The sequence below is a fragment of the Mustelus asterias genome, chromosome 15 (assembly GCF_964213995.1).
Source record: "Mustelus asterias chromosome 15, sMusAst1.hap1.1, whole genome shotgun sequence".
Lineage (NCBI taxonomy): Eukaryota > Metazoa > Chordata > Chondrichthyes > Carcharhiniformes > Triakidae > Mustelus > Mustelus asterias.
In genome coordinates, this window is record NC_135815.1 from 101,659,418 (window position 1) to 101,803,596 (window position 144,179).

At 45.5% G+C, this 144,179-nt stretch overlaps 3 protein-coding genes across 3 annotated transcripts in view; 1 reads left to right on the top strand and 2 right to left on the bottom strand.

Annotated features, from left to right (window-relative positions):
• The first annotated feature begins 22,868 nt into the window (after positions 1 to 22,868).
• On the top strand, positions 22,869 to 32,211 carry sertad2b (SERTA domain containing 2b). The gene is made up of 2 exons (XM_078230418.1): positions 22,869 to 23,171; positions 30,168 to 32,211. Exons 1-2 carry the CDS (start codon positions 23,128 to 23,130, stop codon positions 31,075 to 31,077), a joined length of 954 nt encoding a protein of 317 aa, XP_078086544.1. The 5' UTR covers positions 22,869 to 23,127; the 3' UTR covers positions 31,078 to 32,211.
• A 25,351-nt stretch (positions 32,212 to 57,562) lies between these two features.
• LOC144504698 (aftiphilin-like) lies at positions 57,563 to 120,010 on the bottom strand. Its single transcript, XM_078230419.1, has 9 exons — positions 119,808 to 120,010; positions 105,769 to 107,745; positions 86,055 to 86,203; positions 85,604 to 85,730; positions 84,861 to 84,917; positions 82,814 to 82,933; positions 74,943 to 75,003; positions 60,069 to 60,192; positions 57,563 to 58,684 (listed from the first exon to the last, which is right to left on the bottom strand). The coding sequence occupies exons 2-9, from the start codon at positions 107,713 to 107,715 to the stop codon at positions 58,540 to 58,542; spliced, it is 2,730 nt and encodes a 909-aa protein (XP_078086545.1). The 5' UTR covers positions 107,716 to 107,745; positions 119,808 to 120,010; the 3' UTR covers positions 57,563 to 58,539.
• Positions 120,011 to 136,344: 16,334 nt separating this feature from the next.
• LOC144504710 (galectin-related protein-like) overlaps positions 136,345 to 144,179 on the bottom strand; it is an 8,092-nt gene continuing 257 nt past the window's right edge. Inside the window, exons 2-3 of the mRNA XM_078230450.1 lie at positions 141,166 to 141,340; positions 136,345 to 138,093 (exon numbers count right to left, since the gene is read on the bottom strand). Of these exons, the coding sequence (XP_078086576.1) occupies positions 137,950 to 138,093; positions 141,166 to 141,340 (319 nt within the window). The 3' untranslated portion in view covers positions 136,345 to 137,949. The remainder of the gene's footprint in view (positions 138,094 to 141,165; positions 141,341 to 144,179) is intronic.

The following is a 144,179-nucleotide window of genomic DNA, read 5'->3' on the forward strand; positions in this document are numbered from 1 at the left end:
GCGTGCGCGTGTGTGTCGGGGGGGCGTGCGCGTGGTGTCGGGGGGGCGTGCGCGTGTGTGTCGTGGGGGGGCGTGCGTTGTGTGTCGGGGTGGGCGTGCGCGTGTGTGTCGGGAGGGCGTGCGCGTGTGTGTCGGGGAGGGCGTGGGGTGTGTGTCGGGGTGGGCGTGCGCGTGTGTGTCGGGAGGCGGGCGTGTGTGTGGGGAGGGCGTGGGCGTGTGTGTCGGGAGGGCGTGGGCGTGTGTGTCGGGGTGTGCGCGTGTGTGTGTCGGGAGGGCGTGGGCGTGTGTGTGGGGAGGGGGGGCTGGGCGTGTGTGTGGGAGGGGGGGCGGTGCGTGTGGGGAGGGGGCGTGTGTGTGGGGAGGGGGGGGGCTGGTGTGTGTGAGGGGGGCGTGTGTGTGGTGAGGGAGGCACGTGTGTGGGAGGGGGGTGCGTGTGTGTGTGAGGGGGGGCACGTGGTGTGGGGAGGGCCGTGTGTGGTGAGGGGGGGGCGCGTGTGTGGGGAGGGGGCCGTGTGTGGGGAGGGGGGGCGCGTGTGTGGGGAGGGGGCCGTGTGTGGGGAGGGGGGCGTGTGTGGGGAGGGGGGGCGCGTGTGTGGGGAGGGGGGGCGCGTGTGTGGGGAGGGGGGGCGCATGTGTGGGGAGGGGGGGCCTGTGTGGGGAGGGGGGCCTGTGTGGGTGAGGGGGCCTGTGTGGTGAGGGGGGGCTGTGTGGTGAGGGGGGGCGTGTGTGTGGGAGGGGGGGCCTGTGTGGTGAGGGGGGCCTGTGTGGTGAGGGGGGCGTGTGTGTGGGGAGGGGGGGGCGTGTGTGGGGAGGGGGGCGTGTGTGGGGAGGGGGGGTGCGTGTGTGGGGAGGGGGGGTGCGTGTGTGGGGAGGGGGGGTGCGTGTGTGTGGGGAGGGGGGTGCGTGTGTGTGGGGAGGGGGGGTGCGTGTGTGTGGGGAGGCGGGGCGTGTGTGTGGGAGGGGGGTGTGTGTGTGTGTGGGGAGGGGGGGTGTGTGTGTGGGGAGGGGGTGTGTGTGTGTGGGGAGGGGGGGTGTGTGTGGGGGGAGGGGGGGTGTGGTGTGGGGAGGGGGGTGTGTGTGTGTGGGGAGGGGGGTGTGTGTGTGTGGGGAGGGGGGAGTGTGTGTGTGGGGAGGGGGGCGTGTGTGGGGAGGGGGGGTGCGTGTGTGGGGTGGGGGGGGCGTGTGTGGGGAGGGGGGTGCGTGTGGGGTGGGGGGTGCGTGTGTGGGGAGGGGGGTGCGTGTGTGGGGAGGGGGGTGCGTGTGTGGGGAGGGGGGTGCGTGTGTGGGGGAGGAGTGCGTGTGTGGGGAGGGGGTGCGTGTGTGGGAGGGGGGTGCGTGTGTGGGGAGGGGGTGCTGTGTGGGGAGGGGGGTGCGTGTGTGGGGGAGGGGGGGTGCGTGTGTGTGGGGAGGGGGGGAGCGTGTGTGTGGGGAGTGGGGGGTGCGTGTGTGTGGAGTGGGGGTGCGTGTGTGGGGAGGGGGGGTGCGTGTGTGGGGAGGGGGCAGCGTGTGTGGGGAGTGGGGATGCGTGTGTGGGGAGGGGTTGTGTGTGTGTGTGGGGAGGGGTTGTGTGTGTGTGTGGGGAGGGGGTTGTGTGTGTGTGGGGAGGGGTTGTGTGTGTGTGGGGAGGGGGTTGTGTGTGTGTGTGGGGAGGGGGTTGTGTGTGTGTGTGGGGAGGGGGTTGTGTGTGTGTGTGTGGGGAGGGGGTTGTGTGTGTGTGGGGAGGGGGTTGTGTGTGTGTGTGGGGAGGGGGTGTGTGTGTGTGTGTGGGGAGGGGGTTGTGTGTGTGTGTGTGGGGAGGGGGTTGTGTGTGTGTGTGTGGGGAGGGGGTGCGTGTGTGTGGGGAGGGGGAGCGTGTGTGTGGGGAGGGGGGAGCGTGTGTGTGGGGAGGGGGGAGCGTGTGTGTGGGGAGTGGGGTGCGTGTGTGGGGAGTGGGGGTGCGTGTGTGGGGAGTGGGGGTGCGTGTGTGTGGGGAGGGGGTTGTGTGTGTGTGTGTGGGGGAGGGGGTTGTGTGTGTGTGTGTGGGGAGGGGGTTGTGTGTGTGTGTGTGGGGAGGGGGTTGTGTGTGTGTGTGGGGAGGGGGTGTGTGTGTGTGGGGAGTGGGGGTGCGTGTGTGGGGAGTGGAGGGTGCGTGTGTGGGGAGTGGGGATGCGTGTGTGGCGGGAGGGGGTTGTGTGTGTGTGTGTGGGGAGGGGGTTGTGTGTGTGTGTGTGGGGAGGGGGTTGTGTGTGTGTGTGTGGGGAGGGGGTTGTGTGTGTGTGTGTGGGGAGGGGGTTGTGTGTGTGTGTGTGGGGAGGGGGTTGTGTGTGTGTGTGTGGGGAGGGGGGGTGTGTGTGTGGGGAGGGGGGGTGTGTGTGTGGGGGAGGGGGGGTGTGTGTGGGGAGGGGGGGTGTGTGTTGTAAATTGAGTTTGTGTCTATATCTGCCCGGTTGAAATGATTTTTTTACTGAAGGCTCGGGTCTCTGGTGAAAAGGGTTAATGTTTTCAGCGATTATTGGATCATCGCAGTTAATAAAACCACATCTCCAATCACAACTGATTCCCATCGTTGTCAGCTGTTTAGTTCTGGTTCTGGGTGTTTGTGCCGTTCTGTCTCTGGGATCCTGCCATTGATTCCATGGATTTGAGAAAGGTGAAGGACGAGTTGGCATTTAAAATGATCCCAGTGGAAGCCCGGGATTGGCAGAATGTGGGTTGTGTATAAATCATTTGATTCCGGGTAGCAGAGGAATTTTATTAGAGAGTGAGTGGATCTGATTTGACATCTCAAACCGTCCCTCCTTGCAATCCTGCAGATTGGCAATGTCTAACCTGCTCATGTTGTGTCTTGTTGGCTGGTTTGAGATGAGTGAAGAAAATTGAAGATGTTGTGTTATTGCCTGTGGAGTCGAAATCTGAAAGGGATTCTGTTTGTCCCCTGCGTCCCATTAACCAATTCACTCAACTGTTCACACTTTGAGTCCTGAACCCAGCGCTTTGACATAAACTGAAATTCAATCCAGCCACAACAGGAGCAGTTTGAGAGTAGAGTGATCTCCCCGTTTGTATGTAGGAGCAGCAGATGATGTGGAGATGCCGGCGTTGGACTGGGGTGAACACAGTAAGAAGTCTCACAACACCAGGTTAAAGTCCAACAGGTTTAGAGTCATAGAGGTTTACAGCATGGAAACAGGCCCTTTTTAAAAAAACACCTAAGCTAATCCCAATTGCCCCCATTTGGCCCATATCCCTTTATACCCATCGTACCCATGTAACTATCTAAATGCTTTTTAAAAGATAAAATTGTACCCGCCTCTACTACTACCTCTGGCAGCTTGTTCCAGACACTCACCACCATGTGTGAAAAAATTGCCCCTCTGGACACTGTTGTATCTCTCCCTTCTCACCTTAAATCTATGCCCTCTAGTTTTAGATTCCCCTACCTTTGGGAAAAGATATTGACTGTCAAGCTGATCTGTGCCCCTCATTATTTTATAGACCTCTATAAGGTCATCCCTCAGCCTCCTACGCTCCAGAGAAAAAAGTCCCAGTCTATTCAGCCTCTCCTTATAACTCAAACCATTAAGTCCCGGTAGCATCCTAGTAAATCTTTTCTGCATTCTTTCCAGTTTAATAATATCCTTTCTATAACAGGTTTATTTGGTAGCACAAGCCATAAGCTTTCGGAGCGCTGCCTCTTCATCAGGTGAGTGGGAGTTCTGTTCACAAACAGGGCATATAAAGACACAAACTCAATTTGCAAGATAATGTTTGGAATGCGAGTCTTTACAGGTAATCAAGTCTTAAAGTTACAGACAATGTGAGTGGAGAAAGTGTTAGGCACAGGTTAAAGAGATGTGTATTGTCTCCAGACAGGACAGTTAGTGAGATTTTGCAAGCCCAGGCAAGTCGTGGGGGTTACAGATAGTGTGACATGAACCCAGGATCCCGGTTGAGGCCGTCCTCGGAACTTGGCTATCAGTCTCTGCTCAGCAGATATCAGAGCTCCCGTGTGGCACCTCATTTAAATAGTGAGCAAGTGGGATTAGTTACATAATGCAAGGGTGAGAAGATTCTGGAGGTGTTATACTTACAAGTTGTATGAATGGCCCCAGTGTGATATCACAATGTGGTATTCTGTTTTCTAAAGTAGTTACCTTCACTTGCTCTGGTTTGGAAGTGAAATTCAAAACAGAATTGGGCCTGTAACAACCTCGCATTCTGGAGGAGTTGTGCTAGTTTTGAGTGGGGGATTTGTTACGAAGGAGAGCCGGCCTGTTCTTCCCTGGTCACCTTGCCAATAACTTCTAAACAGATTATCTGTTCATCCTTACACTGCTGTTTCTGAGATCTCACTACGCACAATTTAACTGTTGTGTTCCGTACATCACGGGGAAAGGGCGGGAAAGTCAAAGGAACTGAATTGGCAAAGAACCAGCAGGAGAACAACAGGTAAATGGTTTCGTGCAACCATTCATGTGGGCGGCACGGGTGGCACAGTGGTTAGCACTGCTGCCTCACAGTGCCAGGGACCCGGGTTCGATTCCCGGCTTGGGTCACTGTCTGTATGGAGTTTGCATGTTCTCCCCGTGTCTGCGTGGGTTTCCTCCGGGTGCTCCGGTTTCCTCCCACATTCCAAAAGACATGCTGGTTAGGTTGATTGGCCATGCTAAATTCACCCTCGTGTCAGGGGGATTAGCAGGGTAAATACGTGGGGTTACGGGGATAGGGCCTGGGGGAGATTGTGGTCGGTGCAGATTTGAAGGGCCAAATGCCTCCTTCTGTCCTGTAGAGATTCTATGATTGAAAATGATCATAAAAGCAAAATGCTGCAGACACTGGAAATCTGAAATAAAAGCAGAACATACTGGAAAATCTCAGTGAGTCTGGCAGCGTCTGTGCAGAGAGAGAAACAGAGTTAACGTTGAGTCTGTGTGACTCTCCCTCAGAGAATTATCAGAACAGCTCGTTCCAATGGAACCTTTAAACTCCACGTACATTATATCACACCTTTAACCTAGAAAAGGGCCTGAGATGCTTCGCAGGAAGGTAAAGTGGAATTGACACAGCCAATCGTTTAATTAAGGGCCAGTGATTGGGAAGCTTGAAGATTTGTTTTTATGGGGAGAGTAATGGGCAGACATGGGCACTGGCACCAGGTGGGCACCGCACGAGGTGGGCACTGGCACGAGGTGGGCACCGGCACGAGGTGGGCACTGGCACCAGGTGGGCACCGGGACGAGGTGGGCACCGGGACGAGGTGGGCACCGGCACGAGGTGGGCACCGGGACGAGGTGGGCACCGGCACGAGGTGGGCACTGGCACCAGGTGGGCACCGGGACGAGGTGGGCACCGGGACGAGGTGGGCACCGGCACCAGGTGGGCACCGGCACCAGGTGGGCACCGGCACGAGGTGGGCACCGGGACGAGGTGGGCACCGGGACGAGGTGGGCACCGGGACGAGGTGAGCACCGGCACGAGGTGGGCACCGGCACCAGGTGAGCACCGGCACGAGGTGGGCACCGGCACAAGGTGGGCACTGGCACGAGGTGGGCACTGGCACCAGGTGGGCACCAGGAACTTGCCACCATGCCTAATCCCTTGTTAAACTCGCAATATAGAGCTGCTATTGGTTGTCAGAACATCCGGAAAAGACAACAGCAAAACAAACAGCCCTGTCGCCCCTGCAAAGTCCTCACTAACATCCGGGAGCTAGTGCCAAAACTGGGAGAGCTGTCTCTCAGACTAGTCAAACAACAGCCTGACATCGTCATTCTCACAGAATCGTACCTTACAGATCACACCCCAGACACCACCATTACCATCCCTGTGTCACCGGCAGCACAGACCCAGTAGAGGTGTCGGTCCAGTGGTATACAGTCAGGAGGGAATTGCCCTGGGAGTCCTTAACGTTGATTCTGGACCCCATAAAGTCTCACAGCATGAGATCAAGCATGGGCAAGGAAACCTCCTGATTACCATGTACCGTCCTCCCTCAGCCGATGAATCCTTACTCCTCCATGGACACCATTTGGAGGAAGCACTGAGGGTGGCCAAGGCACAGAATGTACTCTGGGTGAGTGACTTCAACATCCATCACCAAGACTGGCTCGGTACTGCCCCAGACCCAGTGGCTAGACTGGGACTGCGACAAGTGGTGATGGAACCAACAAGAGGGGAAAACATGCTTCACATCCTCCCCAACCAGCCGGCTGCAGATGCATCTCCCCATGACAGTATCAGTCAGGGGTGACCAGCGCACAGTCCTTGAAGAGCTGCATTCCTGCCAGTCACATCCAGTCGTGAATGGTGGTGGACAATTAAACAACTCACTGGGGGAGGAGGCTCCACAAATATCCCCATCCTCAATGATGGAGGAGCCCAGCACATCAGTGCAAAGGATAAGGCTGAAGTATTCACAGCAATCTTCAGCCAGAACTGCCAAGCGGATGATCCATCTCGGCCTCCTCCAGTGGTCCCCAGCATCTCAGCTGCCAGTCTCCAGCCAATTCGATTCACTCCACGTGATATCAGGAAATGACTGGAGGCACTGGACACTGCAAAGGCAATGGGCCCTGATAACATTCTGGCAATAGTACTGAAGACTTGTGCTCCAGAACTTGCCGCTCCCCGAGCCAAGCTCTTCCAGTACAGTTACAACACTGGCATCTACCCAACAATGTGGAAAGTTGCCCAGGTATGTCCTGTACACAAAAAACAGGACAAATCCAACCCAGCCAATTATTGCCCAATCAGTCTACTCTCGATCATCAGTAAAGTGATGGAAGGGGTCATCAACAGTGCTATCAAACAGCACCTGTTCAGTGACGCCCAGTTTGGGTTTCGCCAGGGTCACTCAGCTCCTGATTCCAGCCTTGGTTCAAACATGGACAAAGCTGAAGTGAGAGTGACAGCCCTTGACATCAGGGCAGCATTTGACTGAGAGTGGAATCAAGGAACCCTAGTGAAACTGGAATCAATGGGAATCGGGGGGGAAACTCTCCCCTGGTTGGAGTCATACCCGGCACAAAGGAAGATGGTTCTAGGGGTTGGAGGTCAATCATCTCAGCTCCAGGACATCTCTACAGGAGTCCCTCAGGGGAGTGTCCGAGGCCCAACAATCTTCAGCTGCTTCATCAATGACCTTCCCTCCATCATAAGGTCAGGAGTGGGGATGTTCGCCGATGATTGCACAATGTTCAGCACCATTCGTGACTCCTCAGATACTGAAACAGTCCATGTTCAAATGCAGCAAGATCTGGACAATATCCAGGCTTGGGCTGACAAGTGGCAAGTGACATTCACACCACACAAGCGCCAGGCAATGACCATCACCAATAAGAGAGAGAATCTAACCATTCCCCCTTGACATTCAATGGCACTGCCATTGCTGAATCCCCCACTACCAACATCCTGGGGTTACATTAACCAGAAACTGAACTAGACCCAGCCATATAAATACTGTGGTTACAAGAGCAAGTCAGAGGCTGGGAATCCTGCAGTGAGTAACTCACCTCCTGATTCCCCAAAGTTTGTCCACCAATCACAAGGCACAAGTTAGGAGTGTGATGGAATACTCCCATTTGCCTGGATGGATGCAGCTCCAACAACACTCAAGCTCAACACCATCCAGGACAAAGCAGCCCCGCTTAATTGCTAACTCCTCCACAAACTTTCAATTCCTCCATCACCGATGCACAGCGGCAGCCGTGTGTGCCATCCACACGATGCACTGCAAGGAATTCACCAAGCCTCCTTAGACAGCACCTTCTAATCCTGTGAGCTTTACCATCTAGAAGGACAAGAGCAGCAGATACTTGGGAACGGCACCTACAAGTTGCCCTCCAAGTCACGCACAATCCTGACTTGGAAATAAATCGCCGTTCCTGGGTCAAAATTCTGGAACTTGCTCCCTAACAGCACTGTAGGTGTACCTACACCACATGGACTGCAGCGGTTCAAGAACAAGGACAATTAGGGATGGGTAATAAATGCTGGCCGAGCCAGTGACACCCACAATCCATGATAATGCTTGGAGCAATGTTAAGAGATGGATGTAAGAGATCCCACAGGCCACAATGAAGGGAGTTCCCTCGGTATCCTGGTGTCTCGTTCCATCCCCCATAATCCCACCAGCAACAGATTTTACTGGTTATTTAATTGTCTTTGTGCTAATTGGCTCCTGCCTTTTGTTATTCGCAACATTCTCCAAACAACAGGTCGCTCGTTTGTTGCAGAGCGCTCTGGGAGATCCTGAGAGCCAGTTAGTTGGATATAATCAGGGACCCCCCCCCCCCCCAAAGGGCTGGGATTCTCCAGTCCCCCGCCCCATGGCTGGGACCCTCCGGCCCCCCCACCCACAGCTGGGACCTTCCAGTCCCCCCGCAGTGAATGTAGATTTGGCTGAGTGCCAGATTCTCCATTCTTGCTGGCAGCAGTGGTGGGGTGAACAAGATCGGAGAATTCCGGCCGTAATCTCTTTCTTTCTGTATTTTTATTTCTTTGCAGTGATATAGAAATCCCTCTAATGAGATGGAACAGTCGAGGGTGTTTGTGCCGTCTCTATCACACGTGTTGCAGTAGATTGGGTTGCAATGTGGCATACGCCATGGAACACAGAACTCTGACAGTCTGCATTCCGAGAGAGAATTTGGGATTTGAGATGATTGCAATTCCTTCCCTGATCCCGGGTTTCCCCGCTTAGTCTTGTGGGATGGGGTGGGGGGTGTTTGCCCTCGTTTGTTCTTGGTGAGTGGGATTGGGGGCTCTGGTGGTATCGCAATGGGAGGGATTGAAGAGATTTTATTGTTACAATGAGTTTGTTAATGTGAAGAGTGAATGAGGGTTTGGGGGGAGGATCCAGTGCGTTGCTGTGGGACCGATTGTACAGGGAACGAAGAGGGATTCGGTAAGTATTTCAAATGGAAGGTGATGTGTTCGTGGGGAAGGCACAGCAAGTGGGATAATCTCTAAATCATTCTAACAAAGAGTTGCGACAGACACTGAGTGGGATTGTCTTCCTGCGTCTATGATCATATTTCACTTGGAGATGACATTCAGTGAAGCACATTTGCTGAGGTGGCTTTTTTGGACAGATTATAAAAAGAAAGAGTTGCATTTCTAAATTGCTTTGCACACAGCCAGGTGTCTGAAAGCACTCTCCAGCCAGTGAAATACTTGTTCAACTGTAGGAAACACAGCCTATCGATTTCCACACACTGGACAGTGATAAGGATCTGTGTTTTGTGATGTTGATTGAGTGAGGTTCCCCTCCCCGGCTCCTGGAGTGTGGAGGGGATTTTCACGGTAGCTTCATTGCAGTGTTAATGTAAGCCTTACCTGTGACGAATAAATTTTTAAAAATTCGAGCCCATGGGATCGTTACATTCACTTGACCGGACCTTGGATTAAACTCTCATCCAAAAGACAGCATTTACCACAATGCAGCACCTCTACACACGGTGTAGCGCCTCCCCGACCCCCCCCCCCGCGGTGCAGTGCAGCCCCCCCCTGACTCCCCCCCGTGGTGCAGTGCAGCCCCCCCCCCCCCGACTCCCCCCCCGCGGTGCTGTGCGCCCCCCCCCCCCCCCCCCCCCAAATCCACGGTGCATCACTCCTGCGGTATTACCCCGGACTGTTGGTGCAAACCCTGCAGTGGAGCCTGAGGCCGGAATGTTGCAATTCTGAAACAAGGGCGCTAACAACTGAGCCACACGGCTGATTGATGCTGAAATGATCTGAGAAGCATTGGTCGCTCAGGCATCGGGTCTGTCAGAGTTCCTGCAAACAGATAGCTGTGTAAAATTGTGACAGAATAGGGAATTTCCATGACAGCGTGTGCGGAAAATGTCTGCCCTGCGTACTGACCGCGATGGAACAAAAGATGAGGAGTGACAGAGGGGGGAGCAATCTGATTTGCCTGTCCTGTCTTGATGCATTATCCTGGGACTATTTTCAGACTGTGTTGTTCTCTCTCTCCGGGTTAAGGCGGGGAGCAGGTGCAGAACAACTGAAGGTAAACACACCTGAAGCAGTTAATGGGACTGCAATCTGTAATGAGCTATCTAAAGAGACAGAGTCTTCACAAGACAGTTCCCCAGCTTGGTAAACAAGCTGGTCCCAATAGCTGCTCTCGTGTCCATTGTCACATTACATTTAGCAGAAATAAACGCTGCTTTGCCAAGTTCAGATACTGCGTAAAACTGTGGTTATAGCAACAGAATTGTCCAAAAGTGTTCCAGGAAGTCAAAGTCAACCCATCTAACACCTCATTCAACTTCTATCCCAATAGCAAGCTGTAGCGTGGATGCAGTAATCTGGTAAACTGAAACCAGAATGTATAAACATTAAGGTTCAGAAACGTTGGCGGAATTCTGATAACTTCTCAGTTGAGCAGGGACAGCGAATCCATTCCCATATTTGGTCATTTGACAAGAACAATTTAACTATTCTTTTTCAATAGAATTTTAGAAACCCTACAGGGCAGAAGGAGACCATTCAGCCCATCGAGTCTGCACCGACCACAATCCCACCCAGACCCTATTCCCATAACCCCACATATTTACCCTGTTAATCCCCCTGACACTGAGGGGCAATTTAGCATGGCCAATCCACCTAGCCCGCACTGTGGGAGGAAACCAGAGCACCCGGAGGAAACCCACGCAGACACGGGGAGAATGTGCAGCCTCCACACACAGTGACCTGAGGCCAGAATCGAACCCGGGTCCCTGGAGCTATGAGGCAGCAGTGCTAACCACTGTGCCATCCAAAGATGTGCGGGCTCGGTTGATTGGCCATTCTAAATTGCCCCTTAGTGTCCCGGGATGCATAGGTTAGAGGGGTTAATGGGTAATATGTAGGGATATGGGGATAGGGCCCCGGTGGGAGTGTGGTTGGTGCAGACTCGATGGGCCGAATGGCCTCTTTCTGCACTGTAGGATTCTGTGATCCTGCCACCCAAGTCTATGGACTGCTGAGTACCTCTAGCAAGGGTTAATCTCAGGAGATCTAAAACTGCTGCTGTTAAAATCCAGCCAATCATATTCACGTTTGTTTAAAGTCTGACCTAATGCACTTTGCGATTATCAAACCCCAATGCTGTCCCTGTGTGTGTCGCTCGATGTACAACCTGCCAGGTTTTAAATACAAACAGCAGAATCAGGCGGAACAGTAAATTCTAACCGCCTGGTGTATTTTCACAAATTCAATCAATATGTGACTTTCCCCTTGCTGTTTGGCAAGTTTTCCTATTCTGGACTGCTTGTATCTCTTCCAGAAGTAAATGTCCAGGAAGTAATTGGGGGAAAGGTCAAGGGCTTTGCTGCATCTTGGCTCACACGTATCAGGAGAAACCATTGGCTCCGTCAAATCCTGTGGCTGTTTGGCATTTTTCCAGATTGAGTTCATTCCAGAGTAACTCTGGAGCCAGGAGAACCCGGTTGAAGTTCCAAGACCGTCACCGTCTGACCCCCAAACACTACTCCAAAAATGTGCAGCTTAGGTTGATTGGCCATGCTAAATTGACTCTAGTTTTGGGGGGATTAGCAGGGCAAATATGTACGGTTACTGGGATAGGATGGAGTTGTTGTAGGTGCAGACTCGATGGGCCAAATGGCCACCTTTTGTACTGTGGGGATTCTATGATTCTATATTCCATATAGTGATCCACCATTTGACCAATACTATGGCACGGCCATGGACTTCAGGAAGGACGTCAGGACTTTGGAGAGAGGGTGTGAAGGAGATTCTGGAGAATGGTATTGGGCACATGGTTAGACTGGAATAGCTGGGTTTGTTCTCCTTAGAGCAGGCAAGGTTCAGGTAAGGTTTCAGAATCATGAAGGGTTTGGAGTTGAATAAGGAGAGCAGTCAGTAATGAAACAAAAGTGCACGGATTGAAGGTGTTTGGGAGCAGAGCAGAAAGCCCAGGCTATGTTCTGAAGCCCGACTGGACCCCAACAGTTTTCCCTTTTGATATTAGTGTGAAGATAAGGTGTTTCACTCCAGCTGTGATTCTGTTGACACACTAGGAAGCTTTTTAATCACACGCTGGTTAGCACTGCTGCCTCACAGCGCCAGGAACTCTGGTTCAATTCTAGCCTCGGCTCACTGTGTGGAGTTTGCACATTCTCCCCATGTCTGCGTGGGTTTCCTTCGGGTGCTCCGGTTTCCTCCCACATTTCAAAGGTATGTGGGTTAGGTTGATTGGCCATACTAAATTGCCCCTTAGTGTCAGGAGGCTTACCAGGGTAAATGTGTGGGGTTATGGGGAAAGGGCCTGGGTGGGATTGCTTTTGATGCAGCCTTGATGGACTGAATGGCCTCCTTCTCTCTAGTGATTCTATAAATACAGTTTAATTTTAGCAGATGAATTAGTTCAACTTTTACCAATTGATATACTTAAAAATGACAAGATACAATTTTTAGCTGCTAACAAAACCTTATTAGTTCCAATTCAAGCAATATTCCCCTTATAGATTTAAACTCCTCTTCAGAAGCAGTTAGCAACATACAGGGTTACGTGCTTGTACTTATTAACAGTCCTTGAGCTTTCTAAACACCTTTGGAGAGAGAGAGAGAGAGAGACAGCTGTCTCCTGACAGCCCCAAACAGCAGCCTCCAGAAAGAGAGAGAGAGACAAAAAGACACCTCTTCCTTTTTCCAGGACCAGGTAGAAACTGTTTTAAAATGAGAGAGAAATGTGTATCTTCCCTGTAGGCTTAGCTCCGCCCATTCACATGGCTGTCTCTGTCAATCAAGCTAATCAAAACCCTACTCTGAAACCCCAGGGGAAAACCAAAATAAACAAAAACTACATTAACTCAGATTAAAAGAAACACATTCCTAGCTAAAATCAATCATTAGCCTGCAACCTCAGCATGTGAGCTGCCTGGTGCAGACAAATCCGCACCATGTAAAACAGGCAAATTTTAAACATACCCCTTACAAGAAACATGATAAATACATTTCTCTAAGGCACAGTATCATCACGAGGGTAAATGGCAAAATAGGCAAAGGCAAAGCGAGGATAGGGCAGTGGAGGCAGTTTCAATCAGCACTTCAAAAAGTAATTGGAGATATAATTGCAGGGGAGTGTGACTGAATGCATAGCTCTTTAAAAACGTTGACACAAACGCAATATGCTGAATGGCCTCTTTCTGTGCTGTACTGCTCCATAAATTCCAGGTTTCTGCTTCTTTTATATAAAACCGCAACTCCAGATTCGAAATGATTCTGAATCATCAAAATAAATGTGACGTATTGACACTGACGATGAGGTTTTCCATCGACTTGAATTCCAGCGCTGGGGAACAATTTGTTGACAATTCCCAAGTATGCGGATACTGTGTTACACTATCCTGCTTCACTTCCTAACCAGCCCTTCCCCCTGCTCGAAGCTCCCACACTGGGAGAAATAACTCCTAAAAAAACACATGTTAATATCACACAGAACCAGGTATAAAAAAGCTGCTTTATTCCATCCTCTGACATGACGATAATCCTAGCGAATGCTGATAGGTTTTTTTGGCCTTTTGTCACATGCATTAGCATACAGTGAAAAGTATTGTTTCTTGCGCACTATACAGACAAAGCATACCGTTCATAGAATACGTAGGGGAGAAGGAAAGGAGAGGGTGCAGAATGTAGTGTTACAGTCATAGCTAGGGTGTAGAGAAAGATCAACTTAATGCAAGGTAAGTCCATTCAAAAGTCTGATGGCAGCAGGGAAGAAGCTGTTCTTGAGTCGGTTGGTACGTGACCTCAGATTTTTGTATCTTTTTCCCGATGGAAGAAGGTGGAAGAGAGAATGTCCGGGGTGCGTGGGGTCCTTAATTATGCTGGCTGCTTTTCCGAGGCAGCGGGAAGTGTAGACAGAGTCAATGGATGGGAGGCTGGTTTGCTGGTGAATTGGGCTACATTCACAACCCTTTATAATTGGGCAGAGCAGGAGCCATACCAAGCTGTGATACAACCAGAAAGAATGCTTCCCATGGTGCAGCTGTAAAAGTTGGTGAGAGATTTTCCTCTCCTGTTCCCCACAGTTGGGATGATTGAATTCGAATATTTATAAAATGTCCATTTTGTAACATCCTTGTGTGAATTTTCTGCCGGATAATTTTGTTAGCAGCTGGAGTAAGCTCGCTTTTTAATAAAAAAGAACCAAGATGTTTTGTACACTGAGCTTCCAAACGGCCAAACTCTGAGACTGACACTGGTTGTGATGATCTGTCATGATGTGGAGATGCCGGCGTTGGACTGGGGTAAACACAGTGAGAAGTTTAACAACACCAGGGTAAAGTCCAACAGGTTTGCATGTCGATGGTGCAGTTCATTTTAACCTGGTGTTAAACTCCTTACTGTGATGATCTGATCGGAGCTGCTGGTTTAGTTTGCTGATTTGTTATTCCAGAAATTAATTATCGCTCCCCTCAAATCAATTAATTATTGCTAAATGAAGTGAGGTAGAAAATGTGGCGGAGGGAAAAGAAATTGACTAATTGATACATATGAATTCTTCCATTCCCACACTGCCGATTTAAGAATTATATCTCCCACCTGACTCTACGGAGGGGGTTTTCCAGCGAATAAGCTCACACTTTCCCCTAAGAAAAAGTATCAACCACATAAGAAGCAAGGCTGTGTCGCTAAATACCTCAGTTTGCCAATTTAATTGATATCTAATCACATGATCCTATATTAATGAGGTCTATGGAGTAAACTCTCATCTTTAAATACAGCCATTAGACTCCGTCTCCGAGAGCAACACCAGAGCTGACTGTTCCTTTGTCCTGTCGCTGAACAATGGAAACACCTTGAGACCACTCCCGAACGATGTTTTTATAGAAAGCAGAGGTTATGTGCTCCAGACTCTCATCTCGCTCGAGTGTCACTCCACACAAACTCCATTTCCCGGTGTAACTCCATTGTTTATGGATTGCAGGCAATCAGCTGTTGCTGTACTTTTTTTTGCTGTTTTCTTCACAGTGACTATGATCTCTGAAAATGAAGAATTTGAGTGGATTTGGGGGTTTTACTCCACCTGTGGTGACTCAGAAAGTATTCTTATCCCTCGGATGGGACTGTGAAAGATTCAATCCCAGAGAGAGAGCATTCATTGGGTAAAGAGCTCCCCGTTCCTCCAAAACTGCCTCTCTCACCAAACCTGCTGTTGCCACGCATTGATCTGCCAAACGCTCACCTGGCAACGTGAATTTCTGGAGGGTTTGTTGAAGGGAAGCAAGCCACAAGCAAGTGCTCCGGTTTCCTCCTAAAGTTAGGTGCATTGACCATGCTAAATTCTCCCTCAGTGTACCCGAACAGGCGCCGGAGTGTGGCGAGTAGGAGATTTTCACAGTAATTTCATTGCAGTGTTAATGTAAGCCTACTTGTGACACTAATAAATAAACTTTAAAAACTAAACTTTAAAACGAAGGTCAGAGACTCCAACTTGCTGGAAATTCCATATGCCACTGCTTTGCGGCAAGTTGTGTTTTAAGTTGTGCAAAGTGCTCAGTGCATTGTAAGCTGCCCCTCGTTCATCACCTGAGTGTACTATTAGTTTGCGACATGGATTATTTGGAGTCTCAGTAAGATTGCTCTACTTGACAGGTTTCACAGTGTGACCTGCATTGTGTTGGGTATGGAGTGATTTGGACAGTGGATTCCAGAGTCCACGTGTACACCTGGAGAAATCTCAGAGGCTGCTGTGTAAAATTACCCTGCCACACCACAGGTAGCAGTGCCTCCCTGACTGATTTGAAACTGAGACATTGTAAGGGTTTGGAGTTGTGCGTCTTACTCAATAATCACCCACTAAACCTGTCAGAAAAGCTTTAGGCTGGTACGTAAAGTGTAAGTGAAATTTTAGTGATGTGATATATCATAGATACCGACAAACAACCCCTCTGGCCCTGAAAATGTAACTTCATAAATCTGTGACCATCCTTCACAGTTTGGTACTGAAGATTTAGACGCAGTGAAATATTTTTTAATGTTTCTGTTTCTTTTCCCGCTTTCTTTCCCAATCTTTTTCATTTAGGATGCAAAGCTGGGCTGAAAAATGGCAAATGGAGTTTAACCCTGATAAATGTGAGGTGATTCATTTTGGTAGGACTAATTTAAATGTGGATTACAGGGTCAAAGGTAGGGTTCTGAAGACTGTGGAGGAACAGAGAGATCTTGGGGTCCATATCCACAGATCTCTAAAGGTTGCCACTCAAGTGGATAGAGCTGTGAAGAAGGCCTATAGTGTGTTAGCTTTTATTAACAGGGGGTTGGAGTTTAAGAGCCGTGGGGTTATGCTGCAACTGTACAGGACCTTGGTGAGACCACATTTGGAATATTGTGTGCAGTTCTGGTCACCTCACTATAAGAAGGATGTGGAAGCGCTGGAAAGAGTGCAGAGGAGATTTACCAGGATGCTGCCTGGTTTGGAGTGTCGGTCTTATGAGGAAAGGTTGAGGGAGCTAGGGCTGTTCTCTCTGGAGCGGAGGAGGCTGAGGGGAGACTTAATAGAGGTTTATAAAATGATGAAGGGGATAGAGAGAGTGAACATTCAAAGACTATTTCCTCGGGTGGATGGAGCTATTACAAGGGGGCATAACTATAGGGTTCGTGGTGGGAGATACAGGAAGGATATCCGAGGTAGGTTCTTTACGCAGAGAGTGGTTGGGGTGTGGAATGGACTGCCTGCAGTGATAGTGGAGTCAGACACTTTAGGAACATTTAAGCGGTTATTGGATAGGCACATGGAGCACACCAGGATGATAGGGAGTGGGATAGCTTGATCTTGGTTTCAGATAAAGCTCGGCACAACATCGTGGGCCGAAGGGCCTGTTCTGTGCTGTACTGTTCTATGTTCTATTTCTGGACATGATTGAAATCCAGTTCACCTTTCCTGATCTAGATTGTGTGTTCAGCGAAGACTTTGCAATCTGATTGGTTGAAGATTCATGTTGTTGCTTTCTCAGCTCTCCAGGAGAGGGCAGCGTGCTGGGTTAGACACCCAATGACAGTGAGCTCCATTCAATTGGTTGTGGGCAGTTGGCCAATTGCGATCACCCTCACTTTACCTCACTTTACGATTGCAAAATCCAAACCAGTGACTAATGATCAATTTAAAGTCTCCACCTGCAACCTCTCAGCCGCTGCCCTGGGATTTTGGGAATCCGTGGAGAGGGTCAGATTCCCTTCTCTTCTGTCCTGCAGCAGGTTCGGGGGATGCGCACTGATGTGCCTGAAATTTCCCATCACCACAGGATGAAGCAAACAGTTATCGATTCACTTTTTATTTGTGTCCATCTTGGTTTGAGTGCAGTGTGTGTGAAAGTTCAAGGGCGGCACAGTGGTTAGCACTGCTGCCTCACAGCGCCAGGGACCACGGTTCGATTCCCGGCTTGGGTCACTGTCTGTGTGGAGTTTGCACATTCTCCCCGTGTCTGTGTGGGTTTCCTCCGGGTGCTCCGGTTTCCTCCCACAGTCCAAAGATGTGCGGGTCTGGTTGATTGGCCATGATAAATTGACACTAGCTTGGGGGGGATTAGCTGTGGTCTCCTTCTGTACTGTGGGGATTCTATACTCCATATAGTGATCCACCATTTGACCAATACTAGAGTATTAGAGTATTATTTTAGTACGAGAGTGTTAGAGTGTTAACCTTAGTGATTTACACTGTAGAGGATACAAAAATATTCCAGTAATAGCTGCAAATTAGGAGGTGGGAAGGAGATGGGGAACTTGGTGAAACTACAATCACTAGGGAAGCAGTATTGAACAAACTGATGGAGTTGTGGACTGACAAGTCTCCAGGTCCTGATGGACTTCAGCCTAGGGTCTTAAAAGAGGTGGCCAATGAAGTAGCAGATGTACTGGTGTTAATTAGCTGTGCTGGGGCCTTAACTCTTTACAATTTACATCAATGATTTAGATGAGGGCAGTGAAGGAATGGTGGCTAAATTTGCAGATTACAGAAAAATAGGTCAGAGAATAATCATAATAGAACCATAGAATCCCTGCAGTGCAGAAGGAGGCCATTCGGCCCATCGAGCCTGCACCGACAACAATCCCACCCTATCCCCGTAACTCCACATATTTACCCTGATAATCCTCCGACACTAAGGGGCAATTTAGCATGGCCAATCAGACTAACTTGCACATCTTTGGACTGTGGGAGGAAACGGGAGCACCCGGAGGAAACCCACGCAGACACAGGGAGAATTGAATCCAGGTCCCTGGCGATGTGAGGCAGCAGTGCTAACCACTGTGCCGAGTACATTGTGAAGAGATTGCGAACGGATATCGATAGGTTGAGTGAGTGGGCAATAATCTGGCAGATGGAGTATAATGTGAGAAAATGTGAAGTTACTCAGTTTAACAGGAAGAATAAAAGAAATCAAAGCATAACTTAAACAGAGAATGACTGCAGAATTCCCAGGTACAGAGGGATCAAGATGTTCTCGTGCATGAACCACAGAACGTTGACATTCAGGTACAGGATGTAACCAAGAAGGCTAATGGAATGCTTTTTGTTATTACAGGAGGAATTGGACATAAAAATAAGGATGTTTAGTTTCAGTTATACAGGGTGTTGGTGAGACCACATTGTGAATACCGTGCGCAGGTTTGGTCTCCTTACTCAAGGAAGAGTGTAAATGCATTGGAGGAGGTTCAGGGGAGGTTTATGAGATTGATACCTGGAATGAGTGGGTTGTCTCGTGGGGAAAGGTTGGACAGACTGGGCTTGTTTGCATGAAGAGCGAGGGCGACTTGATGAAGTTTATGAGATCCTGAACGGTCTCGACAAGGTGGATGTGGGGAACTCCCTGCCTCTGAAGGCAGTTGAAGTGGGGGAGGAGGATCACTGAATACTTTTAAGGAGCAGGCGGATAGATTCTTATTGGACGAGGAAATCGAAGGGAGATGGGAATGTGGAATTGGAAACTCAAACACATCAGCCATGATCTTATTGAATGGAGGAGCAGGCTTGAGGGGCCGAATGGCCTCCTGTTCCTATTTTGTATGTTTATGTTTGGTGGTGTATTAAAGCATCATGTTCCTGGAGCCACCAATTTCAGTACAAAGAAAATTACAGCACAGGAACAGGCCCTTCGGCCCTCCAAGCCTGCACCGACCATGCTGCCCATTTGAACTAAAACCCCCTACCTTTCCGGGGACCATATCCCTCTATTCCCATCCTATTCATGTATTTGTCAAGACGCCCCTTAAAAGTCACTATCGTATCTGCTTCCACTACCTCCCCCAGCAGCGAGTTCCAGGCACCCACCACCCTCTGTGTAAATAACTTGCCTCGTACATCTCCTTTAAACATTGCCCCTCGCACCTGAAACCTTTACCCCCTAGTAATTGACTCTTCCACCTTGGGAAAAAGCTTCTGACTATCCACTCTGTCCATGCCCCTCGTAATCTTGTAGACTTCTATCAGGTCGCCCCTCAACCTCCGTCGCCCCAGTGAGAACAAACTAAGTTTCTCCAATCTCTCCTCGGAGCTAATGCCCTCCATACCAGGCAACATCCTGGTAAATCTTTTCTGCATCCTCTCCAAAGCCTCCACATCCTTCTGGTAGTGTGGCGACCAGAATTGAACACTATATTCCAACTGCGGCCTAACTAAGGTTCTATAAAGCTGCAACATGACTTGCCAATTTTTAAACTCAGTGCCCCGGCCGATGAAGGCAAGCATGCCGCATGCCTTCTTGACTACCTTCTCCACCTGCAACAGTAGTTGTTTATTTGAGTTAGAGATCCTATTGGCTCCTGCAGTTCCCACACAGCACAGTGAGAATCCTCAGTGTAGTTTGACTCTCTCCCAGCTCTCATCACTCTCTGTAAACTCTCCCACTGTTACTGCAGGGAACTCTGATTAAGGCCACTGCTGAGATTCTTGCCTTCGCTATGCCTTTAGAAAAATAACACCACTTTGAATAGTTCATTATATTTATTGTCTTTTAAAGACTTTGGTTGAGGGACTTTCTTCACTGCTGTGGAACTGGGTGTTGATTTGAATGCAAGAGTTTTCTCAGAAACTGTGAACAGGCTAGACTGACGACGTGTTTTCCCGGGAATAATCTAACTCTGTCTCGGGGCAGAGGGTTTGCCGAATAATCTCCTGTTTCGGAAAAACAAATATCTCTGCAATGGGAGTTGCTGCAGCTTTTCCAATCTGTTGTAAATGGGGAGCTGTGTTCAGGACAGAATTGAGAATTGGTCCAGATAGTTTAACAATTGGTGAGGCTGGTTTGAGGTACAGAAGCTTCCATAACCTATCACTGAGTGCTGCACGTGGCTACTAGAGACCCTCCCTCCCCCCACTCACTCTCCCAATCTCACATCAAAGCAAGTGTTCGAGTGGAAAGTGGGGGGGGGGTGTCTGTCAGTCAGGTGGGGGGGGGGGTGTCTGTCAGTCAGGTGGGGGGGGGGGGTGTCTGTCAGTCAGGTGGGGGGGGTGTCTGTCAGTCGGGCGGGGGGGTGTCTGTCTGTCAGTCGGGTGGGGGGGATGTCTGTCAGTCAGACGGCGGGGGGGGGTGTCTGTCAGTCAGGTGGGGGGGGGTGTCTGTCAGTCAGGTGGGGGGGGTGTCTGTCAGTCAGACGGCGGGGGGGGGTGTCTGTCAGTTGGTTTTTCTGGGGCAGGGATATTTTTCCACACAATCAGTTGTTGTTTAATGGGTTTTGTGCACAAGGAGATGGGAACCACTCCCCCACCCCCCGACATGCTCTCTCCCCCACCCCCCACACGCTTACTCCCCTACCCCCCCCGACATGCTCTCTCCCCCACCCCACACACTCACTCCCCCACCCCCACACGCTCACTCCCCTACCCCCCCCACACACTCACTCCCCTACCCCCCCACACACACTCACTCCCCCACCCCCCGACATGCTCTCTCCCCTACCCCCCCACACACTCACTCCCCTACCCCCCCACACTCACTCCCCTACCCCCCCACACACACTCACTCCCCCACCCCCCGACATGCTCTCTCCCCTACCCCCCACACGCTCACTCCCCCACCCCCCACACGCTCACTCCCCCACCCCCCACACGCTCACTCCCCCACCCCCCACACGCTCACTCCCCCACCCCCCACACGCTCACTCCCCCACCCCCCACACGCTCACTCCCCCACCCCCCACACGCTCACTCCCCTACCCCCCCACATGCTCACTCCCCTACCCCCCCACACGCTCACTCCCCTACCCCCCCACACACTCACTCCCCCACCCCCCGACATGCTCTCTCCCCCACCCCGCACGCTCACTCCCCTACCCCCCCACACACACTCACTCCCCCACCCCCACCACCCCACACGCTCACTCCCCTACCCCCCCACACACACTCCCCTACCCCCCCACACACACTCCCCTACCCCCCCACACACACTCCCCTACCCCTCCACACACACTCCCCTACCCCCCCACACACACTCCCCTACCCCCCCACACACACTCCCCTACCCCCCCACACACACTCACTCCCCCATCCCCACCACCCCGCCCGCTCACTCCCCCACCCCCCCACATGCTCACTCTCTCACCCGCTCTGAATATTGAACTTTGCGCTGTGTGATCCAATAGACCAACAACAGCCCCCTGTCTACCCCCCGTGTCAGAGTCATCCTGGCACAAGAGGAGAGCGATTGTTTGGGAGAACTATTTAATTCGATATTGAAGTACCATTGCATGTACTAGGAGCAGGAGCAGGCCATTCAGCCCCTCAGACCTGTTCCACTGTTCAGTTAGATCATCGTTGCTCTGTATCTTAATTCCATTTAGCTGCCTTGAGTTTTAGAACCCTGGCGTAGGGAGTTCCAGTCGAGTCCTGCCCCAGCCTCAGAGAGAGTTCCAGAAAAAGCTGCATGTGAAGCGGTGATCCCGACATCACTGCTCAACAGCCCCATCCTCGTACGATTGTTTCCTTTTTCTGGGCACCCCCACATGCCCCCATTTCACCCCCTCACTCCCCACTCATTCTCCCCCCCTCACTCGCACCCATACACCCCAGAAACATTAATCCACAAGTGGGGTAAAAACAGCCTCTCTTTTGCCCTTGTGGTTTTACAATGAGTAACACCAGGTCTACAGCAAAGAAACAGGCCATTCTGCCCATCTGCTGTATGCTCGTGTTTATATTCCACCTGAGCTTCCTCCCCCACAGTGGTTAGCACTGCTGCCTCACAGCGCCAAGGACCCGGGTTCGATTCCCGCCTTGGGTCACTGTCTGTGTGAAGTCTGCACGTTCTCCCTGTGTCTCCGTGGGTTTCCTCCGGGTGTTCCAGTTTCCTCCCACAGTCCGAAAGATGTGCGGTTAGGTTGATTGGCTGTGCTAAATTGCCCCTTAGTGTCAGGGGGATTAGCTAGGGTAAATGAGGGTTACGGGAATAGGGCCTGGGTGGGATTGTGGTCGGTACAGACTCGATGGGCCGAATGGCCTCCTTCTGTACTGCAGGGATTCCATGATTCAATATACTGATTATCCAGTTTCCCATTCACTGTATCTATACCGTACAGCCCTTCCCCCTCACACTGAGTTCCACACTCTCACCTCTCCCTCTGGGTGGAGAAGTTTCTCTTGAATTTGCGCTTGGGATCATTAGGGACTATCTGATACTTGTGGCAGCGAGTCCTGGCTCCATCTGTGTGAGTGGAAACATCCTTCCTACGCGACCCTATCAAACCCTTTCAGAATGTTAAATTTGTTGCCTGCCACTGTGTCTGGGAGATTAGTCTTTCCTGGCCTGGGGCACCCATTCGGGCCTGGAGGATTAGTTTGAGCACACGCCCATGTGAATATGGATTTAATTTTCAGAAGCCTGCACTCTAATGACGTCGAGGAAGCCTCCCTGTCACTCTTGTCTGCTGTAACGGGAGGAGTTTGTGACTCTGGGAGTTCTACACGATCCCTGTTGTGAGTGTCTTTCTGCTGTTGAATCTGAGACACACACAGGGTGTGAGTCACTCCTCCAAACTCTCACAACTATTGCGTTTCAGTAGCCAATCATTCAGCAGCAACATGCGTGAATAACTTGTAAAAAATGTGCAGCATGTGTGCGCAGGGTGGGGTGACAGAGGGATCTCTGCTACTGGAATAACCCAGCCTGTTTAACCATGCCCTGAATCTCTCTCTGAAGAAACCTTATGGAGGGAAAGTTGAGCGAAGGAGTCGGGAGCTGGTGCAGGAAGTAAGTTTTGTAACAATGATCTCTGTTCATTTTCTCACTTGCCTTCCTTGCCCCCCTGTGTCAGAAATCGACCGTGGGTCATAGAACCAGACCGCCAATCGCCTCTGAGATTCAGATCCTCACTTTGAATTATCGCTACCTCTGACCTTGTGAAAGTCTGGGCTCTCGGAGGCCGAGAGAAATCCTTGAATATCGGAGTTTCCTCCCTCTGTAAGGCCAGCTGAGGGACATTGTCAATTTAATTTTCACACAGACTCCGGCTTTACTGAGATGGTTCTGAGAAGTGGAGTTTGTCATAGAATTCTGCTGATATGTTGCTGGAATTCCACACGGTAAACGGTTTCTAGTTTCTGTCTCAGTTTAAAAGATTATTGATTAACTTTTATAAAGTGATGGATGGAAGAGAAACTCCTGTTTCTGACGACATAAAATTAGAATTCTAACACCATTCAAACCTGCTTTAATTTCATATCAGCTCCCAGTCTAGGAGCTAGTTTATAGCTCTGGACAGTTAGTTACTTGGTGAGTTAGTTACTTGGTGAGTTAGTTACTTGGTGAGTTAGTTACTTGGTGAGTTAGTTACTTGGTGAGTTAGTTGTATTGTGCATGGGTTACTTGGTTAATTATTTGGCTTGTTAGTAACTTTGTGAGTTGGTTGCTCGGTGAGTTAGTTTGTTGGTTGACTGGTTAAGAATCCCTACAGTGCAGGAGGAGGTCATTCGGCCCATCGAGCCTGCACTGACAACGATCCCACCCAGGTCCTATCCCCGTAACTCTACGTATTTATCCTGCTAATCCCCCGACACTAAGGATCAATTTAGCACGGCCAATCAACCTAACCCGCACATCTTTGGACTGTGGGAGAAAACCGGAGCCACCCGGAGGAAACCCACGCAGGCACGGGGAGAAAGTGCAAACTCCACACAGTTACCCGAGGCCGGAATCGAACCCGGTTCCCTGGCACTGTGAGGCAACAGTGCTAACCACTGTGTCACCGTGTGCTGCTTGTTGGTTGGTTAGTTTATGTGCAAGTAATAATACCTCGCACTGAAATTCAAAGCCGTAGGTTGAAATGAGCAGGACGCTGAGGTTGAAATTGTTTATGTCACATCCTGGGGCTTCTTAACTTGTGTTCAATATTTTCTGTGCAGTAACTACTGGCTGGTTCACTGACTTAAGTGTGTCATGTGTGTACCCTTAATTTAATTTTTGTATTCATTCCTGGGACATGGGCGTCGCTGGCTGGGCCAGCATTTATTGCCCATCCCTAGCTACCCTTGGAGGGCAGTTGAGAGTCAACCCACATTGCTGTGGGTCAGGAGTCACATGTAGGCCAGACCGGGTAAGGACGGCAGATTTCCTTCCCTAAAGGACATTAGTGAACCAGATGGGTTTCTCCGACAATCGACAATGGTTTCATGGTCATCAATAGATTCTTAATTCCAGATTTTTTTTTAATGAATTCAAATTCCACCATCTGCTGTGACAGGATTCGAACCCGGGTCCCCAGAACATTAACTGTCTAGCGACAATACCACTAAGCCATCGCCTCCCCTTTAATTTGCAGTCTGTAAAATTTTAATAAAAGGGAAAGGATTCAGGGCATTTTACTTCCTGATTTGCTGCCAGTGAGAATGCGCCTATGTGATTGGCTGCTTAACCTGATGATGATGATGTTGCGTGATAACCTGATGAGTGATGATTTCCACTCCATCTGACGAAGGGGCAGCACTCCGAAAGCTAATAAAGCTACCAAATAAACCTATTGGACTTTAACCTGGTGTTGTTAAAACTCTTACTGTGTTTACCCCAGTCCAACGCCGGCATCTCCACATGATGATGATGTTGCCATGGCTGCACTCCTGGAAATTCTCCTGACTTTCCAGCTGATCCATGCTGTGGTCAGAAATGGGGTAATCCATGGCACGGAGATCTTGCTGTCAACGGCTTTCTGCATATCGGGAGTCCACACTCTCTCGCTGACTCTTAAATCCGGGATATTGGCCCCAGCGATGGAAGTGAAAACAAACTCGTTTATTATCCGGGATGACTATTTAAACATTGTAACGGTGAACTCTCCAGCTTAAGCACAATTGGGAAATTTGCTTTTGAAATGACGTGGATTGGGTCAGCGGTGAGATTATTACCGTTGAAATTATATCGGCCAAGTTACCAAGCACGTTTCTGCACAAATTATTTACCTACGAGTCAAACTAGGCCAAACTAGTCTCAAAATACCTGATCTCGGAAGCTAAGCAGACTCGGGCCTGGTTAGTACTTGGATGGGAGAGCGCTTGGAAATACTAGGTGCAGTAGGCTTTTTGGGGCGGCACGGTGGCACAGTAGTTAGCACTGCTGCCTCACAGCTCCAGGGACCCCGGTTCAATTGCCGGCTTGGGTCACTGTCTGTGCAGAGTATGCATGTTCTCCCCGTGTCTGCGTGGGTTTCCTCCAGGTGCTCCGGTTTCCTTCCACAGTCCAAAGATGTGCGGGTTAGGCAGATTGGCCATGATAAATTGCCCCTTAGTGTTGGGGGATTAGCAGGGTAAATATATGGGGTTACGGGGTTAGGGTCTGGGTAGGATTGTTGTCAGTGAAAGCTCAATGGGCCAAATGGCCTCCTGCACTGTAAGGATTCTTGATTCTATGAACTATTTCTTGACTTATTTGAGTGGAACTTGGTGTCAATTGAAGACAACTGAAAATGGGATTTAGTCACTAAACATATCAGCATTTTTAATCCGTGGGCTCGGTCCCGTCACCCCTGAGTGAGCAGATCTGAAAATGTTTTGAGAGAAACACCATACTGAACAGCTGACTGCACTGCGTTGTTTTAACAAAGTAAATATTTTTTGATATGAGAAATGGTTTAAAAAGTTGCTGAATTATTGCGTCTGTGTCCAAGATTATGGGCACAGAATGACAACCCTCCCAAAGCCCACAGAATCAGCAATGTCACACTGGGGATCTGATTTGATTTATTATTGTCACATGTATTAGTATAAAGTGAAAAGTATTGTTTCTTGCGCACTATACAGACAAAGCATACCATTCATAGAGAAGGAAACGAGAGAGTGCAGAATATAGTGTTACAGTCATAGCTAAGGTGTAGAGAAAGATCACCTTAGTGTGAGGTAGGTTCCTTCAAAAGTCTGACGGCAGCAGGGAAGAAGCTGTTCTTGAGTCGGTTGGTATGTGACCTCAGACTTTTGTATTTTTTTCCTGAAAGAAGAGGGTGGAAAAGAGAATGTCCGGGGTGCGTGGGGTTCTTGATTATGCTGGCTGCTTTGCCGAGGCAGTGGGAAGTGTAGACAGAGTCAATGGATGGGAGGCTGGCTTGCGTGATGGATTGGGCTACATTCACGACCTTTTGTAGTTTCTTGTGGTCTTGGGCACAGCAGGAGCCATACCAAGCTGTGATACAACCAGAAAGAATGCTTTCTGTGGTCCATCTGTAAAAGTTGGTGAGAGTCGTAGCTAACATGCCACATTTCCTTAGTCTTCTGAGAGAGTAGAGGTGTTGGTGGGCTTTCTTAACTATAGCGTGGCATTGAAGGACCAGGACAGGTTGTTGGTGATCTGGACACCTAAAAACCTGAAGCTCTCGACCCTTTCTACTTCGTCCCAGTTTTATATCCAGGGAAACCTACTTGATAAAATTGGCCATTAAGATTGACAGTTCCCTGCCAAACACACTGGTCACAAATTTTGAACATTATTAATCAAAATTACGCCATTTGCAAGAAGAGACTTGGGGGTTTAATTGTTCAGTTTTATTCCGGGAAGATTTTTAACGTTGACTATCACTCATTCCATCTCCCATTCCAATCAGCAGATCGTTGTTTTGCTGCTTAGATCCCAGGAATCTTTCATCTGTTCAGCTTTCTCTTGTCTCCCCTTCTCAAAAACTCACAGTTCCAAATTAAGATTTCTTGATGCAGAATGATTCAGCAATTCTTATTTTCTGAGCTTTCCCGATATGTTACAGATCCTGTTGGAAACGTTCCTATTTTTTTCCTACTTTTTTTCTACTTTGCAAATGGGAGAAGTGAAATAATCAAGATTTCAGACTGAGATAGATAGATCGATAGGTTCTTGATTGGTAAAGGGATCAAAGGTTATGGGGAAAAGGCGGGAGAATGGGGTTGAGAAACTTATCAGACATGATTGAATGATGGAGCAGACTCGATGGGCCGAATGGCCAAATTCTGTTCCTATATCTTATGGTCTTATGGAGATAGTGATTACTGTGAATTGTCCTAAATTATCTGAATGACTCCTCATCCCTCCCACACACCTAGTTGTGTGTTTAATCGAAAACCCACTGGAGGAGACAGTTATAGATCTTTCATTAACTACTTAAAATATAACATGTAACAGCAAGTCTCCAATAAGCAAATCCCAAGTCAAGTTAACAGTGATGAGTAGCACAGTGGTTAGCACTGCTGCCTCACAGCGCCAGGAACCCGGGTTCGATTCCCAACTTGGGTCACTGTGTGGAGTTTGCACGTTCTCCCCGTGTCTGCGTGGGTTTCCTCCGGGTGCTCCGGTTTCCTCCCACAGTCTGAAAGACGTGCAGGCTAGGTGCATTGGCCGTGCTAAATTCTCCCTCGGTGTACCCGAACAGGCGCCGGAGTGTGGCTATTAGGGGATTTTCATGCAGTGTTAATGTAAGCCTACTTGTGACACTAATAAATAAACTTCAAAACTTAAATCGGATTTTGCTAATCCACCCATCACTCGGGTATCCTGTGAGAATTTACTTCCTAAATTCTGGAAGCATTTTGATGTTGTTTGAGAGAGTGAAGCATCTGCAAACTGGGTGAAGCCTTCAGTATTTCCAAGTTCCAAACCTATTTTTTTTGGTGTAGATTTGGTCTTTGGAACTCGAGGCAGTTTCATCTTGCACCCTACTTGACCTGCATCAACTAATGGGGCTGTTCTATTTCTGGAAGAATCTTTCTTCGTTCTCCTGCTGCCCCTGTTCTGGACAGTGATTAAGCTGTCATTTGATGCTGGGTTATTTGTATCTCGAGCCTTTGCCATTCCATTCACTCCAACTCTCGCCAGCACACTTTCTCTGAGAACACACCTCGAGCCACCCGTGCTTACAACAACTCTGCCCAACGTTCAACATCCACACTTTGCACAAGCTTCAAGTTTTAGAATGAAGTGGGACGTTCCTGTCTCAGTGCGAAAGAGCATCACAGAAAGTACATTGCCCCGCTGAAACGAGACTCTGTGAACTTTAATATTGAATACAAGTTTGCTTCATTGGGTAACCTGTATGGGAGCCAGGTGATGGGATATATTTCAGGGAGATTGGGAGTATTTCTTTGGTCGTTCCAGCAACAGTTTCACTGTCTAGAAAACATCTTATCCAATAAGAGAAATACTAAAAGCGGCTGTCGAATTTAGGTTATCTGAAAGACGTGCTGGTTAGGGTGCATTGGCTGTGCTAAATTCTCCCTCTGTACCTGAACAGGCGCCGGAGTGTGGCGACTAGGGGATTTTCACAGTAACTTCATTGCAGTGTTAATATAAGCCTTACTTGTGACACTAATAAATAAACTTTAAAACTTTAAACTTTTTAATGTTTTACAAATAAATGTTTTAAAAAGTTTATGATTGAACCTTCCTTTTGAATGCATTATCTGACAATATTGTTAAATTTACCAATAATGGCGTTAAGATAAACCCATCAATAATTCGATGGGAATGCCTTTCTATCGAGAGGTTGTTGCGATGTCAATAATCTCACAGCTTCCTGTGTAAAATTACCCGTTCAGCAGGAATCTCCCCAACAATATCTGGATATTTTTAGAAAGTTCATGTTCAGCTGCGGCAGTTTTTTCAAAAGTTTCTAATGCTAATTCTGGAAAACAATTATCTGTTAGCCCTAAGAATCCAAAGATTATTAACTGCCTGATTCCATAGTTCAATAAACATAAATCATTAAATGTAAAATGCTTTGGGAGAATCTGACGATGTGAAGTGAGTGCATCGAAAATGCATTCTACTCCAGTGTTTGACAATAATAGTAAATGTGTTTTACTTGAGGGTGCTCTGCTTTGGTAAAGCTAGTTTAGATCAGTATTGATGAGTGTCAGTAACCAGCCTAGTTTAGATCAGTATTGATGGGTGTTAGTAACCAGCTAGTTTAGATCACTATTGATGGGTGTCAGTAACCAGCCAGTTTAGATCAGTATTGATGGGTGTCAGTAACCAGCTAGTTTAGATCAGTATTGATGGGTGTTAGTAACCAGCTAGTTTAGGTCAGTATTGATGGGTGTCGGTAACCAGCTAGTTTAGATCAGTATTGATGGGTGTTAGTAACCAGCTAGTTTAGGTCAGTATTGATGGGTGTCAGTAACCAGCTAGTTTAGATCAGTATTGATGGGTGTCAGTAACCAGCTAGTTTAGGTCAGGCTGTCTGTACCTCAGCCTTTTCTTTACAGTAACATAAATTGATACAATTGACTTCTGGGTTTGTAATTAGCAATCTCTCACCTTGAGGGTAATAGTGAATTAGAACACGGTCGCATTCTGTACAAAAAATAGCCTCGATTAGGAAATGTTCCAGAATATTCTCTGTGCTGAGAAATGATTTTTTTAAGTTGAAGGTGAATCCCCAGCCTCAGGTTTGTGGTGGTTGATAACTCCTGTATCTGACTGTCCATATTTAAACTGCATCCCTGTGTTAATTCACTCCGGGTACCGAGGTTCGTTCAGGCTGAGATCGGACTGGGATTTGAGTCTTGGAGCTGTGATCTCTTCATTTCTCCACGAGAGAATTGGTTTATGTTTGGATCCAGATAAAAACTGTCATCAGTTAACCTTTTAATAAATTGGAGCATTTTGCGACAGGTTTGCAAGACTTTACCCACTTAACTCTTTACGTTGTGTTATTTTCCATTTAAATTCAGAGTTTGATATTCTCAGAGGATATATTTTGCAAAGAATGTATTTGAACAGTGAGTTTTTATTTTCTTTCAGATATATGTTGGGGAAAGGGGCGAAACGGAAGTTTAGTGAACATGAAGATGGGGTGGAAGGCAAAATGTCCGGTGGGAGTGGCCCGTCCAAGGTGTCGTACACCTTACAACGTCAGACTATCTTCAACATTTCCCTCATGAAACTTTACAATCACCAGCCGTTGTTGGAGCCCAGCTTACAGAGGACGGTGTTAATTAATAACATGCTGAGGCGGATTCAGGAAGAGCTCAAACAGGAAGGCAGTTTAAGACCAATGTTCATTGCCCCATCTCAGCCCACTGACACACTCAATGATAATTACCGAGAGGTCCAGCCTGCCTTCAATCACCTCCCCGTCCCTCCAATCCAGCTGACCAGTTTAGCAAGCACTACATCCCCAGACTCCTGCCTGACCCCAGCCTCGGTGCTTGAGGAGGACAACTTTAGTGGCTGTCAGATCGTTGACCTGGGCGCGAGCAAACCGCAGAACCATTCGCAGAAAGACAGTTTTTCTTCAGCCTTGGATGAAATTGAGGAGCTGGGTCCACCTCCCGCCGCGGCCGACACCAAGAGCTGTAAAGGTGCCTCGAGTGAGGGCGGCGGCGATGACCCCACCAAGCTCCAGCAAGGCAGACCCTCCTCGGAGGGCAAGTTTGCAGACACCTTACCGGGCAACTTTGAAATCACCACCACGGGTTTCTTAACAGATCTGACACTCGATGACATCTTATTTGCGGACATCGACACCTCCATGTACGACTTTGATCCTTGTACGTCCACGGGATCCAGTTCGAAAATGACTGCTGTCACAGCTGACGATATCTTGAAAACTTTTTCTCCCTACAGTAACCAGTCAGTGAGTCCAAACCAGCCTTTCAAAATGGACCTTGCAGAACTGGACCACATCATGGAGGTTCTTGTTGGGTCTTGATGTGGCAAATAGAAAAGGACGAGATTTTTATACATTATTTACAGATAATGTTCATGTCATTATTATTTTTAAATGTGATGGAATTGCTGCAAATTCTGTGCATGCGTTTTTTTGGCTTGCCTCTACAAGATAACAATTACGCTCGATATTGTTTGCTTATAGAGTCGGGAACATCTTCATCTGTGTCTGTCCTCTGGTAGGCTTTTAAATGTTTTATTCATCATTCTCTTACTGAAGGAGCTATGAACATTTTGCTGTCGGCAGGGATTGCCTTCAGAGAGTATGTGATGTGTCAATCCTGAAACATTGTGCAATGTACACACTGAGCACAAAGGTTATGTTGAAAACACGATGAAATGTGTACATGTGGTTTTCCTTTTTTTGATGGTAAGCTGAACAATCTCAATGTTTTCCTCTTGTCTTTAGTTCAGTCCGTTCATTGCTAACTGCGCTTTGGGAACCCACACTGTGTGGTCATTTTGTATTTTTGTACAGATCAGCAATTAATCATTATTCTTTTTTTTCTAAGAGACTTTTTTATACACCGAGATGGCTATTTTGCTAGAATGTGCTCTCTCAATACTCTGTTAAGTTCAGATGAACAAGAGTAACTTGTACTTTTTATACAAAAAGATAAACTGAATGTCCGTGTATCTAGGGGAATATCAAAGCAATTGGAATCCACAACCGATCTAAGACCGTGTGCATTTATTTAGAGAAAGGAGAACGTGTACTTAAACTAACTGTATCCTTAAACAAGACCTTATGAATAACCATAACCCTGGCTCCCTTTCCCAGCATATTTACCCAGCATATATCCACTTAGAGCATTACCAGTCGTGGAACTATCCTTCAATGTCTTCTTATCTGGTTCAAAACTGCCGTGGTTAACCTATCAGCTCATATATTGCTGCAACCTTTTACCCGCGAGGTAGACTTACTCATACAGAGTATGTTTGAACATTTTGTCCTGGAATGTAAAGCTGATAATGATGCAGTGAGGAAGCCCAGTCACTGATAGCGACCAACAATCTATTCTTAACCAATGTGATCAAAGGATTTGGAAATGGGTGAATTTAAGATCAAATTAGGTAGAAAAAGAGAAATAAGAAATGGAAAGGATTAGATTGAGAGGGAGGCAAAAAGAGACAGAAGAAAAATATTGAATTTCAAATTAGACATTAAAAAAATTTAAAAGAACAATTTACAATCTGAAGGAATGAGATTCCACACTTAACGTTGTCCATTTCCCGGGTCAGAGAGGTTTGTTACAAGTCTGTAACAATGATCATGTTAAAAGAATACTTGATTTTCTGAGAGTTAAATTTGCAAATTAATGCACAGATGTGGTGACGTCATGGAAATCACAGGGAGGCTGAAGATGAGATGTTGTTTTTGTGAAACTAATGGAGTGGCACAACCGTTCCAGCAGCTCTGGTGGCTTTTCCAGTTCATGGGGAATTTCTTTCTCTCCACCAGTAGCAGGTCGAGGTGTGTGCGCGTGTGAGAGAGTGTGAGTGTGCGTGCATCGGTTCACACACGGTGCATTATTTATTCAGCAAAACCCAGGTCTCTGTTGTGATTCCACCGCCTCCCCCCCCCCCCCCCCCCCCCACCGCAGTTATTCCCCGGCCACGCTTACTCCATTTCTCACTGCAACACATCCAGTCGATGAGGGACGCAGGCACGTGAATGAAGTGAACAGCCTCCACGTCGCACGTTTAGTCAGGAAATGTAAACACAACAACTTGGTGCTTGTGTCAAACACTTTCATACCTGTAAAGTAGGATGTGGGGGTGGGTGGGATGGTGGGGGAATAGTGGGGGTGTTGTTGGGGGGGGGGGGGGGGGGTATGGTTAGGATCTGACCAAATGGGTTTGCAGTTTGATGGCTGTATTTTGGGGGCCTAACTCTTGACGTCCTTTTCACTTCCAATGTCTGCTCACTTACTGAAATCACACGGTGTGTGTGTGAGTGAATGCCTTTTAAAAAAAATAAATATATATATATATATAAAACAGATAGATATATAAAAGGGGGTTTCAAAGCATCCTGACGGCAGCTGCACTATCTCACTGTAAAATGCAGGAACACACTGTGCTGGAAGTGGTCCCTGTTTTGTTTTTAAAATAATGTCCCAGAAACCAGCAATAAATGTAGAATTTTCCTGTATTTTGAAAGATTCTGTTGTGGTCTGAGGAAAGCACCCTGCTTATCCTCCAGACTGGCCATTTTTTAAACAAATCACCCTGTGCACTATATCTCTGCCTGGATGTTGCTTGTTGTGTTTTCCTGTGAGAATCTACACTTCACCGTGAACTGTGATTAAAGTACATTGCCTCTTTTTGTTTAAAAAAAAACTACAATTGAATGAACCTTTCTCAAGCCTCTGGAACTGAAGTCAGCCACGTAACACCACTTTGCATATCCAGTTCAGCTGGATTTATATGTTGAATTATTCTTCAGGCAGGTGTTTTTTTGGAGAAGGACTTTTTTTTCCCCTCTTTTCCCTCCGGGAATCTCCACACCCCCGCCCCCCTTTTATTTTTAAATGATCAAGTTTGAGGCAAAAAGCTGATTTCTATGCATGACTTTTACGCAGTGTGTAATTGCTTTCCACAGCTTTTACAGAGAAACATATTTGGTAATTGTCCTGTACATTGCTTTGGAATGATTGGGATGCACCAATGCGGACTGCCCAATTATATAATAGCATTGTAGATTTTGTTATTTTTGATGGTACCGGAGCGGTTGTATGCAAATCACAACCTGTTCTTGTTGCAATGCATATAGCTAATTTAGGAGTTACTCTTTAAGTTAATTTATTTAAGAAAATTTTAAATTATGTTTGTTGTCCCATGTTATTTGTTGAAACTCTGCTTTGTCTTTGCCAGGGGAATGGTTTGCTGCAGTAACTTTGACCACGTCTAGGCTTCCACATTGCAAATTTAAAAACCTTTTTCCAAACGAGATGAAGGTGGTAGCCGTGATGTGGAGGTGCCGGCGTTGGACTGGGGTGGGCATAGTAAGAGGTCTCACAGCACCAGGTTAAAGTCCAACAGGTTTATTTGGTATCACGAGCTTTCAGAGCGCTGCTCCTTCATCAGGTGAGTCACCTGATGAAGGAGCAGCGCTCTGAAAGCTCGTGATTCCAAATAAACCTGTTGGACTTTAACCTGGTGTGAGACTTCTTCTTGCAAACAAAATGAAGGAGGAGCCAGTGATAGGCTTTGCTTGGCCCAGTTTGTGTTTACAAAGTCCTCTTTTCCCCTTCAAAACCCAAAGCATCGTGTGTGGTTTCCACCCAGAAACCGCCGATTTTCCATCCCGCTGTCACCTTGTTGGAAAGTCTGGGCATTTTCTTTCTCCGACTGATTTGAGCTTTGAATTGATCAGAATCCAAACAAAAATATCTCCTTCCGGATAAACTCAGCGTGCAGTTTATATCTTGCTTTGATTTTCAGGGAATTTGGAATCCCAGTTCAACCTTCAGGTTTGAACATTGATATGTTCAAGGGGATTTTTTAAAAAAGTATTCCAAAGTGGCCATTGTGCATGTATATAAAAGCTGTTTTGTGTAGCGTACAGAGTTTGGACAGAACTGGTAAATACAGTATAAACTCGAGGATCACAGAACTAGTTCCCATTGGTTACTGCAATACAGCAAAAAATGACAAGGCGAGGGCAGATAAAAACATTGGTTGTGAAGTGATATTTTTCCCAAACCTTATTTATTCTGTGTAAATATATTTATTTTAATTGTGTAGCTAACAAAATCTGCTAAATGGGTTTTGATGTGTACAGAATGTATGTATCGTAGGAATGTATTTAGCTTATGGAATGTACATTTCTGCGTGGAAAAGTGGGAGCTTTTTTCTAGGTCAAAGGATCGAAACACTCTGGTTTTCTCTCCCAAAGTGCTTCTCGCTTCTGCCAGAGCAAAAACAACCGGAAATTTCCCGCGGATATTGGAGCTGTGCCTTTTTCTGTGTAATATTGCAAACATATACATCTGAAAGCAAGGTTCCTGTATTCACACCTAATTCCAAAATGTCATTAATGAAATGCAATTGGACAATTGTAAGTGGAATTAAGCAGCCTTTTGTAGTTTTATATTCAACAATAAACTATAAAACAAAACATTCTCCTCCTCTTCAGCCGCTCTTATTTCAAACCGCTGCACTTTTAGATAGATCCAAGTCCTGGAATAGCCAGATTGAGACTTGTATCCCAGAAGCATAAATAGTTCATCTTTCAGTACTCATTCACAGGATGTGGAATAGAAAAAATTATAATTTAAAATTTTTAAAAATTTGAAATGGAAAAACTAGAAAGAGTGCAGGCTTGAGGGGCAGAATGGCCTACTCTTGCTCCTAATCCGTATGTTCATATATAATAATACCAGGACTTAAAGGGTTAAATTATGGGGACATCTTGTTGAAGTTGTGTAAGACCACTCTTTGAATACTGTGTACAGTTCTGATCACCCTATTATAGAAAGGATATTATTAAACTAGAAAGAGTGCAGAAAAGATTTACTAGGATGCTACCGGGACTTGATGGATTGAGTTATAAGGAGAGGCTGGATAGACTGGGACTTTTTTCTCTGGAGCGTAGAAGGCTGAGGGGGTGATCTTATAGAGATCTATAAAATAATGAGGGGCAGAGATCAGCTAGATAGTCAATATCTTTTCCCAAAGGTAGAGGAGTCTAAAACTAGAGGGCATAGATTTAAGATGAGAGGAGAGATACAAAAAGGTCCAGAGGGATAATCTTTTCACACAGAGGGTGGTGAGTGTCTGGAACAAGCTGCCTGAGGTGGTAGTAGAAACGGGTACAATTTTGTCTTTTTAAAAAGTATTTAGACAGTTACATGGGAAGATGGGAATCGAAGGATGTGGTCAAATGCGGCAATTATGACTAGCTTAGTGGTTCAAGAAAAGGACAGCATGGACAAGTAGGGCCGAAGGACCTGTTTCCATGCTGTAAACCTCTGACTCTATCTGGGCATCACTGACTGGACCAGTATCTATTTCCCATCCCTAATTGCCCCTTGAGAAGATGGTGGTGAGTGCATTTGGTAACTCTTTCTACAACTGAAGCTTGCCTGGACCATCTCGGAGGCTAATTCAGAATCTTCACTGCTGTCGAAGGAGCCTTGGTGAGTACATAAGAACCAGGAGCCAGAGTAGGCCATTCAGCCCCTCGAGCCTGCTCTGCCATTCAATACCATTGTGACTGATCTCATCTAAGCCTGATCCCCACCTTCCTTCCTGCTCCCCATAACCCTTCATCCTGTTACTAATTCAAAACCTATCGATCACCTCCTCAAATGTGTTTAGTGTTCCGGCCTCCACCTCACTCTGGGATAGAGAATTCCGCAGATTCACCACCCTTTCAGTGAAGTGATTCCTCCTCATTTCTGTTTTAAATCTGCCAGCCCTTAGCCTAAAACTATGGCCTCTTGTTCCAGAATGCCCAACAAGGGGAAACATCAGCTCTATGTCTAACCTGTCAATCCCCTTTATCATATCCACTTCAATTGGATCTTCACATTCTTCTAAACTCCAGAGAGTATCAGCTTAAACTGCTCATCTCTCTTTGTAAGAGAAATCTTTCACCAATCCAGTGAAGCCTCTCTGAACCGCCTCTAATGTATTGTCATTCTGAAGGGGACCAAAACAGCCCACAATATTCCAGATGTGGCTCCCCAATGCCTTGTAAAGCTGCAATAGCATTTCCCTACTTGTACATTCTATTCCATTTGCTTCCTCCTTACCTGCTGCACCTGCATACTAACTTTCTGTGATTCATGCACAAGGACACCCAGGTCCCTCTGCACTGAAGCATTTTGAAATTTCTCTCCATTCCTTTGACCTATAACCTCACACTTACCCAATTTAAACTCCAGCTGCCAAACTTTGGCCCACTCACCTAACCTATCCATATCCGTTTATAAATTTATTATTTCCTTATTTGCTACTTAATATCCCATCTATTTTAGTGTCATCTGCAAATTTGGCTATTGTACCCTCTATCCCTGCATCGAAGTCATCAACATTGATTGTAAATAGTTGGGGGCCTGCGACCAAACCCTGTGGCGCTCCACTAATTAAATCTTGCCAACCCGAGAAAGACCGATTTATCCTCTCTCCGAGCCCATAAATTACCCCCAACCCCATGTGATCTTACCTTTTGTATTAACCTTCTGAGCGGCACCTTATCAAACCCCTTCTGGAGGTCCAGATATACTACATCTACAGGATCCCCATTATCCATTTGGCTCATTACATCTTCAAAGACTCGAGCAAATGAGTCAAACACACTTTACCCTTCAGAAAACCACGCTGACTCGGATGGATTACGTTTTGAATTTCCAAATGTCCTGTTATTACTTCCTTAATAATGGATTCCAAGAATTTCTCACTGACAGACACTAAACTAACTACTCTTTAGTTTCCTTTTTCAATAAGGTCATTTCATTAGCCTTTTTCCAAACCACTGGAACCTTTTCAGAATCCATGGAATTTTGGAATATTATAACCACTATCTCTGCTGCCTGTGCTAAGAGTGTTGCTGCAGTGCACCTTGTAGATGGTACACACTGCTGTGACTGTGTGTTGGTGATGGAGGGAGTGAATGTTGAAGGTGGTGGAAGGGGCACTAATTAAGCGGCCTGCTTTGTCCTGGATGCTGTTGAGCTTCTTGAGTGTTGCTGGAGCTGCATTATTCCAGGAAATTAGAATATATTTTCTCTGAGGGTCATTAGTCTGTGGAACTCTCTTCCCCAGAGAGTAGCAGAGATTTGGTTGTTGAATATATTCAAGATAGAGTTGGATTGATTTTTGATAGAAGGAAGTTGAGGGTAATGGGAGGTCAACAAGGAAGTGGGATTGAGGGCACAACTAGATTCGAGGGGCTGATTGGCCTACCCCGCTTTCAAATCCTGCGTTCCTATTCCATCACACTCCTGACTTGTGTCTTGTAGATGGTGGACAGGCTTTGGGGAGTCGGGAGGTGAGTTACTCTCAGTAAACTGATCTGATAGGGTGGCATGGTGGCACAATGGTTATCACTGCTGCCTCACAGTGCCTGGGTTCAATTCCCGGCTTGGGTCACTGTCTGTGATTTTTTTAAATTCATTTGTGGGACATGGGCACCGCTGGCTGGGCCAGCATTTATTGCCCATCCCTAGTTGCCCTTGTTCAGAGGGCAGGTGAGAATCAACCACATTGCTGTGGGTCAGGAGTCACATGTAGGCCAGACTGGGTAAGGACGGCAGATTCCCTTCCCTAAAGGACATTAGTGAACCAGATGGGTTTTTCCGACAACTGACAATGGTTTCATGGTCATCAGTAGATTCTTCATTCCTGATTTTTTAAAAATTGAATTTAAATCCCACCATCTGCCGTGGTGGGATTCGAACCCGGGTCCCCAGAACATTAGCTGAGTTTCTGGATTAATTGTCCAGCGACAATACCACTAGACCATCGCCTCATCGTGTCTGCGTGGGTTTCCTCCCATGTTCTGAAAGACTTGCTGGTTAGGTGTACTGACCCAAACAGGCGCCGGAGTGTGGAGACTAGGGGATTTTCTCAGTAACTTCATTGCAGTGTTAATGTAAGCCTACTTGTGACTAATAAATAAACTTTACTTTTTTAAGATACAAAGTAGAATGTGATTAGATTTTGGAAGTGAGTTATTAAAAAAAATGGATGCTTTAAAAGCTGATTCACCCTGAACTGACAATCAATATTTACTACGTTATCTTTCAGTGTAACCAATGCCCGGGGCCCCAGTCTCTTTCTGCTTGTTTGGAGAGTGTTTTGTGGATCTTTGTCAGAACTCTGCCAGATCATTCTCATCTTTACGCACTTCCATTTTCCTCTTGGCTGGATCCCGGCCTCTGGGCCCCGGCTGGAATTCTGGGTGCTGTGCACTCAGTACGCTGGCTGTGCCGTTCCCCCGCACCGGCCTCCGCTTTGGCTGCGCCACCCCTCCCTCCCCCCCCCCCCCCAGCTCTGGCTGCACCGTGCCCCCCCTAGATGCGCCGTGTCCTCCCCCCCTCTGGCTGTGCCGTGTCCCACCCCCCCCTCTCTGGCTGTGCCGTGTCCCCCCCCCCTCTGGCTGTGCCGTGTCCCCCCCCTCTGGCTGTGCCGTGTCCCCCCCCTCTGGCTGTGCCGTGTCCCCCCCCTCTGGCTGTGCCGTGTCCCCCCCCTCTGGCTGCGCCGTGTCCCCCCCCTCTGGCTGCGCCGTGTCCCCCCCCTCTGGCTGCGCCGTGTCCCCCCCCTCTGGCTGCGCCGTGTCCCCCCCCTCTGGCTGCGCCGTGTCCCCCCCCTCTGGCTGCGCCGTGTCCCCCCCCTCTGGCTGCGCCGTGTCCCCCCCCTCTGGCTGCGCCGTGTCCCCCCCCTCTGGCTGCGCCGTGTCCCCCCCCTCTGGCTGCGCCGTGTCCCCCCCCTCTGGCTGCGCCGTGTCCCCCCCCTCTGGCTGCGCCGTGTCCCCCCCCTCTGGCTGCGCCGTGTCCCCCCCCTCTGGCTGCGCCGTGTCCCCCCCCTCTGGCTGCGCCGTGTCCCCCCCCTCTGGCTGCGCCGTGTCCCCCCCCCTCTGGCTGCGCCGTGTCCCCCCCCTCTGGCTGCGCCGTGTCCCCCCCCTCTGGCTGCGCCGTGTCCCCCCCCTCTGGCTGCGCCGTGTCCCCCCCCTCTGGCTGCGCCGTGTCCCCCCCCCTCTGGCTGCGCCGTGTCCCCCCCCTCTGGCTGTGCCGTGTCCCCCCCCTCTGGCTGTGCCGTGTCCCCCCCCTCTGGCTGCGCCGTGTCCCCCCCCTCTGGCTGCGCCGTGTCCCCCCCCTCTGGCTGCGCCGTGTCCCCCCCCTCTGGCTGCGCCGTGTCCCCCCCCTCTGGCTGCGCCGTGTCCCCCCCCTCTGGCTGCGCCGTGTCCCCCCCCTCTGGCTGCGCCGTGTCCCCCCCCCTCTGGCTGCGCCGTGTCCCCTCCCTCTGACTGTGCCGTGTCCCCCCCCTCTGGCTGCGCCGTGTCCCCCCCCTCTGGCTGCGCCGTGTCCCCCCCCCCTCTGGCTGCGCCGTGTCCCCCCCCCCTCTGGCTGCGCCGTGTCCCCCCGCTCTGGCTGCGCCGTGTCCCCCCCCCCTCTGGCTGCGCCGTGTCCCCCCCCTCTGGCTGCGCCGTGTCCCCCCGCTCTGGCTGCGCCGTGTCCCCCCCCCCTCTGGCTGCGCCGTGTCCCCCCCCCTCTGGCTGCGCCGTGTCCCCCCCCCTCTGGCTGCGCCGTGTCCCCCCCCCTCTGGCTGCGCCGTGTCCCCCCCTCCCCCCCTCTGGCTGCGCCGTGTCCCCCCCTCTGGCTGTGCCGTGTCCCCCCCTCCCCCCCCTCTGGCTGCGCCGTGTCCCCCCCTCTGGCTGTGCCGTGTCCCCCCCTCCCCCCCCTCTGGCTGTGCCGTGTCCCCCCCTCCCCCCCCTCTGGCTGCACCGTGTCTCCCCCCCCCCCCCCGGCTGCGCCGTGTCCCCCCCCCCCCTCTGGCTGTGTTGTGTCCCCCTCCCCCCCCTCTCTGGCTGCACCGTGTCCCCCCCTCTGGCTGCGCCGTGTCCCCCTCCCTCCCCCCCCTCTGGCTGTGCCGTGTCCCCCTCCCCCCCCTCTGGCTGCACCGTGTCCCCCCCTCTGGCTGCGCCGTGTCCCCCTCCCCCCCCCCTCTGGCTGTGTTGTTCATTGTTTTTCTGTAAAGCCGGTTGAATTCTCTGCCACTCCCTCTTGTCCAATGGGGGGGGAGGTTGTGGGGAGCTCCTTGCTGCCCTCTGCAGGTCTTCCCTTGTCCTGTTTTTCCACCTTTGACCTTTTCGTGCCTCGTTTGGATTGAAAGTGATTGGGAAAGAACCGGAGAACATTTTGTTAACAGATTTTTAATTCTTTCACAGGATGTGGACACCACCAGGCCAGCATTCATCACCAGTTTCTAATGGCCCTCGAGAGCCACAGAATCCCTGCTCGCTGCCTCGGGTCTTTCTTTTCTGGTGTCTGTTTGAATTGTAACTTTTATTTCATGTTGCCTCACCTCATTCCTCCCACAGATTTCATTTTTAACAAATCTGCCCGTTACACCATACTGTTATTACCTCTTGTAGGAGCCATGATGTGGAGATGCCAGCGTTGGGTTGGGATGGGCACAGCCTCACACCAGGTTAAAGTCCAACAGGTTTATTTTTTTCACCCACAATGCTGTTAGAGAGGGAATTCCGGGATTTTGACCCAGCAACAGTGCAGAAACGGTGATTGTTTTCCAAGTCGGGATGGTGAGTGACTCGGAGGGGAACCTCCAGGTGGGGGTGTTCCCAGATTCTGCTGTTCTTGTCCTTCTAGATGGAAGAGGTCACAGATTTGGAAGGTTCTGTCTGAGGAGCCTTGGTGAGTTGCTGCAGTGCATCTTGTAGACGGTACACACGGCTGCCACTCTGTATTAGTGGTGGAGGGAGTGAATGTTTATGGAAGGGGTAGCAATCAAGCGGGGCTACTTTATCCTGGATGGTTTTCCTCGAGTGTTGTCGGAGCCGCACTCATCCAGGCAAGTGGGGAGTATTCCTTCACACTCCTGACTGGTGCCTTGTAGATGGTGGATAGGCTTTGGGGAGTCAGGATCTTTGTCAGAACTCTGCCAGATCATTCTCATCTTTACGCACTTCCATTTTCCTCTTGGCTGGATCCCTGCCTCTGGGCCCCGGCTGGAATCCTGGATGCTGTGCACTCAGTACGCTGGCTGCGTGTTCCCCCCTCTGCCTGTGCCGCTCTCTCTCCCCCCTCTCTCTGGCTGCGCCGTCCCCCTGAGGCAGTCAGGAGGTGAGTTACTCGCCGCAGTATTCCTAACCTCTGTGACTAGTGGTGTTCCGCAGGGCTCTGTATTGGGACCTCTGCTGTTTGTGATTTATATAAACGATCTGGAAGAAGGTGTAACTGGGGTGATCAGTAAGTTTGCAGACGACACAAAATTGGCAGGACTTGCAGATAGTGAGGAGCATTGTCGGAAGCTACAGAAGGATATAGATAGGCTGGAAATTTGGGCAAAGAAATGGCAGATGGAGTTCAATCCTGATAAATGCGAAGTAATGCATTTTGGTAGAAATAATGTAGGGAGGAGCTATACGATAAATGGCAGAACCATAAAGGGTGTAGATACGCAGAGGGACCTGGGTGTGCAAGTCCACAGATCCTTGAAGGTGACGTCACAGGTGGAGAAGGTGGTGAAGAAGGCATATGGCATGCTTGCCTTTATAGGACGGGGCATAGAGTATAAAAGTTGGGTCTGATGTTGCAGATGTATAGAACGTTGGTTCGGCCGCATTTGGAGTACTGCGTCCAGTTCTGGTCGCCACACTACCAGAAGGACGTGGAGGCTTTGGAGAGAGTGCAGAGGAGGTTTACCAGGATGTTGCCTGGTATGGAGGGGCTTAGTTATGAGGAGAGATTGGGTAAACTGGGGTTGTTCTCCCTGGAAAGACGGAGGATGAGGGGTGACCGAATAGAGGTGTATAAAATTATGAAAGGCATAGATAGGGTGAACGGTGGGAAGATTTTCCCCAGGTCGGTGGTGACGTTCACGAGGGGTCATAGGTTCAAGGTGAAGGGGGGGAGGTTTAACACAGATTTACACAGAGGGTGGTGGGGGCCTGGAATGCCGGGCAAGGTGGTGGAGGCGGACACACTGGGAACGTTTAAGACTTATCTAAATAGCCACATGAACGGAGTGGGAATGGAGGGATACAAAAGAATGGTCTAGTTTGGACCAGGGAGCGGCACGGGCTTGGAGGGCCAAAGGGCCTGTTCCTGTGCTGTATTGTTCTTTGTTCTCTGACCTGGTCTGACAGCCACAGCAGTCGGATGGCTTTCCCAGTGCAGTTTCTGATTTCCGGTGTCTGGTCAATGGTAATAAAAGTTCCACTATTCCATTGTTCTGCCATTCACACATTCTCATCACTTAATGGACACGTTTAGCACCTTCTCAGCCTCCTGTATCCTCATTTACATTCCCTTTGTCCCATTCCACCTCCTGCCCCTCTGCCCCCACCATTATAGTATAAATCTCCACTGATTCTCTTTGCTCTCAGTTCTGACAACGGGTCGTCCAGACTCGAAACGTTGGCTCCGTTCTCTCCCCACAGATGCTGTCAGACCTGCTGAGATTTTCCAGCATTTTCTGTTTTTGTTGGTTAATGGTATCTCCCAGGATGTTGACAGCAGGGGATTCAGCAACGGTAATATCGTTGAATGTCGAGGGGGGCGAGAGTTAGATCCTCTCTTCTTGGAGATGGTCATTGCCTGGCACTTGTGTGACGTGATTGTTACTTGTCAGCCCGAGCCTGGATATTGTCCAGGTCTTGCTGCGTATGGACATGGACTGCTTCAGTATCTGAGGAGTCGCAAATGGTGCTGAACATTGTGCAATCATCGGCGAACATCCCCACTTCTGACCTTATGATGGAGGGAAGGTCATTGATGAAGCAGCTGAAGATTGTTGGGTCTCGGACACTCCCCTGAGGGACTCCTGCAGTGATGTCCTGGAGCTGAGATGATTGACCCTCCACAACCACAACCATCTTCCTCTGTACCGGGTATGACTTCAACGAGTAGGGGGTTTTCCCTTGATTCCCATTGACTCCAGTTTCACTCGGGCTCCTTGATGGGCTGTCACTCTCAGCTCACCTCTGGAATTCAGCTCTTCTGTCCATGTTTGAACCAAGGCTGTAATGAGGTCAGGAGCTGAGTAACCCTGGCAAAACCCAAACTGGGCGTCACTGAGCAGGTTATTGCTAAGTATGTGCCACTTGTTGGCACTGTTGATGATGACGCCTTCCATCATTTGTCCTGTTTATTGTGTACAGGATATACCCGGGCAGTTTTCCCACATTGGCGGTAGATGCCAGTGTTGTAACTGTACTGGAACTTGGCTAAGGGAGCGGCAAGTTCTGGAGCACAAGTCTTCAGTTCTATTGCCGGAATGTTATCAGGGCCCGTTGCCTTTGCAGATATTTCCTGATATCACGTGGAGTGAACCGAATTGGCTGGAGACTGGCATCATGATGCCGGGGACCACTGGAGGAGGCCGAGATGGATCATCCACTTGGCACTGCTGCCTGAAGATTGCTGCGAATGCTTCAGGCTTATCTTTTGTACTGATGCGCTGGGCTCCTCCATCATTGACGGTGGGGATATCTGTGGAGCCTCCTCCAGTGAGTTGTTTAATTGTCCACCACCATTCTCGACTGGATGTGGCAGGACTGCAGAGTTTGGGTCTGATCCAGAGTGAGTTCATTAGCTGGAAGGCGCTGCCCAAAGGGCGGTGGAAGCAGATTCAATAATAATTTTGAAAAGGGAATTGGACAAGTAATGAAGAAAAATCTCATTGCGGTTCTCTGGGGAATGAGCAAATAGATTGGGACTAACTGGACAGCTCGTTCAAACAGCACAGCACAATGGGCTGAATGCCAGAACAATGCGATTATTCATTTTCTATTTCCTCTGTCTCATTCCCTCTCTCTTCCTGTCCCATCCCCCTGATTATTCCCTGTACAGTGTGTCATAGAAACATAGAGAATAGGAGCAGGAGGAGGCCATTCTGCCCTTCGAGCCTGCTCCACCATTCATCTCGATCATGGCTGATTGTCCAACTCAATAGCCTAATCCTGCTTTCTCCCCATAACCTTTGATCCCATTCGCCCCAAGTGCTACATCCAGCCGCCTCTCGAATACATTCAATGTTTTGGCATCAACTACTTCCTGTGGTAATGAATTCCACAGGCTCACCACTCTTTGGGTGAAGAAATGTCTCCTCCGTCCTAAATGGTCAACCCCGAATCCTCAGACTGTGACCCCTGGTTCTGGACTCCCCCCACCATCGGGAACACCCTCCCTGCATCTACCCTGTCTAGTCCTGTTAGAATTTTATAAGTCTCTATGAGATCCCCTCTCATTCGTCTGAACTCCAGAGAAAATAATCCTAACCTAGTCAACCTCTCTTCATACTGTGTGTCGCTCTGCCGTTCTGTCTCCTCTGCGAGTGAGCAGTCTAGTCTAACTTGTACAATAAAGAATAATGTGGAGATGCCAGCGTTGGACTGGGGTAAACAAAGTAAGGAATCTAACAACACCAGATTAAAGTCCAACCTGTTGGACTTTAACCTGGTGTCAATAAAGAATAAAGCAGCTATGTCAAAGAATTCCAGCTCTTAATCTAAACAACACTTTGATTAATCTGAGCCCTGCTCTTATTATCTTTGGAGTGAATATTCTTTCTTCATTATTTATCTTGGCATTTTCTCTCTGCTGGAGTAGGGTTGGTGCAATAATCTGTGTGTAAATATTCATCGAGACAGAATAAACTGGCCTATCTCGATGAATCTGTCCAATGTCGAATGATGGTGCCTTCTCCTCTGTGAGAGATGGTGAAAGTTTAGCGGTCGCCTGGTTCAAATGTTTCAAAGAAGAACAAGACAGCAGTAGTCTCTGGTGGGTGGACTGGGAATGTGGGTGTTCCACCAGTACAAAACGGCTGGTTGTCAGTCCCAGGGAAATCTGGAAACAAATGTCATTAAGATGTGAATGGCAACATAAATGGTCTACCCCCAATCCTCAGACTGTGACCCCCTGGTTCTGGACTCCCCCCACCATCGGGAACATCCTGATAGAATTTTACTCTATTCCTATTAGAATTTTATAAGTCTCTATGAGATCCCTCCCCCCCACCCCCCCCACCCCCCGCCCCCCGCCCCATTCATCTGAACTCCAGCGAAAACAATCCTAATCTAGTCAAGGTCGCCATCAAGTTAATGTTCCCAATTTAGCTTGGGGTTTCATTTCCTTCGGGAGGGGGCTTGTTTCCAGCACTGAGATGAGTCAACACCAGCCAAACACCTTTCACCTCTTCTAACTAACAAATTCAGAAATTATTGCTTCAAATCTGTCAGTGAGGCTAAACTGTAGACAACTGGCTTGACTGCTCTGGCATGGGAATAATCTCCCAGGGTTCCCATGGCACAGTGGGCAAGAGTGGCACAGTGGTTAGCACTGCTGTCTCACAGCGCCAGGGCCCCGGGTTCGATTTCCGACTCAGGTCACTGTCTGTGTGGAGTTTGCACATTCTCCCCGTGTCTGCGTGGGTTTCCTCCGGATGCTCTGGTTTTCTCCCATAGTCTAAAAGATGTGCTGGTTAGGGTGCACTGGCTAAATTCTCCCTCAGTGTACCCGAACAGGCGCCGGAGTGTGTCGACTAAGGGGTTTTCACAGTAACTTCATTGCAGTGTCAATGTAAGCCTACTTGTGACACCAATAAATAAATAAAATAATAAATACTGGTCTGTACTGATGAGGCACAAAACATTAATGGTTGAGTGTGTGTTGAATAGAGAACAGGCACACTGGGGGTGAGGGAGGGAGTGTCGTTGTGGAAATATTTAATATCAGCTTTGACAAATGATAGTGGAAGTGAGAATGAGATGTTCTGCAAGAAGTGATTGAAATTACAAACAGCTGCAACTGGAAAATGGGGAAAATATTGGCAGAACCTAAAATGGATCAATCTCTGATTCACTGGGACTGAGGATGGTGCAGAGGAAACAGCCGATGCTCGGAATACAATTCTTCAATTTTCCCGAGATATTCCGAGATTTTATTCTGCTGAAGGAGAGAGAAAATAAACAGGAACAAGAAAGCTCAGAATCTGTAATAACTCAAGACAAAGGCAGCCAAATTCCTGGGTTCATCAAACAGGATGTGGAGATGTCGGCGTTGGACTGGGGTAAACACAGTAAGAAGTCTCACAACACCAGGTTAAAGTCCAACAGGTTTATTTGGTAGCAAAAGCCACTAGCTTTCGGAGCGCTGCTCCTTCGTCAGGTAAGTGGGATTTCAGTTCACAAACAGGGCACATAAAGTCACAAACTCAATTTACAAAATAATGGTTGGAATGCGAGTCTTTACAGGTAATCAAGTCTTAAAGGTACAGACAATGTGAGTGGAGAGAGCATTAAGCACAGGTTAAAGAGATGTGTATTGTCTCCAGACAGGACAGTTAGTGAGATTTTGCAAGCCCAGACAAGTCGTGGAGGTTACAGATAGTGTGACATGAACCATAGCCAAGTTCCACACACATGAGGACGGCCTCAACCGGGATCTTGGGTTCATGTCACACTATCTGTAACTCCCACGACTTGTCTGGACTTGCAAAATCTCACTAACTGTCCCGGCTGGAGACAATACACATCTCTTTAACCTGTGCTGAACGCTCTCTCCACTCACATTGTCTGTATCTTTAAGACTTGATTACCTGTAAAGACTCGCATTCCAATCATTATTCATTATTCTGTAAATTGAGTTTGTGTCTATATATGCCCTGTTTGTGAACAGAACTCCCACTCACCTGACGAAGGAGCAGCGCTCCGAAAGCTAGTGGCTTGTGCTACCAAATAAACCTGTTGGACTTTAACCTGGTGTTGTGAGACTTCTTACTGTATTAAAAATGGAACATTTACTTTGATGTTGATGCTGAGCACGAGCTCGGGGCCAGGAACCAGGTTTCCCAGTCCCCAGATTGCCCTGAAATCTCCAAAAATGAAGGATTAATCTCTTGGATATCAGCACGGGTGAAAGCTGGGAGGAGAAAGAATCTGTGCATTGTAACACCTTGTTCTTTCTGTCTCCTTTGAGCACTTTAGTTTATTAATCATACAAATATTTGACGATAGTCAAACAGCCTTTTTCCTGAGTGCCGCAGCTCAAGGTCGTTGAATGAAACTTGCAAGAGTATCTAGCTGGAGTCTGACGGCAGTGTAAAGGGAAGTTCAGATAACTCCAATCGTTTGAGTGTGAGGTGACACAGCAATAAACGCACCTGTGGTTTGGAAGGCCATCATCAGTTTGTAAGCAGTGTAGTTGAGGCTGGAGGTTACAGCTCTGGAATTATTTGTAACAACGGGTGTGTCTGATAAAGTAGCAAACACCCTTCTCCAGTGGCCTGCCCGCCAACACATCCCATTCCCACTTCTCTCTGTCCAGTCTCGACGACTCTTTCCATCTCCTGCTCTGTCACTTTGGGAGACCCCAACCCCAGGAAAGGACTGTCCAATCCTCCGCCCCCACCCCCTTGACAGGTGACATCATCCATCCCAGTTGTATCTTTGAGTGTATAATTTCCTGACTCTCCCTCTCAGCCTCTGTGTATTCCTTGCAGCAGGGTGGCATGCTTTGGAATAAGTTTCAATGTTAATGTGTGTTGTCACCTTATTGTAGAAAGAACTTTAAGATGACAGAGAGGAGTTGGTTCAGTGAAAGTTTAAAGTTTATTTATTAGTCACAAGTAGGCTTACATTAACACTGCAATGAAGTTACTGTGAAAATCCCCTAGTCGCCACACTCCAGCACCTGTTTGGGTACAACTGAGGGTCAATTTAGCATAGCTGATGCACCTAACCAGCAAGTCTTTCGGACTGTGGAGGAAACTGGAGCACCCGGAGGAAACCCACGCAGACACGGGGAGAAAGTGCAGACTCTGCACAGATAGTGACCCAAGCCGGGAATCGAACCCGGGCCCCTGGCGCTGCAGTGCTAACCACTGTGCCACCATGCATGTCTATGAGATATATAGATTTACACTGAAAGCCAACGATACAGACTTGGGGAGAGAAAACACATCCCAATGGGTCAAATGGTCATTTTCTGCTTGAATCTCCCACCATTCTGCCATCGCTCTGTAAAGGTCGCTGCTAAAATTCAGTTTACCGCGGATAGAATCAGAGTCAAACACAACAATGGTATCCTTTCAACCAGGAACCTGCCCAATTCTCCTCAGTGCTGTTATACAGGCACACAAATCAGGAGCAGTAGGCCATTCGGCCCCTCGAGCCTGCCCCGCCATTCAATAAGATCATGTCTGATCTAATAGTGGTCGCGACACTACCTATCCCCAATAACCTTTGCCTCCTTCTTAATCAAGACTCTATCTACCCTCTGCCGTAAAACTATTCAATGGCCCGGCCCCCATCCCTCTCTGAGGTAGAGTTCCAGACGTTCAACCCTCCCAGAGAGAGAAACAATCCTCATCTCCATCTTAAAAGGGAGCCGCCTTATTTTTAAACTGTGTCCCTGGTTCCAGCCTCTCCCATAGAATCATAGAAACCCTACAGTACAGAAGGAGGCCATTCGGCCCATCGAGTCTGCACCGACCACAATCCCACCCAAGCCCTACCCCCACAAGAGGAAACTTGTTCTCAGCATCCACTCTCAGACACCCGGAGTGAGAGGTTGGTGGAATACTGGGGATGAGATCCTAGTGAAACTCAACAGCTTCCCAAAAGGAAAAGAAAGCAGAAACCAGGGATGTAAATTCTTGGCTATGAAATTAGAAAACATTTGGCATTTAACCTCCCGGCTTGGATTTTGTTCATGAAGATTGGAATGTTTCTATCTCGATGAGGGCGAATCTACGGAGGATGGAAGTGGTGAAGTGTCCGGTTCTGCGGAATGTCCTATTGGATCCACCAGTGAAATTCCTGATCTTTAATTGATTGTTTGGCAGTGATGTGTTGGAGCTCCCTCATGTGGGCCAGAGTGACAGTACAGAGTGATCCATAGAGAGAAACAAACAGGTTGCAGGATGAGGAAGACCATTCAACTCATCTTAATTCAACCATCCAAGGAAGTCCGCAGCGCTAAAACATAATTATAATTTACGGGATCCTGCTGTGCGCACATTGCTTGCTGTGTTTCGGAAATGACTCGGATTTATCTCCTGCCTTCAATGTTAAAACATTTTAAATAGTCGCTCGGTGGGATAGAACTTTAGCATTGCTGACAAACTGCGTCATGCTGTTGAAACCTTCTGCCTTGCACTCTTCAGGACAAATACAAGAATACCAAATTTCAAAGGGAACAACAATTTATACTACATGAGAAAGGGGATGGTGATTGGTTGGCAAGGCAGCCCTGACTCTCTTAAGGTTAACGTGCAGGTTCAGTTGGCAGTTAGGAAGGCAAATTCAATGTTAGCATTCATTTCTAGATGGTGGTTAGCACTGCTGCCTCACAGCGCTAAGGACCTGGGTTCAATTCCCGGCCTGGGTCACTGTCTGTGCAGAGTCTTTCTCCCCGTGTCTGTGTGGGTTTCCTCCGGGTGCTTCGGTTTCCTCCCACAGTCCAAAAGACGAGCTGGTTAGGTGCATTGGCTGTGCTAAATTCTCCCTCAGTGTACCCGAATAGATGCCGGAGTGCGGTGACTAGGGGATTTTCACACTAACATCATTGCAGTGTTAATGTAAGCCTACTTGTGACTCATAGATAAACATGGAATTGTTGACTGTGGCAGCATTGTCTACAACAATCCGCCTAGTAGGAAAAACTAGAACCAGAGGGCACAGCCTCAGGGTAAAGGGACGATCCTTTAAAACAGAGATGAGGAGGAATTTCTTCAGCCAGAGAGTGATGAATCTGTGGAGCTCTTTGCTGCAGAAGGCTGTGGAGGCCAGGCCACTGAGTGTCTTTAAGTCAGAGATAGATAGGTTCTTGATTAATAAGGGGATCAAGGGTTACGGGGTGAAGGCAGGAGAATGGGGATGAGAAAAATATCAGCCATGATTGAATGGCGGAGCAGAGTTGATGGGCTGAGTGGCCTAATTCTGCTCCTATATCTTATGGACTGGTCAAGATGTTGAACTGACAAATTGTCCAGTGCTTTTGTTCATTCAAAACAGATCCAATTCCTGGACATGTTCCTTTTGCTTTCAGAGAACAGCTCCGTGTGTGTGAATAAATGTGGCTTCCAGCAGGTGTAGCTGAGCTACATCAACAACCAATTTATGATTACTGTCAATGTAATCCTCGGCACACTCAGGATTGTGCCTCAAATGCTGCCCAAACATGGAATCACAGAGTCATAGAGGTTTACAGCATGGAAACAGGCCCTACAACCCAACTTGACCATGCCGCCCTTTTTTTTAAACCACTAAGCTTGTCCCAATCGCCCGCATTTGGCCATATTCCTCTGTACCCATCTTACCCATGTAACTGTCTAAATGCTTTTTAAAAGACAAAATTGTACCCGCCTCTACTACTACCTCTGGCAGCTTGTTCCAGACACTCACCATACTGTGTGTGAAAAAATTGCCCATCTGGACACTTTTGTATCTCTCCCCTCACATCTTAAACCTATGTCCTCTAGTTTTAGAATCCCATACCTTTGGGTAGGGCAGTCTAAAATTATTGGATAACATTGGACATTATTGTGTGTTTTGGAGCGCAAACTGGCTGGATGAGGTCAGTATTCTGCCTGTTGTGAACATATCCAACTAGCCTGCACTTCAGAACTCAGATACTCACATCAGGTGTCATTCCATGATTGGACAGCATTTACTGAACAATCCCGAGAACAAACAAAAGCACGGAGCAGGGGGGGGGGGGGGGGGGGGCAGTCGCACCCGGGTGCAGTCACCATGTCATCTTGACCAATCAGATCTGACTTGCCAGCCAATCAACACTCTGTTTTATGCAGTATAATCGCTACAAGTTGCCAAGAGGAAATACGAAATTCACAAACGGATAATGATAGGTTAGACGTGTGGGCCAAAATGTGACATATGATATTTAACGTGGATAAGTGTCAGATTATCCATTTGGAATAAAAAGGCAACTTATCAAAATGGAGAGAAACTTCAAAATGCTTCAGTGCAGAGAGATCTGGGTGAACTCATTTATGAATCGCTGAAAGTTAGTGGGCAGCACAGTGGTTAGCACTGCTGCCCCACAGCGCCCAGGGACCTGGGTTCAATTCCCGGCTTGGGTCACTGTCTATGTGGAGTTTGCACATTGTCTGCGTAGGTTTCCTCCCACACTCCAAAGATGTGCTGGTTAGGTGCATTGGCTATGCTAAATTCTCCTTCCGTGTACCTGTACAGGCGACTAGGGGATTTTCACAGTAACTTCATTGCAGTGTGAATGTAAGCCTACTTGTGGCAATGATAAATAAACTTTAATTTAGTATGTAGGAGCAGCTGGTAATAAGGAAGGCAAATGGCATTTTGGCCTTTGACTCGCTCTGTCAAAGGGTCATCCTGAAACGTTGGCTCTATTCTTTCTCCACAGATGCTGTCAGATTTTCCAGCATCTTCTGTTTTTGTTGGAATTTGGCACTCATTGCTAATGGAATAGAGCAAAGTGGGGAAATGCTATTGCAACTGCATTGGACATTGGAGAGACAACATCTGGAGGATTGCACACAGTTTTGGTTCCCTTACTTAAGGATGTAAATACATTGGAGGCAGTTCAGAGAAGGTTCGGTAAATTGATTCCAGGGATGACAGGGTTGTTTTATGAAGAGAGATGGACAAGTTTATGCCAATACTCACTGGCGTTTAGAAGAATGAGAGGAGATCTAATTGAGGTCTACCAGATGCTAAAGGGGATCGACAGGGTAGACGCAGAGCTGATATTTCCCTTTGTTGGACATTCTGGAACAAGAGGCCATAGTTTTAGGCTAAGGGATGGCAGATTTAAAACAGAAATGAGGACGAATCACTTCACTGAAAGGGTGGGGAATCTGCAGAATTCTCTATCCCAGAGCGCAGTGGAGGCCGGAACACTAAACACATTTGAGGAGGTGATCGATAGGTTTTTAATTAGTTAACAGGATGAAGGGTTATGGGGAAACGGGCAGGAAAGTGGAGATGAGGCCGAGATGAGATCAGTCATGACCATATATAGCAGAGCAGACTCGAGGGGCTGAACAGCCTAGTCCTGATCCTAGTTCTTATGATTCTTGTGTTATAATCATTGCTCCCTTTGAAATTTGGTATTCTTGCATTCGTTCTGATGAGTGCATGAAAAAGTTTTCCACTGCACGCCTCTTCCCTTCAACAATAAAATGTTTTAAGGCACTTGAGTGTTGATGATTCAGAATCTGTTACTGAGCTGTGAAGGAGATATTGGGGCATACAACAAAAATCTTATTAAAGAGAGAGGATGCAAGAAATGTCTTAGAGGAGGGAGGTTGGCAGGGTTGGAGGAGTTTGCAGAGATGGGGGAGGGGCGTGGAAGGAGATTGCAGAGATTGGGGGGGGAAGGGTTGGGGGAGATTGCAGAGATGGGGTGGGGGGGTTTGGAGGAGATTGCAGAGATGGGGGAGATTGCAGAGATGGGATGGGGGGATGGGACGAGATTGCAGTAATGGGGGAGGGGGTTGGAGGAGATTACAGAGATGGGGGAGGATTGGGGGAGATTGCAGAGATGGGGGAGGGGTGGAGGAGGAGATTGCAGAAATGGGGAGGGGGGTTGGGGGAGATTACACAGGTGGGGGGGTCGGAGGCGATTGAAGAGATGGGGAGGGGGGTTGGGGGAGATTGCAGAGATGGGGAAGGGTCAGAGGAGATTGCAGAGATGGGGTGGGAGGTCGGAGGCGATGGCAGAGATGGGGCGGGGCAAGGTCATGAGGACAATTGAAAACGGGTGAGAATTTTAAAATCAAAGCATTGCTTCACCAGGAAGCAAAGTAAATCAGTGAGGAAGAAGTGATGGAGAAATGAGACTATGCAAGTCAGAACACGGGTAACTGGAGTTAGGATGATCTCAAGTTTATAGAGGGTAGAAAGTGGAAGGCTATTCTGAGGTTACAGCAAAGAGCACATTCCAAGACTTCTCTGCCTACTGTTCAGTGCTTTGGGATGTCCTAAAGTGGTGAAAGTGGCTACAGAAATGCACATCTTTCTCATTCTCATTATTTCTTGCCTCACTCTCGGGTGTATACTCTGTTCTGATGGAGGATCCATACCTGACTTGTTGACGCACCAGTTTCTCTCCAGAGTGGGTAACTGAGTTGTCCGTTATCTTCAGCAGTTTCTGCTTGGTTCCATTCCTCACATTGTGAGGTGTGTGTGTGTGTGAGCAGTGAATGCTGCCTGCGTGTGTATGTGGAGAGCTTTCCGAAGCTATTCTGGTGGCCATCTCAGTAGCTGGTTTATCGTGCTCACTGGTGCCCTGGGAGAGAGTTGTTAACTTTGTAATTTGGCTAAATGTGGTGGAAGGCAGCCAGTATGTGTTTCTTTGGCCTTATTCCTGGACATGCTGTTACCCTGCTCCGTGGACAGTGGCAGGTGTGGAGTCTGACTGGGACTGCACACCTGTCACACCATAACCGTCCTAAGGCAAGCTGAGGGAGGACAGTAAAGGCTGAAATTTTAACTTACAGGAAGGAGTGGGTTAGAAGCACTGAGATAGACAGCACCTGGCTCCCATCCACTTTCTCTGCAGCGTCAGAATCCCCTTCTAGAGAAGCAGTTTGTCAATTTAAATTTGTGAATTATTCAATTACATCGATATTAACACGACTCCTGCCCTCTTATTAAAACCACTTTTGGAATCGAATCCCCGCGTATGACCCCACACTCCTGTCCTAGAAACATAGAGGATAGGAGCAGGAGGAGGCCATTCGGCCCTTCGAGCCTGCTCCACCATTCATTATAATCATGGCTGACTCAATAGCCTTATCCTGCTTCCCCCCCCATAACCTTCAATCTCATTCGCCCCAAGTGCTATATCCAGCCACCTCTTGAATACATTCAATGTTTTGGCACCAATTACTTCCTGCTGGTGTCCTCTCACACATCCTCCAGCAGCACCTTCCTGAGTTCAGCAGCAAGCCTCCTCCTCCCGTCAGCATCTCCCCGAGGATTCTTCATCATGTTCGGGGAGGTTTCACTGGTGGTGCAGCCTTGGAACGCGTCCACTCCATCGCGCCAACTCTACTGCCAGCTGCAGAATCCATCAAAATTCATGTCAGGTGATGTCTCTTTAAATAGTGAGGTGGAAATCGATTTGAGAGGCACCATGGCCAATCTAACTGGTCAGGAAACCCACAAATCGGGTAAACGCAGTGACTGTGCTAAACAAAAACCACAGGTTCCCCAGACCCCTACCCCAGGAAGTTAAAACCCAGCATCATGGGGTATGCAGTCGATAAGTTTATGCATCTTCTATCAATCACTTAGCATTTCATCTGAACTGGACATCATTAGCACACTTTTCCTTTTAGTTTAAAGACTGGGTATCAGTTGAAAGACCGCACCAACAGTGCAGCACTCCCTCAGTATGTCAGCCAAGATATTTGAATGTACCATCTATGGACTCAAGAAGAGAGAGCTGCCAACTGAGACGCAGCTGACAGTATAACTGCACTGAAAACCCCGACAGGTAATCAAAAATAAAAGGTGCAGGGTAGAGTGAAAAAGCAGAAATTCAGGTTGCTCTCCGTAGAGCAGAGACGGAGATTTGAAAGTTGTTGAAAATCATGAAGGGGTTCGATAAGAATATCTTGTCTGGAAATCCAAGAGTAATTATAAACTGTACTGGTGGCAGCAAGTTCCGTGACCAGGAGAGAGAACTGTCAGCTGATTGTTCAAAAATGCCCGTGGCGACATGAGGAGAATTGTAATCCGGAAGGCGCTGCCCGAGAGGACGGTGGAAGCAGATCCAATAGGAACCTTCATAAAGAGAATTGGATAAATACTTTAAAAATCTGCAGGGCTGCGGGGACAGAGCAGGGGAGTGGGACTAACTGGATAACTCTTTCAAAGAGCCAGCACAGGTGCGATGGGCCGAATGGCAGCTTCCTGTACCGTTTCATTCATGATTTTCAACACCACATTCGGGCTCAGTAATCATCAGTGAGAGAGGATGTTGCAGGAGCTCACACATTGCACAAAGTTCAGAGTTCTGAAAGACGGATGTGAACAACACCCTTAACAAGCTCCCTCTCACTCTGATCACTTTGTTTTTATTTTGTGGATATTTCAGTGAATCTGCTGACGGGACTGGAGTCACTCAACACTGTGATGAAAATGCAAAACAAGCATTTTTTCCTGAGCAGTCCAGACTCTGTGTCCGCCGCCCCCGCCCCCACCCCCCCCGCCGGCTCTGCACTGTGGAGATTATCTGAGAATTTACTGAAAAGCTGTTTTCCAGCGAGTGAAAGGGGTATTGTACAGTAAAGGCCAGCATGAAAGATTAATCTTCAAGTTATATTTATCTATGAGTGTCTGCGACACGGTGAGTAACAGTGTGATTGGTGTTAAAAGTGGAAATATTCAGTCGCTGGTGAATGGTGCATGTAGCACTGAAAAAACCTTAACTTAAATGTTTGCAAACCACATTCGGGGTGAAATGTGAGGAATAAAGTGAGGATGGCAGGATTAGACAGAGGAAAACTGGAAAAGCTGGGGATCAACAGGTTAGTATAAGAGTATTTTGCATTCTAAGTTTCCTAGATGGAGTGCTTCTGACCTGACAGACAGTTTTAGAAACATCATGTGGTCAGTTTGGCTGACATCAAAAAACTTGGAGCCGTCTCAGCGAGAGAAACATTTTAAATAGAAAAAGGCCATGCTCCTGAAATGATCGTTTAAAGTTTATTTATTAGTTGCAAGTTGGCTTACATTAACACTGCAATGAAGTTACTGTGAAAATCCCCTAGTCCACCACACTCCGGCACCTGTTCAGGTACACAGAGAGAATTTAGCATGACCAATACACCTAACCAGCACGTCTTTCAGACTGTGGGGGGAAACCGGAGCAGCCGGAGGAAACCCACGCAGACACGGGGAGAATGTGCAGAATTCACAGTGACTCAAGGCTGGGAATTGAACCCGGGTCCCCGGAGCCGTGAAGCAGCAGTGCTAACCACTGTGCCGCCCCTAAGTGTTTGTTGGGACATGAAATTTAATCTGAATTAGACAGATTTAAAAAGACTTGAATCATAAGATGGTACATTCAATGGTTACGCTTTACAGATCCAGGCCCTTGTAACAAAAGGTTTGGCACTAGTTAGGATATTTTATTCAAAATAGCATTTGTGGATGAGACTGCATGACAAAAGCTGCACAGCAGAGGGCAACATTTTTCCAAGAGTGTAAAATATTTCACATCCCCAGGAACCCTGGTTAACAGACCAATGGAAACATTCAGTGAATCAGTATCAGCAACAACCAGTACACGCTACATTTCTCGTTAAAGACCACTGCGGCACCGTGGCACCGTGGTTAGCACTGCTGTCTCACAGTGCCAGGGACCCGGGTTCGATTCCCGGCTTGGATCACTGTCTGTGTGGAATGTGCACATTCTCCCCGTGTCTGCGTGGGTTTCCTCCCACAGTCCGTAAGACGTGGTTAGGTGGATTGGCAGTGCTAAATTCTCCCTCAGTGTACCCGAACAGGCGCCGGAGTCTGGCGACTAGGGGATTTTCACAGTAACTTCATTGCAGTGTTAATGTAAGCCTACTTGTGACTAATAAATAAATAAACTTTAAAAATAAAATGAACTAAACTGCATAGAACTGGCAAACCACAGGGTACAATTAACGGAGCATTAGATTAAAGGTTCTTTCACCCAAATAATTCTTCCTGAACCTGTAATGTTGCCGTTAGATGACATTTCTGTCAGAGTGAAGAACACAGAACAACATCTTTTCAAATCATCTCTTTATTTTCTGTGTATTCTAAAAGTAAATTTACATACTACAGTTATAAAAGAACCTGGGCATGCACATCAACCTATGTAGGTTCTTCTTTGTATCAGAGGTTTTCCATAGGAATTTCACCAACATTTACAATCCATAGTTATTACTGTACATACAGCCCAAATCACTGCAAACTATTATGTCCACCTTGTCTTTACACTGTGCAAAATCCTCAATAAAATGTATTAGTGGCAAAATAAAGCAGAAATAATGAGCAAAAGATCAGGTTGACCGCAAGGATCCGAATAAGACATTTAGATATTGGTCCTTCATTCCCCCAATGAGTTTAAGCTTGTGAGATGCAGCATCTCAGTGATGATGAGCTCCGCTGGTGCCTGCACTGTTATTAGATAGTGGTTTCCTAAATAAGCAACAGGGTTTTCACCTCAGTAATGGCCTCAGTGGTAACTGCGTCACCTTGATTTTGTACACGTTAGACAGATCATTGGTTTGATGAAATGCGGCAGATGGCAATAGCAAAGAAACGTCTGCAACCCAACGCCGTTTTATCAGAAATGTCTGAAAAGAAACTGCCCTCATTCGCATCAGAGAAAGTAACAAAACCCAACATGAAACAATCCACCGGGATTCCGCTGTTAGAATCTGAACACAGTTACGCCAGCGTGAAAACGATCCCTGTCAAATTAGCTGACAAAACAAATTTGTACAACCGAACACAGCAACGGAAAGAAAATAACTAATCTGCAAAATGAACCTTCCACCTGATATTTACAGATTTTTCTAATATAAACACTTAAATCACTTCAGTATAAATAAATATACAACAGCATCGTACAGTCTGTAGAACTCTCCAGAACAGTTGTACGAACAAATCACCCGAATGACTGATTAGTTTTTATTTTATTTTGAGAAAGCCAAAATAAGTTTGATTTTAAAATGTTCAGAAAATAAAACTATGATCCAGCGTTCAGTCTGCCTTGTGACAGGAGCTTACCAAAGGTGTTAGCGTGGTCGGGAACATCAGCACTTTGGCGTGCATGAACGACAAGTCTGGAAGGCTCGCTATCACCTTGGCAGCTTCCTTACTAAGAAATTCCTCTTTCTTGGGTTTCCTGTGAAGAAAATAATAATTTTCTGTTTTAATTAGTGGCGTCAATGCAAGAATTGAAAACGTGCAACATCACACATTTAATCTGATTGCTTAATAAATTACCCAAAAGTCAAATGTTCAAGTTATCATTGTTCATTATAAAATAACACAAAAGGTTGGCTCCCTCTAAAGGCCCAAACACTTCAAACAAATCGCATCGATATCGCACCTTTATGAATCCCAAGACAGTTCAGTGGAGCGGTTACAAAACTAAACAGCTGATTGATAAGGACCGGTGACCAAAACCTCAGCCAGAGATAGATGTAAAGTGAGTGTTTCAAAGGAGGAGGGGGAGGTGAAAGGGAGAGAACTCTAGAGCTTTAGGATTCCGACATCTGAGGACACAACTGCTAATGACGGAGTGATTAAAATCGAGAATGCGCGAGAGGCCAGAGAATGCAGAGTTTTGGAGGAGAATAGAGAGAAAGACAGAGAGCGGAGACCAAGGAAAGAACTGAAAAAGAGATTGAGAATTTTAAAATCAAAGTGTTGATGGGCTGTAGGGCAGCAAGCAAAGTTTAAAATAAAGTTTATTTATTAGTCACAAGTAGGCTTACATCAACACTGCAATGAAGTTACTGTGAAATTCCCCTAGTCGCCACACTCCGACGCCTGTTTGGGTACACTGAGGGAGAATTTAGCACGGCCGATGCAACTAACCAGTACGTCTTTTGAACTGTGGGAGGAAACCGGAGCACCCGGAGGAAACCCATGCAGACATGGGGAGAACGTGCAAACTCCACACAGGCAGTGACCCAAGCCGGGAATCGAACCCAGGGTCCCTGGTGCTGTGAGGCATCAGTGCTAACCAGCATGCCAACATGCTGTCCCATCAGCACAGGGCTGATTGGGGAAGGAATTTGCTAAGAATCAGGATACAGGCAGCAACACTTTGGATGTTTATAGGGGACTGGAATGGGAGGAAAGACAGCAGGGAATAAACAGCCATCTTCAGAGCAGTTACAAATACTCGGAATTAATTAGTCTCAGCATTGGATTTCAGTGGGATCATCTTTCACCTAATATGTTTGCAGTGCAAATGGAATCCACATTGAAATAAAATCACATTCAGATCAGTGCTTAATTTACCCATTCATAAACAAGATCAGGTCAAACATGCAATAGTGTGCATTTCTCCAGGAGAACACTGGAAAAGTACTGTGCAGAGCAGCAATTCACTCAGCATTCTGAGAAGTTGGGAAATATCGCAGATTTGTACGTTAAACATTAATATAAAAGCATATTTAATTTTTAACTAGATACCCAACAGATACTCCAGTGTATAAACTACCACCCCAACGTAAGCTTAGCTGCTGGATAGGATTGCAAAGGATTGAATTTCTTGCCTAGTGGATGTGCTGGTCTTCTCCGCTGTTGACATGAGGCGAGCAAATGCATCAGTCATTCGATTGACTGTGCCAGGGTCTTCCAGCTTAGATGTTGTCAATTCATAGAGTTCTGGGTCAACACCTACAGAGATGAGGGGACAGAATTAGGCCACTCTACTATTCGGCACATAGCTACAAATATATAACTAGAAGGTCAGGGTTCGGATTTCTGTAAACATCTGAAATATTTATATAAAATCACAAACTGACAAAGTTTTAATCTATATTGTGCTAGCTGTAACAATTTATCTGAAGTTTCCTACGGCGCTAGCCAAGTTTTCACCGAGAGCTTAAAGCCATAACATTTTGCCGTGCCTGACATCAAACAGATTCGCTGTAAAAGTGGCACTTTTTTTTGGGCAATGAAATGCGATGTTCTAAATTTAACGGAATCTCTCAAAAATCAAGTTTTCCCATATCTCTCTTACCCATAAATAAACACTTTCTTTAAACAGCTGCAACATGACAACCCCAAAACTTTACATTTTATAATCTCTGACATTTATAGGCATTTACCAGATGGTTTAAAACCCGAGTGTTCAGTGAGTTATTCCCATTTTCCAAATTCCTCTTGCTGGGACTGAGAGAGAAATGCAACTGCTGGATAAAATTTACCTTGAGAGATCTGTTATGTGACTAACCATAAAACTACAGAAGGTTAAAACTACTGCTCTTAGCAGTAGCAAAGTTATAATCTCAGAAAATGGGTCACCTAAGTCTAGATTAGTAAATCAGAAAGAATGTAAGGTGGTTAATTGTGTAGGAAGAGGAGTCATGGAGAAGCCAGAATTATATTGTCAGACTAACTTGAAGAAAAGTCTAACAATTGTAGAAACAACAATGTACAGGCCACAATTTCTCGTATGAAATGTTCAAATTTCAGCCCACCTATTGACTTGAAAAGGACAGAGAATTGCAGAAGGACAGAAAACTACGGTGAACAACGAGGAACAGAAATACACTAAAAATGTCCGGATCCACAGAATTCAATCAATGGAATGCCAATATTGGCCACGAACAGGAATTATTCTAACACGTAGGTCAAAGTGGGCCAGTTCACTGATAGGTTCTGTATAGAAAGCCAAGAAACAGTTACTCTTTTAAACCTACAGAACTGCTGAGGTTCAAGATGTTTTCAGATAATTTGTCAAAATACTGCAAAATCCATTTTTCTGGGAATTTATAGACACTAATTGGCAAGCGCACTAAACCACAAAGTGTTTTCACGAATCATATTCTTGGGTAACTAGAAGTCTGCCACTCCCAAGAGTGTAAATAATTTCGCAATAAATCTCAGTGCACAAGTAAGGTTTCAACCTCTAAGTCAAAGTCGCTAACTAGGCAAAAATGTGAATCTAACAAAAATAAATTAGACTAAGTTCTCTAGGAGAAACACAAGCAAGAAAATGGTCACTGGCAAAGTGGCAGAAATCTTTATAAAAATACTCAAAATGTTATTGGAAGAAAGTACTCAGAATATATGGACACAGCCATCATTTAAAACTCCAAATGGGAGGGATCTTGTACACAGACTCCGTGATGAAAGAACAAATTGTGCAATCTATGTTTCAGCAGATTCTTTTAGCTCCTTAGTCAGTGGAGGCATCAGTTATAATACAGTCATGTAGGGATCCAAAGGCTCCCAGATTTCATCCCCATTGTACAGCAAGCAAGCTGATCTAGGACAGAGGGCCGGCAGAAATGTCTCTGGCATCAAAGTACAGATACAATGAAAATAAAGTTTAAACTTTTACTTTGGAGGAAAAACATTTCCAAATGTGCATTGTACCTTCATAGAGTTGCAAGTTTTTCACATTAATATATAGGAAGCCACATTAGATCTGAACAAGCTTTGCTGTTTCCTGTGCTTTCATAATCTAACCGCTCCATGAACACATTAGCTCCTCCAGCAAATCTATACAATGTGAAGATTATCACCCAATTTTTTCTTTGTGGACAAGTTAACCCAAGATCTAAAGTCACCACATGTTCAAAGTCGTTACCAAACATGCATAAGAATCTCAAAAGGTCAGTCAGCATTGCAGGTGCAGCAAGTAATTAGTAACACAAATGGAATCTTGGCATTTACTGATGAAGGAATAGAATATAAAAGTAGTGAAGTGCTGCTGCTACGTACAAAACATTAGTGAGACCACATTAGAACAGTGTACACAGTTTTAGTTCCCTTACTTGAGGGGGGGGGATGTGGTTGCATTGGAGGCGGTTCAGAGGAGGTTCACTAGATTGAGTCCAGAGGTGAGGGGTTGGACTTAAAGCGAGACTGGGCAGTTTAGGCTGACACTCTCTGGAGTTTAGAAGAATGAGAGATCTAATTGATGATAAGGGGGATTGACAAAGTAGTTGTGGAGAGGATGTTTCCTCTTGTGGGGCAATCTAGAACAAGAGGTCACAGTTTTAGAATAAAACAGAGATGAGGAGAAATTCGTTCTCTCAAAGGGTCGTGGCTCTGTGGAATTCACTGTCCCAGAGCGCGGTGGGTGCCGAGACTTGCAGTAAATTTAGGGACGAGGTGGACAGATTTTTAATTAGTAATGGGTTGAAGGGTTATGGGCAGGAAAGTGGAGTTGAGCCAGAGATGAGATCAGCCATGATCATATTGAATGGCGGAGCAGGCTCGAGGGGCTGAATGGCCACTCCTGCTCCTTGTTCTTATGGTTATGGTTCAGAGGCAGCTCACCAGACTGATTCCTGGGGCTTGAATATGTGGAAAGCTTGAACAGGTTGGGCCTATACTCATTTGAGTTTAGAAGAATGAGGGGTGGATAGTTGAGGCTTGATAGGGCTGATGCAGAGAGGATGTTTCCCTCAAGGAGGAACCGAAACCAGGGAGCACAGTTTCAAAATAAGGGGTCTCCCATTTAAGACTGAGATGAGAGGGAATTTCTCCGAGAGTCATTAATCTTTGGAATTCACTAACGCAGAGAACAGGTAATCAAAGTGACTGCTCTCAAAATGCCAAACATGAACCAATTGACTTGGCAACGGGCTGCTTTCCTGAAAACACAATCAGAAGGTGCAATGACCCTCAACTTTAGTGAACACTTTGAAAGGAATAACAGAGTTAAACAACTGCATCAGAAGTTGTCAAGAGATGCAGAATTTAGACCAAACAAATGATATCTGGGCTCAGTAAAGCAGCATGGCTGCTCAAGCAGGGAAATTCTGGACATTAATTCTCAGCGCTGGTTTAATAATAGCTGCGCTGCAAGATTACCGAAAGAATCAGGCCACAAAAAGGACAGGAAAGATCAAAATTCAGCAGCACAGAAGTGGAACATCAAGATCGACAGCAAAGTGCAGCATTTCTAGATTGCAGCAAAGGCTAGATCAGGATCAGGATGATAAATTTGTTGCAGTTGCATCGAGTTGCAACAACCTAATTGGCCAAGTTACCCTAAAGGTTTAAACCAGCTCCTCCAAAAGCTTGCAATTGCTTCTAATTAGCTGCAAATAACTGCCGCACGGGAGGCTGTGCATAGTCACTAGGTATTAATTTGACAAATCTCTGATATTTGAATACTTTTGGGAGGAGCTCTGCTGCATACTTGTAGCAATGCAGTATCAACGGAATAATTCAGCATTGCTAATCCACAGCAGTTTCAAGCTTGCTTTTTATAGTGTGACATTTGTCACAAGTCCCATTAGAACAGAATTACTTATAGACACAATGTTCATAACCAACTGTGCTCAAATATAGAGCTAATAATACTCAAACTTCCTCTTAGAACTGTTAGACGGTTGACAGAGTTAGACAGGCAGCTTTGATCAACGGTTGTCCTGCATCAAATCAAACAGTCAGCTTTCAATCACACGACACAACAGCTAGGCGGAGGGAAATGCAACATCTTTTTTAAAAAATCATTCATAGAACGTGGTTCCGCTGGCAGTCATGATCCCATTCCAATTGTCCTGAAGCTGCAATGCGGCTGAGAGGATTGATAAATCAAGGGGGCATCAAGAATCAGCCACACTGGCATGGGGTTGGAGTCACATATAGGTGGCACTAGGTAGGAACAGCAGCTTTCCTTGTCTGAAGGACGTTAGTGAGCCAGTTGGGTTTTTACAAGTGACTTTTGCCGGTGAGTTTTTTAATCGTCAAATCTTTTGAAAAAACGGAATTCAACTTCTCAGACGTGACCTGGATTCATAGAATCATAGAAACCCTACAGTGCAGAAAGAGGCCATTTGGCCCATCGAGTCTGCACCGACCACAATCCCACCCAGGCCCTACCCCCATATCCCTACATATTTTACCCGCTAATCCCTCTAATCTACGCATCTCAGGACACCAAGGGGCAATTTTAGCATGGTCAATCAACCTAACCCGCACATCTTTGGACTGTGGGAGGAAACCGGAGCACCCGGAGGAAACCCACGCAGACACGAGGAGAATGTGCAAACTCCACACAGACAGTGACCCAAGCGGGGAATCGAACCCAGGTCCCTGGAGCTGTGAAGCAGCAGTGCTAACCACTGTGCTACCAACTGATTATTACAGCAGTCTGGTAACACGCCCAATTCCTAAATTTACCATGTTCACAGCTGGAAAAGAAATTAGTGGGCATTTCTTTTTTGTTTTGCAGTTAATGCATCCCAATAGGAAAGTAACTAATACTATTTAAACATGCTGAATATAATAATGTTTCAGAAAGCTACAGGAAGAAAGCACAGACAGAATTCTGAAACGAATCGTGGATTAGCACAAGGCTGGAAAGTGAGGTTGAAGGTGGTAAGCTACAATCATATTAAATAGTGGAGTAGCTACGAGGGGCCAAAGGCCTAACTCCTGCTGCTATTTCTGACTAGAAAGGGATTTGCAATGGTGCAACCATTGATTTATTTCCAAAAAAAAGTCTAAGCATCTCATTTGCAAACTCTCCTTGAGGCTAAGATCAAGTGTAGTTTTGGCATCCTGCACTTGGTTGAAGTCATGAGGTTACACTGAGACTTCATTAGAAGCAATTTTTTTTAAAAGCGGCATCTCGGCCTTTTGGCTAAGATGCAAATGAGATCAAGCCTTGGAGGAGGTACAATGCCTGCTCCAATCAGCTTGGATCATGTAGGTCAAGCCCAAGCCAGGAAGTGGGAAGCCTGGCTTGTCAGCTTGGATCGGGAACGTCTCACTTGCTGAGACTTTGAATTGGACTTTGATTGGATATAAACAATATAAAAATAGGTTGCAAGGATACTTGAAGCAATGTAGACATAAAAAATACCCGTTCCTAATTCTGGAAATGGAGAGAAAGACAGACTGTCGTTTTTCAACCCAAGTGTAGTCTGTGGGACCCTCACACTCACTTTGGAACCTGACTGGAAAAAGCAGAAAGGCCCAGCAGCCGCTGAGAGTGTGAATGTTTGCGTGCTATGGCAGAAGTTAAATGAGTTTAGGCGTTAAGTAATAATATAATTCTGTTCTGTAATGCCAAACCGTAAGTCAGTTAATTATCAAATGATTTTTTTAAAAATCCTCGTCTTTTTATCTTGCAGTAGTTTGATTTCAGTGTTGACCATGACTTGGCGATCTTGGTGTCAATCACTGTGCACTCAACATGGGTCAAAATACAGCACACTCTCCAAAATGATAATTCACTATTTATTTCCTTATCCTGAATAATGTTTAAAGAAAGAAAGGTAGCACAATAAACTTTCCTTTTGGAACAGTTTGATTTTAAAAGACTGCCATGTGGTTAAGATTGCTCCTTTGATTTCGCACCTTCCTTTTAAATCAGGGAAATCTCTGAGCAATATTTTAGCTACAGATTTATTTCCCTCTCACCTTCAACAGTATGTGAAACTTGGCAAACCGTAAGCACAAATGTTTTAAGAAACCACGAGGATATTGAGTTTCTTCCACTTGAGTTTTAAGAACGGTTGCTGATGCGAGTACAAAGTGAACAGAATCCTCCCCCCTTTATGTAATGGTAATTGTCACAATCTCCATAAAGAAGCCCCGTAGTTGAATCATAGAATAGAATCATAGAATCTACTGTGCAGGAGGAGGCCATTCGGCCCATCGAGCCTGCACCAACAACGATCGCACCCGGGTCCATTGCCTGTAACCCCACACATTTACCCGAGCCACTCCCCCTGACATGAAGGGGCAATTTATCAGGGCCAATCATCCTAACCCGCACATCTTTGGACTGTGGGAGGAAACTCACGCAGGCACTGGGAGAACGTGCAAACTCCACACAGACAGTGACCCGAGGCCGGAATTGAACCCGGGTCCCTGGCGCTGTGAGGCAGCTGGGCTAACCACTGTGCCATCCCCTGAAGACTGTATAAATGCACGAGGTTATATAGCAATCAGCAATGAAGAATGGTTCTCTATTCAATGCAGGCCACTGATAACTTCAACTAAAAGCAAAAATACTGCAGATGCTGGAGATCTGAAATAAAAGCAGAAATTGCTGGAAAAACTCAGCAGGTCTGGCAGCACCTGTGGACAGACAAACCGAACTATCGTTTCAAGGTCAATATGACTCTTTTTTGGAACTACTGTGCTACAGCACTTTGTTGTTATACCACTGATGACTTAGTTCAACAGAGGGTGGTAGCTGGCCATTACAATTCACCTCCAGACGGGGCAGGGGAAAGACAGGTGAAAACACAGACAGCTGCTGCTCCTGATGTAAATTTGTCAGTGATGTACACAAGGTTGTAACAATACCTGTATACACAATCTGGCAGCGCACACACTCTGTGCTCACACAGAATGACAAAGCAATAATGAGAAGGTTCAGTAAAATTACACAGCCTTCCTCTTTATTTACTAATGTTCCCTTAAACCAAGCACGACAAAAGAAACCAAAAAGAAAAGATGAAAAGTTAACTTCAGAATGAGCAGATATTCTAGTATGGAAAACTAACTTATGGTTCTGCCATTTTGCCCGAGTGTGGTGTAGCGTGGCCCAATCATGGCTTTCCAAAGGGAATTGGATCATTATCTGAAAAGGAAAACTTTGCAGGGCTATGGGGAAAAGGCTGTGGTGATGCCACTAGAGGAATTGTTCTTTCAGAGAGCCAGCAGATACACGATGGGCCAAATAGCCTCCTTCTGCTGTAACCATTCATGATTCAATCATATTGAGTTTGTTTCCCAAACATGATGATATTAACTTCAGAAACTGTCTGGGCCTAGTTCAAATCATAAAATGGTTACAGCACAAAAGGAGGCCATTTGACCCTTCATGTCCATGCTAGCCTTTGAAGGAGCAATTCATCTCGATTTGTGAAGGAATGTTGACTTTTAAAAAATGTGTAAATACTGCTGTGCTGACGTCACTGCCAATCACGTTGAAGCATCTGAGTGTACTTCAACACTTACCTCGTTACGGATCTCACAAACCACCCTCTCAGCTCTTTACAGAACATTATGGGCACCAACTAGAGCTGTAACCAGATTCTTTCCCCGCTTTCTTCCACAGGTTCCAATCCCCCTCCATCCCGGTTTCCATTGGGTTAAGACCGATCCAGATCTAGGGTCATCCTGTGATAGATAACCCTCCCTGGATTCAGAAGTGTTCTCTCAAGTTGCAGCCTTTACTGCTGTGGGACAATTAAACACCTTAAGGACACAACTTTGTTCCAGCTTCAAGAGGTGATGGTTATCTGCCCTTGGCACCGAATTAAGTGCTGTGTGCAAAGCACTGTTACACTGCTCAAGAAGCATCTTGTTTCTTTGAAGTACAGTCCCCATCACTCGAAACACATCCTGAGATGCGTAGGTTAGAGGGATTAGCGGGTAAAATGTGTAGGGATTTGGGGGTAGGGCCTGGGTGGGATTAAGACCATAAGACCATAAGACATAGGAGCGGAAGTAAGGCCATTCGGCCCATCGAGTCCACTCCACCATTCAATCATGGTTGATTTCAACTCCATTTACCCGCTCTCTCCCCATAGCCCTTAATTCCTCGAGAAATCAAGAATTTATCAATTTCTGTCTTGAAGACGCTCAACGTCTCGGCCTCCACAGCCCTCTGTGGCAATGAATTCCACAGACCCACCACTCTCTGGCTGAAGAAATTTCTCCTCATCTCTGTTCTAAAGTGACTCCCTTTTATTCTAAGGCTGTGCCCCCGCGTCCTAGTCTCCCCTGTTAATGGAAACAACTTCCCTACGTCCATCCTATCTAAGCCGTTCATTATCTTGTAAGTTTCTATCAGATCTCCCCTCAACCTCCTAAACTCCAATGAATATAATCCCACGATCCTCAGACGTTCATCGTATGTCAGGCCTACCATTCCTGGGATCATCCGTGTGAATCTCCGCTGGACCCGCTCCAGTGCCAGTATGTCCTTCCTGAGGTGTGGGGCCCAAAATTGCTCACAGTACTCCAAATGGGGCCTAACCAGTGCTTTATAAAGCCTCAGAAGTACATCCCTGCTTTTGTATTCCAAGCCTCTTGAGATAAATGACAACATTACATTTGCTTTCTTAATTACGGACTCAACCTGCAAGTTTACCTTTAGAGAATCCTGGACTAGGACTCCCAAGTCCCTTTGCACTTTAGCATTATGAATTTTGTCACCGTTTAGAAAATAGTCCATGCCTCTATTCTTTTTTCCAAAGTGTACGACCTCGCACTTGCCCACGTTGAATTTCATCAGCCACTTCTTGGACCACTCTCCTAAACTGTCTAAATCTTTCTGCAGCCTCCCCACCTCCTCAATACTACCTGCCCCTCCACCTATCTTTGTATCATCGGCAAACTTGGCCAGAATGCTCCCAGTCCTGTCATCTAGATCGTTAATATATAAAGAGAACAGCTGTGGCCCCAACACTGAACCCTGCGGGACACCACTTGTCACCGGTTGCCATTCTGAGAAAGAACCTTTTATCCCAACTCTCTGCCTTCTGTCTGACAGCCAATCGTCAATCCATGTTAGTACCTTGCCTCGAATACCATGGGCCCTTATTTTACTCAGCAGTCTCCCGTGAGGCACCTTGTCAAAGGCCTTTTGGAAGTCAAGATAGATAACATCCATTGGCTCTCCTTGGTCTAACCTATTTGTTATCTCTTCAAAGAACTCTAACAGGTTTGTCAGGCACGACCTCCCCTTACTAAATCCATGCTGGGATTGTGGTTGGTGCAGACTTGATGGGCCGAATGGCCTCTTTCTGCACTGTAGGGTTTCTGTGATTCTATGAAAGGGACAAGTGCTAATATCATTTACATTAATGACAATCCCAAACAGCTGTGTTTACTCACTGGTTCATTCTCTCACATTTCAGGTGCACTGAATGCATTGAGACAGACAGAATTCACTTCCAGGTTTCCCATTTTGAAATCAGAATTCATAGAATCCCTACAGGGCAGAAGGCGGCCATTCGGCCCATCGAGTCTGCACCGATAACAATCCCACCCAACCCCCGTAACCCCACATATTTACCCTGCTAATCCCCCCCCCGAAACTAGGGTCAATTTAGCATGGTTAATCAACCTAACCCACTCATCTTTGGACTGTGGGAGGAAACCGGAGCACCCGGAGGAAACCCACGCAGACACGGTGAGAACATGCAAACTCCGCACTGACAGAGACCCAAGCCAGGAATCGAACCCAGGTCCCTGGCGCTGTGAGGCCGTCCCATCGTATCGGGCAATGGGACCCTGTGCGAGAACCTCTCCGGCTATGTCGAGGGCATCCTGAAACCCATTGTACAACGAACCCCCAGCTTTTGTCGCGACACGACGGACTTCCTACAGAAACTCGGCACACATGGAGCAGTTGAACCAGGAGCGCTCCTCGTCACAATGGATGTCTCAGCACTCTACACCAGCATCCCCCATGACGATGGCATTGCTGCAACGGCCTCAGTGCTCAGCGCCAACAACTGCCAGTTTCCAGATGCAATTTTACATCTCATCCGCTTCATCCTGGACCACAATATCTTCACCTTCAACAACCAGTTCTTCATCCAGACACACGGAACAGCCATGGGGACCAAATTTGCACCTCAATATGCCAACATCTTCATGCACAGGTTCGAACAAGACTTCTTCACCGCACGGGACCTTCAACCGGTGCTATACACTAGATACATCGATGACATTTTCTTCCTTTGGACTCATGGTGAACAATCACTGAAACAACTCTATGATGACATCAACAAGTTCCATCCCACCATCAGGCTCACCATAGACTACTCTCCGGAATCGGTTGCATTCTTGGACACGCGCATCTCCATTAAGGAGGGTCACCTCAGCACCTCACTGTACCGCAAGCCCACGGATAACCTCACGATGCTCCACTTCTCCAGCTTCCACCCTAAACACGTTAAAGAAGCCATCCCCTACGGACAAGCCCTCCGTATACACAGGATCTGCTCGGATGAGGAGGATCGCAACAGACACCTCCAGACGCTGAAAGATGCCCTCATAAGAACAGGATATGGCGCTAGACTCATTGATCAACAGTTCCAACGCGCCACAGCGAAAAACCGCACCGACCTCCTCAGAAGACAAACACGGGACACAGTGGACAGAGTACCCTTCGTTGTCCAGTACTTCCCCGGAGCGGAGAAGCTACGGCATCTCCTCCGGAGCCTTCAACATGTCATTGATGAAGACGAACATCTCGCCAAGGCCATCCCCACACCCCCACTTCTTGCCTTCAAACAACCGCACAACCTCAAACAGACCATTGTCCGCAGCAAACTACCCAGCCTTCAGGAGAACAGTGACCAAGACACCACACAACCCTGCCACAGCAACCTCTGCAAGACGTGCCGGATCATCGACACAGATGCCATCATCTCACGTGAGAACACCATCCACCAGGTACACGGTACATACTCTTGCAACTCGGCCAACGTTGTCTACCTGATACGCTGCAAGAAAGGATGTCCCGAGGCATGGTACATTGGGGAAACTATGCAGACGCTGCGACAACGGATGAATGAACACCGCTCGACAATCACCAGGCAAGACTGTTCTCTTCCTGTTGGGGAGCACTTCAGCGGTCACGGGCATTCGGCCTCTGATATTCGGGTAAGCGTTCTCCAAGGCGGCCTTCGCGACACACGACAGCGCAGAGTCGCGGAGCAGAAACTGATAGCCAGGTTCCGCACACACAAGGACGGCCTCAACCGGGATATTGGGTTTATGTCACACTATTTCACATAAATATTTCTGCTTTTTTCCTCCTGAGTCTTTATCATGTGATCCTAGAATCAGAATTTATGTCACACTATTTGTAACTCCCACAGTTGCGTGGACCTGCAGAGTTTCACTGGCTGTCTTGTCTGGAGACAATACACATCTTTTTAGCCTGTCTTGATGCTCTCTCCACTCCCATTGTTTTGTTTCTTAAAGACTGGATTAGTTGTAAGTATTCGCATTCCAACCATGTAAATTGAGTCTGTGTCTTATAAGTTCTGTTTGTGAACAGAATTCCCACTCACCTGAAGAAGGGGCTCAGAGCCTCGAAAGCTTGTGTGGCTTTTGCTACCAAATAAACCTGTTGGACTTTAACCTGGTGTTGTTAAACTTCTTGCTGTGAGGCAGCAGTGCTAACCATTGTTCCGACTATGAACTTGCACTTAAACAAATGTGAAGCAGAGGTATTCCTGTACTAATGTAGTGAGGCGCTATATAAATGCAAGGATCTTGCTTCCTTCTTTACTTGTATTTAAGCAAGACAATATTGCAGTCACAGAAAATACCAATTGATTTTCTTGTAACTTCTGGGAGAATTGACATGAGTAAATGCCTGACAACACAGTGTTAGAATGTAAGGCGCACAAATACTCTTAGTTCAAAGGGAAGTTATTTTCTACATTATTAACAGTGCTGTTTTACCGGCCATTACTTATAGCAGGAAAATCCTATTTGTATAAAGGCACCTGGTATTAGCAGTGGTTAGCAGTATATCTAAAGATAAAGACACCAATGCAAAGGTTTTGAAAGGAAAGCTATTACATGCAAGCAGAATGAAATAGATTTGTAAGTTGCGGCAAACAAAAAGGTGCGACACATGACTTCCCCGTGAAACCACTGTGTACTGAAATTCCAAGATGCTAAAGTTGGACAAAGATGGTGTGCCGTCAGTTTTCCTGAAAGAAGGTGGGTGTAACATTGCTGCACACCGCGTCTCCAGAAGAAAGGTGGAGTGGAGAAAACAGCAAGACATTTTTATCAGCCAAACTTACAACATACATGAATAATTAAAGGGACTGGATGCATCTCAAAGGGAATGTGCGTACACTTGAAAAGGAAACCAACTCTCATGTGGATTTCTCTGTAGTGGAGCGAGGAGAGATACAGGAAAGTGATCACAAATAGCGCTGGCTGTGATTTAAGATGACAGAGAGGAGAGACTGTGTTCAATGCAAAGTGTAGAGAACTCTGCCAGGAGCCATTTCTTTGCAAGAACCTAGTCAAGCTGTTACAAAGGGCTACCTGCATGTCAAACACAAAAGCGGCTGATAGAAAGAGCTATTTGGTTGCAGAAATAACGGATCAGGGGAATACTTTGCAGCCCTACAATATCGAGCCACAAATAATGGGGACAACCCAACTGGAGGAGGCTTCACGAGCATCCGCACCTTCAACTTGGTGCGCAAGTACAAGAGACAAGGCTGAGGTTTTTCCAATCATCCAGCCAAAATCGTCATGTGGATGATCCTATTGGACCTCCTCCTGTGATCGTCCCATGTGACATGAAAGCATTCAGTACGCTGGACATAGCAGAGGTTACCAACCCTGACGCTGTGCTTAGACCTGTGCACTAGATAAGCTACTGAAGTAATGTCAAAGTGGCATCTAACTGACAATGTGAAAGATTGCCCAGATATGTCCCAACCACAAGGACATCATAACTCTATCCAACTGATTATCCCCTTGGCCCCTTCCCAAACATCAGTCACGTGATAGGAGACATTAACACTGCCATCAAGTCCAACAGGTTTATTTGGAATCACAAACTTTCAGAGCGCTGCTCCTTCATCAAATGAGTGACTCACCTGATTCCAAATAAACTTGTTGGACTTTAACCTGGTGTTGTGAGACTTCTTACTCAAATCAGAAGGTTCTGATGCCAATTGGATGAACACTATTCTGTTCATGGGAAAAGAGTCATGTTATCACAGTGTTAGAATTATAACAGGTTGCAGTTAAGACATTCTGCTGACCTGGGATCATGCTACTGTTGCCAGAGCTAGTGTCATCCACGAGCCCAAAGAGATCGAGGCTCAGAACAGAGGAAGCTCCATTAGCTTGAGTAACCATGTTGGCAGCAGACATAGAGGGTAAGCCAGGAAGAAAGGGGGTTCAGAAAGGGGAAGAGACAAACTTCAACATGCAGATTATCATAACTACATACTAGAAACATAAACATTCAAAACAGTTTCAGGATTAATCAGCCAATATCTAAGTAAGTTGATAAATCAACCAGCTTCACAATCAGTATTAGTTACAATACACAGGTAACACAGAGCTTATGTACTTTCCTCAATGACATAGCCGACACAAAGAATTTCCGTTTAAAAGAAAAAGAAAATTATTGTCTACTTTGCCCTCAGAAAGCCGGACAAACGGGTTACAAGCAGAAAGGATCAGGTGTAACAGTGAGAAGGAAGATTTGACTGGAGTTAATGAACACCAAAACAACAGAGAGTGACCCAGGCTTTCCTTCCACTTTCCAGTAAGGAATTTGTAAGGCAGGACTTTAGATCGAACCCACATGATTAACCCCTGGAGTACTGCCGAAGGACTAAATGAAATCATTCTTTAACTTTATTCCAATAATTTACTGTTTAAAGATTTTATAGATCTATGTTCGGTTACATAATACTTGAAGTTTATAAAATGCCAGTTGCAATATAATCGGCAGTAGACAACCCACGAAATTCAGTATTCAAAGGGTTAAAAAGCCAATGCATGAAGTAGTATTGCCCATTTCAGATCAACTTTATACTTAGAGTCAAGTCAAATGTTAGCAAGTATTTACGTTATATTATACACACACACACACACACAAAGAGAAAGTTGAAGTGCGTTAGGTCACTGATATCGGGCATCATGCAACATTCAAAAGCAATCAACACTGAGCAAATTGCTTATTCTGTTTGTTACAGCAAACTTCATAAATAAATCTCTGCTTGAGAAACTGTGCAGTCAAAAAGAAATGTAGATCATAAAATAGGAGGGGGAAAGCATCCCAGGGACACGAGACAAGTCCTGTTGCATGTTCATTCCGAAGTTTTTTAAGTTTAATACCCTACATCATGCATTTAGAATCATTTAATATAACTTGCAATATATCACAATGATAGAAATGTATCATTGTACTTGCCTTGGTTCAATGAACCCAGTTGAGCTTTTCTACATATACACATCTCTTCAAAACGTGGGCAGAACTTGTATTGGAAAATTGAACAAATATTGCTGCTCCCCATATTAAAATTGCAAACATTTTTCATGGGGAAAACAGGAATTAATACTTCAAAACTTAAAATACTTTGATCATAAAATCAGCTGGTTTAGGCAAATGCAATTTGGCACATCAATATTGTGCGGTTTTGTAAGGTTATTGTAATAAGAGGAAAATAATTAAAATAGTGAAAGTCAGTGAGTAGATACAGGAGTGCACTTTTAGTTTCCTATCGCCCGCATTCTCTCATTTCGAATTGTGGAGATGTGTATATGTAATTAAGGTTGCACACATCAGCAAAGCAAGGCTAAAAGAAAGCCTGGATTTCCACAGTGAGAAAGAAATGGAAAGTAAAAGAATCAGCAGAGAGGGGTCTGTCTGAACTTGGCAGGTTTCTTAACTCCAGCTCTGGTGCTAGAGGCTCTACGCAGGGACGTACCATCAAGAGGATTAGTAAGGCCACTGCTACTCCAGTCAAACTGCACGGGCGGGACGTGATCCTGGGGAGAAAAGAAAACATTACATTACACCGGAACAGGCTGACAAGAGAAAAGGGTGTCCCACTGCAAAATTAACATGAAAGTCGACAGTTTTGGCGAGTATTTCCCAACTCTACTGTAATTGTCCATAATGCTCGACTCTAAAAGAAGTTTACATTATGCTAAACAAAGACATTGTTCTCTAAAGCAATGAGGAAGGAGGCAGCAAGTAAACACCTCCAGGTGAAGGAGCTGCCTCCATGCCAGACAGACCAAAAAGGTGCCAGGTTCGGCTCCTGGTTTGTACTGAGTTAGCTGATGTCAACCAGGGTAAAATACATCTGTGCTAAAAGAGGGAAAAATCATCCAGATTACTGGCAGCAACCTTTGCTGGAAGTGAATATGTGGACAAAAATTAGGCTCAATTGGCACGCCCTTTCCAACTGAATACTCTGATGGCACGAGTATCATGACCAATACATCAACTATGCTCATTTGGCTGAGGTACTTGAGCTGTTCTCCAGAAAGGGAGTGAGCAGTGAACAGGAACAAATGAAATTAGGAAAACCGATGGAAAGGGTACTTCATAATCTTCTAACACCCCTGGGAACATACCAGAATGTTCTGGAATAAGCGCATCACAACAGACAATGGAAACTTTTTGAAAGAGGTTTCTGCAACTCTATCATCTGCTGGCTTCTAAAATAAAACCATCAAGAATTGGAAACATAAAAGAGGCTAGTCACTATTTTGTTGGGAGACTAGACACAATTCAATGTTTCAGATGCAGATCCCTCTAAGCTGAGGGACAGAGCTGGGTAGAGGTGGGTAAAGGTATGAGAAACGTTTGCAGACAGATGCACATCTAAAACGTTTGCCCACTTCCTCCAACAATGCTGACTCTCTGTTTCCAATTTATTTCCAATTTCCAGCATTAGCAGTAGTTTTAAACTCCTGACTTCTCCCAGTTACATTTGCAACACATACCATGCACACTGCTTTCCATTGTTCACATTCATCTGGAGTAAAAAATTACTTCTCACCTCATGTCAGACTCCTATTTATTGACTGTAGCTCAGCCTTCAACGCCATTATTCCTACAAAACTCATCTCCTCCCTCTGCGACTGAACTTCCTAACTCACAGACCACAATCAGTAAGGATAGGCAACAACACCCCCTCCGCAATCATCAACACCAGTGCCCCACAAAGCACAGCCCCTTACTAAACTCCTTATACACCTATGACTGTGTGGCCAAATTCCCCTCCAACTCGATTTTCAGGTTTGCTGATGACACCACTGTAGGGATCGGGTCGCAAAGAATGACGAGACAGAGATGGAGAATCTGATGAACTGGTGCGGTGACAATAATCTCTCCCTCAATGTCAACAAAACGAAGGAGATTGTCATCGACTTCAGGAAGCGTAGAGGAGAACGTGCCCCTGTCTACATCAACGGGGACGAAGTAGAAATGTCCAGAGCTTCATGTTTTTAGGTGTCCAGATCACCAGCAACCTGTCCTGGTCCCCCCACGCCGACACTATAGTTAAGAAAGCCCCACCAACGCCTCTACTTTCTCAGAAGACTAAGGAAATTTGGCATGTCTGCTATAACTCTCACCAACTTTTACAGATTGAGAGCTAGAGAAATTTCCAAAGAATGTGAAAAATACAACATTAGAAATTCACCTCCTTCAGTTAGTTCTCCACTCAATCAGTGGAGCAAATGGAGATCATAAAATCCCAGTAATTAAAATGATTCTCAAGTCTGACAGCATTGCAAACAACAGTAGCATCAAAATACAGTAACTCTTGCCTGTGCTAACTAATCTTGCAATATGATGCAACTAAATAAAGACAGCTGGGTGAGATGGTTCAGGAAGTTTACTCGTTCATCACTGTGCTGGTAGGATACTACACAGGTCAAATTCCCCACAAAAATCAGGAGTGGCGAGAAGGCAAGTCAATTTGAGGTTTCTCATGCATCTATCAGCCAGAGAGCAAATGCAGGCGGTTTCCTTGTGCACAGTGGATATAGACAGATTGGTTACTCGTTTGAGACTTCCAGTCTTAGAATACACTCTGCAAACATTCTATTGGCCTGGGAGAGTCACATTGCAGACAAAATTGCATCTTTTCACCTGACTGACTTTTAGAGAGAGCAGAAACAGCCACAAGATGGCTAAAAATAGAGCCTGAATTCCATTATCCATTTAAGCTATACATTGGTTGCTCAAGGTCTTACCAAGTATCCCTGTTCCACAGTAAATGAATAAGTGGCTGGACTTACAATAGCATTCAGTGCGCTTGACAAAGCTTTAACTGTATCTCAGCAGTTGGGTAATCTAATCACTAAAAATCATTCAGCATGACCTCACTCTGTACACGATCCAGAGAATGACACATTATCGGGTCAGTCTGTAATGAAGATGCACAACTCATGAGCAAGCTGTTGCTGACAATAGGTTTTAAGGAATTTTAAATCGGGTGAACTGTGTCAAATGGATGGTTCAATGGTTTTTGTAAACCTAGATTCCAGTCCCAATTTGGGTTTAACAGAAATCCAGTTAGGCATCATTTCCAAAAAAAAACAGGAAACTAGTGGGGATTCCCAAGAAGCCTGTGAATCAAGGTTTGGAGAAGGCTGCAAAGCACATTCCTGTAGAACTGGGGTTCGGCCCAATTTCAAACAAATATTCAAGCATAAACTCAAGAAATAATGCAAAATATGATTCAAAAATGTATTGGAGCTGAATACTAATCTTCTTGCTACTAAAATCCTTGATCCTGTGCGAATTCACTAGAGTATTAGCACTGAGGGAGGTTGGCTCTTTGCAGTCATTGCCATTTCTCAATAGTTGAGCATCAAGTGAAATGTTGGTGGATTTGGGTTAAAAATTCCTGCTGAAACATCAGAGGCCTTTTGAAAGGCAGCCAAAGAGATTGCAGGGCAAGGGCTTAGAAACTGAGAATCCTGTCTTTCATGGTAAGCATGGTGACACAGCGGTTAGCACTGTTGCCTCAGTGCCAGGGACCCGGGTTCAATTCCCAGCTTGGGTCACTGTCTGTGCGGAGTATGCACGTTCTCCCCATGTCTGTGTGGGTTTCCTCCGGGTGCTCCGGTTTCCTCCCACAGTCCAAAGATGTACAGGTTAGGATGATTGGCCATGCTAAATTTCCCCTTGGCGTCAGGGGGATTAGTTGGGTAAATACATGGGGTTACGGGGATAAGGCCTGGGTGGGATTGTTGTCAGTGCAGTCTCAATGGGCTGAATGGCCTCCTTCTGCACCATAGGGATTTTATGATTCTATAAAATGGAACATTCATAATCATAATTTTTGAATTAAGGGAGGATGAGGGGGAAACATGAAAAAGATATAGAACAATGCGTAATATTGAAAGGCCATCTAACCTCTAGCTCATGTTACTTTTATCCTGGAACAAATGTGTGAAACTGCTAACTAACCAGGCAGGCAGACACGTCTACATGCAATGACCTCTAAATCTCTCACATCACGAATCGCTCCCGAGGTGAAAAGCACATTGACACAACTGAAAACAGCTGTTTTATTGTTTTCTCTCAAATATTAGGCAGAGAGAGAGATTTTCTGGTTGAGATACAAAGAAGTCAAATGAACCAAGACAGAATCCAAAAGCAAGTTTTCTCTGAAGGTTCAAATAGACAACTACAGCAGTATTGCCATTCTGACATGCACTAACCCTTAGAAAACTCAAGTCATCGTCAAGCACTACAATCTCAGTTCAAAGTGTTGGATGCTCTATCTGCACTGCCACTGTGACCCTCTGGCCTCGATTCGGCCCGTCGGCAGGTGCACTCCCCAACCCACAGGGGAAGCACCGAACAGAGAGAGCGAAGGAGGGGGGCAAAATTCAATGCCGCTTCCTTGCATCGACCAGCTTACAAACATGTACTGTAATGGTCTTCATTTGAAAGGACCAGACTGCTGACTGGGGCATAGCAGTGAATAAAATTTAACTGAAGGGCTCTCAAACAAACAGGAATTTCCTACATTGGTAATTTGGGGCGACAAAACAACTGTTGCTGCCTTCAACCAAAATGCATTAAGAAAAATTTAAATGTGGATTACAGGGTCAAAGGTAGGGTTCTGAAGACTGTGGAGGAACAGAGAGATCTTGGGGTCCATATCCACAGATCTCTAAAGGTTGCCACTCAAGTGGATAGAGCTGTGATGAAGGCCTATAGTGTGTTAGCTTTTATTAACAGGGGGTTGGATTTTAAGAGCCGTGGGGTTATGCTGCAACTGTACAGGACCTTGGTGAGACCACATTTGGAATATTGTGTGCAGTTCTGCTGACCTCACTATAAGAAGGATGTGGAAGCGCTGGAAAGAGTGCAGAGGAGATTTATCAGGATGCTGCCTGGTTTGGAGGGTAGGTCTTATGAGGAAAGGTTGAGGGAGCTCGGGCTGTTCTCTCTGGAGCGGAGGAGGCTGAGGGGAGACTTAATAGAGGTTTATAAAATGACGAAGGGGATAGATAGAGTGAACGTTCAAAGACTATTTCCTCGGGTGGATGGAGCTATTACAAGGGGGCATAACTATAGGGTTCGTGGTGGGAGATATAGGAAGGATATCAGAGGTAGGTTCTTTACGCAGAGAGTGGTTGGGGTGTGGAATGGACTGCCTGCAGTGATAGTGGAGTCAGACACTTTAGGAACATTTAAGCGGTTATTGGATAGGCACATGGAGCACACCAGGATGATAGGGAGTGGGATAGCTTGATCTTGGTTTCAGATAAAGCTCGGCACAACATCAAGGGCCGAAGGGCCTGTTCTGTGCTGTACTATTCTATGTTCTATGAAAGCTAAATGAATGTTTTGGGATGTACCAAAATCTGAATGTTTTGATGCATAAAAAGCTCTTAAAATCATTGAGAGTCAACCAACTGGGATTTTTCAGTGTTAACCTGTCCACTGCATCCTCCTCCAACATCTTTCTCCTGTCACACAGCTCAGTGGAATTGCATCAGTTGGTTCTATTCTTCCCCATCCAATCTTAATGTGGAGATGCCGGCGTTGAACTGGGGTAGGCACAGTAAGTAGTCTCACAACACCAGGTTAAAGTCCATGACTCATCTTACTGTGCCATCCAATGATAGTTACAGCATGGTGAGCAATCGCTTCTCTAACCAGCCCTTTCAATAGTCTCTGGAGCTGCTAAAGTACCCTGGGCGCCCACTTCATCTGCGTACTGTCTCTTAGTGACATTATCAACATATAACTGCTGATGACACCCAGTTCTACATCTCACTTCCTATTTCAACACCCCCACTGCCTGTTTCATTAGATTGATTGTCTGATGTCCAGTATTGGATAAGCCAATTTCCTCTAGCTGAACATTGCTCAGACTGAAGTTAGCATCTTTGGTTTCAGCAACTAATTGTTACCTGCAAACTCTATTACATCTGTCCTCCTGGGAGGCTGCCAAACTCTATACACTTCAGATTATCCAAAATTCTGCTGTACCACAATCACCCATTAACCCTTCCTCAGACACCGGTGACCACACGACAAATTCAAATTTCTCACCTTGATGCTTAAATTCCATCATGATCCCTGTAGCCCTACAAAACCATTCCACCCCAAACTCTGCCCTCTTGTGCTAGCCTCACCATCAGCTGCAGAATTCCTGCCCCCAAACCACATCACTGTTCAAATCCCCTCTCCTCTTTCAAGATTCTCCTTAAAAACCACAACATTGACCAATGCTGTTAGCTCTCTGACATTTCCTCCTTTGGCTCAACACCCATTTGTTTGATTACTTTTCTGTGAAGAGGAATCTTCTCATTTCTCATCATCTCACATATATCCACATTACACTGCATTTGCCAAGTATTTGCCCACTCAGCCAGCCTGTCCAAGTCACCGTGCAGCCTCTCAGCATCCTCCTCACAGCACACACTGCCACCCAGCTTAGTGTCATCTGCATATTTGGAGATATTGTATTCAATTCCGTCGTCCAAATCATTAATGTATATTGTGAATAGCTGGGGTTCCAGTAGTGAACTGTGCGGTACCCCATTAGTTACTGCCTGCCACACTGAAAATGACCTGTTAATTCCCACTGTCTGCTAACCAGTTCTCTATCCACATCAATACATTACCCCCAGTACCGTGAGGTTTAATTTTGCTCACTAATCTCTTGTGTGGGACCTTGTCAAAAGCCTTTTGAAAGTCCAGATACACAACATCCACTGGTTCATCCTTGTCCACTCATCCTCAAAAAATTCCAGAAGATTTGTCAAGCATGATTTCCCTTTAGTGAATCCATGCTGTCTTGGACCAATCCTGTTTATGGTTCCAATACAAATTGAGGGGCCATTGATATTCTATAATGGTGCTAAAGCAATTGCATTCAAAAGGAGGCATTTTTACTTTTTATATAATGATCCTGTATTGACCGTATAAAATGCATCAATTCCCTGCATGTAAATAAACTGATACTCATTTCCTCCACCCAATATCTTTAATTTATACTGCAAATCAATTTTTGTTCACATTTGGTATGCATCAAAATAGTGCCTTTTACTTCACTTTCATCTTAATTGCTTTGTTGAGATATTGATAGGTTAAGAAAGTGGGTAAAAAGTTGGCAAAAGAAGCAATGTGGGAAAATCTGAAGTTCATTTTGGAAGGGAGAACAAAAGAACAGAATGTTATTTAAATGGAGAAAAACTGCAGAAAGCTGCAACACAAAGGGACTTGGGGGGAACTTGCGCACTGAACACAGAAAGCTAGCAGACGGGTATAGCAGGTCATCAGAAAGGCTAATGGAACGTTGGCCCTTATTTCAAGGGGGTTGGAGTATAATATTTGGGAAGTCTTACTGCAACTGTACAAGGTACTGGTGAGACCACATCTGGAGCACTGAGCAGTTTCTGTCCCTTTAAGTAAAGATATTATTCCATTGGAGGCCATTCAGAGAAAGTTCACCAGGATGATCCCCGGAATGGAGGGATTGTCTTATGAGGAAAGGTTAAACAGGTTGGGATTCTACTCATTGGAATTTAGAAGAAGAAGAGGTGATCTCATTGAAGCATATCGGATTCTTAAGGGGCTTAGCAGGGTAAATGCTCTCCCTCATGGGAGAGTCTAGGATCAGAGGGCATAGTCTCAGAATAAAGGGGCGCCAAATTAAGACTGAGAGGAGGAGGAATTTCTTCTCTGAGGGTTGTGGGCCTTTGGAACTCCTTGCCACAGAGAGATGTGGGGGAGAGATCTTGTGTATATTTAAGGCTGAGATAGATAGATATTTGATCAGTAAGGGAATCGAGGGTTACGGGGAAAGGGCAGGAAAGTGGACATGAGGAATGTTGGATCAGCCGTGATCCTACTGAGTGGCAGAGCAAGCTTGAGGGGCTAAACGGCCTGTTCCTGTTTCTTATGGATGGTAAGAGTAAAATTGGAATTTTTAATATGTCGCAAATAATTCTCCACGTTTCTTCTTCCAAAGGCTGCCTCATTACTGTGGAGGGTTCTAAAATGAGGAAGATACTTCACCACAAGAGGACAGGGTTTACCCATCAGCTACAAAAATAAAAATCATTGTTATAAGCCTGGAAAATGATTGCAATCCACCATTCAACCTGGAATGGAACAAGATGGAATAAAAGTTCAAAAAAATGAAGAAATGAAAAGAGTAGAAAAAGAAAGTTGCGTTAAAAAGCTAGGCAACAGGCAATTTTCTTCCTTACCCTGACAACTTAACTGTTCAGTAAGGTTATTTACAAGCAAAGGCCGATAAATTGATATGTATTCAGGAGTGAAACAAGAATGATGCTTTATTCTTACCTGGGTTTGTTCAGACGTAGACATCTCTGAGGGCATTACACTTGACATTTGACCTATTGAAGCTATCTTCTCTGCAGCTGATATTGGTTTGACTGGTTCTTTGGTGGGTTCTAACATGCCCTGAAAAACAAAAGAACATCACAGAATTGTTATGGCATAGGGGGCCATTCGGCCCATTATGTCTACACTGGCTCTCCAAAGCAGCATCATCACTTAGTGCCACTCCCCTGCCTTTTCCCTGTACCCCTACACATTATTTAAATAGAAACAATCATCTAATGGCCTCCTGAATGCCTCAATGGAACCTGCCTCCACCACACTTCCAGACAGTGCATTTCCAATCCCAACCACTTGTATGGAAAAGTTTTTTCTCACATTACACATGCTTCTTCTGCAAATCACTTTAAATCTGTGCCCTCTCATTCGTGATCCTGCTACCAGTGGGAAAGTTTCTCCCTGTCTACTCTGTTCAGCCCCCTCATGATTTTGAACATCTCTATCAAATGTCCTCTTAGCCGCCTTCTCTCTAAGGAGAACAGTCCCAACCTCTCCAATCTATCCTCACAACTGAAGTTTCTCACCCCTGGAACCATTCTTGTAAACCTCTCCTGCGCTCTCTCCAATGCGCCAACATCCTTCCTGCGGTGTGCACCCAGAACTGTACACAACATTCCAGCTGAGATCTAACTAGTGTCTTGCATAAGGCACGGTAGCACAGTGGTTAGCACTGCTGCTTCACAGCTCCAGGGACCTGGGTTCGATTCCCGGCTTGGGTCACTGTCTGTGTGGAGGTTACACATTCTCCTCATGTCTGCGTGGGTTTCCTCCGGGTGCTCCGGTTTCCTCCCACAGTCCAAAGATGTACGGGTTTAGGTTGATTGGCGATGCTAAAATTTCCCCTTAGTGTCCTGAGATGTGTAGGTTAGAGGGATTAGTGGGTAAAAATATATGGGGGTAGGGCCTGGGTGGGATTGTGGTCGGTGCAGACTCGATGGGCCGAATGGCCTCTTTCTGTACTGTAAGATTTCTATGATAAGTTCAGCATAGCCTAAACCACATGAAATGTTGCAATTTATGCACTCTTGGCATGAAGCCTCACCTAGTGGAAGTGCATAACTTGAAAAGTGTGGATGCAGAAGCATAAATAGAAAGTAGCGTAGTGCACAATTTCCTGATCATGTGTTCTCAGCATTATGTAAAGACAATAAGCAAATCTATTTCCCACAATTCATACACGGTGACACTTCCATTTACAGTAGTTTGATAGTCATTTTCACGGTTTATAAAAAAATCTATCTTGATGTCCAGGTTGTCAAAGAGGATTTATGTACATAGTTTATTTCAAAATTTGAATCATCAATCAGAGAAAATTGGTTCCATCTGCCATATTTGCTGAAATGTTGCATTGCAATAATGTTCAGGAAATAATAGAATTACACAGTGCAGGAGCAGCTCATTGACCCAACTGTGCCGCCACATGTACAAAGCTAAAAGTAGTTACAAATATCATGGGTGCGATTCTCCCAGCCCGAGGACAGGAACTTCCCACCGGGCAGTGCCAAGGGGACAGGACCTATGGGGAGAGCGATCGGTGGGGTGGGGGGGGGGGGACACACGACTCGCTGCCACTCTGCACAGAGATCCGTCGATCGTGAACAGCAGGAGGTTGGGGGCTGGCACAGAGGGGTCTGGGGGGCCAGCGACGGGGAAGTGGGGGGTCAGAAGGGCAGCAATGCATGGTCGCGGGACTGACCAGCAGTGCAGGGCTACTGCGCATGCACTGATCTTGGCTATGACAGACTGGTGCACGAGCAGGGGCCCGCTCAGCACTGTGCTGCCGGCTTCTCCAGCGGTTATAGGCCCCACTCTCAGAGTTTCAGAATGAATCCCGCTAGCGTACTCTGCAGCGTTCAGAATGTGGGAGATCCATTTCGAAAATTCCGCTAAAAAAACCAGCATGAGTTACTCCAGTTTTTACGCGAATTTGGCACTTAAAATGTTTTGGGGAGAATCACCCCCACATTATACCATTTAAAGCTGGACTTACCAGGCCAGATGCATATGCAGGAACTATGACAGGCTGCTTCCTCTGCCCTGTAAATAACTTTTGAAACAGAAACAATTACTTTACTGCTACTTTACTAAAAGCATGAAGTGAAAATATCGACACTTAAGAAATGAAGTATATTTAATGACCCTGAATCTCGCCAAGCTGGTGCATAAACCGTTTCCAATTCTATTCCCGATGAGCAACTTAAGAGTCGGACAAGTTTTTAAAGTTGGAGACTGGTTTACCCATATTGCTGTCGTGTTTTTACTGAGGTAATGTCAGCATGGTTCAGCTGATAAAAGCTTTTGCACTTGATAATGGATTCGAGTTCCATTCTGAGGTTTCAATTCATAATCTAAGTTGTCAGTTCAGTGCAGTACTGATAAATTACCATACTGTTAAAAGTGCCAAACTTCAGAGGACACATCAAACTTGCCTCAAAGCTTCATAGTCTTGCAGCTAATGGCAGCTTTCAAAGACAAGGGATTTCTCCTCACCCAACAAGTACCATCAAAATTACTAAGTGATTACCCCACACAAATAGCAACAGGAACGCTGTTGCTACAGAATGATTCATTTGCCCCAACAGAGGTCAGTGCACTTAAGGAATGAATCAGGAAGCATAGCTGTTTTTGTAAGAAAACAAAGCTGCCTCGAATCGAGCCCTTTTTTACTCAAAATAAATAAATGGAATATATTTCCCCCCCCCCCCCACCTTTTCCCCAATCTCCATAACTTACTATGTTTCTGGTATCAATTCCCAGGGAAATCAGAAGCTTTTTGTTGCTGTGGGAACCACCCCACTGGTACCTCAGGCCATGAGCATCTTCCACATCTCGCAGCTCCGTCCACACAGACAGCAACTCCCTGTACAAGCCCACAGAAAACACAGTTGTTAACACATGACGCAGCAAATTAAACACTGGCGCTCACAGCATTGTTTGGAGCAGATCACCAACATACTTCTGTTGCAGATTTTAATTTGCCTTGGTTTCAGTAAACAGACAATTGGATTTTTTTTTAAAAGAACAGCGCTTCTTGCTACAGTATGCAGAGATCATTCTGCTCATCATTTATTCTCAAGTTTACCGGCTCAGTATTTAGGGCCTTTATCAGAAACGCGCATCGCACTTAGTTAAGTTTTTCCCAATTTGTTACAATTAATCCTCTGTAATCCGTTCACAATCTTACCCATTGTTTGCCTTGATCCGTTCTCCTTTCCCAAATCCAGACTGCAGGAGCTGTCCAAGAGAACAGATCTCTTCTTTGGTGACCATAACAGGTGGCACCAGAGAAAAGCACGTTTGGAAAACTCGCTCCAGACGATTTAGCAAAGACACCTACATTAAAAAGCAACAGTTGGCATCAGTTTGCATTTTCCCCTCTTTCAGTTTTGATTAGTGCAACAATATACATCTAACTCCAATTAGGTCGCTAGTTTTTTTAATCTTCCACAGAATGCAGGTGCCGTTGGCTAGTCCAGCATTTATTGCCCATCCTTAATTGCCCTCGAGGAGGTGGTGGTGAGCTGTCTTCTTGAACCCGCTGCAGTCCATGTGGTGTAGGTACACCCACAGTGCTGTTAGGGAGGGAGCTCCAGGATTTTGACCCAGCGACAGTGAAGCAATGGCGATATATTTTGAATACCGTGTGTTTCTAGGTGGTAAAGGTCACGGGAATGGAAGATGTTGCCAAAGGAGCTTGGTTGTGTGCTGCAGTGCATCTCACAGATGACAAACTGGGCCGATGGTGGAGGGACTGAATGTTGATGGTGATGGGTGGGATGATAGAGTGCGCTATTTTGTCCCATTTGCTCCTCCTGAGCCACTGTGATTGTATGAAAACAGAAAATTCTGGAAGTACTCTGCTCTTACTTCTGACTTTCTTACCCAGCCTACATATTTCCAGTCTGAGGGTCTAACTCGTACTCGATTTAATTTGATTTATTGTCACATGTATTAGCATTCAGTGAAAGGTATTGTTTCTTGCGCACTATACAGACAAAGCATACCAATCAGAGAGATGGAAAGGAGATTGCAGAATGTGTTACAGTCATAGCTAGGTTTAGAGAAAGATCAACTTAATGCAAGGTAGGTCCATTCAAAAGTCTGATGGCAGCAGGGAAGAAGCTGTTCTTGAGTCGGTTGGTACGTGACCTCAGACTTATGTATCTTTTTCCCGATGGAAGAAGGTGGAAGAGAGAATGCTCTGTCACCAAAGCATGACTGGAATGGGAGAAATTGAAGTTTAAGGACATTCAGATTCCATATTCTTATGCAACGCTTTCCTTTCTTACTGCGTCCTGAGCAAACAATTTTCATAACCACAATATAGATAACATCCATAAGAGCACCATCTAACAGTAAAACACTGAATGAACACAAGGCACACATCATGAACCGAGCTAATAAGTTAAAACGATGATAAACTAATTTCACAGAATTGCTACAGTTCAGGAGACAGCCATTCCACCCATCACGTCTGTACTCGCTCTGAATGGACAATTCAGCTCGTCCCACTGCCATCTTCACCCCACAACCCTGCACATTCTGCCTTTCTAGATAACAATCTAATTCCCTTCTGAATGCCTCAATTGAACCTGATTCCAGAATACTCCCAGGCAGTGAACTCCAGATCTTAACCATTCGCTGTGTGAAGCAGTTTATCCTCACGTCGCCTACGCTTCGTTAGCCAATTATTTTAAATCCGTGTCCTCTCGGTCTCGATCCTTTCACAAGCGGAAACAGTTTCTCCAAATTGCCTCTGTCCAAACCCCTCATGACTCTGAATGCCTCTATCAAACCTCCTTTCAGCCTTCGCTTCTGCTAAGAGAACAGTCCTAACTTCTCCAATCAATCTTCTGAAATTCCTCATCCCTGGAACCATCCGCATGAATCTTTTTTGCACTCTTTCCAATGTCATCACATCCTTCCTAAAGACATTGCCCAGACTGCTCACAATACTCCAGTTGAGGCCAAACTAGTGTTCTAACTTCCTTGGTTCTTGTACCTTCTTGCCCTTATTAATAAAGCCAAGGATACTAAATGCTGCATTAACTGCTCTCTCAAACTGCCCGGCCACCATCAGTGACGTATGTACAAATACACTGTGGTCCCTTTGTCCCTGCTCCTCACTTAAAGTTTCTCTATTCTATACCGTCTCTCCATACTGTTCCTGCTAAAATAAATCACTTCACATTTCTCTGCATTGAACTTCATCTGCCACTTGTCTGGCCAATACACCAATATGTCTATGTCCGTTTGATGCTCAAGACTATCCTCATCACAGATGACAACGTTTCAATCTTTATATCATCTTCAAATTTTAAAATCATGCCCTTCATACCAAGGTCTAGGTCATTAATTTACAACAGGACGAGCAAGGATCCCAAAACTTCACTACAAACCTTCCTCCAATCTGAAAAACAACTATTTCTCATCACTCTGTTTCCAACCTGTCATAAAAGTGTCCTGTTTGCTTTTATTCCATGAGCTAGAACCTTGCTCGAGTGGCACTGTATCAAACTCCGGGTAGGTTGGCCCAACCTTTCCCTTTCGCAGGAATACACTTTGATTGTGCCTGGACACTCTTCTTGAAGGTAGCCCATTGTTCAGCTACTTTGTAAACTCCAACTTATTCTGCCAGGATCCATTCTTACTCCATGGAAGTTGGCTTTTCCCCCAGTTAATTATTCTTTCTCTACATTGTTCTTTGTCTGTTTCCAGAGCCAGTCTAAACCCTGTGATACAATGATCACTGTATCCTACATGTTCTCCTCCTGCCACTTCATTTACCAAACCCCCTTCAGTCCCAAGAACCAGGTTCAGCAGTGCCTCGTTCCTTGTTGGATTGGAAACATCCTGAACACACACTAGAAATTCTTGCCCCTCTCTGTCCTCTACACTACCACTGTCCCAGTCAATATTCAGGTCATTAACCCCCTCATAACTATAAAAGATTGTACCTCTCTACATTCCTTGTAAATGTGTTACTCTACGTCCTTCCCACTAGTTGGTGGCCTAGAGACTACACTGAGCTATGTAATCGCTCATTTTTTGTTCCTTAGCTCTGGCCAAATAGGTTCTGTCCTCAACCCTCTGGCAGGATCGGACAGAGTCAGCAAGGATACGAGGGAAATCATGCTTGACAAATCCATTGGAGTTCTTTGATGATGTAACTATGGGAGCCAGTGAATGTGGTTTATTTGGACTTTCAGAAGGCTTTCGACAAAATCCCATATACGAGATAAGCGTGTAAAATTAAAGCACATGGGATTGGGGATAGTGTATTGAGATGGATAGAAAACTGGTTGGCAGACAGGAAGCAAAGAGTAGGGTCTTTTTCGAAATGACAGGCAGTTACTAGAGGGGTACCACAGGGATCTGTGCTGGGACCCCAGTTATTCACTATATATATTAATGATTTGGATGAGGGGACGAAATGTAATATCTTCAAATTTGCGGATGACACACAGCTGGGTGGGGGTGAGCTGTGAGGAGGATGCAGAGATGATTCAGTGAGATTTGACAAGTTGAGAGAATGGGCAAATGCATGGCAGATGCAGTATAGTGTGAATAAATATTAGGTGATCCATTTTGTTCAAAAAATAGGAGGCAGATTATCGGAATGGCAGAGACTGAAAGAGAGGAATGAATGTGCAACAAGACCTGGGTGTCCTTGCTGAAAGTAAGCATCCAGGTGCATCATGTGGTGAAGACAAATGGTATGATGGCCATCATAGTTAGAGGACTCAAGGAGCACGGATGTCTGGCTGCAATTATACAGGGCCTTGGTGAGGCCACACCCGGAATATTGTGCATAATTTTGGTTTCCTTTTCTGAGGAAGAATGTTCTTGCTATGGAAGGAATGCAGCTAAGGTTTACCAGACTGATTCCTATGATCACAGGACTGACGTATGAGGAGATTGAGTCAATTAGGATTATATTCACTGGAGTTTAGGAGAATGAGGGGGGGGATCTAATGGAAACCTATAAAATTCTAACAGGACTAGACAAGGTAGATGCAGGATGTCCCTGATGACGGGGAGTCCAGAACCAGGGGTCACAGTCTGAGGGTTCAGGGTAAACCATTTAGGGCAGAGATGAGGAAAAATTTTTTCACCTAGAGAATGGTGAGCCTGTGGAATTCTCTACCACAGAAAGCAGTTAAAGTGAAAACATTATATGTTTTCAAGAAGGAGTTAGTTTTGCTCAGTGGGCAAAAGGAATCTAAGGATGGGAGGCGGGGGGGCGGGTAGCAGGAAAAGGTTACTCAGTTGGGTGATCAGCCATGATCATAATGAATGGCGGAGCAGGCTCAAACAGCCCACTTCTGCTTCTAGTTTCTGTGACATCTTTCTCCAGCACTGCAATGTTCTCCTTAATCAATACCACCACCCTTCCCCCTTTGATTCCATTCCGATCTTTCCGGACCGGAACACCCAGGAATATTTAACACCCAGTCCTGTCCTTCTTTAAGCCTCAGTTATAGTCGCATCATCATATTTCCACTTAGTGACTATGTGGAGCAGAGCAGAGTGGCTCTCCTGGAGTTCTCACAACAATTATCCCTCCACCACCAGCACCAGAACAAATGAACTGGTGATTTACCTCATTGCTGTTGTGGGATCTTGCTGTAAGCAGATCGGCTGCCTGTTTCCCTATAAACAATGACTATACTGCCAAGATATTTCATGGCTGTGACACACCCTAACCATGTGAAAGATACTAAACTTTTCATTCTTTGTAATGGAAGCGTATTCGAAACCAGAGAAAATATGTAAAAAATTTAGATCGGAACTTGTGGCACTCTTGTGATTTTGCTCGTTGCCAGAGGATATTATGTCTTAGACAGATAGAAACATAATGCATATAGTCTCATTCTTCTGTGGAAGGCAAGGTCTGTCACTTATGCCCAGAGAAATACTTCTGATAGTGGGGACTTCTTCTGAATCCGCCTAATTGGCAATGCTATTCTGCACCATTGAAGGTCAAAACGCTGGAATGCCGAGGGTCTGAAGCTCTTGTAAATTCTGAGTACCCGGGCTAAAAAATATTAAGGATAAAACATCGACTTTTTTTTTAATAAAAGCAATTATTTTGCTGTTCTAAGAAAGCATGACATCTCGAGAATAATAAATCCACGCTAGACACAAGAAATGGAAAGCAGATCCAAAACTTATTTTGCTCCCTCTGATAAATTAATAAACTGGTGTAACCCATTTAGAATAGATTGCAAAGTATAAAGAACCTCACCAGGTAGATTTTGCTCAACTTACTCCCCAGTAACTACACCAGCTGTGTGTCAGGGTGTCTCACTGTACTCTCAGGTTAGCTAGTTTATCATATACACAATTTTGACCTTTCAATCACCTCAGAAAAGATAAACTCATAACAAGCCTTCATTTTTTTTTAGATTAAGAAATTCCACTCTGTTTTTTATTCCAACAAAAATAATTTCCATTCACATCGGGTGTGTGAGGGACTGCAGTTTTCAAACATGTTTAGGAATATAAAAGAACGAGGTGGTGTAGACCGTACTGCCTCTCAAATGTGCTCTGCCATTCAATACAATCATGTCGGATCTTCAAACTTAATTCCACCTTCTCACACGCTCCCCATATCCCTCAATTCCCTAACAGACAAAAGATCTGAATCCCAACCTTGGATCTGGGGCTACCAGAATGTCAGAGACAAGATGCGAGACCCAAGTTGTGCTTCGGAACTGCGCAGAAGTCCTGATGTGTGAACCGCCATAAAAACTGCCCAGGAAGCTTTAACTTCTCATGGGCATTGTCCCTGCTCTCTGGGACTCTCTGCCCTTTTCAAATGTCGCTAACTGAGTCAGATTCAGAGACTTGGGACAGTTTCCACGTACTTACCTGCATAGTTCCACAGGAAATGTTGAATTAAAATGTAGCCTAACATCTAATCACGACTAACCCCATATCACAATCCTCCATACACAACTCACCCATCTAACCTCTACCCACTTTCCCATTCACTCACTCAATCTCTAACATTCAAACCAGACCTTTAAACTTACCATTCAGCAGTTAGTGCTGTAAGGGAAGAGACTGTGTCCGGACACAGAGTCAGAGGTTTACAGCATGGAAACAGGCCCTTCGGCCCAACTTGTCCATGCCGCCCTTTTTTTTTAAAACCCCTAAGCTAATCCCAATTGCCCGCATTTGGCCCATATCCCTCTCTACCCATCGTACCCATGTAACTATCTAAATGCTTTTTAAAAGACAAAATTGTACCCGCCTCTACTACTGCGTCTGGCAGCTTGTTCCAGACACTCACCACCCTCTGTGTGAAAAAGTTGCCCCTCTGGACACTTTTGTATCTCTCCCCTCTCACCTTAAACCTATGTCCTCTAGTTTTAGACTCCCCTATCTTTGGGAAAAGATATTGACTATCTACCTGGTCTATGCCCCTCATTATTTTATAGACCTCTATGAGATCACCCCTCAGCCTCCTACGCTCCAGAGAAAAAAGTCCCAGTCTATTCAGCCTCTCCTTATAACTCAATCCATCAAGTCCCGGTAGCATCCTTGTAAATCTCTTCTGCACTCTTTCTAGTTTAATAATATCCTTTCTATAATAGGGTGACCAGAATTGCACACAGTATTCCAAGTGTGGTCTTACCAATGTCTTGTACAACTTCAACAAGACGTCCCAACTCCTGTATTCAATGTTCTGACCGATGAAACCAAGCATGCCGAATGCCTTCTTCACCACTCTGTCCACCTGTGACTCCACTTTCAAGGAGCTATAAACATGTACCCCTAGATCTCTTTGTTCTGCAACTCTCCCCCACGCCCTACCATTAACTGAGTAAGTCCTGCCCTGGTTCAATCTACTAAAATGCATCACCTCGCATTTGTCTAAATTAAACTCCATCTGCCATTCATCAGCCCACTGGCCCAATTGATCAAGATCCCGTTGCAATTGGAGATAACTTTCTTCACTGTCCACTATGCCACCAATCTTACTGTCATCTGCAAACTTACTAACCATGCCTCCTATATTCTTATCCAAATCATTAATATAAATGACAAATAACAGTGGACCCAGCACTGGTCCCCGAGGCACACCGCTGTCCTCCCCCCTCATTCTACTATAACTGAGTTCCCCGAGGGTTACTGTGCTACATATTTCTGTAGAAACCGGGCTTGCAAGACCCCCAGTAGAAATATGCAGCAGCGTAGAGTTGGGAGAATCTTTGCTTGCAGAAGGGAATTTCAAAGTTTCACAGCCCTCTGAGCGAATAAATTTCTCATCTCAATCCTAAAAGATCAACTCCTTACCCTGAGACTGTGCCCCCTTGTAGATATCCCAGTGAAAGGGAGACAGCCTCTCAGTGTTTACCCTGTCAAACTGCTTCAGAATATTGTACGTTTCAGTGAGATCACCTTTCATTCTTCTAAATTCAGCACAGTATATGCTCAATGCTCTGGTACACGCAATCTCTCACTCGTTTTAAATATTCCAGAAGGTGGATAGACAAATGTACACCGGGCTCTCTCTCTCGTTACCTTGCTGAAATTCTACAGATGAGATTGACGATATCACGGACAACCAGGTACTCAACACTCCAGCTTACAAATGTTAGAAACTGCATTTGCAGCAGGGAATATTCAGCTTGGAGGATAAACTATGCAGAAGGATTCTCAAAAAATGTTAAAGAAAATCTGCCTGGATTCTCCTTCCCACTAACTATAGATATGCAGACTCCTCATACGTAGCTTTCTATGTCATAATCTTTGTAGTTATCTTGGGGTTTTTTGTGTTTGATGCATACAATTCTGACCTCTTCCTTTGTTGCTATTTTGTGAACATGAAATTTAAGCCACGCAGCTGTAAAAGACACTTGCAGATATCAAAATGTAGCACAGGAAGTCTGAAGAGGCAAGCAGATTGCACGCCTGGTGCAACATTTATATATTTTAGCAGAATTCTTGGGCAATACAATGAGCCAAAGGAAATGTTCTCTCTTACCATCTATCATCTTTTTGTTGCTTCTCTGCCTCCCAATTCTTCCTTTCACCTGGGAGCTGCAGGGTGGGAGGGGGTTGGCAGGACGGGAGGGGGAACAGAACTGTTGAGAGCAGCTAGTGATAGGCACAGAGCACTTTGAGCAAACACTACAACCGGGGTTAACCAGGGGAAAGAGTGAATTAGGAAAGACCGCTGTTATTTAATATATCTTGTAACACGCAGTTTGTAAAGCAGAAATGCCTGTTTACCATAGCCAGGACACAAGCCTTAATTGGCTGCTGCAACTCCTCTCCTGCTAAGACTTTCTCCTCAACTGCCACACTGCTCATTACTCTGGTTGCTAATCCCCCTGCACTCAGGGTGACGGGGGATTGGTGGGGGGTTTGGATTTCTCACTCACTTGCAGTTCCATTTGAGTCTGTCAAACTCAACCTGGAGACTCCAGGTTCAGTCTCTCAAAGGCTGTCCTAGAAATAAGGACAAAAAGTGCCCCTCGAGACAAAACAAGGAACAATCCCCCGAAATGTGGGCCAGTTGGCCCCGATCCACGCCCTGGTTCCTACATGGAGACTGCTAAAAGCGACTTACTGCTGTGAGCATGAACCCTACATTTGTTAAGCTCTTTAAACAATTTAAAAATGGACAAGTCTCCATTTCCCCTCTCTCCATTACATCCCTCTCTACTTTTCCCTGCCTCACCTCTCCAAACGCAATCCACCATTTATTTCCCAGCTTCCCACCAGATCACTGCACACAAGCCATGGTTTGATTGAATAGGGAGGTACCATGCTTAATGGCAGTAATCACTAATAGAGGGGAAGATACAGCCAGATTTAAGGTAAGAGAATGGTAATGGTAAAGCATCATAGAGGTTTACAGCATGGAAATAGGCCCTTCGACCATTAAGCTAATCCCAATTGCCCACGTTTGGCCCCATCCCTCGATACCCATCTTCCCATGTAACTGACAAAATTGTACCCGCCTCTACTACTACCTCTGGCAGCTTGTTCCAGACACTCACCACCCTTTGTGTGAAAAACATTGCTCCTCTGGACCCTTTAATCTCTCCCCTCTCACCTTAAACCTATGCCCTCTAGTTTTAGACTCCCCTACCTTTGGGAAAAGATATTGACTATCTAACTGATCTGTGCCCCTCATTATTTTATGGACCTCTATAAGGTCACCCCTCAGCCACCTACGCTCCAGAGAAAAACGTCCCAGTCTAACTCAAACCATCCCAGTTATAACTCAAACCGTCAAGTCCAGATAGCATCCTAGTAAATCTTTTCTGCACTCTTTCTAGTTTAAGGTCTAGGTTGCTGGTAACTGGGATAGGATAAAAGACTGGAAATGGTGAAGGAGGGAGAGGCTTATAAATAGCGTAGGAAATAGCAAGTGGATGCGAGATAGATGGAACCACAGCTGATGAAACTCCAAAAGATAAAATGCTGGAAAGTCTCAGCAGGTCTGGCAGCATCTGTGAGAGAAAAGAGCTGATGTTGAGTCCAAGTGACCCTTTGACAAAGAGTCATCTGGACTCGAAACATCAGCTCTTTTCTCTCCTTACAGATGCTGCCAGACCTGCTGAGATTTTCCAGCGTTTTCTCTTTTGGTTTCAGATTCCAGCATCCGCAGTAATTTGCTTTTATCCAGTGATGAAATTCCAACTCCACTGGATAGAACGCAAGAGTGGACCATTCGGCCTATCCCATCGAGCCTACCCCACGATCCAAAATGATCATGGCTGATCTTGGGCTTCAACTCCATATTCTCACCCACCCCCTCTATCCCTTAAGAATCTGTCTATCCCACCCTGAAATACATTCAATGATGGAGCATTCACAACCCTCTGGGGTAGAGAAATCTCAAGATTCACAACTCTTTGGGTGAAGTAATTTCCCCTCACCTCAGTTGTAAATGATCGGCCGCTCATCCTGAGACTCTGTATGGATTCTCCGACCCACAGAAACAATTTGAGTGTTCACCTATCAAAACCTTGTACATTTCCATGAGATTACCTTTCATTCTTCTAAACTCCAGAGAGCTCGGGCCTAATTTACTTTGCCTCCACCAAAGGACACCCCCCCCCCCCCCCCCCCCCATTCCAGGGACCAATTTAGTGAACCTTCACTATAGCACCTATAATTCAGCCATAAAGTACGCAAGGCCAAAAGTGCACACACTATTCCAAATGTGGTTTCAGCAAAATTCTGTACAACTGCAGCAAGCCTTCCCTATTTCTGTTCCCCAATCTCCTTGCAATAAAGGCCAACATATCATTTGCCTTCCTAATTGCTTGCAGCACCTGCATGCTAACTTTGTTCCCTGTCTGAGCACACCCAATTAGTGGAGGCGATGGCCCAGTGGTATTATTGCTAGACTATTTATCCAGAAACTCAGCTAATAGAACCATAGAAAATTACAGCTCAGAAACAGGCCTTTTGGCCCTTCTTGTCTGTGCCGAACCATTTTATGCCTAGTCCCACTGACCTGCACTTGGACCATATCCCTCCACACCCCTCTCATCCATGAACCCGTCCAAGTTTTTCTTAAATGTTAAAAGTGACCCCGCATTTACCACTTTATCCGGCAGCTCATTCCACACTCCCACCACACTCTGCGTGAAGAAGCACCCCCTAATATTCCCTTTAAACTTTTCTCCTTTCACCCTTAACCCATGCCCTCTGGTTTCTTTCTCCCCTAGCCTCAGCGGAAAAAGCCTGCTTGCATTCACTCTATCTATACCCATCAAAATCTTATACACCTCTATCAAATCTCCCCTCAATCTTCTACGCTCCAGGGAATAAAGTCCCAACCCATTCAATCTCTCTCTGTAACTCAGCTTCTCAAGTCCCGGCAACATCCTTGTGAACCTTCTCTGCACTCTTTCAATCTTATTTACATCCTTCCTGTAACTAGGTGACCAAAACTGTACACAATACTCCAAATTCGGCCTCACCAATGCCTTATATAACCTTACCATAACACTCCAACTTTTATACTCGATGCTCCGATTTATAAAGGCCAATGTACCAAAGGCACTCTTTACGACCCTATCCCCTATAATGTTCTGGGGACCTGGATTCAAAACCCACCACAGCAAATGGTGGAATTTGAATTCAATAAAAGAAAAGAATCTACTGATAGCCATGAAACCATTGTTGAAAAAACCCATCTGATTCACTTATGTCCTTTAGGGAAAGAAATCTGCCATCCTTACCTGGTCTGGCCTACATGTGTCTCCAGAGCCAAGGCATCGTGGTTGCCTTTCAACTGCCCTCGGGCAACCATGGCTGGGCAATAAATGCTGGCCAGCGAGTGACGCCCATGTTCCATGAATGAATAAAAAAAATTCTTTCTAAACATCAACACTTGCAAGTTTCTGACCTTTTTTTAAAGAAATCTGCTTTTCTAATCTTACCACTAAGTGAATAAGTTCACACTTCTCTACATCACACACTCCATCTGCCATCATGTTTCCCAGTCACTTAACCATCACAATCTTTGTGTCCTCCTCACAGCTCACATTTCCACCTAGCTTGATATCATTAATAATTGTTCCAACGTTGCTTCTGATATAAGTTGTTTGAGTGCAACTCTTTGGGAAGATTTTACTGATGCATACTTTTGTTGTGAAGCCTTACTCATCGGAAGCATATGCCGGAAAACCATGGAAGGTGCAGATGATTTTGCAACACACATTTCCAGCAGGTAGGTTGTGTAAAATGAATCAGTTGGGAATGAAACCGGATTGTAAAGACCTGGCAGTGTGCTGTGCCTGCAGAAATCCTGCTTCAAAGCATGATCCTTCAGTCCAATTCCAAAACTTTATTTCAAAGTTTAATTAACTCCTGGAAACACCAAAATTACTGTTTTTATTTTTTTTAAAAATTTACTTGAAGGTCGCAGTGACCTGATGCACACCCGTGTCAGCGACAATATAAACATGGGTCTCAAAGTAAAAAACAGCACCACCTAGCTTGAAGGCCAACAAGTGCAGGACTCAAAAGAATTAAGTAAAATCAGAAAACCTATAGCCAAAAACATTACAAGACATAACTGTAGAAAGTACAGACTTCTCACATGCAATGGGTGCAGAGTTATTTGTTTGGTAATACAGATTTGAGTATTGCTGAAAAAAGACATTTTGTTGAAGCTTTTCATCTTGCACTCATCAGGGTGATCACAAGAATAGCTGTGTCTGGGGGAACGACAACTTTATACTTCATAAGTGGGTCCTGATTGGTTGGCAAGGTGACTCTGATTGGGAGAGGCATTGCCACTGAGAATGCACCAGGTGATGGTGACTGACAGTTAACGGCCAAGCATTGTTTGAAATTTAAACCAGGTAGCTTGACTCTGTAGAATGAAGCAGCAAATGGCCATCACTTATTTTCTTCACCTGAAACAGGTGCAATGTGTGTACATGTTGTTTGAAAAGAACATGCAAAATTAGTGAACTTTCCATTACAACACACACACGAGTTGAAGGATATGCTATTTTATAACAGAAGGTAGATTAGATTGAGTACAGCTCTGTTGACAGACAATGACAATCAAGTCAGGTTGCATTTTATTATGTCATTCTGGAATTTTTACTGATCATTTATTGATGGGATTCTGCATTTCTGCTCATTTTTCCTTAAGAACTGTAAATCAGTGGCCTCGATAATTATTGCATGCTCCATTATCCACTCCTTTTCAAAAACCGCAGACCCACAGTAAGAAAGTGCATACACATTCCTGAACCTTGGCAATGCAATGAAATAGAAAGTTCTGCAGTATTTCAACATAGATAAGACATCTTGGAGGTTAATGGAGGGAACCCGAGTCTGGCTGCACAGATGACTATTCTGAGGTTTTACAGCACTGAGGGCAAGCAGGCATACAAAAGAATACCAAGATTTACTAGTAAACACAGACCGCTGACATCTGATGGCACAGGCAATAGATCTCGGGGTTAGAAATTAGATTTGAAGGCACTGAGAAGAATCTTCACAGATTAGCCAAACTAGGAGGTGTAATGTGTAGTTTGACGAATCTTCAAGCCTCACAGCTCTGGCTTTCACTTTATAAACAATTCCCCCCCAGTTAGTGAATCAAGTGTTTTCCTCAGTAAAAATTAAATCCCGTTAACACACATCACAGCCCCAAAAATCAGTTCAACTTCCAAAAAGCTTTTTCTTTAATCATTTGGGAGAGTTGAGGGAGGGGCTGTAACCAGCATCCTCAAACACATCCTACGTTATCAAGTTCCTGAATTTACCTCAAAGCTTCAACTCATGATACATTTCGTTGGAATTAAAACTCAACAAACTGGTTTATTCCTCCCAGATCTTTACGTTATTTATTATAATAATATAACAATCTCAGAGTCACAGTGGAAATACAATACGTACTCAGGAATTGTCTCTAATTCCCATGCCCAAATGTTTGAGTTAACTGTTGTGGATGAGCCTGGAGGCTGGTTATTACCCATGTCTCCCATGGATTGGTGCTAGGCCAATTATTTTCACTTAATGAACTGGTTGGTGATTTGTGCACAAGTTAAGAATGGTTTCAATACATTGCTACAACAGGCTATACAATGGTAAATAGTTTTCCAAATTGTTCAAATTCAGTGTCATGCATGTAGGGAATAAGAACACAATATACTAATCATTTACAGGGAACAATACTCAAAAGTGCTTCATAAAATATAGGAGTAAAAGGCCATTCAACCCATCAATAAGATCATGCCTGATCTGATCATGGCCTCAACTCTAATTTCCTGCCCCCACCTCCTCCAATAACCCTTGACTTCCCTCTTGATCAAAAATCTATCTAACTCAGCCTTGAATATATTCAATGACCCTGTCTCCTTTGTTCTTCATGGAACACCATTCCAAACACTAACAATTCTCAAAACAAATTCCTCCTCACTTGGAACTGATCCTGAGCAGTAATCTGGATGTACCTACATCACAGCGAGTCTGGTGATTCAAGCTGCCACCTGCTCCAACACAATTAGGGATGAGTAATAATTACTGGGCCTTGTCAGCCACACTCCCATCCCACCGAGGAATTATTGGGTCTATTTACTTCAGAACAGTGTATACTTAGAGACACCAAAAAGTGTTTTTTGGTAAAGAGGGAGAGGCATAATAATGCTTCATATGGTTATCCGACAGATGACTAATTGGTGCAACAGACATCTTCCAGTTTGACTTTTGGACTTGACAGAGTAACGGTCGGGCCTGTATCAGGACAAATAGCGGCGGACGGAGCCTGCGATTGATGGAAACCAGAGCATTAAAGACAGTTAGAATGCTTATAGCAGAGATGTTAAGATGGATAACAGTCTAGATAAAAACGAGTTGGAAATTGAAATGTGATTTTTCGATGCACACGATGAAAGCAGGAATGAAAACACAAAATATAGATCCAATTTAATCATGACAAAAAATAGGTGACGCAAAATTTGCAGGAAGTAAAATTGACATATATAATTTTTAATAGTGTTACAACAGCCCAAATAGCACTCTGAATGAATCATATCATAGAGCAGAAACATAAAATCCCTATGTGCAAAAGGAAGCCATTTGACCCATCGAGTCAGCACCAACCCTCTGACACAGCGTCTTGCCCAGGCTCCATCACTGTAACTCCACATATTTATCCTGCTAATCCCCCCTAACCTGCACATCTTTGGACACTAAGGGGCAATTTAGCATGGCCAATCCACCTAACCTACACATCATTGGAGTGTGGGAGGAAACCGGAGCACCTAGAGGAAACCATGCAGACATGGGGAGAATGTGCAAACTCCACAAAGACAGCGACCCAAGCCGGGAATTGAATCCGGGTCCATGGTGCTGTGAGGCAGCAGTGCTAACCATTCTGCCACCGTGCCGTCCCTTATATAGACAGCCCTGAAAACAAATTGTCTTTTGAATCAAAGTCAAATGAAGCTGATATTATTTGTGATCCAACTAAACTATTGCAATACATCAAATCTTTAAGTTAAAAGCGGAAGTTTCGAAAACCATTTGTGAGAAATCTGCTCAGAAATATCTGAAGTATTGGAGTCTGTAGAGGAAATAATTCTGAAAAGGTGGAAGCAAACTGAGACTAAATGCATAAAGGAGGAGACTCAATGGAAACTTACAGAAGGCAAAAGGTAGTGATTTTCTAAAACAATACGACAATTGTGTCCTCGTGCATCAGTTGCTGAAAGTAAGCGTGTAGGTACAGCAGGCAGTGAAGGTAAATGGCCTGCTGGCCTTCATAGCAAGAGGATTTGAGTATAGAAATAGGGATGTTTTGCTGCAATTGTATAGGGTGTGGTGAGGCCACCCACCTGGAGTATTGTGTGCAGTTTTGGTGTCCTTATCTGTCTTTGCTATAGAGAGAGTACAGCGAAGGTTTACCAGGCTGATTCCTGGGATGGCAGGTCTGTCATATGAGGAGAAACTAAGTCGGTTAGGTTTATATTCACTGGAGTTTAGAAGAGGGAGAGGGGATCTCATAGCAACTTATAAAATTCTAACAGGGTTAGACAGGGTCGATTCAGTAAGAATGTCCCCGATGGTGGGGGGAGTCCAGAACTAGGGGTCATAGTTTGAGAATAAGGGGTAAACCTTTTACAATTGTGAGGAGGAACTTCTTCACCCAGAAGGTGGTGAATGTGTAGAATTCACTACCACAGATAATAGATGAGGCCTAAACGTTGCGTGATTGAGAAGAAATTAGATGTAGCTCAAGGAGCTAAAGGGATCAAAAGATATGGGGGGAAGCGGGGATCAGGATATTGAATTCAATGATCAACCATGATCAAAATGAATGGCAGAGCAGGTGCGAAGGGCCGAATGGTCTACTCTTGCTTCTAGTTTCTATGTTAATCCCTGATGAGCAAGATTCCCCAATTCCTTCCTTCTCCCCCAATCCCTGGGCAGGAACCTAGTGACATACAAAATGAAGGAATGAAACAGAGCACTCAGTAAACTGTAGGAAGCTTCCAACACACTCAGACAGATGTGTAAATGAAACCACTCCCTCCTCGTCCCAGGGTGCAGAAACCATGCACCATCCCACTGCTTCAGTGTGCATTCACTCCTGGATTAGATTCAATTCCTGCTCCCACGCCACAGTATTGCTCAAATTCAATTTCACCTCCTCCACCATCAGGCTGTCCAATGTCCCCGTTCCCCTACCCCCACTGATCCTTTCCTTACCCACTCGGGGCTGTGTAACTCCAGTCTCACACCAACATTCAATGCCCTCGGAGGCTGTATTAAACCCCGACAAGGATTAGAAACAGGAGAAGGACTTGACTTTTACCTAAACATCAGGTCAGGATACAATGAAGGAACCACTACAGGTTTTTGTGGAGACCAAGTCCCATCTTCACATTGAGGACACCTTCTACCATGATTCAGCCAGAGTGAGGGTATCGGAAATTTGGAGCCAAGCGGGAATTCTGCGCTGAGGGGAAGACGCGCTCACCTTTGGGAGGAGCGGAGAGGTGGATCTGCGAGGGAGACGCAAGAGCGAGTGAGAGGGCGAACTGCCAGTTGTCGTGGTGCATATGGGCACCAAAGATATAGGTAAAAAAATGGGATGAGGTCCCACAAACTGAATTTAGGGACCAATAATTCTTTTGTTTAAAGTAGACAAAGTTTGAGATTTAAAACACTCTGAATAAAGCCCGTGATGATTTGTGGGTTTTGAACAAACAAAATCAACATGGTTAGAAAGACAAAACAATTTACAATATCTCTTATTTTCTAATATTCAGAGTTAATTGGAGATGCATGTGAATTAACACAATCTGGGTTCCAATACACCAGTAAACATGGTAAATGGCAAGTGCGACCAAGAAGATTTCTCAACAACCCATTCAGTAAACACCGAGTTAACCAACCACATTGAAACTCTCTCACGAGGGACTCCAGTCTTCACTTTCAAAGATCTCACATTGGAATTCACTCCAAAACTCACTCTAACTCAGAGGGTTTCAATGACAGCCCACCTTGTAGCGTTTCAATCTCAGCTCCTGAGACTCCATTCCCTTGGATTCTCAAGACTGCGCTCCAACACCAGTTCACAAGTGCAACGCTTTAGCCATGTCAGCAGAAACATTGCTGCTCCAAAAGATTACCTTTGCTCCAATGGCCCTCAGTACAGAGTCCCCCACCTTCTGCTGCCTTCTTAGGTCTCCAGGGCTTCTCCCAAGTTCAGGAGTTCCCATTACATGAAGTCTGCCAACTACAGCCTCGTCCTCTGCTCCTTTCTCTTTAACTGGGACTTCTCACTGTTTCAACTCTGGGACTCCCTCTGGAACCTCTTCCTGTCTCCTGCCCAGGCCTCTTCTCAATTATGGCGCTCCGCTCTCAGTCACATGATTGGAGTTGGTGCATTATTTTCGTATTACACCGGCACGTGAAATTAGCCTGGAGAACTACAAAATGTTGGACTGCGCATGTACTGCCCACTTCCAATCCACACATGGGCGGATACTCCCGTGCACGCTGAGTGTTACAGTTCCCAACCCCACCTGACCCCACATACCCCACATTTCACCATCAAGCCTGATACCCAACTCTAGTTCAATGAAGAATGTAGAACATTCCAAGCATGTTGGAAATGAAGTGTCAAGCTGGTGAAACTACAACACAGAATGATGTGCATGTTAAATAGCATGTAGCAGCTAAGTAATCCCAATCAAAGATCTCAAAGGTTCAGCACAGTGACACAGTGGTTAGCTCTGCTGCCTCACAGCACCAGCAACCCGGGTCCAATTCCAGTCCTGGGTGACTGTGCGGAGTCTGTACATTCGCCCCGCATCTGTGTTGGTTTCTTCCAGGTGCTCCTGTTTCTTCCTACAGTCCAGAAATGTGCAGGTGAGGTGGATTGGCCTTTCTAACTGCGCAGAGTCACAGGGAAAGGGCGGGGGTAGGGCCTGTGGAATGCTCTATCGGAGAGTCGATGCAGACTCGATGGGCTGGATGGCCTCTTTCTGCACTGTAGGAATTCTATGGTTCAATGAACTCAGCCAAAGCTTTATAATCCTGCCACATTGCAAATGGTGAATTAGATAACTTACCGGCAGACAAAACATCATGAACATCCCCAACCATCTTCAGCCAACTTACCTAGTGGATAATCCTTCTCAGCCTCTTCCCAAGATCCCCACAATCACAGATAAAATTCAATCCACATTACATCAACGCAGTAACAATTGTGGGCTCCCACTTCCTGGTTGCAGTGATGATCTGTGCTCCAGAATCAGCCATGCCTCTAGCCACGCTGTGACAGTACAACTACAACACAGGCATCTACCCTATAATGAAAACTTACCTAGTTATGTCCAGGGTACAAAAAACAAAACCTATCCAATCAAGCTAATTACCACCCAGTAATCCTACTAGCGAGAGAGAGGGCTGAATTCCAGAAGTCAGCCTCCAACTGTCTTTGACATCAATAGAGTACTGCACCCAGGGGCCTGGGTAAACCTGGAAACAGAGGTGATCATGGAGAAAACCCACCTTAGCTGGAGCCAGTACAATGGAAGGTAGTTAGAATCATCTGAAACCAATCACTTAGCCTCAGGGTAGTGCGCGAGTCCAAATATCATCAGCTGATTCAATGACCTTTCCTCCCTCTTAAAGTCAAAAGCTGGCTATTTGCTGAAGGCTGCTAAACATTCAATTCTATTCACAATTCCACAGACCATGAGGCTGCCCTTGCCCACATGCAGAAGGACCTACACAATACCCAGGATTAGGCCAGCGAAAATAGTTCCAGTGGATTGGAAAAATTTAATTTCACTTTTTAGATTGAGTTCACATTGCAAATGCAGAGCTGATACAACTGGCTCCAGAGTTTAGGGGCCTGTGGTTAGGGGCCCACCCTAATACTTCAATAAAGTCAGGTAGAATTCCTTGAAGGGAGCACTCCAATTCACTTTGAGGTCTTAATTCAATTTACAATTCACAGACTTCTCAAATCACAAAACAAAAACCACTCTGTAGCAATGTTAAAGTGCTGTTCAAATGGATTGTTACCTTTCTGTGGCTATGATTCATCTTTCATTCCCTCCCCCTGCAGCATAAATATCTCCCACTTTCTACGCCTTTAGCTTTGACAAAGGGTCATCTGGACTCAAAACGTCAGCTCTTTTCTCTCATTACAGGTGCTGCCAGACCTGCTGAGACTTTCCAGCGTTTTTTCTTTTGGTTTCAGATTCCAGCATCCGCAGTAATTTGCTTTTATCCAGTGTTACATATACCTGCTCCTCTGTGTGCAATGGACAGGGACATTCTGTTACACTCATTATACCAGAGACATTTTCAGACTACTTATTAAAAACTGTTTCAGTTCTGACTCAAAAATATTAGAAAACGCCAAGTACAATGTTCTCAAAAATCAGGAGATTTCTATTGGCTCAAATCTTAATTTATATCACAACAATAGAACTTACCATCCACAAATAACTTTGAGTAACAGTTGAGCAATGCACTTTATAGATATAGCATGTTAGTGCCCCAGTGCATTCGCCCACTCAATAGGATGAGCTTTGCATCCACAACTCCCAGAAGTTGATTTCCCAATCATAAGATGCCAAGTAGAAACCAAATACTTTCCCACAGAGAGTGGATAAAACTGGAGGGTGAATTCTTCCAGACTAGTGTTAAACATTGCTTGGAAGCTAGCAATAAAGCAAAGCTTTTAGAGACCTTGGGAAAGGCTGCTAGCCTGTCCTCTGAAATGAGCATTGCATTCACAAGCTAAGAAAAGGTGCAGAATGAGTTTTAAAAGTTTGACCTTTTTTTTTTTAAGTGTTTAGCTGTAATACAATAATTCAGCAAAGTTGACTCATTTATACTTCTTGTGCCAACATTTCAAGATGAGCAACACTTACTTGTGACATAGATTCTTCCACTGGACTTGAACTCTGAATTCTTGCCTTTTCTTCAATAGCTCGAACAGGAGTAGGGTCTGCCCAGCCAGTCAATTGGGGGCTGCTGGAAAGGGCAGTTTCTGTCCTGTCGCACTGACTCATTTCTTCTTTAAAGGCACCAAGAGACTGCTCGTCACCAAAAGCTGCCCACGATGTACTTTCAGCTACTGAATCCCCAAAGGCATTCCACTCTGTGTCGTGTCCGCCAGCTGAAAAGTCTTCATCACTTCTGAATCCTGCAAATTCAGACCCATTTTTATCCTCCTGAATGGACCCAAATTCCCCAAAGTCTTCCTCATTGTCAGTCTTTCTAATTGTGGCAGCAGTCCCATGCTCACCAAATTCCAGGTCATCTTCATGCTCCGTTTCCACCCTCTTGTCTGCTGGAGATTCTGAAAAATTAGCGAACCGTTTTAGAGAGTGGGTACTCTCAGTACCAAAATCCCCAAACTCATCTTTCACACCAGCTTCCCGAAATGTTGCAAGCTCTTGTGTCGTCAAGTTTGAAGCTGTTTTGCTCTCAGAGTTTACAGAATGCACATCAACTGTTCCAAAATCATCCGGAGCATCAGAATTCAACACTGGGCTGAAAGTAGAAAAATCGCCATCTTGTGAATAGCTGCTTCTTGAAATTCCGAAGTGTTCAGATTCATTTTGCTCTGTCCGTTTCATATCAGTTTCCGGTTGTTCATCATTGACTGAATGGCCTTGTTCAATCGGAGACAGTTTACATACAACACTGTCTGTAAAATCACCATACTCTTCCTCATGAATATACGTTTCCAATTCTAATTCTGGTGTACCTTCTTTTTCACTATCTGATTGATCTATAACTAATTGACTCCCTCTACTTTCTGTGGTAGTGGTCTCTTTTACTTTGTCCAACAATTCATGAACTGGCTGCTGAGCATTTTGATCCCTAGTTTCAATGTGTTCCATTGACTCCGATGAGTCCCAATTACTATTAGCAATGCTTGTGTCAGCTGAAGTACTATGTTCAGAGGAGCTGCTCTGGGTGTGGACTACATCTGCATCTGTACCATTCCCACTTTCACAACTTGAAGCCACTTTCAGTTGATCACAATCCACTTCAAAGTTCGAACTGACCTGAATGTCGGGCAGTTCCCTGAAAGTGGAATGAATGCCAGCATTTTGCTCTCCTTTCAGTGGTGCTTTGCTGAGAGTAGACTGAGACCCACTTGCATTTTCTTCTGTTAAATTGGCAGGCTCTTTAACATTTGAAAATGCAGAAAACTCAGCAAAGTCCTCAACTGGTCTTGTCACAGACTCTGACTGGAGTTGAGAAATGTGAGCATTTGTAGATGTTTGATCACTTGTGTCGTCCATATTTTCTATTCCCTGAGAATGTGTTGAATCTTTTGTTGGGTATCCATTTGTCAGAATTTCTGGGTTGCTCTTTTGACCATTGCAATGCCCTCCTGGTCCTGAACCTATTGCATGAGCGTCCTTGGCCAGGCTATCAAATCTAGCAGTTACTTCCGTTTGTTTTATGGATTCCATTGCTTGTTCCGTTGCCGTATAATCCAAATCATTCCTTGAAGATTTCGATCGAATTACATCCTTATCAGTACTTCTAGATACATCATTTGGCATTCCTTCCGCAGCTCTCGAGAAGCCCGAGAGAAAGTCTTTGCCCTCACTGGCACTTGCTGAATGAAAGTCAGCAAATACGTCGGTATGACTGGGGTATTCACGGCCAGGCACAAAATGGTTCTGGGGCAAAAAGTTCCCATGGTGGTCTTCCAAATCAAAGTCAGTGTAACCAAGAGTTGAACTACCAACGCCTGAAAAACCACCAAATTCACCATACTCCTCATCATCCATTTCAGTCCCATCATCTAGTGGTGGTGGTGATGAAGAATACATTCTAATAACTTCAGGTTCCATGATGTCTCTCCTCGAGTTAGTTTGTTACACCTAGAGAGAAGAACAGAAGTTATTAGAAATCTGGAACTTTATATTTCAGATAAACTCATTCAATCATCATTGCTAATCAGACCACAATGGAAACATTCTGGAAGTTCATCTCCCAGAATAAATTTTTCATACGAAACTAGGGACAAACATGAATGGGAACTTAAAAAAAACCTTAAACTTCCTATTTAAATAAACTGACACACAACTATCTTCATAGAATCCCTACAGTGCAGGAGGCCGCCATTTAGCCCATCGGGCCTGCGCCAACAACAATCCCACCCAGGGTCTATCCCCATAACCCCACATATTTACCCTCCTAATCTCCTGACCCTAAGGGGCAATTTAATCATGGCCAATCAACCTAACCTGCACATCTTTGGACTGTGGGAGGAAACCAGAGCACCCGGAGGAAACCCACGCAGACATGGGAAGGACGTGCAAACTCCAGAGGCCGGAATTGAACCCAGGTCCCTAGCGCTGTGAGGCAGCAGTGCTAACCATTGTACCACTGTGCCGCCCAAAAGAAATAAAATATGACTATCGCAATCAAAACCCTGTATATTAATATAGGCTGATCGATGGAACTGCACACTAAATCAAAACCAACTCTAATCTTCATTAAAGGACAGCGGATAACTGGACAAATGCAAAAACAATTCAATCACTTTTTCAATCTATACATGCTCGCATTTACCATTTAACAGCAATGATATGGGAAACAGAGTAGCAAAGATGCGTTATTCTGATATAAGAACATTTAGACTAACTCAGTTTACAAGATGCAAAGCTGTGGATTAGAGTGAACTGAACTAATGGAAATCTTCAAAGGGAATCACAAGCTCTCAAAGCACAGAGGATGCTCTGAGCGTGACGTCCTATAACCTACAGCCATCGATTTTCTGTCTCAGAGCTACCTGCGGTTAGTTTTTTAAATGGTCAGGAAAAGAGTCCTGTAAATATGTAGCATCCTGCCTGAGAGAACAGGTTCCAGCATTACTTACAACAAAAACAGTATTAACAAAAAACTGGAAAATCTCAGTAGGTCTGACGGCATCTGTGGAGAGAGAACAGAGCCAATGTGACTCAAAATGTGAACTCCGTTTCTCTCTCCACAGACGCTGTCAGACCTGCTGAGATTTTCCAGCATTTGCGGTTTTTGTTTCAGCCTCCATCATCCGCAGTAATTTGCTTTTATCCAGCATTATTAATCTTGCTACACAAGCACACGGCCAGACAGCAACATGCAGAGTAATACTGGCAACAAGAGCAAATGGAAATCACCCACATTGTACAGATTTAGATAGGAGACTAATTACAAACACAAATCAAAATTAAAAACTGAAGTGATGTAAAATGATGTTATAAATAACTGGAGATTTATATATATAGTAAGGGTGGACTAGGCTTCAGATTGCAGGAAGATGATGTTAACAAGCGAAATGCAGCAAAGGTTAAAGGAGACTATAATGCTTGCAAATGTGACTTCAAGCATTTACAGCCTAACCAATTAAAAGAAATTAGAATTAGCAACAGATTTTAAACTGTGCAAAAAATCTAATTTGAGTTTACAGGCAGCAATTAAAACATAACATTAGGCAAATGCTCAATTTATATAAAACATGGTTCCAAAGTATTGTAATTGTGCTTCCCACTTGCTTTTTACTGAAGTGCTTTGACTTCTGCTATGGTCGCTATGTAAGTGGGAGACAATTTTCCAAAGATGTCCAAAAAGGTTCCAAAAATTCTGCAAACTATGATATCCATCAGTAAGCAAGCAATGCAAATTGTGAACTTCATGAGCATCTAAACATCAAAGCAGCTCTGTCCCACGCTTAATGTTGTGAACTTTGGCATTTCAATTTATTCATTATTGGTTATTTTCCTACGTTAGAAAGAGATGTAAAGACAAAGTTGACCCAAGTAAGTAAATAACTTAGTTAAGGATCAGCACTCAAGCCAGCCTCCCACCCTTTAATAAGGATATTATTGAACTAGAAAGAGTGCAGAAAAGATTTACTAGGATGCTACCAGAACTTGATGGGTTGAGTTATGGGGATAGGCTGGATAGACTGGGACTTTTTTCTCTGGAGCGTAGGAGGCTGAGGGGTGATCTCATAGAGGTCTATAAAATAATGAGGGGCACAGATCAGCTGGATAGTCAATATCTTTTCCCAAAGGTAGGGAAGTCTAGAACTAGAGGACATAGGTTTAAGGTGAGAGGGGAGAGATACAAGAGTGTCCAGAGGGGCAATTTTTTCACGCAGAGGGTGGTGAGTGTCCGGAACAAGCTGCCAGAGGTAGTAGTAGAGGCGGGTACAATTTTGTCTTTTAAAAAGCATTTAGATAGTTACTTGGGTATGATGGGTATAGAGGGATATGGGGCAATTGGGATTAGCTTAGGGGTTTTAAGAAAGGGCGGCATGGACAAGTTGGGCCGAAGGGCCTGTTTCCATGCTGTGAACCTCTATGACTCTAGCACACTTGAATTCCTCGGTGCTGAACCCCTTTTAAATTGAAAATACTGAAATCCCATTGGAAACTGAAAACCCAATCAAATCTCAAATGTTAACAAAGAGAATTATATAATTTTAGCAGTATTAACCTATATATCGATATACATTCAAGCACCTTCCTGCAGTTACTACCATGTGGTTTCACATGAGCAGAACTGAATTCCTCTTCTGGCTCAGGTAGTTAGGCATTAAGTTATTCAAACACTGATGCAGTGATGATTGGACTTGTAGTCAAGATTAGAGCAGAGGTAGGACAACTTGCCTCAAAACTCCTGCATTGGAGTTGGGGACACATGGATTGAAGTTTGCCAAAATTGCCATTCTAATTTCTGCCCAACAATTGACTGGATGTGTGACAGTGATGAGAACAGGGTCAGACTCAGCTTCTGTAGTCCTATTGGTTGTATTGGAATACTCCCCACCTTCCTGGATGGGTGTAACTCCAACAACACACAAGAAGCTTGACACCATCCAGGACAAATCAGCCCGCTTGATTGGCACCACATCTACAAACATCCACTCCCTCCACCACCGACGCTCAGTAGCAGCAGTGTGTACCATCTACAAGATGCACTGCAGCAATTCACCAAAGATCCTTAGACAACACCTTCCAAACCCACGACCACTTCCATCTAGAAGGACAAGGGCAGCAGATAAATGGGAACACCACCACCTGCAAGTTCCCCTCCAAGCCACTCACCATCCTGACTTGGAAATATATCACCGTTACTTTGCAGTCGCTAGGTCAAAATCCTGGAATTCCCTCCCTAACGGCATTGTGGGACAACCCACAGCACGTGGACTGCAGCGATTCAAGAAGACAGCTCACCACCACCTTCTCAAGGGCAACTAGGGATGGGCAACAAAAGCTGGCCAGCCAGCGACGCCCATGTTCCCCAAATGAATAAAGAAGATATATCCTGCTTATTGTTAGAGCACACCCAGCCACACCATAGCAAAGGTGAAACACACTCAAGAGGGGAGAAAATTGGGGGAGGATAACGACATAACCATGATACCTCCAGAATATTAGATGGACTCTAGCTCTCTTTGTATATTTTAGGTTGTTTAAAGCAAAATACATTATGCCAAATGAATGAGGAACACGAAGCAGAGATCAGCATTTACAGAATAAGGTGGATAGCATATAGGAATGGTCAGAACAGCACAGAAGATATTTACCGCAGCCAAGTACCATGTGGTACATTTTCAAAGCTAAGAGACAATTGCACTGATACCAAGAAAGAAAGAACAAATTTGACTTTATAATACACATTCTCAGGATGCCTGAAGTGGCTTCACAGTCAATCAATTTCTTCTGAATGGCAGTCAATGTTGTAACCTTGGGCAGTGGTTCCCAACCTTTTATATATCACTGTATATCTCCATACAGTATCAAAACATTTCAGACACACCTCCTACTTTCTCTGTCTGCTTCCCTTACTGGGAACTTCATTTTTAACTTCTCCTCGTCCTCACACTTGGTTTTTTTCACCTCTCTCTGATTCTCTTGCTTCTCCCAGGGATTGTGCGCCCTTTTGGAGTTTTTGTGCGGGCGCATGGGGACCTTTATCTTCAGTTCCAAGTCCCGTTGGGAATGCGCGTGGACCTGGCCACCATAAAAAACTCAAAACCACGCATGTGCAGCTCTTTCGCAGCCGGCGCAGGCACTGGAGACCCAAGATTCATCACGTCCTAGAGATGCTGAAGACGAAGGTTAGTCTTAGTTCAGTCACATGAACCATTTTGAATTGTTTTTGTAGCACACTTGGGGAGTCTTCAGGGCACACTACCACTGATCCTGGGAATAACAGCAGCCAATTTGTGGACAGCAAGGTTCCACAAACAACAACGAGATAAATAACCTGATCGACTGTTTCTTATGGTATTATTTAAGAATAAACATTGATTCTTTGAATGCATGTGGTATTTAATATCAACCTCAGGGGTACAAGGCCAGCAGAGTAACTTTTTAGAGTCAGAGTTTTACAGCACAGAGACCCTCTGGCCCATCGTGTCCACACCGGCCATTAGCACCTATCCATTCTAACCCCATTTTCCAGCACTTGGTCCAAGCCTTCTATGCTATGGCATTTCAAGTGCTTATCTAAATGCTTCTTAAATGTTGTGAGGGCCTTTGTCTCCTCCACCCTTTCAGACAGAGTTCCAGATTACCACCACTCTCTGAAAATCTTTTTCCTCACATCTCCTATGAACTTCCTGCTCCTTAACAATCTATGCCCCCTGGTATTGACCTCTCTGCTAAGGGATAAAGTTCCTTCCTAACCACCCTATCTACACCCTTCATAATTTTTTTACACCCCAATCAGGTCCCTCTTCAGCCATCTCTGCTCCAAGGAAAACAGCCCCAGCCTATCCAGTCTCTCTTAAAAGTGGAAACGCTCGAGCCCAGGTAACATCCTGGTGAATCTCCTCTGCACCCTCTCTCATGCAATCACTTCCTTTATCCAAAAGTCAATGCTTCCACCAATTTGGCATTCCCTCAAATGCACTGAGGTGTTAGCCCTAGAATTTATGCTCAAATCTCTAAAATGGGCTTTAACCCAAAACTTCTGACTTGGAGGCGGGTACTACCCCAAACCAAGGCTAACAAATTTGTAGCACCTTTAACACAGAAAAGATACCCAAAGAACTTAAGCATAATCAGTATGCTGAAGCAAAAGAAATAAGTGGAGAGCAAAATGTTTGGGACGAGAAATGGGTTTTTAAGGAAGGACATTAAGGAGGAGAGGGACATGAGGGGCAAAAAATTCTAGGCTGTGTGGCCTAGATGGCAGCCAAGATGGTCAATGGTGGAGCAAGAATGGGGAGGGATTTCACAAAAGGCCAGTTAGTGGAGCAAAGAGTTCCGGAGGCTGTAGGGGGGCCAGAGGAGGATACAGAGATGAAAGGGCCAAGGCCGTAAAGCAGCTTCAATTCAAGTTATGATTAATTTAATTTCCTGTTATTTTTAGATTTGACAATACACCAACTGAAAATTCCAAGCCACTTCCATGCACACCTTATATTATGTTTCACTGTATCACACTGGAATAGTTTTGTAGATTTATGCAAGCATAATACCCTCACACAACAGGGCAATTCTGTGCATTCTACAAAGTTCACTGTTTAACAGAATAGTCTTGTGCTTTTGGGTTGATCTGCATTCATGTCATGAAATCCTACTTAAATGAGGAAGTTCCAAAATATTTATAAGTGCCATATGACTGTAAATGGGGAAGCTGAACTGAACCTAGACAGAAGGACCATGGCTGAGACACAAATTTACATCATCAGCAAAGGTTTTCCAGCAAGCGCAACATGTAAAATCTGATGGGATCCAATTGGCAAATATCTTAATGGAAATACGAGTGAGGCTCTGTGTGCTGTAACCTTGCACTGGTTCCCTTATGCATTATTGATTTTGGTGTTAAATGTCTCCATACGAAATCCAGTCCTTTTTAAATTCAGGACAAGTTTTAACATGTTATTATTTTCTTTCAAGTTCTGGCATTGAATGTGTTTGAGGGTTGGGTGCACAAACTGTTCCCCAACTTCAGCTAACGTCACTTAGACCACACTAGAAAATTCTGGTACATATTCCAGCAACGTACTCACCTGATATTCCTTCCCACCTGTCCGGGTGCTTTTGCTAAATATCCCCCACAGCCGGTACCCAGAAATCAAACCTGCGCTCCAACAATGTGGTGCTCCTGTGTTTTAAAGTTTCATTTGCAAGTTAGCTACACTTCTGTCTAACATATGAACCATAGGAATTAGGAGCAGAAGTAGGCAATTCAGCCCTACAAACCTGCTCCACCATTCAATCAGATCATGGCTATCTTTTCCTGGTCTCAAATCCATCTCCTTACCTACTCCCCATATCCCCACCTACTCCCCATATCCCCTTATCTCTTTCTTATTAGAAATATATCTATCTTTTTCTTGAAACCATTTAATGATTCAGATTCCACCACGCTATGGGGCAGCGAGTTCCACAAATTCACCACCCTCTGCGAGAAGTAGTTCCTCCTCATCTCAGTTTTCAATAGAGTCATAGAGGTTTACAGCATGGAAACAGGCTCTTCGGCCCAACTTGTCCATGCCGCCCTTTTTAAAAAAAAAACCCTTAAACTAATCCCAATTGCCTTCATTTGGCCCATATCCCTCTATACCCATTGTACCCATGTAACTATCTAAATGCTTCTTAAAAGATAAAATTGTACCCGCCTCTACTACTACCTCTGGCAGCTTGTTCCACAACACCAGGTTAAAGTCCAACAGGTTTATTTGGTAGCAAAAGCCTCTCCACTCACATTGTTTCGTCTCTTAAAGACTTGATTAGTTGTAAGTATTTGCATTCCAACCATTATTCATGTAAATTGAGTCTGTGTCTTTATAAGCTCTGTTTGTGAACAGAATTCCCACTCACCTGAAGAAGGGGCTAAGAGCTCCGAAAGCTTGTGTGGCTTTTGCTACCAAATAAACCTGTTGGACTTTAACCTGGTGTTGTTAAACTTCTTACTGTGTTTACCCCAGTCCAACGCCGGCATCTCCACAGCTTGTTCCAGACACTCACCACCCTCTGTGTGAAAAAATTGCCCCTCTGGACACTTTTGTATCTCTCTCCCAAATCTACTGTCTCTCAACCTATACCTGTGACCTCTTGCTCCAGATTGCTCAGAAGGGGAAACATTTGATCTCATCACAAGTTAATTCTTTGTGGAAATATACAAGTACTGTCCTGTTCATTATTTTGAGATTGAAGTTATCTGTTCAACATCAAACACGGAAGTTTCTACAATTTAAACACATTAGTAACATATTGAAAACTGCACTTGAGGAAGGAAAGTTAACTGGATGTAATGTGGAAAGATGAATGGTCCCATGTAAATAAAAACAGTCTTTGCTTAATGGCTGTTTCCCATACACAAAGGTCAGTAATTTGATTAGACGCGTATTTGACTCTCCTTCATTCAAAAAAGGATTGAAATAGAAGTTTGTAGTAAAACTAGATTGCCATTCACGCATAATGACTGAAAACAGATTGCAATCGAGAATTTAAAACAAGTTTAAAAACAAGATAATACAAAGCTTACGACAAGAAACAGAAATATTTACACATCCAATTGAATCAACCCGTGAGATCAAGTAGTTTGCATCTACTTTTAATACATTACTTGGCAAGTATAGCTTCACATAGCAGGTGAGTGCTTCACTATGAAGACAGTGGAATTAAGAAATTCACGTAGAATTAGGCACAGCAGTAAAGCCACCACCCAACAGAATCACAAAAATAAAATTATAACCTTGCGGTATTTATGTTTGGAATATACATTTGTGGGAATTGCTTTTCCAGCAGCAGTGGAGCTCGTGGCACGCAAAAATCAATGTGTTGATATAATGTATAAAAACATCCTCACTGAGGATTACAAATAATGTAGTTATTGCAGGTGTACTGAATAATGGTCATATGAGTGAAATCACACACATGAAGATATGATGTAGGTTGTTATAGGCACTGAAACTAAATGATATAACCTGTCAGATTTAGAACTGGGGTTGAAAGTAGTGAAAAAAGTTTTCTGAAATCATGCACACGTCAAGTATACAGATACCATATAAAAAACTAGATTTATCTTAAGAAACAATTTCTACTGCTGTTGCAATATCAAACAAAACAAAGTGTGGGAAAGGCCTCATCAATACTCACTATCAGGTGGATGATGCATCCAATCACTCGCAGTGCTAACTCCCACGCAAAAAATCATGGCCAATTTCAGGAAAGGCCGAATCCCCAACTCCCCAAGCAAATTCCAATCAACAATTTGTTACCCAAGTCACACCACTAGCAACACCCTCCTTTCAACCCCAGTGCATGACAAAATCCGACATCCATTTCACTCACTGAAAATTGCAATTATTTCTGATGCAAACTCTGAACTGGCAAACTGTGCCCTAAGCAGTAACTATTTGTTATCATTTGAGATTTTTAAAATTGTAGGTCCCTCTGGCCAAACGCATAGAATCCCTACAGTGCAGAAGGAGGCCATTCAACCTATGAAATCTGCACCTACTCTCTGACAGAGTTACCAGGCCCTTTCTCCATAGCCCACTTATCATGGCCAATCCTCCTAACCTGCACATCTTTGGACTGTGGAAGGAAACCGGAGCGCCCGGGGGAAACCCATGTAGACACGGGGAGAACATGCAAACTACACACAGACAGTCACCCAAAGCCGGAATCAAACCCGGGTCCTTAGCCACCCCTGTACCACCTCAAAACATAATGGTCAAATTAAGTTTCTAGAGACAGTTAAGAGCAGTGACACTAGTATAGGAGACATGCACTATCGAGTGCTCCAGTAGTGGAAATTTGGTGACACAGTTGTTTGCTGCATGAACAATAAAACTGAAGGTCAGTTAGAGCAGGAAGGGCAGATGCTTTGTCAACACAACTCCACTGACTTTCTCCACCACTGAATACACCCAGAAGGACAAAATATTTGTCAGCTGCCTGGCTATTTCTCAATCCATATTTGTGAGAAATTGATTTGCTTACAGGTTCATGATTCTAGAGGGAGTATGTTACTCAACAATCTCACGATGTACTGAGATGACCACTGTTAGTGTGGCATATTGCTTAGAATGTGGGCTCACAGGAAAACTCACAATATAACTTATAGGAAAATGTTCAGCAGCAATTAATAGTTCACACAAAATTAAATTTAACTCAAAATTCCATTTATATAACTTTCAATATTTGAAAACTTTACGCACAGATTTTTACTGCAGGCATTGTATTTAAATTGGGAATTTTGTTGAATGATGCACAGCAAAAGACTCAACGTTTTCCATGGCTAACTATTAAACTTTGTTTAAAACCAGCTCTGAACTTTGGCTCTATTCTCTCCCCACAGATGCTGTCAGACCTGCTGAGATTTTCCAGCATTTTCTGTTTTTGGATTAAACTTTGTAATTAGTTTTCACAATTTTAGAACTGTAACACACCCAAAAAACTAGTCAGCTTTGAAGCCTTACCACATGTACTCATTCACGTTTTATTTTTGTAGTTTCTATTGTCCATCTCAATCTGCCATTTTACACCTGTTATAATTTCTGTTCTCATTTTTCCTGCATAGCCTTTTTCCTGAACACACTCTCCATAACAATTTATTTCTCCGATGTTTCACCTTTGTTTGTTTGGCCCACTATATTTTCCTGCTTGCCACAGTTGGAGGTCTATAAATAATATTCAGATTTCAGCAAAGTTAGACACGTTACAGAGCAATACATACTGAAAGATATTTTACTTAGTCGGACACATATCCAATACCTCAGGTGCCTTTACATTATAGCTGCTAGAGCAAGGACTTTGAGTGATAAATGGAAACATAGCTCAACATACTGAAAAGTTACCTGGAAAGAACATCTCATCAATATGTAGCTGTGAATTAGCCGTATATCATTAAAGATACGAGCTATTGTAAATATTGATTTCTTCATTTCAATTGCTAAGAAAGCATTAACGTCCGTACATAAAACACAATCTGTAAATTCACACTCCGATTTTAAATACATTTTTCCACATCACCACAAATCAAGCGGCTGTAACCAAACTACTAAATGGTGTCATTCCGCTTCGCTCAAATCATTTTTCTGATATAGGAACATAGGAATTAGGAGCAAAAGTCGGAAATTCAGCCCTTTGAGCCTGTTTCACCATTCAATCAGATCATGGCTGATCTCTTCCTGGTCTCAAATCGCCTCCCCACTTGCTCCCCATATCCCTTTAACGCTTTTTTAAAAAATCAGAAATATATCCATTCAATGATTCAGACTCCACCGCGCGATGGGGCAGCGAGTTCCACAAATTCACCACCCTCTGCGAGAAGTAGTTCCTCCTCATCTCAGTTTTAAATCTACCGCCTCTCAACCTATACCTGTGACCTCTTGTTCTAGATTGCCCCACAAGGGGGAATATTTGGTCTATGTTTACTTTATCGATCCCTTTCAGTATTTTGTGTGCCTCGATCAGATCCCCCTCATCCTTCTAAACTCCAGCAAGTACAAGCCCAAACTGTTTAATCACTCCTCATACATCAACCCTTTCATCCTCAGAATCAATCTGGTGAACCTCCGATTCAACTGGTAAACAAGTTACTAAAAATTCTGGTGCGGTCAAATGTAAGCATTGCTCCTCCAGCTGCAAAAGGAACTTTTTCTATTGTCAGACTGAGATCTCCATAGGGCCAAGTGATGTGCTCAGAAACACTGTCACTGCCACCTGGAATCTGATATGCAGCAACTGGTTTTGAGATGTTCTTCCATTGTGCTTGCTCAGTCAGCTCATAGGATCCTGCTTCCAAACACCTCAATTTTCCACATTTCATGGATATTAATATCAGGATCATTAGCATCGCGTCTCCACTTTCCTCCCCACTTCCAGAAAGGCTCACAGGTGCCTGGAATTCTCCCAACATTTTTCAGCTATCACCACATGCTGCTTATTCAAATCCCAGTAACCAAATACGACATTGAAATCAAACTGCTGTTGGGAGGACAACACAAAAAAAACAGTAACCCTGTCCTCCATAGCCCCAAGCACAATAGCAGCTGACGCATCCTCACTGAATATGCAGCTATACTATCCTGACCACAGCAAGATAGCACAGAGAAATCAAAAGGCAGTGTTTTTATTTGAGAGAAATACTGTATGTACCCTTAGAAACTTTAAGGTTACTTTCCCATTATGTATTTTGCTTTAAGAATGCAAATAAAGTTTGGATTATTTCTACATCGAATATGTTCCTCATATTTAAATGTTGCCCAAACACTGAAAAGTGTCAATTATGGGAGTTGGGCCCTTTACGTCATTGCCAAAAAAACTGACTAGGTTTCTATACTATCAACTGCTTTCAGAGTAAATTATTAACTAAATAAGGAGCCCACATGCTTGTTTGTAGGAAGGAAACAAAATTCTAAAAGATGGCATTTTTAAAAAGGTGACATTTCAGTAGACTGTTGGAAATAACTGGGAAAAGGGTTATTGTCATCAATGTCAAACTGACAGAAAAATGTCAAATTCCCCACAACTTCTGGTGTAAGAGAAGGAAAGTGATGTGAGGTGAGCTTTAACTTTGTTCCTCATGTGTACAGGGCTGGGGGATTACAGGTGCACTCACTGACTCTGCTGTACCTGGCCTCCTGATCAACTTTATTCAACACTGAGGGCTTGAGGGAAATGCCCCATTGGCGGCAGGGGGAGGATCAGCCCGCTGATAACCCCCGGCTGCAACACAAACACTCAGTCAATGATTAAACTGCAGGCTCCAGGCCCAGGCTGACAGCGGCTCCGAGTGAGCGGACAGCCCGTGGCCCTCACCCCCTCTGCCCCGGCTCCCGCTCAGGCCGCAGCAGCTCCAGCGGCCCGGGACAACCCGGGGGACAGGGGCTGGCGGTTAGGCCGCGCTTCCTCACCGCCAGGCCGGCTCCAGCCCGGCCCGAGCCTCGGGGCTTCCTCCCCGGCCCCGACAGCAGGAAGCTTACCTCAGGCCGCGGGCCCGCTCTCTCTCTCTCCGGGGTTCCGGGTCCCGCTGTTACCGGCCCGGCTCCTCCGCGGCTCCCATCCCGGGCTCTCCCTCTCTCTCAGCCCGGCCGCTCAGCGCGCCCCCCCCCCCCACTGCGCGCGCATCGCCCGGCCCGGCTGACGTCATCGCCCGGCCCACTAGGGGTGACGTCATCACGTCCCCATTGGTACACGCGTCGCGCGCCCACTGGCGTCGTCACAGACCCGCCCCCTCCAGCCAAACCCTCCGGGAATGCTGACGCTCCGCCCACAAACTCGCAAACCCGCCCCTTAATATAAACCCCGCCCCTCGGATTAAACCCCGCCCCTCAGGTTAAACCCCGCCCCTTAATATAAACCCCGCCCCTCAGATTAAACCCCGCCCCTCCACATGAAGCCCCGCCCCTGCAGGTGAACCCCGATGTGGAGGTGTTGGACTGGGGTAAACACAGTAAGAAGTCTCACACCAGGTTAAAGTCCAACAGGTTTATTTGGTAGCAAAAGCCACTAGCTTTCGGAGCACTGCCCCTTCGTCAGGTGAGTGGGAGTTCTGTTCACAAACAGGGCATATATAGACACAAACTCAATTTACAAAATAATGGTTGGAATGCGGGTCTTTACAGGTAATCAAGTCTGAAAGGTACAGACACTGTGAGTGGAGAGAGCGTTCAGCACAGGTTAAAGAGATGTGTATTGTCTCCAGACAGGACAGTTAGTGAGATTTTGCAAGCCCAGACAAGTCGTAGGGGTTACAGATAGTGTGACATGAACCCAAGATCCCGGTTGAGGCCGTCCTCCTGTGCGGAACTTGGCTATCAGTTCTGTGAAGCCCCACCCTGCTGGTGGAGCCCCACCCCTGCAGGTGGAGCCCCGCCCCTGCAGGTGGCGCCCCACCCCTGCAGGTGGAGCCCCGCCCCTGCTGGTGAAGCCCCGCCCCTGCTGGTGAAGCCCCGTCCCTGCTGGTGAAGCCCCACCCCTGCAGATGGAGCCCTAGCCCCGGCAGGTGGAGCCCCACCCCTGCTGGTGGAGCCCCGCCCCTGCAGATGGAGCCCCAGCCCCGGCAGGTGGAGCCCCACCCCTGCTGGTGGAGCCCCTCCCCTGCTGGTGGAGCCCCGCCCCTGCTGGTGGAGCCCCGCCCATGCTGGTGGAGCCCAGCCCCTGCTGGTGGAGCCCCGCCCCTATAGGTCACTCTGCTCCACTGTCTCTCTCAGGCTGCCCCTTTCCCATCACTTCACCCAGCACAACCCCAGCCAGCCTGTGGACACTGAGCCCGGACTCTGCCCCCTGGTTCGCTGGCACTTGCTGCAATATTCCTGGGGGAGTTTGTCACCCTGCAAACCATCCACTTTTCCCAGCCTATGGCAGCATTGTCGCCTGGAGGCACATCCCAGTCTCACCATCCTCATCTGGGTTCTAGGAACCTAACAGCTGGTGGCAGCCAAGCACCTGATGCTTCATTTGTTCCATAGGCAGCGTGTTCTGAAATGCTTAGCTCACAATACAGACCTGCCTGGAGCACCTGTCACCCAGAGTATCATTAACCATCACAGTTACAATCCAAACTCACCTCCCTCTGAACAGAAAGTGCTGGAAATACTCAGCAGGTCTGGCAGCTTGTGTGGAGAGACAAACAGAGATAACGTTTCAAATCCAAAGTGATTCTTCTTTGGAACTTTCCTCTTTCTTTGCTTCAGTCAGGCATTCATTTTACACTGCTTCTGGGAGTCAGTGTAACGTTAAATGTTGCTAGGGACCCAGCACAATCCCTGTGGAACACCACTAGACACAAGCTTCCAGTCACAAAAACAACCTTCAACCATCACCCTCTGACTCCTGCCACGAAGTCAACTTTCGATCCAATTCACCATATTACGCTGGGTCCCATGGACTCTTACCTTCTTGGCCACGTGGGGCCTTGTCAAAGGTCTCACTGAAGTCCATGTCGACTACATCCGCTGCCATGCCCTCATCTACACACCTCGTCACCTCCTCAAAAAATTCAATCAAATTTGTTGGACATGAGCTCCCTATGACAAAGCCATGCTGACTGTCCTTGATTAATCCTTGCCTCTCTAAGTGGAGATTAATTCTGTCCCTCAGAATTTTTTCCAATAATTTCCCTACCATTGACATTAGACTTACTGGCCTGTAATTACCTGGTTTACCCCTATTTTGCTTCTTGAATAATAGTACCACATAAGCCATCCTCCAGTCCACTGGCACCTCTTCTGTGGCCAGAGAGAATTTGAAAATTAGTGTCAGAATCCCTGTAATCTCCTGTCTTGTTGCCCACAGCAGCCTGGGATACATGTTGTCTGGGCCTGGAGATTTAGCCACGTCTAAGCCCACTAAAACCTTCTCAATTCCAGTAAGAATATTGCTTTTGAATAAAAGCTTTAATGAAGGCATTAAAAGAGACAAAATACATTTTGGTATGTTACTGTGAATTGCGTATAGTCAAGGTTTATTGCAGTTCTTATATAGAACGTGAGAAATTTCCAATTACTGGTCAGAATCTAACGTTAGGGACAGGTGACCAAAGCTTGGTCAAAGAAGTCGGTTTTATGGAGATTCTTAAAGGAGGAGACAGGATGGAGAGGTTTTGGGATGGGATCCCAGAGTATTGGACCTTGGCAGCTGGAGGCACAGTCAGCAATAGGGAAGTGATTAAAATGGGAGAATTGGAGGAGCACTGATCTCTCCGAGGGTGTAGGGCGAGAGGAGATCACAGAAATAGGGAAGCGTGTGGCCTTGGAGGAATTTGAGAACAAGGATGAAAATGTTAAAAATGTGCTATTGCTGGATGGCGGGGGGGGGGGGGGGGGGTGTGGGAGGCGGTTGTGGGGGGGCAGGGGGTGCAGGTCAGTGAGCAGAGAGCTGTGGGGGACTGGAAACTGCCCCACATCAGGATGGCAGGGAGCAGAGCTTTGGATGAGCTGCAGTTTATTAGGGTGACAGCTGCGAGGCTGGCCTGGGTACATTGGGTTAAACACAGTAAGAAGCCTCACACCAGGTTAAAGTCCAACAGGTTTATTTGGTAGCAAAAGCCACTAGCTTTCGGAATGCTGCTCCTTCATCAGGTAAGTGGGAGTTCTGTTCACAACCAGGGCATATAAAGACACAAACTCATGAGTTTGTGTCTTTATATGCCCTGGTTGTGAACAGAACCTGATGAAGGGGCAGCGCTCCGAAAACTAGTGGCTTTTGCTACCAAATAAACCTGTTGGACTTTAACCTGGTGTGAGGCTTCTTACTGTGTTTAACCCAGTCCAACGCTGGCATCTCCACTTCATGCATTGGGATAGTTACACCCAGTGGTAACAAAGGGATGGCTAAGTGTTTTAACAGCAGTTGAACGGAGGTTAGAATTAATTTAACCAATGATTCTGTGACTCAGTTGACCTTTGTGTGAAGCTGTACATTACAGTGAGATGGTGACACATGGAGAGTCTATTCATGCACACTGTACCAGAACGCACCAATGATTCTGCAAACATAAATCTTTCTGATTATCAACCCTCTCCGATGTCGAAATATTGGCTGCAACTTATCAATATCGGCAAAGGTTCCACAAACGTGTTAACAAAAGGCATTTCAGCACAGGTCAGTGAACGTGTTCATGTTTAACCGTTGCTAAGTTGCTGTATTTGTCAAACTTTATTTATTTATTTTTTAATGTTTCAAACTGTAAACCGGATGTAGGCCGCGGGGTGTTCTGGGAAGGGTTTTTTGGAGTGGTTTTTTTTAATAAAAGCTAGTTACCTGGGAGGAGCGTCCTCATTGTTCTCCTGCAGCGAGGCAAGGAGGGAGCGATTTGATGCAGGAGTGCGAGGGTGAGAAATTGACCTTTAAATTACATTTTCGCTGGCTTTATTTATTTATTTATTTTAAAAGTTTCAGACTGTAAACCGGAAGTAGGCTGCAGGGTGTTCTGGGAAGGGTTTTTTGGAGTGTTTTTTTTTAGCGCGTGGGAGGTTTAAAAGCAGGCCACACTATTCAGCGGGCAGCATTGTTAGCGGGCAGCAGAGTGAGCAGGGAGCAGAGTGAGAGCTGAAGGGCTTTGGCTCAACGGGCTTCGGCAAAAACAGGCAGAATCGAGAGTAGGTTTTTTTTTCCCAGGAAGTTTATTCTTGTTTTTCCCCAGAGTAAAAAAAAATGCCAGGCAAGATGTTGGAATGCTCCCCTTGCAGGATGTGGGAGATCAGGGAGACCTCCGGTATCCCTGACGACAGCACCTGCAAAAGATGCATTCAGCTGCAGCTGCTAGCAAAGCGTGTTAGGGAACTGGAGCAGGAGCTTGATGACCTCCATCTAATTCGGGAGAATGAGAAGTTTATAGACAGTAGCTTTAGGGAGATAGTTACACCTAAGCAGCAGAGCACAGGAAATTGGGTTACTGTAAGGAGAGGAAATGGCAGTGTGAAAGGACAGACAGAGCAGGGTTCCCCTGTGGCCATACCCCTCCACAACAGGTATACTGAATTGGATACTGTTGTGGGAGATGCTTTACGTGGGACAAGCTGCGACAGCCGGAACTCTGATACTGAGTCTGGTTCTACAGCGCAAAAGGGTGGGATGAAGAAGAGGAGAGCAGTAGTGATAGGGGACTCAATGGTCAGAGGTACGGACAGGAGGTTCTGTGGTCGGGACAGAGACTCCCGCATGGTTTGTTGCCTCCCGGGTGCCAAGGTCAGGGATGTCTCTGATCGCGTGCACAGCGTTCTAAAGTGGGAAGGTGATCAGCCAGATGTCGTGGTACACATCGGTACAAATGACGTAGGAAGGAAGAGTGAGGAGGTCCTAAAGAGTGAGTATAAAGAGCTTGGAAGGAAGTTAAAAAGCAGGACCCCGAGGGTAGTAATCTCAGGATTGCTACCTGTACCACGTGCCAGTGAGGGTAGGAGTAGGATGCTTGGACGGATGAACACGTGGCTGAGGAACTGGTGTAGGAGGCAGGGTTTCCGATTCTTGGATCATTGGGACCTCTTCTGGGGCAGGTGGGACCTGTACAAGAGAGACAGGTTACACCTAAACTACAAGGGGACCAATATACTTGCAGGGAGGTTTGCTAGTGTTATTGGGGAGTGTTTAAACTAGATTTGCAGGGGGGTGGGAACCAGAGTGCCAGAGCAGATAGTGGAGCAGAGGTAAAAAGACAGGTTAGTTCAAGTAAAATCATAAATGGAAGGGTTGAGTGTGGTGGAAATAACCTTTTGAGGTGTGTCTATTTCACTGCCAGGAGTTGGGTTTTAGGTTAACTGCAAAATATACCTTGGACTTTCTGATCCGACTCCGAAAATTTGAAAAAGTGGATACGTGCACAATGGGTCCCTTTCTGTGCTGTAACATCCCAGGGTGCCTTGTTTTGAAATTCCCCTCACAGCTTTGCCCTATTTTAATCACTCTGCCTTTAGTGGCCGTGCCTTCAGCTGCCTTGGCCCTGAAATTCCAGAATTCCCTCTTTAAAACTCTTCCCCCCTGTCTCCTCCCTTAAAACCAATCTCATTGGCCAAGTTTTTGGTAATTTGTCTATTAAGTATCTTTATATAACTCAGAGTCGAATTACATTTGATGATTTCTCCTCTGAAGCACTTTTGGAAATGTTTCACTATAAATCCAAGTTATTGCTGTGAAAGCTGAGACAATAATACAGGTTGTTATTGATTGGACAGCAGTCTGGGCACTTTCTGAGATGTATAAACAATAGCAGGGAGTGTGTGAACACTGGGATACTTACCCAGCCAAACCTGCACAATCATAACATTCTTCAGGTTTGGCAGAGTCACAATTCATCATGAAGGGTAAGGAAGGAACTTGTTGAGTACCAGACTGGCACGATGACTGGCACACCCTTTGGTAAAAAAGTTAGGTGGAGCTGGGAAGGGTGACCCTTACGGGATGGAATCCCTTATCTCCTGGGATTTTCATAGCTCAAGCTCCATCCGTGAATTGTCTTCCCGACTGGCTGAAAGTTGGAGAAGTTTGTTGGACAGATGCTTCCTGTAGTCAGTATCCATTTGCTCCAAAGTTTCAGGAGCTTGGTGTGAAAGATGAGAGAAAGCGGCAAGGTGGCAAAGTGTCCTGTTCTTTTAAAGTCAGGTCCAGCACGGTGAGAAGCCAAGTTGGCAACCATGCTCTGACCCAGAGAACTTGGAGAAACATAGAAAATAGAAGCAGGAGTTGGCCATTCAGGCCTTCAAGTCTGCTCAGCCATTCAATATGATCATGGCTGATCCTGAACCTCAACATCGCACTCTCCCCACACCCCTTGACACCTTTAAAGTCTATAAATCCATCTATTTCCTTCTTAAATATATTCAGTGACTTGTTCTCCACAGCTTTCTGTGGCAGAGAATTCCACAGGTTCACCTCTCTCCAAGTGCAGAGCTTTCTCATCATCTCAGTCTCAAATGGCCTATCCTGTATCCTGAGACTGTGACCCCTTTTTCCAAACCCCCCCCCTCTCAGCCTAAAGAACCATCATCCCTGCATCCAGTCTGTCCAGCCCTACTCAACAAGCTACATCCTCAAAAATCTCCAGTGGGTTTGTCAAACATCTCTTCCCTTTCATAAATCCATGTAGACTTCATCTAATCCCATTGATATTTCCTAAGTGTCCTTTTACCACATCCTTTATAACAGACTCGAGCATTTTAACCTTACAACTGATGTGAGGCTAACCGCTCTGTAATTCCCTGTTTTCTCACTCCCTCCTGTTTTAAATAGTGGGGTTACATTTGCTGCCCTCCAATCTGCCGGGACTGCTCCAGGATGTACAGAATTCCAGAAGGTGCCATGATCCACCCCCCCCGGCTCATTTTGCACCCTGGGATGTAGCTTTTCAACCTCTGGGGATTTATCAGCTTTCTGTTCCATTAATTTTTCCAGTATAAATTTTTCTAGTAAGTACTAATTTCCTTCACTTTCTTCTCTCTCGACCGTCGATTCCTTCACGTTTCTGGGAAGTTATTTTTCTGTGAAGACAGAACTAAAATAGTTGTTTAATTGTTCTACCATTTCCTTGTTCTCTTATAAATTCTCCCGTTTCAGACTGTCTTTTTATAAATTTTGAAAAGCTTTTGCAGGCTGCTTTATGTTCCTCACTCTCACCCCATTTCCCCCCTTAATTAATCTCCTGGTCCTCCTTTGCTGAATTCTAAACTGCTCCCAATCCTTGGGCTTGCTAATGTTTTATAAAGTTTATATAATTCCTGTTTGGATCTATTATTTGCCTTAATTTATTTTGTTTGCCACAGAGGGGCCTGTTGTGATTTCGTGGCAGAAAGGAATCTACAACGGTGCAATCTATTTGTTCCTTTAATATTAGCCATTGCCTCTCCACTGTCATGCTTTTTAATGAAGTTCCCCAATCTATCTTCGACAACTCACGCCTCATACCTTTGTAGTTTCCTTGTTAAGATCTAGGACACTAGGGAATTCGTCCCTTTCCATCCTAATGAGGAATTCTATCATGTTATGGTCACTCTTCCCTAAAGGACACCACCCAACAACATTATTGATTAATCCCTTCTCATTACACAATACCAAATCTAGGACAGCGCGTTCCCCAGTTGGTTCCTCGATGCACTGGTCTAAAAAACATCTCATTCACACTCGAGAAATTCATCTGCCACAGTATTGTTGCTATTTGGTTTGCCCAATCTATATGTAGATTGAAGTCACCTCTGATTATTGTAGCACCCTTGTTACATGCATCTCAAATTTCCTGTTTAATGTTATCCTCTACCTTACCACTGCTGTTTGGAGGCCTATAGACAATTCCCACTGATGATTTCTGCCCTTTATTGCTTCTTAGCTCCTCCCAGACTGATTCCACATCAGATTTTCTGAGCCAATATCCTCTTTCGCTATTGCACTGATTTCATCCTCAACTAACCACACCGCCCCACTTCCTTTTCTTTTCTGCTGCCCGTCCTAAATATCGAGTACCTTTGGATATTCAGTTCCCAGCCTTGGTCACCCTGCAGTCATGTGTCTGTAATCATAATCTTATCGTACCCACTTATATCAACTTGTCCTGATAATTTATCCACCTTATTGCGAATGCTATATGCATTCAGATACAGTGTTTTTAGATACGTCTTTTTGACATTTTTACACATGGTTTTTTTTGTGCTATGGCCCTATTTGCTGCTAGCCCTTGTTTCCTCTGCCTTCCTTCTTTACTTTCTACTTTTCTGTCTTTCATTTCTTTGTTTCCCTCTCTTGTGTCTCCCCACTCAGTTTCCCATCCCCTGGCTAGTCTCGTTTAAACCCTCCCCAACAGCACTAGCAAATACCCCTGAGTATTATTGGATGGCAGCAAAGCAGCAGTATTGCTATGACACAAATGACTAGAATAACACTAGAAATCCATCACTTCCCCAATGTGTTCGCCCAAATTCTGGTGGAACTGGGGAATCCAGTGGACAGGCTCCCAACACAAATCTCACCCTCACCCCCTCCAGAATCCCCCGGAAAAGGTCAGTGAAGCAATAGAGAAAAACATAAGCTTGACTATTTTGAACAAAGTGATAAAAGATTGAACGAGAATAACAGGCGTAGGCTATTGAGTTGGACGATCAGCCATGATCGTAATAAATGGCGGAGCAGGCTCGAAGGGCCGAATGGCCTCCTCCTGCTCCTATCCTCTATGTTTCTATGTTTGGACAATGGTTTAATGATTCTCTGGCAATGTCACTCCTGTAAAAAGCTTTAGTTTTCTCAGAAAAAATGTCTCCCAGTCAAAGACGAAGAAAAGAACTGAAGTTTATGTCTATCGTCCCCAGCGATCTGAACTGTAATATTAGCAAAAGGTTGTTTGTTGGGCTGCAGTGTGGAATAAATGTACTGGAACTTCCATTGGATATTGTTCCTGTGTTCGCGACCAGTGTCCACTGTCATGGGGTCTGAGTCTAACCAACAGCTGGCTCCCATTGCAGTCAATACCACATCTGTTCATCGCTATTCGATACAGAGAACTGTTATAGCTCATCCATTTACATATTGATTGCTGTAGACAGGGCAAATTCAACTCTGATGAAGCACCATTTGTACTGGTGAAACAAACTATTAATAGCGGATTGTTTTGTTTAGATCCAATTTTTATAAAGTCCTAAAAAGAGAGCATTGTGTATTTACACTGAATGGTTGTGAGTTTGACCTTGTTGTAATTGGCAGGGTTCTGCATCGAGGTATTCTTACTGTATTACAAACAATATCCACAGAGACGTTGCTCTCGCTGAGAGTTGTTCAGGGGGGAAACACTCAATCCACACACATTGCAATTCAAAAAAGTTCATAAACGCACCTCACAATTATTTTATTAATTCCAAAATCAAACCATTGTTTATTAAACTTGACGATAAAGAAAGTTAACCTTGATTAGGGAAACAATGGTGCGTCTGAGACGGTAGATGAGGAGATGGCAGATTCCACTAAACTTCAAACTACTTGCTGCAATATCTTTCATTCATTTTTAAGAGTCACTGAAACACAAAGAGACACATTGCCGAGCGGTAAGAAATGGAATAATATTTATTTCTAATTCACAACGGTGGCTCCTGCGAGTGCGAGACAGAGACTGAGAGCTGAGCCGGGAGATAAAAGATAAAATAATGGGAACAAGACAAGGAATGTTATAAAGACAAGACTGGAGGCTTTGTGTCTTAACACAACTTCAGAGAAACCTATAAAATTCGAACAGGACTAGACAGGGTAGATGCAGGAAGGATGTTCCTGATGGTGGGGTGTCCAGAACCAAGGGTCACAGTCTAAGGATACAGGGTAAACCATTTAGAACAGTGATGAGGAGAAATGTCTTCACCCACAGAGTGGTCAACCTGTGGAATTCACTACCACAGAAAGCAGTTGAGGCAGAAACGTTGTAAATTTTCAAGAAGGAATTAGATATAGCTCCTGGGGCAAAGGGGAATCAAAGAATATGGGGGGGGGAAACAGAAAAAGGTTACTGAGTCGGATGATCAGCTATGATCATAATGAATAGTGGAGCAGGCTCAAAGGGCCAAATGGCCTCCTCCTGCTCCTATTTTACATGTTAACCTCTGTTCATCCTGTGAGAGAGTAAATGATGGTGGGAATTTGGGTCATATCAAAGTTGAAATGCTTAACCTAAGGGTACGATCAATGAGCTTTGGGCACAGTTGGGTTTGGATGCAATAAGATGGATTTTGGGGACACCTGGACAAGGTGTGCACATGTCTAGCCTGTTTCAGCTAAACAAAATAAGTGATAGCCATTCGCTAGTTCGCTCCTCAGGGCAATGCTTTAACCAATCAGAGCCAAGCTGCCTGGTTTAAATTTCAAACAATGCTCGACAGTTAACTGTCAAACACCATTAACTGGTGCATTCTCCATGGCAATGCTTCTGGTGTTTAACCTGGTGTTGTTAAAACTCTTACTGTGTACATGCTTCTATCAATCAGAGTCCACTTGCCAACCAATCAGCACCCTCTTTCACTCAGTATAAAATTGTTGTTTCCCTGACACTGGTATTCTTGCAATTGTCCTGATGAGTGCAAGATGGAAAGCTTTGACATAATTTTATTTTGTTGCATTAATCAAGTTCTTACAACCAAATGACTCACTTATTTTTAATGACACTTTTGAACATTCAACAGGAGGAAGAGTTGAGTCATCTTTCAGATTTAGTTTAGATGAACAACATTGTTTTGCGTGTACTTGTTTTCTCTAAAACAGTCCTTCGCACTTCAGGCCAGAATGCAAAATTCCCACCAAATTAATTATCAATAGATCATGAATTCAAATTAAAAGTTCAGAGTGATGGGTAAGCCTGATTTTTATGTCAATAGCTGTAGACTGGAATTCTCCAGCCTTGCCCCCAACTGGGATTCTCCGACCTCGCCCGCAGCTGGGATTCTCCAGTCCCGCTGCAGTGACTGGAGTTTCAGCTGAGCACCAAATTCTCTGTTTTCGCTGGGAGTGGTGGCGGGACGTTCGAGATTGGAGAATCCCGGACGTTCATATGTATCCATATGCTGGGTTCTATCTATAGAATCCCTGCAGTGCAGAAGGAGGCCATTCGGCCCATCGAGTCTGCACCAACAACAATCCCACCCAGTCCCTATACCCAGAACCCCACATATTTACCCCACTAATCTCGCTAACCTACGCATCCCAGGACACTAAGGGGCAATTCAGCATGGCCAATGCACCTAACCTGCACATCTTTGGACTGTGAGCAGAAACCAGAGCACCCGGAGGAAACCCACGCAGACCTGGGGAGAATGTGCAAACTCCACATAGACAGTGAGCCAAGCCGGGAATTGAGCCCAGGTCCCTGGCGCTGTGAGGCAGCAGTGCTAACCATTGTGTCACCGTGCCACCCCTCGACGTTATCTAGTCTCTGCCAATTTCCTTTCACTGAAACATGACAGAGGTTCAAAACCTGCCCTGTAAATTGTTGTAAGAAGTCTAACAACACCAGGTTAAGTCCAACAGGTTTATTTGGTAGCAAAAGCCACAATTGTTGCCATGAAGCAGATGCACTAAACTGGCAAAGTGTGTCCAAGCTTCAGAATAAACCGGCGTTTCAGCATCTTGTAACAAAAAATGTAACACCTTCCTCAGTTCCAAACCTTGTGTTTCTTTGTGCTTCCTTCCCCTTCTATTTCCCCTTCATCTCTCTTTCTCACAACTTGCGCCTTCACCTCTCTCTGTGTCTCTTCGTTCTGGGGAAGTAGTGTTTAGCTAAACGATGGCACAGTTGGTGGTAGAAATGTTGGCCTGTTTTGGGTTGCAGCACTCAAACAGATCCACTCCAAAATACATCATTCTTGGATTCAGGAGTTAGCCCAGTTTGATTAGCAGGTACACACGAGCTTTTGAAGTCAACATTACTTTGAACCGGAATGGGGAGTGTCTGCAGAAAACATAACTGGATTTTGCCAGCTGGCAGTACAGTCACCAGTCAGTGATCTAAAATAAACAGACTCCGAATGTGTGGTTTCTAGTATCAATGAACAGTAACAACTGGTATTTATATAGCACCTTTAACTTAGTATCTCAAGGTACTTTACAAGAGGCTTGTAAAATCCCACCTGAGGCCAACAGAGAATTCCGTTCCGTGAGCCTCGCCTGCCCCGGAATCGGGACAGGTGTGCCGGTAAAATTCTGACTAGAACCACATAATATTGAATGTATTCAAGAGGCGGCTGGATATAGCACTTGGGGTGAATGGGATCAAAGGTTATGGAGAGAAAGCAGGATTAGGCTATTGAGTTGGACGATCAGCCATGATTGTAATGAATGGTGGAGCAGGCTCGAAGGGCCGAATGGCCTCCTCCTGCTCCGATCTTCTATGTTTCTATGTAAGGGGATATGAGGACACGTGACTAAAAAACAAGCCAAAGTGGTCAGTTTTAAGCAGGGGAGATGTGAAGAGGATCACGGGGTGCAGAGTCCAGGCCACTGAAGGCATGGCTGTCAGTCAGTGGTGGAACTATTAAAATGTAGGGTTTTCAAGAGGCCAGGAATAAAGGAGTGCTGCTATCTCCAGAGGGTTGTGGGGCTGGAGGAGATTCCAGGATGAGAATTGGGACGTTATTTAACTGGGAGCCAGTGTAGGTCAGAGAGCACAAGGGTGGTGGGTGAATGGAACTGGGTGAGAGTTAGGATACAGCAGCGGAGTTCTGGATGAGTTTATGTTTATCGAAAGTGAAAAATGGGAAAGCAGCGAGGGTTGTGTTGGAATATTCGAGTCCAGGGGTAACAAAGCCACGGATCCATTGAAGATACAATAATGTTTCAAGCAGAACAACCTCCCATTTCTCAGTCTGACGGAGCAGTGTGGATAGAAGCCTAAAATTGAAGAGTGATTCTGACAGTTCAATGAATGAGCAAAACCAAGGCAAATAAAGTTCAATGTCGGTAAATGGGAGGTCACCCACTTTGGACCCAGAAAGGATACAACAGGGGACTTCCCAAATTGTAAAAAACCCAACAGATTGGAGGAACAAAGAGACTTGGGGGGTTTCCATATCCACAAACAACCGGTTAGTAAAGCTTTGAAGAAGTTCCGATGAAGAGTAAAAGGACTCGAAATGTTGGCTCTGTTCTCGCTCCACAGAGGCTGCCAGACCTGCTGAGTTTTTCCAGCATCCTCAGTTCTTGTTTCAGATTCCAGCCTCTGCGGTATTTTGCTTATTGAGTTAATATTTTGTGAAGAGGTGTGGCTCAGGTCCAGCACTCCATGTGAGTCATCATCTTATGGTTTTAACTTCGACTCTGAGAGAAGAGCATCGTGGGAGGTACCGTCATCCAGGTGGAGTTGATTTGCTTGCTGTCCTGTTCAATTCCAGGCGAAAGATTGCACAGGCCTAATTGGAGTTGAGCAAGGGAATTTTTTCAATGTCCCGCCCAATATTTATTGCTCCAACATCACCTAAAAGGAGGTTAACTGGTTATTCATCTCATTTACAGTTTGGTGATGTCGCTGTGTGCAATTGGCTGTTTAATTTGCTGACTAAATCAAGTATTTAACACTCTCGGCAAGTGTGGACACAGGATCCTTGAGTGGTCTCAACATGGCGACCCACAGCCTTGGTAAAAATCAAACCCAAAGCGTCCGTGAAACTTTCAAGGGGAGGTCAGACTGTGAGGGTATGTTTCTACTCCATCTCCATCCAGAGCAAAAAGAATAAGACCTCTGATACATCCAAGGGAGACCCTTGATCGTGAATATTGACGTGTTGATGAAACTTTACATCTTGCACTCAGTAGGACAAATGCAAAAATGCCAAATTTCAAACTATCACAACAATTTATACTACAGGGAAAAGGGTGCTGATTGGTTGACAAGTCAAAACTTGTCATTCTTCTCTTCATCCCGATTGCTGCAAGGTGAAAACCTTCAGCAACACGCCTCCTTTCAACAAGAGCAGAAGAAGTGTTTTTTTTAATTCACAAACTCCCCAGTGTTTTCCAGCTCGATGAACGTACAATGATGTGGCGTTAGTATCTCAGCTTTCTCCTTCCTGACCCAATAGAAATGCAATGTAGCAGAGGGAGAAAGATCTCAGAAAAAATAAACCTGGTGGATTTAAACAAAGATCCCGAGTTTATGAATGAAAAATGGTTACTTGCTGCCTCGGATGGGAAAGACACGGAGCTCATATAGAGAACAGAATGTCAGACACAGATCCGACTGCCAGTCACAGTTACACTCGATAACTTCCTGCAGTAAAACATCCCAAGGTGCGTGACAGGAAGAGCCAGCAGACAGTAAGGAACTAAGGGGAAATTGGGATAGTTGCAAGAGACGGGTTTTAAGGAGCATCCGGAAGAGAGTGGATTATGGAGGGAATTGCAGAGTTTAGGACTCAGGTAGTTGAAGGCACGGCCACCAATAGGGGAGCAATTAAAATCCAGGATGCTCCCTTGTGCCCTTGGGACATTGGTTCAAATCCCTCCACGGCAGCTGGTGGAACTTAAATTCAATTAATAAAATCTGAAATTGAAAGCAAGTTTCAGAAATAATGAACACGATTATCATAAAAACCCATTTTTTAAAGTTCCTTCAGGGAAGGAAATGTTGTCCTTACCTGGTCTGGCCTACATGTCACCCCTGACCCACAACATGTGTTTCACTCTTAACTGTCTCTCTGCAATGGTCCAGCGAGCTGACCATTCAGAAGAAGGGCAATTAGGGACGAGTAACAAATGCTGACCCAGCCAGCGACGCCCACCTCACAAGGAAGAATTAAAAATAACTTGATACCTTGTTTATGCAGTTTTGTTTCAAACAAATAATATTTAGAAAAGAATTTAACAAAAGACATAAAAATACCAAAGAGACCCATCATCTCCAAGATAATAAAACAAATATATTTTTGGAGTAGACAGGAACCCGATAGTGCGGCACTCCCTCAGCACTGACCCCCCGACAGTGCGGCACTCCCTCAGCACTGACCCCCGACAGTGCGGCACTCCCTCAGCACTGACCCCCCGACAGTGCGGCACTCCCTCAGCACTGACCCCCGACAGTGCGGCACTCCCTCAGCACTGATCCTCTGACAGTGCGGCACTCCCTCAGCACTGACCCTCTGACAGTGCAGCACTCCCTCAGTACTGACCCTCTGACAGTGCGGCACTCCCTCAGCACTGACCCTCTGACAGTGCGGCACTCCCTCAATACTGACCCTCTGACAGTGCGACACTCCCTCAGTACTGACCCTCTGACAGTGCGACACTCCCTCAGTACTGATCCTCTGACAGTGCGACACTCCCTCAGCACTGACCCTCTGACAGTGCGGCACTCCCTCAGCACTGACCCTCTGACAGTGCGGCACTCCCTCAATACTGACCCTCTGACAGTGCGGCACTCCCTCAGGGCTAATAGTCAAAATCTGTAGTAACTGAAATGCTGGGAATACTCAGCAGGTCGGGCAGTATTTGTTGGAGAGAAACAGCTTTGATGACCTTTCATTGCGCCTGAAGGTGAGCATTGGGCGGAATGTTCCGCACGTCCCGCAATGTGTTTCGCCGCAGCGAAGACAGCCCGCTTGGTCAGGAATAGGACCTTCTGGTCCCGCCCTTGTCGACGGGGATCTCCATTGCTCGCACCCTCTGCCATCAGGAACCCTGCAGTGGGTGTTCGCCATTGGGGGGGGGGGTGGGGCCGGGTGGGGAGAGGGATGCCCAGAAGTTCCCGCCAGCAGTAATGGCCAGTAAACTCTGGCCACTATTTCTCTCTCTCCATACGCTGCCTAACCTGTTGAGTATTGCCAGCATTTGTTATGGTATTAGGACAGGCATCACAGTGGTGGCACTGCTGCCTCACAGCGCCAGGGACCCGGGGCAGCACAGTGGTTAGCACTGCTACCTCACAGCGCCAGGGACCCGGATTTGATTCCCGGCTTGGGTCACTGTGTGGAGTCTGCACGGTCTCCCCGTGTCTGCGTGGGTTTCCTCCGGGTGCTCCGGTTTCCTCCCACACTCCAAAGATGTGTAGGTTAGGTGGATTGGCTATGCTAAATTGCTTCTTAGTGTCCCAAGATGCATAGGTTAGGGGATTAGCGGGGTAAATGCATGGGTAAGATGTTCTTTAACAGAGTTGGTGCAAACTCAATGGGCCAAATGGTCTCCTTCTGCACTGTCGGGATTCGAGATGACCAAAAGATTGGTCAAAGGGATTTGCATTAAGAAATATCTTAAAAGGCAGCATCCTCAAACTTCTGACTCAGAGGCAAGTGGGCTGCCAACTGAGACATGGGTTCCCTCTCCCCATGTCAAAGGATTGGCACTACAGCTGCTGGGGGGCGGGGGGGGGGGGGGAAGATCTGGACTGATCGGGGTTCCACTCCTGCATCATTCAACTGACTATTCGCAGAACACGTCAAACACAAGAAACAGATGTGAAGAATCGTTTCCTTCTGCCCACTGCACAGAGAGAACTAAAATGGAAGAATTCATCTGAACTGACAGGGAGGAGGGGTAAAAAGAAGAGTGGAGAAATTATAAATATTTATTTTTAATTTTACTAAAGATTGATCTGAACAAAGTTAAGTGCCTGATATTGATAACAGCATTACACTTGGAAAGGCATCTTTGCTTGATAAATTACATAGTTTACAGGTTTCCATCAATCAATACATTTGTCAAAGCATCCACCAAGTACATTGTAGTTTCAGAGACATTGAGATATCCAAAATTAAGCAGCATGTTCTGCTGTTGTGAGTCAACATGTTACTATGCAGACACAGGAGCAGAAGTTCCAACGATATTGCTATTTCCTGTAATGGGACCATTAAGGTCAACCTGAATTTAACAAACATGAGACTGCGTCAATGTGGCAGTGAGTGTAGTGGGGTGGATACACACAAGAGTTTGTGAAAGATTTTGACAAATGCAGCAACATACAACAACTGGACGATTGAGTGGAAAACACCAACATCTTTCTGCCCAAACGGCAGACTTGCCAAGACTCTGAATGCAGCGCTGACATCATTAATGTGCCATCTTCTGACACAATTCATAAAACAATCTGATTGGTCCTATCATTTCTCCAATTCTGTTCTTTACATTTGACAATCACAACAGAAAATAAACTTTGTACAACTGAGCATGTGTCAAATATCAGATATTCTAGTTTCTTTTTAAATTAGTTCCTTTTACAAATTAGAAAATGTTACTTTGCGAAATATTACATTCGTTACATAACCCTAATAGAAAAAGCAATTTCCACTGATGCCAACTGCTGTGAACAACAGTCCGGTTTAGCAGATTAATCTGAAAGATATCGAATCAATATATTCCCAGAAAATATCTTTCAATTTAAGAGTTTTAAGATGAGCAGTATGGATTATATTACTTTCTTTTTTTAAAAACAATTCTTTAATTTATTGGTCAGAATGTCTACAATTTCATAGCTTATTAAGTTTCTAGATTGGAAGCGATGAATTTCAAGAAATACACCTTTCATTTACAGAAACAATCTAAATATCTGCTACATTCAGTTGCTAACATTCTAATGGTTAATAATTGATTAAGACTAAAAGGCATGATGTATATAAATAATATCTAGTGTCATATAACACAAACCACACCGTTCATGTTACACTCTACAAAAACTATTTACAATCTAGACAATGCCCTAACAATTTGTCCTTTATTTAAAATATATATTTGTTAATTATTTGTGCTGTCATTTCAGTGCAGTAACACATCCTAGAGTGCATGGTGTGAACACAACTTACTTTATTCACTGCTCTTTGCTTTCCCCACCCCCCCCACCCTCCCCATTGTGGAGATGTTCCAGACACGTTAACCTGCTAGAACTAATCATCGTGACAATTTCAAAACCGTTGCTAATTGGATTTTAATATCCACCATAAGCTACCCCTCCTCCCCCTCTCCACCCCCCTCCCCCCACCCACCACCCAATTGCTCCCTAAAATGGCCAATTCCCCGAATCAGTTTCATTGCCCAAAGCCAAACAACAGTCCCATTCTTCCTTTCAGACAGAGGACAATGGAGTCTGGCACTGAGGCAGTTCAGACCCAGCTGGTACTGCCACGCATGTGTGATGGTGAGTCTTTGACCCATCAGAAAGGTCACAGTTCCTCCTGACAATCCAAAATACACTTAACCAAGTTTGGTCAGCTGTAAATCACCAAATATTTTTATCACATTAATTGCTGATAAATCCAGGACTCGGTGGTGAAAATCAAAAAGCTGGTGGCCATCGATGAATATGCGAAACCGTTGATATTCACAGTGTATCTCAAGCTGTAAATCAGGAGAGGAAATCAGTTGTCTTTGGGGAAAATGTGATCAAAACAACTTTTAAAATACATCACATTTACTCAGATTAAACAGATAAAGCTAAGAGCTGCGACCCAGAACTTCACAGGAACAGGAGACAGTCATTTTTCTGCATCAAGTTACTCTGCAGCTCTGTGAGCTGACCCAGCTCCACTTCTCCAGATCCTTTCATCGCTTCAGATAACACAAAGCGCAGATTTAAACGTTATAACTGACCTTCTCAGAAGAGAGTTCCAAACTTCCACTGCCCTTGGTGTGTAGAAACAATTTTCTAACCTCACTCCTGTGGGGTCTAGCTCTTCATCATTTTAATCCAGTTCACCCTCTGCAGCAATAGCAACTGTAAATTCCCTCATCGGAACGATGCTTGGGAGCAATAACTAGAATGGGACTAGGCCATACAGACTAGGAACATGCCAGTCTGACCTGTCTAGTCTATGATCAAGCTCCTGTTTGCAATCAGTGATCCATACTGGATCGTTCAGATACGTGGATGCAGAGTGAGAAAATCAGACACAGCCGTGATGCCTTCCACAGTTGAATGGTTGATCAATACCGACTACCTCGACTAATATGAACAATAATCATGTGGACGAGGCTCCAGAGAGCTGCCAATACAGAAGGTGTCTAAACCCTTAAGGAGCAGAAGCACGGAAAGGTGCAAAAAGGCAAGAATTTCTTCCAGGCCAATGAATTGTGATGAGTTTTTCCTTTCCCCAAATACAACGGCTTTCTATATTCTGTACTCAAAAGGTCAAATAACATGTCCTATTCTGTCCTTAAACTGTAAACCACCCGCATTCTTAACAGTCATTTAGAATCCCAAAACAAAAACATATTTGATCAGTGTCTTTTCAAATTACTGTTTCTTTTTTCATTTACTCTATTGCAAAGGCAGCCAGAATAAATCACCAGCTCTGCATTGGCAGCACTGGAGCATTTCAGATTGTGAATTCACGCTAAGTGGTGGCGACGGGGCTTAAGGGCCACGTCATACCAACCCTCTGGTACTAACTGAGCAGCAAGGATTTGACATTATGTGGGCTTTGTAAATACTTGGAGAGGAACTGACACTCAGTGAAGTTAGTTTGGATTCCTGTTACATAGCCCATATATTTAAATGTTATACAGTAACTTTGTTCTTAATTATTAACAAACCCAGTGCATGTCTCACGAGTTTCCAAGTCTCATCTAGCCGAGAATGAATAAAGATTTTTAAAAATTCAAATGTTGCCCTGAAATGGATTCATTAACTTTACTTTTACTCTATAATAAAGTTTATTTATTCGTGTCACAAGTCGGCTCACATTAATACTACAATGAAGTTACTATGAAAATCCCCTAGTCGCCACACTCTGGCGCCTGTTCGGGTACACTGAGGGAGAATTTAGCACGGCTAATGCACCCTAACCAGCACATCTTTCAGACTGGGAGGAAACCGGAGCAAACCCACGCAGACACGGGGAGAACGTGCAAACTCCGCACAGACAGTGACCCAAGCCAGGAATCGAACCCGGGTCCCTGGCGCTGTGAAGCAGCAGTGCTAACCACCGTGCAGGAGGAAGGTCTGAAGAATATAACATCTAAGCTATGTTGCTTGCAGTGTTACTGCGAGCTTTTCTCCAGTTTCAATAATCCACTATTACAGGACTTCTCAGAGATGGTCATTCACTTGTGTAGGATTATCATCGCTATATCCTTGTACAATGGGCCCATATTTGAACTCTGAGTGGCTGGATTATGAATGGGTTAAATATTGAGTATTCACTCCCAGCTCTTCTCCACCACTCACTCCATCTTCACTGGAGTCCAAAAGAATGAGTCCACAAAATAACATCACTCTCTCATATTGCTAACTTCCTCACACAGTTGCTGACCGTGTAATGCAAATGTGGAGTCAGGGTGCAGTGAAGGAGACAGGGAAAGTTTTACATAGAATCAGACAGCACAAAAATAGGCCATTTGGCCCATTAAGTCTGTGCTGGTTCTTTGAAAGACTATCCAATGAATCCCACTTCCCTTGCTCTTTTCCCACAGTTCTGAAGGATTTATCCAATTTTCTTTCCATGGAGTCTATTCCATCATCCTCTCAGGTCACAACAACTCGGTGCAAACCTTTGCTCGTGTCACCTCTGGGCTCTTTGGAAAATATTCCTGTATTATCCACTGGGGAAATTGGGTCTTGATTGATCTACCTCCAGAAATCTTTCATTACCACTAACACACGCAGTAAAACTCATTGCGAAATTAGTTTGAGATCAGTTCACAATGGAGTGCTCTCTCAAAATCAGCAAGTGAGATTGTGGCCCCCATTAGGCTGGAATCCACTAGATCTGATAATAGAAAGATTTCAGCGCATTGTTGGTCGAATTACACTCACCTTTCACAATGATGTGTCTGAAAGATTAACCATACCTGTCTAAAGGTAATATCATTCACATTTTAAAAAGCAAGACCTGTTATAGTTTAACTTAACTGCATCAAATAAAACAACACCAATCATTGCAGTTATATCCTGGAATTATTACAATTGATCAATATTCTTTAACCCTTTCAGAACCTTTAAACTCTGGGCAAAGACATTTCCCATGAATTCACTATTAGATTTGATGATTTTTTTTATACTTATGGACCTGGCTTTAGTCTCCTCCACCAGTGGAAACATTCTCTTTGCAGCCTATCAAATCCTTTCATCATTCTGAATATCCCCATCTGCTGATTCCTCAGTCGTAAAGAGTGCCAGCTTCATTAATCTTTCCCCATTAGTAATAACCAAGCTGGATTCTCCAACTCGCCCGTGGCTGGGATTCTCCAGTCCCGCTGCCGTGAATGGGGATTTGGCCGAGCGCCAAAATTCTCCATTCTTGCTGGCAGTGGTACCAGGGTGAACAAGATCGGAGAATTCCAGCCAATCTCTCTGTTCTCCCCCTCCTCCACATAAATCCTCTGCATTTTCTCCACTACCGCTATACTCAAATTCACAACATGGAGACCAGAACCGTGCGGGGCCCCGATGTGCTCCAAGCAGTCACTTACCCGGAACGGCTGGTCTGGGATGAAGGGGAAATAGGGAATGGATGTTTCCTCCTCTCCCCATTCTCCGGAAACAAAAGCATTCCTGACAAACTGATCGGGAAATTTCGCCTGCAGCTCCACAGCAACATCAGCCGGTGATACATCCGAGGCCCCACAGCAGAGACTGATCTCAAAGCTGCAGCAAAAGGGAGCAAGAAATTAAACTTCAGACACAAAAAAAGTTGTTTAACCTACCAAAGGTTCTAAATGAAGCGACTGTCTGCATCGACAGCAACAACGACATTTGTATAGCACCTTTAGCATAGTAAGGAGCATTAACAAACAAAATGTAAATCGAGACATGCACAGGTATTACATCAGGAGAAAAATCAAGATGAAGGAACATCTTACAGGAGAGAGAGGTGGAGAAAGGGAACTGCAGACAGCCGCGATACAGCCACAAGCAGAGCGATATCAACATCAACTTACACCTCTATCGCACCTTTGAAGTAATAAAATTTCCTTTGGTGCTTCAGGGAACATTAACAAAACATGCCAAAGGGTTAAAGGACTCTAAACGTTAACTCTGTTTCTCTCCTGATAGATGCTGCCAGACCTGCGGAGTTTTTCCAGTGTCTCAGTTTTTGTTTAAGATTTCACCACTCTCGGTATTTTGCTCACTGACAGAGCCAGTGAAATGTTTCATAACAAACATTTAAAACTAAACCCCGAAATAAAAGCAAAATACTGCAGATTCTGGAGACCGGAAATAAAACAAAGTGCGGGACAAACTCAGCAAGTGGGACAGCATCTGTGGAGAGAGAAACAGAGTTAAAGTTTCGAGTCTGTATGACTCTTCTTCACAGGTCAGGATTAGGATAGTGTGGATATCTTAGAAAACTATCGGGAGGTTACAAAGATCATTGAATCCCTACAGTGCAGAAGGAGGTCATTCGGCCCATCGAGCCTGCACCGACCACAATCCCACCCAGGCTCTATCCCCACAACCACATGCATTTACCCTATCCAGCCCTCCGGACTCTAAGGGGCAATTTAGCATGGCCAATCCACCTAACCTGCACATCTTTGGACTGTGGGAGGAAAGCAGAGCATCTGAAGGAAACTCACGCAGACATGGGGAGAACGTGCAAACTCCACACAGACAGTGATTCAAGCCAGGAATCGAACCCAGTCCCTGGCGCTGTGAGGCAGCGGAGCTAACCACTGTACCACCCCGCTAGGGAGGGGATTAGACCATGGCGGCGTCATAGGAAACGAGCAAATTACACAAATGTTTCAACCTCTGATGGACTAAAAAGTGTGTTTAAAAACACATTGAAGAAACAAGTTAATGTGGCCCTCAATATCTCTGCCTTGACTCAGTTTGTGGACTGGCTGTAACTAATGTAACAACCACACTTATCAGGACTGTCCAAAGAAAAGGTCAAAACTGGAATATTTCCCAACCACAAAAGCTGTTCACGTTTTTGTCCACTCGCATAAATTCAAGAGCAGAATAATTTCTGAAGACAATTCCTTTCCCGGCTGCATACGAGATATTTCTCAAATGTCTATGAGATCAGTCTCAAAATGCCTTAAATTTAAGTGAGTTCAAACAAACTAAATTTTTAAGTTTAAATTCTAAGTTTATTTCTCAGTGTCACAAGTAGGCTTACATTAACACTGCAATGAAGTTACTGTGAAAATCCCCCAGTCGCCTCACTCCGGCACCTGTTCGGGTACACTGAGGGAGAATTTAGCACGGCCAATGCACCTAACCAGCATGTCTTTCAGACTGTGGGAGGAAACCCACGCAGACACGGGGAGAATGTGCAGACTCTGCACAAGCCGGGAATCGAACCCGGGACCCTGGCACTGTGAGGCAGCAGTGTTAACCACTGTGTCACCGTGCTGCCCTATTGACACTGGGTCCTTGTATTAAAACAACAGACTGAAACAATTTTGTGCTTATTGATTACAAAATGACATGGAACAATTGGTACTTGTTTGTAGAGTTTTGCTGGAATCTGTTCTGTCACTTTCCCTGTCGGAGCCGGTCACACACCGAACGTTTCAAATCCCAGTGACAAACATTCCTCACTGAGTTGTTCCAATATTAGCCCATTAACTCATCCTGGTTACAATTCGCACAATCCATTGGTCCAAAAGATCCAAGATCACATTGCTGTAAACCCCCAAATACGCTCGATTCCGGTTTTCGCCGAATAGCCTGGTTTCAACCTTCCTTTTTCAACATTACGTTTGGAAAGTTAGATCAAATTCTCTGCTCACTCAGAGAAAAGTCACTATGTTTGAGTTGCAGGTGAAAATGGTGTTGGAGATTACTCCAACTTTGCCAATAGCTCTGCTCAATTTCTTCTTGGAATTTTGCATCCCTGATTATTAAGCAAATTTATTCACGTGTCCATGTGCAAATGCAGCAAAACCTAGACAATATCCAGGCTTGGGCTAACAAGTAGCAAGTAACATTCACACCTCACCATCAACGGGAGAATCTAAACATCGCCCCTTGACATTCAATGGCATTACCATCACTGAATCTCCTGGGATTACCATTGACCAGAAACTGAAACTAGACCAGCCATACAAATACTGTGACTACCAGAGCAGGTCAGAGGCTGGGAATCCTGCGGCACGTAACTCACCTCCTGACTCCCCAAATCCTATCCACCCTTTACATAGTACAAGTCAAGAGTGTGATGGAATACACACCACTTGCCTGGATGGATGCAGCTCCAACAATGATGTTGGCCACCATCCAGGACAAAGCAGCCTGCATGATTGGCACCCCATCCATCATCTTAAACATCACCCCCTCCACCACCGGCGCACAGTGGCAGCCGTGTGTACCATCCACAAGACGCACTGCAGCAACTCACCAAGGCTCCTTTGGCAGCACCTTCCAAACCTCCACCATTGAGAAAGACAAGAGCAGGAGGTACCTGGGAACACCGTCACCTGGAAGTTCCCCTCCAAGTCACTCACCATCCTGAATTGGAAATATATCACTGTCT

Bases quoted from the DNA above. Each gene is read 5' to 3' on its own strand.
- sertad2b (XM_078230418.1), top strand. From the start codon at position 23,128: ATGGAGGGAAAGTTGAGCGAAGGAGTCGGGAGCTGGTGCAGGAA. The intron at 23,172-30,167 runs GTAAGTTTTGTA...ATTTTCTTTCAG, and splicing joins GTCGGGAGCTGGTGCAGGAA to ATATATGTTGGGGAAAGGGG.
- LOC144504698 (XM_078230419.1), bottom strand. From the start codon at position 107,715: ATGGAACCTGAAGTTATTAGAATGTATTCTTCATCACCACCACCACTA. The intron at 86,204-105,768 runs GTAAGTGTTGCT...TTTTTAATGTAG, and splicing joins TGGAAGAATCTATGTCACAA to GTGTCTTTGCTAAATCGTCT. The intron at 58,685-60,068 runs GCAAGAAATTCA...TTTTCTTCACAG, and splicing joins AAGACCAGCACATCCACTAG to GAAACCCAAGAAAGAGGAAT.